This window comes from Sabethes cyaneus, chromosome 1 (assembly GCF_943734655.1).
Source record: "Sabethes cyaneus chromosome 1, idSabCyanKW18_F2, whole genome shotgun sequence".
Lineage (NCBI taxonomy): Eukaryota > Metazoa > Arthropoda > Insecta > Diptera > Culicidae > Sabethes > Sabethes cyaneus.
This window is the reverse complement of record NC_071353.1, coordinates 37,096,055-37,240,233: the sequence shown is the minus strand read 5'-3', so window position 1 is coordinate 37,240,233 and position 144,179 is coordinate 37,096,055. Positions and strand designations below refer to the sequence as shown.

At 40.1% G+C, this 144,179-nt stretch overlaps 8 protein-coding genes and 1 non-coding gene across 11 annotated transcripts; 3 read left to right on the top strand and 6 right to left on the bottom strand.

Moving 5' to 3' along the window:
* The first annotated feature begins 5,290 nt into the window (after nt 1-5,290).
* LOC128732877 (exportin-7) lies at nt 5,291-19,086 on the top strand. 2 transcript variants are annotated; one of them, XM_053826301.1, is made up of 12 exons: nt 5,291-5,677; nt 5,748-7,537; nt 7,602-7,746; nt 14,854-15,137; nt 15,207-15,397; nt 15,462-15,673; nt 15,749-15,887; nt 15,952-16,029; nt 16,856-17,078; nt 17,325-17,444; nt 17,524-17,617; nt 18,248-19,086. In XM_053826301.1, exons 1-12 carry the CDS (start codon nt 5,675-5,677, stop codon nt 18,254-18,256), a joined length of 3,288 nt encoding a protein of 1,095 aa, XP_053682276.1. In that variant the 5' UTR covers nt 5,291-5,674; the 3' UTR covers nt 18,257-19,086. The 2 variants fall into 2 exon arrangements, with proteins under 2 accessions (XP_053682276.1, XP_053682275.1); XM_053826300.1 differs by lacking the exon at nt 18,248-19,086 and having other exon boundaries at nt 17,524-18,237.
* On the bottom strand, nt 16,342-16,413 carry Trnaq-cug (transfer RNA glutamine (anticodon CUG)). The gene has a single exon. It is a non-coding gene; the product is annotated as a tRNA-Gln (tRNA).
* A 3,271-nt stretch (nt 19,087-22,357) lies between the features above and the next one.
* LOC128745590 (cathepsin B-like) lies at nt 22,358-24,025 on the bottom strand. Its single transcript, XM_053842668.1, has 3 exons — nt 23,945-24,025; nt 23,771-23,784; nt 22,358-23,467 (listed from the first exon to the last, which is right to left on the bottom strand). Exons 1-3 carry the CDS (start codon nt 24,023-24,025, stop codon nt 22,450-22,452), a joined length of 1,113 nt encoding a protein of 370 aa, XP_053698643.1. The 3' UTR covers nt 22,358-22,449.
* A 32-nt stretch (nt 24,026-24,057) lies between these two features.
* On the top strand, nt 24,058-34,616 carry LOC128745126 (protein-serine O-palmitoleoyltransferase porcupine). The gene is made up of 3 exons (XM_053842123.1): nt 24,058-24,169; nt 24,225-24,309; nt 32,759-34,616. Exon 3 carries the CDS (start codon nt 32,987-32,989, stop codon nt 34,439-34,441), a length of 1,455 nt encoding a protein of 484 aa, XP_053698098.1. The 5' UTR covers nt 24,058-24,169; nt 24,225-24,309; nt 32,759-32,986; the 3' UTR covers nt 34,442-34,616.
* Nucleotides 25,115-27,304, bottom strand: LOC128745137 (cathepsin B-like). The gene is made up of 2 exons (XM_053842135.1): nt 27,216-27,304; nt 25,115-26,327 (listed from the first exon to the last, which is right to left on the bottom strand). Exon 2 carries the CDS (start codon nt 26,291-26,293, stop codon nt 25,283-25,285), a length of 1,011 nt encoding a protein of 336 aa, XP_053698110.1. The 5' UTR covers nt 26,294-26,327; nt 27,216-27,304; the 3' UTR covers nt 25,115-25,282.
* Nucleotides 34,617-40,053: 5,437 nt separating the features above from the next.
* Nucleotides 40,054-59,195, bottom strand: LOC128735872 (very-long-chain 3-oxoacyl-CoA reductase). 2 transcript variants are annotated; one of them, XM_053830359.1, is made up of 5 exons: nt 58,365-58,463; nt 57,736-57,952; nt 44,891-44,937; nt 41,153-41,228; nt 40,054-41,099 (listed from the first exon to the last, which is right to left on the bottom strand). In XM_053830359.1, exons 1-5 carry the CDS (start codon nt 58,380-58,382, stop codon nt 40,417-40,419), a joined length of 1,041 nt encoding a protein of 346 aa, XP_053686334.1. In that variant the 5' UTR covers nt 58,383-58,463; the 3' UTR covers nt 40,054-40,416. The 2 variants fall into 2 exon arrangements, with proteins under 2 accessions (XP_053686334.1, XP_053686340.1); XM_053830365.1 differs by lacking the exon at nt 58,365-58,463 and adding an exon at nt 58,867-59,195 and having other exon boundaries at nt 40,059-41,099.
* A 13,095-nt stretch (nt 59,196-72,290) lies between these two features.
* Nucleotides 72,291-136,402, bottom strand: LOC128745589 (leucine zipper putative tumor suppressor 2 homolog). The gene is made up of 7 exons (XM_053842667.1): nt 136,301-136,402; nt 75,043-75,589; nt 74,563-74,981; nt 74,325-74,496; nt 73,387-73,788; nt 73,238-73,330; nt 72,291-73,172 (listed from the first exon to the last, which is right to left on the bottom strand). The coding sequence occupies exons 2-7, from the start codon at nt 75,577-75,579 to the stop codon at nt 72,291-72,293; spliced, it is 2,505 nt and encodes an 834-aa protein (XP_053698642.1). The 5' UTR covers nt 75,580-75,589; nt 136,301-136,402.
* Nucleotides 119,746-120,657, bottom strand: LOC128735601 (THO complex subunit 4-like). Its single transcript, XM_053830088.1, has 2 exons — nt 120,507-120,657; nt 119,746-120,353 (listed from the first exon to the last, which is right to left on the bottom strand). Exons 1-2 carry the CDS (start codon nt 120,655-120,657, stop codon nt 119,746-119,748), a joined length of 759 nt encoding a protein of 252 aa, XP_053686063.1.
* Nucleotides 124,467-125,378, top strand: LOC128735590 (THO complex subunit 4-like). Its single transcript, XM_053830076.1, has 2 exons — nt 124,467-124,617; nt 124,771-125,378. The coding sequence occupies exons 1-2, from the start codon at nt 124,467-124,469 to the stop codon at nt 125,376-125,378; spliced, it is 759 nt and encodes a 252-aa protein (XP_053686051.1).
* Nucleotides 136,403-144,179: the final 7,777 nt, after the last annotated feature.

The window sequence follows — 144,179 nt, the reverse complement described above, 5'->3', positions numbered from 1 at the left end:
CGTGGACCCCCGTTCGTTTGACCATTTTTAATCTGAACACTTTTTAATCTGCACCCCGCTGGTTTGCACGACGTGCAAATTAAAAATGGTTCAAATGTCATTCTCAACATAACATCATTTGTTTATGCAGACAATGCACATAAACACGATTTGTTTGTACTGACCTAGCGTGTTTAATCGGTTTCACATTTCGTTTTCCTAACGATTAAGATAGAAATTCGATCGGAAAATGCAATATTCGCACTTGCAACTGCCGACTAAAACAAACCACCAAAACAATAACAAAGAGCAGGGCGGCCAGTTCACAGCGGTTTCAGCATATTTCGGGTTACCAGTTGTTCAAATTAAAAAGTAACCCCGTTAGTTTGCATGAGGAATCGTTCAAACGAACGGGGGTCCACTGTATATGGTTCTCGTTTCAGTGCAGAAACCCATACACCGACGGGTTCCATTGAGGTTTGAAAATTGTGGAAGAAGAAGACATTTGATGGCATTAGTAGCGTAAAATGAGTACTCGACGTCAAACTACAAAAACAAACCGCACCTTACAATGGAGTTTGGTTTTGGAGTTTGATGTTACGCTTGATCGTGATTGGTCGGTTTGCGACTCCACTCAAACAATGATGAAATTTCTTCATTGTACAGTCAACTTTCGTTCGTTGGGCTATCTTTAAGTGGGCTACGTTTTAATCGGGCTCCCGTTAATTGGGCTATCCAGCTTTTTACGCGCTATAATAATGGCCGCTATAAATTGTGTTCGTAATATGCGATCAATCTTTTTGACAACTCTGCATACATCAAATCTGGCACTTTTCTCTTGCAACACTACCGTGCTCTTTCTTTCGTTTACGTCAAAGAAGGAGAGCAAAAATGTGCGAAATGTAAACAAAACTATTGCTCTCCTTTTTTTGCGTAAACGAAAGAAAGAGCAACACTACCGTACATTAGAGTGACTATATACAGAGTGGCGACAATGTCAAAATTGGAATGATAATTATCTGTCAGTGTCATTCCAATCGAGCAGACGACCTATCCAACGCGTATGCAGGAAAGAGAAAGAAAAACCTTGGAAAAGCCGCATTGCATACATTTGGGATGACTTGTCGCCACTCTGTATATAGTCACTCTACCGTACATGAGAAGAGTGCCCAGTTTTGATGGATGCAGAGTTGTCAAAAAGATTGTTCGAATATTACGAACACAATTTATAGCGTCCGCCATTATAGCGCGTAAAAAGCTGGATAGCCCATCTAAAACGAATCATTTCTGAGAGTGACTTTTTCTTCCGTGGGGCTCTTGAATGCATTATTTCTAATGCAGAAAATAATTTATATAGAAAATATTAAAATTAATTAAATGGAACACAGATGCAACATATCGTTATCTTTTCATTTTTAAGCTTGATCGTCCCATTCATTAGCATCACGGGCGAAACAGTTAAAGGCAATATATGTAACCATTGTCGTATGAAATTACTCTTTACTTGTTAAACAATCTAGAAATAAATTTCCACAGCGAAAAGATTAAGTTTCACTTTGACTCCGTGTTTAATAAAGGTATATATTTTTATAAACCTTTCTGTGGCGATTGCGACAAAAACAATCGATGTATCCCTCGATTTTGACAGCACAGCCCAATTAACGAAAGTCTTTCACTAAGAGGGCTAAGAGCTCAGTGCAATTAGCGAAAGTTGACTGTACTAATCCCACTTCACCAACATTGCCATACCTGTATCACATTGGAGGGGTTCGACGCCGACTTAAACAGAAATGTAAAAAAGCCTGTTAAAATAATACAGACACGGGTTATAGTGATTATAGTCCGCCATTATGGCTCGTAAAAAGCTGGATAAAGATGGTCGGGTACGAAAATTTAAACACCTGAACTTACCCCATCGGCAGGCAACCATGTTTTTGCCGCCAACATCTCGTGTGTGCGAAAATGGGATAGCATGTCAGCACTGCGTTTCACTCAACTGCCAGCAGTCTGATTTGGACCCGCTGTCAAATTTTGAGCCCAGGACATGCTGTCGCTGACGTTCACTACAGCTCGTTATAGAGATGTCGACGGGGTGGGTTAACATATGTTGAAACTGAATACAGTGGACCCCCGTTCGTTTGAACGATTCCTCATGCAAACTAACGGGGTTACTTTTTAATTTGAACAACTGGTAACCCGAAATATGCTGAAACCGCTGTGAACTGGCCGCCCTGCTCTTTGTTATTGTTTTGGTGGTTTGTTTTAGTCGGCAGTTGCAAGTGCGAATATTGCATTTTCCGATCGAATTTCTATCTTAATCGTTAGGAAAACGAAATGTGAAACCGATTAAACACGCTAGGTTAGTACAAACAAATCGTGTTTATGTGCATTGTCTGCATAAACAAATGATGTTATGTTGAGAACGACATTTGAACCATTTTTAATTTGCACGTCGTGCAAACCAGCGGGGTGCAGATTAAAAAGTGTTCAGATTAAAAATGGTCAAACGAACGGGGGTCCACGGTATTGCTTAAGGTCTTAACGGCAAGTCAGAAAAGCACAAAAACTGCCATTCCGAGTAGTTTGGATGGCGACACTGTTAGATAATACGCTTTTAAAATGTTTAACTCCAATTTATGCATATCGCGTTCGCCTAACAAATAGTAAACAAACCACGAGTGGATGTCAAATGGGTGAATTGAGTTCATTCCGGTACATTCGTGACGTCACTTGCAAAACCTTATAGCGAATTTGTTTATTCAATCCGGAGTGGAACCGGATGAATTTTTTGTGTTCATTTGCTCCTATCTGACAAATAAAATTCATCCAGTTCCAACCCGGGTTGTTGTGAGAAATTCGAAAGTATGCTTAGCGTAAAATATTATCAAACGTTTTTTTCAGTTAGCAGCTAATTTACAACGAAAAAAAAGACCAATTTAATTTCTTATTTGTGTTTTCCTAAAGAACTACCAGCCGAAAACTTGTATGAGTTACCAATACTTTTCCGTTTCTGACCAATAATAACAAGAACAACTGGCTGCATTTGACAGTTCGAACTGGCTGCACCTGACGTATACGATTTTTTCCTATCCGCGACTCTCTCTCTCTCAGGTCAGGGCGAACTCGACGCTCCTGCGATGAATGTCAAAAGATTGTGCCCACTTTGTGCTCAACAGCCGCCATTATCGCTCGTGGAAAGCTATGGATAGATTTTTCACTACCTAACCATTTGTCGACCAACATTTGAAAAGGGCGGATAAGCCAACTGTCAAACAGAACGAGTGAGTTATTTTTTGCTGGAGCAGCATAGGAAAATCAACTCTCACTCGGTTTGTTTACGCTTGCGACATTCGCCCTTTTGTTAGTTCTATCTTCATTTGTCGACTGCAAAATTGAACAATGTTTACATTTTTACATTTGAACAACAAACAATCATGAATGTATCCATAGTAACTCCGTCAGGGCGAACTCGACGATCCTCCAATGAATGTCAAAACATTGTGCCCACTTGTGCTCAATACCGCCATTATCGCTCGTGGAAAGCTGCTTCAAGCTCAAAGTAAATTGATATATACCAGGTATGTGACCAACGAGGGTTGCATTAGTGTGTGTAGAAAGAAGAAGAAATAGTTCTGAAATATGGTGGAGCTTGCATGAAAATTAAAACTAAATTAATTGTAATTAATGAATGCAGCTATATTATTCCAGAGAAATATTTGAACATTTACAATGAAATGTAAGGAATATATTTTAAAGTCATTTGCACTTGTAGCCTTCTTTATTATGCGTAAAAAATTTGAGAACATGGGTGACTAACTATTTCGATGTGTAATTGAAAAATGAATTAATGTTTCTAATACTTCACGATCAATACGGTATACGGTTGCTTAAATTAAAACACGTTCCATCCAACATTTTGCTTGCATGATGCTCTTGAATATCTGCCTTTGATGTCTTCTTTTAAAAAATAGTTTTATTCGAATAGATGCTTGTGCTACTGCTTGAAAATCCTTAAGTTGAAGTCACTGTTCCAAGATGATACCTTTTTATCATAAATTTACCCGTCTCAACACTACGTAGAAAACCATAAAAAGTAATCTTAGATTGCTACAAAACGGTCTTAGAAGATAATTAACACTTTCACCCTTATTCTTCGAGTCACGTGACTCAATACGACAATTGTCACTCGCCGTGACTCGCCACGGTGAGTCGAATTGAGTGCTGTCAACTAGGTGACAACCGTGTGATAAATGACAAACCGTGTCACCTAGGTGGCAAAGCGAGTCTCCAAATTAGTTACGTCACTCGCCTCGCAGAATAAGGGTGTTTAAAAGCTTACGAGAAATCAGACGAAAAATATCGCGGGCGGATAACAATGTTGCTCATGCTGCTTATTGAACAATCATGTTCGAGCATTTAAAAAAAATCTTTTTTGTTTTACTACTTGTAGGAAAGCGATATAACGACATTTCTTTGAGACATCTTGATACCGTTTTGACGAAAAAATTTCCGCTTGCAATTTGGAATGTTGCACTTCATTGTATTCATGAAAATACATACTAGAAACACTGACGAACTGACATGACACATTGAAGAAAATCCTTTAAAAACCATCGTCCTGCACATTTTGCTTGCACACTAGCATCCTCTGTTATGCATGTTGCGGAGTAGCTGTATTTGCAGGGTTTTATGCTGTAGGGTTTTGTACATTCGAATGGTTTTATACTGAAAACTCAAAGCAACACTCGCGCGCCGCGGTGTGGCCTTGTTGCGAAACATGCTTTTTTGAAAAAATGAGTGGTTTTTGATTGGACGATGGAATTATCGCGAGTGTCTCGTCTGTTTGTCTGTGCTAGAAATAATGTTCTAAGCATAAACATAAAAACTGTGAGAAAATAAATTGACAAATCTTGCGTATTCAACGATTTTTTAAAAAATTAACTAATTTTCCATACAAAATGCTCGAAATCTCAGAACTAGTGTAGATGTGTTAGTGAAAAGTGTATATGACAGCTCGCATTGTCATATACCTGGTATATATCAATTTACTTTGCTTCAAGCTATCAAAAAATTGAGCAGCGCGTTTTGTTACCAAAGAAACGGGCAATAACATGTGAGCAAAGTCTCGTCACGTCGCAGTCTTCGTCCCTTTGTAGAAGCGAATTAGGCCTTTTTAAAAAGTTGCTACCGAAGTGGTCTAATTTTATGTTACGTAATATACAATAGAACCACCAGTCAGTGTATAAAGCATCACGTCAAACGGTACAAGAAAACCAAGAAAACAAAATCGTCCGCCGATGTGAAACGGGAGTGGAAAAAGGAAGTTTTATGTTAATGGTGTGCTGCAGAAAAAAAATTGAAAAGCAAACATTTAATCCTTGAAAAGTTGCTGTTTTTTATTGAACGCTCATGCTCTTGGTAGCACCCGTCTGAGTGGAACCTTTTTACCGGTAGGAGTAGGCGTCTTCGATAAGAGATACAGTGAAAAAAAACGCGTATCGTTCGCTGCTGCAATTGCGGCTCTCGTCTTGTTCGCGTGGCCGTGCCAGGAATTGTTTGGTAATGCTCCTTAATCGCTAATTGACCTCCGCGAGGGATTCATCTTCATCTTCCACATTCAAAAACCGTGCCCCACTTTTCGTAGCTGCTTTCATTGTTTACTACCTGACCATCAGCTATCCGGCTCCCAGCAGTCATGGTAGGATGCACTAATAATCTAAATAATTTTTTTCATTTATTGTTATGGGTATAAAATTTCATATTCACAGGATGTTCAACAACTCGAGCTTTTGTGTAAGCAATTCTACGAGTCTCAAGATGCTCAGGCTAGAGCCGAAGCCGAGAAAGCACTCTACCTGTTTCAAGAAGATCCAGAAGCATTGCCGAAATGCCAGCAGCTCCTAGATCGGAGCAATTCTGGCTATTCTCAGCTATTGGCTGCCACCACGCTGACCAAGCTGGTGTCGAAAAACATACAAGCACTCAGTTTACAACAACGGGTAGATATAAGGAATTATATTTTAAACTACCTGGCGACTCATCCCAACCTGCAATCATTTGTTATTCAGGCATTGATTGCACTGTTGGTTAAAATTACAAAACTATGTTGGGTTGATATATACGAGGAAGAGTATATTTTCCGGAATATTGTCCAAGATGTGAAGGAGTTTCTCGGTGGATCCGTAGAGCATTGTATGATCGGAGTGCAGATACTTTCGCAACTGACTGTAGAGATGAATCAGCTAGCGGAAACAGCTTGTAATTTAACCTTTACTAAGCACCGAAAAATTGCATGTCTCTACAGGGATTCGCAGCTGTATGACATTTTCATTTTGTCCTGCACCTTGCTCAGTCAAGCAAAGGAAAATTGCTGCAAAAATGCAAACTATATGGATGAAGCCCAGCACGGATTGTTTACGCATTTGCTTAGTCTAGCGAGAAATTGTCTCAGTTTCGACTTTGTCGGGACTTCCGCTGACGAATCCGCCGATGACATGTCCACCGTGCACATCCCAACAAATTGGCGCCCAGCCTTTCTGGAATCCGATTCAGTAAAGTTGTTCTTTGATTTATATCATGTACTGCCTGTTCGTTTGTCCAGCTTGGCCTTGTCATGTTTGGTCCAGATTACTTCTATTCGGAGGTCCATTTTCAACAATAGTGAACGCATTAAATTTCTCGCTAAACTTGTCAAAGGAGCCACGGATATCTTGAAAACTTCACACGGCCTTAGCGATCCAGAGAACTATCACGAGTTTTGCCGATTGCTAGCCCGGCTTAAATCAAACTTTCAGCTCGGTGAACTAGTGACCGTTGAAAATTACCCGGAAGCCATTCAATTAATTGCCAAATTCACGGTCCAATCTCTGCAGATGTGGCAGTTTGCTCCAAATAGTATCCACTATTTATTGTCGCTGTGGCAGCGTTTGATAGCTTCACTTCCCTATGTAAAGTCCTCAGAGCCGCATTTTCTAGATACGTACACACCGGAAGTAACAAAAGCCTACGTGACTTCCAAACTGGAGTCGGTCCCAGTAATACTGCGCGAAGGACTCGAAGATCCGCTAGATGATACAGGAATGGTTCAGCAGCAGTTGGAACAGTTTTCCACTATTGGGCGCTGCGAATACGAGAAAACCTGTGCTTTACTGATTCAGCTATTCGATCAGACCGCCGGACGGTATCAGGAAATTCTTTCCACACCAGCAGCAGCCGTTAACAACCATATAGATATACAAATCTGCGAAGGACAACTGACATGGTTGGTTTATATCATTGGGGCAGCCATCAGCGGGAGAATATCTTATTCGCATGACGACCACGATTTGCTGGACGGCGACATGATTATCCGAGTATTACAGCTGATGACTTTGACAGACTCCCGGCTTCCGCAATGCGGCTGCGAAAAGCTAGAGTTCGCTATTATGTGCTTCCTTGAGCAAGTTCGAAAAGTATACATCAACGAGCACCTCCAGAAGCTAAAGATGTTCAAGAGGCTAAGCGAGGTGCTCGGTGTTAACGATGAAACGACACTGTTAACCGTTATCAGCAGAAAGATGTAGGTGAATTTATGATGTTGGTTCCTCAACATGTGTCTAAATCAGAATGTTTTTTTTTTACAGAATCACTAACCTGAAGTACTTTGGCCATTCGGAGCAAATTATACGGAAAACGCTCACGCTGCTGAACGATTTGACATTGACATTTAGCTCGATTCGGAGACTGATCAAATTGGATGAGATTAAATTTATGCTGAACAATCATACGGTATGTAGCTGAGAATTGATTCGTTTTTTAACGTAGAACTACGTTTTTGATTTCTATATTGGGGTGCACTTTAGAAGTACGAGAAATGATCATGTAACGAAAAGTGGTTATGATTTGTACGCTTATAACAGCTATTTTTCAATGGATTTTAGCGATATTTGGGAAAATCGAGCAAAAATTTTTCAAAAAATTGATTTATATATAGTTTTGCTCAGTGTTATGTGTTTACGGTTTTTGAAATATTAGTTTTTCACTATTTTTGGGGTTATTTTGACATAATGAACATCTTCATGGCGTCGATTTCAGAATGGAAAATCAGCTCTGGTATCGTTACCAGCTATGTCAAAGGGATTGGTTTCGATATAAGACAAAAATTATCTTATATCGAGGTTGTTTTATAACGAGGCTGTCTGTCATATCGAGGTATCCCTGCACATTAAATATAGACAAAGTTGATGTCCTGAAAGTAAACAGTTGAAGAAAAGAACGCACCTACCTCTCCTCTTCAACAGATTATATTGATATACTACAAAAATATATTCTAAACTGAATTCTTGTATAAAAACGTGGTAGATTAAACAAGCTTTTGATTTAATTGCTGTAAAGTATAAAAATTACTGAAAAGTAGAGTGCCAAGAAAACCTCCAATGTTCTTAGAACGATAATATTAATTGAAAATCTTCCAACCTGCGTAACCGACAAACTTCGTATTGCCACAAATTAACCTGTGTTGTACATAAATCATGAATCTCGGATGATCTTTGTCACAATCTCGAGTTTTGCAAGCCCCCCAGTGGGCGGCGCTTCCGACGGCGGGTCACCGGCAACACTCGCGACCGTCTCGTCCTGAATGATCTAGTGTTACTATAGATAGTTTTTGTGGTCTTGTATTGACTAATGTTTTATTTGTTTATTTGTTTATTTGAGAAGGGAAAAGCCCGCTGGAGTGGAACAGCTTTGACATTCTTTCTCCAGTAGGCACAAAACCTCCTATCTTTTTGTATCAACAGTTTCCACCAAATGATACATAGCTTTTTTAACACTTAAAACTAGGAATACATTGCATTAAATACTAATTGTACAAAAGTTTGAGCTTAGGAGTAATAATTTACTTATAACATGATTAACAATAGTTACATTTATTTGAAGGCACGACGAATTTTTTCTTTTAAAACGGTACGAGATAAATTAAAATCGAACACATTGTAACATTGATTAAAAACACGACACATGCTACTGAGAGGCTCGTTTCTACCGTAGTTGGTACGTGAGACAGGCAGGTAGAGAAAAGCATGGGATCGAAGAGTTCTACGGCGGATGTTTATGTTCAGCAGTTGTAGAATGTCGGGGCAGTCAATATATGATGTTAGGATATCGGAGATAAAGGTAGCCTTGGCAACCTCACGCTGTAGTACCAAGGTATTTATGGAAGAGTCTCGAATTTCTCGAGTTTGATTAGTTTTTGATTCGCAAAAATTTGTTTTATTTGTATGAGTCCATATCCCCCTACCACAGGGGTGAGAGGTCTCTTCTATCGTAAAATAAATTCAAGACTCCAAAATCTCCCACATGCCAAATTTGGTTCCATTTGCTTGATTAGTTCTCAAGTTATAAGGAAATTTGAATTTCATTTGTATGGGAGCTCCCCTCTTAAAAGGGGAAGGGGTCGTAATTCACCATAGAAAAAATTTCTGCCATCTAAAACTCCCACATGCCAAATTTGGTTCCATTTGATTGATTAGTTCTCGAAATAAGAGGAAATTTGCATTTCATTTGTATGGAAGCCCACCCTCTTAAAGGGGAGATGGGCCATAACTCGCTTTCTAAAGAAGAGAGGGGTCTCAATTCACCACTTACATGTCAAATTTGGTTCCATTTGCTTGATTAGTTCTCGAGTTATGAGGAAATACGTTTTTCATTTGTATAGGAGCCCCCCTCCCTCTTAAAGTGGGGAAATCCATAGAAAATATACCATAGAAAATATTCTTTCCTACAAAAACACCCACATGATAAAATTGGGTCCATTTGCTTGATTAGTTCTAGAGTTATGAGGAAATTTGTATTTCGTTTGTATGAGAGCCCCCCCTCTTAAAAAGGTAAGGGGTCCTAATTCATCATAGAAAAAATGGTTGCCTACAAAAACACCCACATGCCAAATATGGTTCCATTTGCTTGATTAGTTCTCGAATTATGAGGAAATTTGTATTTCATTTGTGTAGAAGCACCCCCTCTTAAAGTTGGGAGGGGTCCTAATTCACCATAGAAAATATTTTTGCCTCCAGAAACCTCCACATGCCAAATTTGGTTCTATTTGCTTGATTAGTTCTCGAGTTATGAGGAAATTTGAATTTCATTTGTATAGGAGCCCCCCCTCCTAAAGTGGGTAGGGGTCCCAATTCATCAAAGAAAAAAATTTTGTCTCCAAAAACACTCACGTGCCAAATTTGGTTCCATTTGCTTGATTAGTTCTCGAGTTATGAGGAAATTTGTATTTCGTTTGTATAGGAGCCCCCCCCTCTTAAAGTGGGGAGGGGTTCTAATTCACCATAGAAAATATTCATGCCCTAGAAAACTTTCACATGCCAAATTTGGTTCCATTTGCTTGATTAATTCTCGAGTTATGAGGAAATTTGCATTTCATTTGTATAGGAGCCCCCCTTCCTAAAGTGGGGAGGGGTCCCAATTCATCATAGAAAAAAAATTTGTCTCCAAAAACACCCACGTGCCAAATTTTGTTCCATTTGCTTGATTAGTTCTCGAGTTATGAGGAAATTTGTATGGAAGCCCCCCCCCCTTTTAAAGAGGAGAGGAGTTATAATTCCCCTTATAAAGAGGGGAGGGGTCTCAATTTACCATAGAATAAATTCTTGTCACCGAAAACACCCACATGCCAAATTTTATTCTATTTGCTTGATTAGTTGTCGAGTTATGCAGAAATTTGTGTTTCATTTGTATGGGAGCCCCCCTCTTAGTGTGGGGAGGGGTTTCTAACCATCACTAAAACCTTTCCTGGCCCCAAAAAACCTCTACATGCATATTTTCATGCCGATTGGTTCAGTAGTTTTCGATTCTATAAGGAACATACGGACAGACAGACAGACAGACAGACAGAAATTCTTCTTTATAGGTATAGATTCAATATACACAATTCAATTTAATTAGAATTATTAAGATAAGTTTTGTTGTCCAGCAAACTACCATGTCATCATAATCGTTAAGATTAGGGCACCTCAGCCGCAGAAGGTTAACTAGCATTTTACATGTTAGTTGAAAGACAAGGATACATAAAAGCGAAATGTCATAATAAATGGCGTTTTTAACATTTTCGAATAAATTGAACGAATAAAGTCAACCGGTGTATAGTTTCCAGCCAGATATCTAATTTTACTCAAAAATCTATCACCAAAGGATGTGTGATTGATGGGTTAATTCTTTATAGAGCTACAAATTACAAGAAACTGATACACAAGATGCAGGCATTTGGAAAGTATAATCTCGACATCATCTAACGTTATAAATTTGCGTAAGAAACTGTGAAACATTGGAAAAAACATTTGTAGTTCTACGTTAGCGAAGCTTTCGTGTCTTTAGGTACAGACCTTCATACTTTATTCCTTGTTGGGGACCTTGAGCCACTGCGACCAGTTCTTTGATCTATTATGGCGAAGTAAGTAAGTGTTTGATCGGCAAATCTGATCCTGCCCGGTAGACATGAATTATTAGACATCACTTGCGTCTAAGCGTGCGCGATCAAAATGTTGCTGTTAGTTTTTATGCAGAATACGCGTACAGCATTGCTGAGATTTCTGTTTAAGATAAGCTGTGATTAGTTATGCACACCTAGTGGGGTCAATTCCATCGCATTTAGATGGTGAAGCACAGCGATAATTAGTTAAAGGAAATTACGAAATATTTATTAGGACGCAATTCATTAGAATTATCTAAGCAGTTACGAAACTCATGGACGGCATTCAGCATTGTGCTGTTGTGAGAAGAAGTTTATATAATGATACCCGCTTATCTCCTATAATTTATTATCGGTTGCCGACACGAAGCTGTACTACAATAATAAGCTGCAAAAATATTTACAGAAATATTTCCCAAATGAACAAAAGCAGCTGATCGGTGAGTCAACTCCGGTTAGGCGCTAAAAAGACACAATAAAATCAAATATAACATTTTCAATTCATTGTTATTACTTATACAATTACAGCGGGTCTGCATAGAGTCAAGTTCTCTTCATCTCTTCTTCCTCCTAATTAATTCATCATCATCAACGCATTATAACGCTAGCGTTGTCCTAACGCTAAACAAATTTTTGTTATTATTAAACTTATCAAAGTTCGATCATGTATGTAATTATGTAAGATGTAAGATTTTGATTATGTAAGATTTTTTGGGAACCCCCCCCCCCAAGCATATTTTTTGGTTACGCCCCTGACGAAAGGTGTAATCTGCAAAATGATTGAGTACAAACGGTGACATATATGTCATATAGGACCTAATTTATTTTCGTTTCTCTTTCTCTTCAAATCGAACTCACAAATAAAAGTTTGTCGCACAACGTCGGACAGACGCAAGCAAAATGTTTGCTTGTGTCTGATGACGTCGGACGGACTTCTTCCACGCACATTTAAGGGTTGTTTTTGACTTATAGAACTACGTCTTTCAGGAAGGTAGCTGGTATAGGGTGTCATTCCAAAAAATCTTTCTCGAAAAGTGGTCAGATTTTGAACGCCTAGTGGCTTAATAGTTTCCCGGTCGTTTTTCAATATTCTTACACCAATCGATTGGAAAATCTTCTAAGAATTGGCCCAAATGAAGAAGAGTATGGATTCTTGATGTTGAACTGTTGAAAAAGTGAAAATAATGAACCTATGTTTTACCAGAATTCTCGCTTCGTGATTGGTTGTTGGAAATGACGTCATCAAAGTGAAATGCGTTTTGATAATTTAAATAATACGCAATAGCGAATTGACTCTGAAGATTCCAAGATCAGACAATGTCAAAGTCAAATAGTCACGTAGTAGCCTAGTTATCAATGTTCTATTCTATTTAGTTTTTTTTGTCATGTGATGTAAAAAGTCAAAACATTACTGGTGATAGTAAGAGAAGCGTTAACAACGGTAGTGACTGTAAAAGTAGATGTTATGCCAAATTCTAATATGAATAGAGAACAGGTTTGAAGAAAGTATTATCACTATGCTTACTAATACATACCTATACACATATGCGCATTCAATCATGCGTATTTCTGCGCCTGCATGCATGCTCGTATGAGTATATATTTTAACGCTGTACTGCATATAACTACGTAACAGCCACAAATTCTATAGATCATTTTGCGATGACGTCATTTTGCCGTCAAATGACACCACTTGGTGGTTTGTTTACATGTTTTTGTCACATCCAGCAGTTTCTGTAAAATGCATGTAAGGCACTTTCTCTTCAATAAAAACTATAAATTTCTATCATTATCTGCCGGACAAACACCCCTATTCTGTATTTCGAACGAGTCTTTATTTCGTTCGACTTGCTTCGAACGAGATGTTCTGCCCATTTGATTTTGCTTGCGGAGATTTCATTCGAAAGAACTTTCGTTCGAAATACCAAGTCGTTCGAAATATAGAATAGCGGCGAAAGATAGAAAACTCAATTCAAAATTTAACACCACGTAAACAAACCACCAAGTGCTGTCAAAAAAGTGTGGTTAGGAGCTCCCATATAATGATCTATAGCATCTCCATAGAGAATGTCTCGGTCGCGCAGTCAGGGATAGTACACCAACTTTAAACATTCATATCGGCTGGCGTTAATTTATACCCAACCTCCATGAGGCATCAATAGACTTGTATTTACTGAGAGCTATCATGAGACTTGATAATATCAGACCATTTACCTTAGTACACGGCTTGAGCGTCGTACTCGCCAGACTTAACAGCACACAATTTCCTTGACTTTCAAAAGTGAATCCCCATTAGGTTTACAGGACGACAGACTTGCTTTTCCAATGTTGTTCCCTCAAGTTATATGATATGTATATGAACTTCATCCCTCCACGAGTCGTCAAATGCTCATAGATGAATGTGACAGTTCATAAAAAGTGGGAAGTCGTCGTAGCCAACTATCGAATAAAACCTCTGGCAATCGGAGGTCCATTCTGGATTCGAGTATACGATGACTGGAATTGAGACCCAGTATAGTAACCCGAATCTAGTTGGGAAATCTAGTGAGTAGGCTTTACCTTCGAATTTACTGTGGACGCACTGAACGTACCTACAAGATATCTGAGGCGGGCGCGCAACGAACATCATGCAAACACGGCCAGCAATCTCCAGAAAATTTAGTGGACCCTTCAAATTGACCAGGTCAGACCTGACGTCAGACCTGCTCAACTCCGCTTTGATTGACACAACTACACATAGAGTTAGATCGCACAAAACTACATTATACTACTAAGATGAGTTTATCTACATACATGAAGGACTCGATGAATCACCTACCCAAGGGAGGGAGATTCAATCAATTCATGGATATAACTCCAAAATCGGTTGAGGATTGAACGCATACAATGTTACTACTTTGACAAACATTGTGTATGTAGGTTGTATACATGAAGAATCGTATTATTACATACATGGATACATCCTACTATCGCTACGAAAAGACTTACGTAGTCCTACGTCGCCTATGCGGTCGTGTCAATCGCTGTCCTAACCGGTAAAGGAAAGTTAATCGAAACGAACATGTAAAAAAAGATCAGAACCCTCTCGTTTTGCTGTAACCATCGGAGAACCATGCCATGCTTTTGATGATATGTATTAGGGCAGATTCTATCTATGCAACTCTTGTGTTGCATTTGACTAATTGGAAGAGGCAGAATCCTGTTGAAAGTGGTATTAATTTCGTAGCATGAATTGTGTTGTAAACATTTGATTCGGATGACTGAAATAAATCTATGTAATGTATCAGATACCCATAATACATTATATTTTATACACCACGCTGTTGGGTTGAGACTCCTTCACCTATTGATGGTTAATCAATCTCATCAGAAATTACCTAGAAAGAGCAACTAAATATGTTTCTGCTTTCTCTCTCTTTCAGCGTGAACACTTTTCGTTTCTCGGCACTGGTGCCGTCAGCGCGTCGCGCTGTCGGAGCATGTTCTACACCTGCCTTGGTCGGTTGCTTATGGTAGACCTCTCCGAGGATGTAGAACGTTTCAACACCTTTATGATGCCATTGACAAACACCATCGAGAATATGATTATGATGAGTTTCCCCAGCGAGGAAGCCCGTAAGGAATTGATCGGGCTATCCCGGGATCTCCGGGGTTTGACGCATGCTTTCAACTCTAAGGTTCCATACATGATGCTGTTCGACTGGATGTAAGACGGTTATAACTTGAGTCGATTGTGTTTTTCAGTAACAAACTGTTTTTTTTCCTTTATGTGCAGATACCCTGACTATTCGCCAATTTTGATTCGTGCCATGGAACTTTGGGCTCACGATCCGGCGGTGACCACTCCGGTCTTGAAATTGTTCGCAGAGTTGGTTTACAATCGTTCTCAACGGCTGCAGTTCGATGTTTCTAGTCCCAACGCAATTTTGCTGTTTAGGGAAACTTCAAAGTTGATCTGTTGTTATGGTATATTAAAAAAAACAATAGAATATTTCCCTTAACTTCCAATATGCATTAACTATGCTTTCAGGTGAACGGATTCTGTCATTAGAGGTACCGAAGGAGCAGATTTACCCGATGAAGCTAAAGGGTTACGCGGTGTGCTTTCAGATGTTGAAAGCGATTCTCAGCGGAAACTATGTCAATTTTGGCGTATTCAAGCTGTACGGTGACGATGCGTTGGACAACGTATTGAATATGACAGCAAAATTGATCCTTTCAATTTCGCACGACGACATTTTGGTGAGCGGACGGGGTCCACTGCCGATCGGTTCTGTTTCGTTTAGCGTAGACCAATTGATTTTTGACATTTTGCAGGTGTATCCCAAATTATCGCAGGCATACTACATTTTGATTGAGTGTCTCGCTCAGGATCACATCACTTACCTTTCCACGTTAGAACCACCCGTTTTTCTGTATATCCTAGAGAGTATATCGAAGGGCCTCAATGCGCTGGGTATGCATGCAAACTCTGAGTTGGTTTCGTTTGGTAGCTTACATGTTTCTTCTTTTAATTTCAGACGTTATGGTCGGTTCCGGTTGTTGTTCTACGCTAGACTCTATTGTGACATACATTTTCAAACAGCTTCAGTTGAAAGGTAAGTGCGCAGTGAGGTTATTTTTACTCGAGGCTCGTCATCTAAGAAATTCGCATATAACATCACACAAAAAATGTGTCAAAAAGACCATTCCATTCATAAAATAACCTCCGCTATGTCTTAACGCATTGATTGCCTGGGAGAAACAACCGTAAAAGTAGCTGCATGTACTCATGAATTATGTTACAGCAAGTCATTTTTAATCTGTTACGTTATTGTTTTATCATAATTATGATTATGGCAGCCACACGCTAAGGTTTATTGAATCTTTGTAAAAAATATGTTTGTAAAAAAGAAAAAAAATCACTTTCTAGGTTCCACCGAGATTTGAACTCGGATCGTTGGATTCAGAGTCCAAAGTGCTAACCATTACACCATGGAACCAGTTAGCAACACCTTTGCTTGAATACGTACTAGAGCAGCGACAGTCGACATGTAAATGTGCGCGCGTTGGTGAAGAGTTTTCTCCTCCTTTTCTTCGTTTTCGTTGAGATATGATTAAATGCTATTTTTAGAACAGGGTTGTATTTTGTTCGCTAATGCAGTAACAAATTTTCGCTTTGGGCAATGCTCGCTAATGAGCATGGTTCTAGAAAACGAACATAAACTGATTTAAAATTGATTCTGTATATTTTGTTATCGATAGAAAAAGTTCGAAAAAAGTTTTAAAGAGAAAATATTCGAATTTAATTATGTTTAAGCGGATTTAATATGCCTGTTGCGATATATATTGCTGATGGTTTCCTGGCCTTGTTTCAAGCTAGGAATTATTTATGAAACTAAGAAGAAATTTAGTAACGCTATTTTTTTTCCTATTTTCTCACAGAAAAACACATGCTGCTGGTAACGACATTCCCGAATAAAAAGCTACGCCAGAATGTCCTACCCGAAAATAATGTGTTCCTGAAGGTGATGGAAATGCACCCGGAAATCCTGCAAAACCTTCTCTCCACGCTGCTGAACATCGTAATGTACGATGACTGTAAAAATCAATGGTCGATGTCAAGACCACTGCTGGTATTAATATTGCTGTACGAGGATTACTTTAGGTGCGTTCTTTTTTATGTGTTTTCCAGAGTAAGATCTGTTTTTGAACGCATCATTCTTGTTCTACCTATATGTTAAATAATATCTTGTCCCGAAAATTGATCCCCATTCTGCTAAAAATAATTAAAGTAGAACATTTTATATCGCATTCAATAAAATCTAATGTTAAGCTGAAATTTTATGAAAATAATGAGTGGTATAAATAATCCAACGAATAATGAAAACAATTTCCCTCATATCTTTCACAGACAACTGCGAGAAAGCATCATACACTCGCAATCGATTGAAAAACAGCAAGCGATGGTTTGTTTGTTCGACGCACTAATGGATGGTATCGAAAGGAATCTGCACGTTCGGAACCGTGACCGGTAAGACGTTAAACGAAATGCTTCAATACGTCCCTTCTTTTCATTCTATCGAACAAATATCATTCCTGTTCACTTGCAGATTCACGCAGAACCTATCGGCATTCCGCCGGGACCTTAATGATTCCTTCAAATCCGCCAATAGTTTGGTAAACAGCTCATCAGTGAACGAAATGGTAGTTTCCTAGTAAACTTTAACCGATTATTACAATCCACTTCCTATCCTCTTACTTTTGTGTGTGGATGTTTTTTCAAAAAGGTGCGCGTTTAGGCATACAATTTCTGGTTGAATGTTGATGATGCGAGGTTGATGGCTGTGCGTTGTTTGGTTGAATTCACTACAAACATGAATGGATGGAGAAATTGGCTCACGTTTTAGGCATTCGGAGAAAATGATGACAAGAACAATATATATCATACTGTATTTTTTTATACACGACACTAAAACAAGTTAACCTGACTGTCTCATTTCCTTGTGAACGTTTCTTATTAACACATTGACCGGATATATGTTAGTTTGTCTTATTTTTTATTTATTTCGTCATTTTGATGCTATTCGTCATACTCACGTGGGAGCTCGTCATATTTTTCATACCATTTTGTTTATGCTAAAACACCTAACACCAAGTTTTATTGTAACTTATGTTGATAGTGTCAATTGCATTGCTAAACCAGGAAGAAATAGGTACAGAACATTCTTAGTTACACAATGAACATTCACTTCACTGATTCACTCAACAATGCATTGCAAGTTGACGTCAGAGTACTTTCCTACTGTTTACTTTCTTTTTTTCTCTTTTCAACAGTTTGACTAAACATGTTCCTTGTTCTTGCGGAGGGACTAAATGAAGCACTGTTGACTGCTCTTCGTGATCCGCATTTCCTATGTTGAAATTTTATTTTCCGAATCGGAATTATTCTGTTTTTTTTTACTTACCACGTCAAGCCAACAATACAAAATTAGATGAAGTGAATGCATGGCATGCCACAAGCCAACGCTATACAGCACACAGAATACAGAAAACATTCGATAGTTTTGAGAAAATTTCCTCACATTCTTCCCCATGTTATTTTAATTTGTTTTTCACAGCTAGATTCGTGCATATATTTATAGTACTTTAATGGCTGCAGTGAAAGACTAAGCCAAAGTTTTAAAATCTTTCGTCTGAGAAAAAGAAATAGTTCGTTGTTACAAAAAAGAAGAAAAAACAACTTTATATAGCTGCTGCAAACAAAACAACAAGTCCGCAAATTTTAGCATGTAAGACAAGCAGCAAAACATTTGATGTAATCACTTGTAGAGAAAGAAAAATCAGTCCCCTGCTTATAGGTTGGAATTTTCTATAACTGAAAAGTGTTTAACCTTAGATAACAGAGCGTTAAGGAAGTGTGTATTATGCAAGCAAACTTTTTTTTTGTGCGTTATATGATATACACTTACACAAAACAAAATCTATTCGATAGGTATGAGAAGGATATAAGACAAAGAAACCAATAAAAATTATTATTGCTAGCGGGAGTATTGCGTTTACACGGATAGCTGTTGTAATATCTTTAACGAAACGAAGAAAAAAGTGCAGGAAACAAATAGAAACTATTAAACAAGCCGCAGAATAGTGTGGAAATTAAATAGCCGATATTAGATTTTTTACGTGAAACAGGCGATTTTTTTTGTCTCTCCGAAGATGTCCTGATTGGAACTTTGTTACTTTTATTTTATACTAGCTGACCCAACAAACTTCGTATTGTCACAAATAGCTGTGTTGTACATAAATCGTGTATCTCGGATGACCTTTGTCACAATCTCGAGTTTTGCAAGTTTTTGAGGAGTTTATGGGTGTTTTAATATACAAATTCCTCACAGTAAAGTAGAAAACAACTCCCACCATTGCTTAGCCTGATAAAATAAAGCGGATAGCCTTTAAATATTCGCCATCATTACAAACCATTTCGCCGAATACCATTTTGCGGAACACCAATTCTCGGTTGACCATAACGCGGTTATAGAGTTTCGCAAAATACCATTTCGCGAAAAACCTTACGCGGGATGTACCATTTCACGGAAAATCTTTTCGTAGAAACCACCATTTCGCAGGGGTGACCCAACCGAAAAAAAGTAATAGAGGTCAGTAGATCTAGGAAAATAAATAAACCTAGTTAGAAGTGAAATCTGCGGGCTGGCTACCCCCTGGCGGTGGCCGGCGCTTCCGACAGCGGGTCGCCGGCAACACTCACGGGCTGCGGCCGTCTCGCCCTGAATAATCTAGTGTTACTACATATTGATAGTTTTTGGTGGTCTTGTTATTGACTAATGTTTTATGAAAGAGTCTAAAATTTCTCGAATTTGATTAGTTTTTGAGTTACGCAAAAATTTCTGTTTTATTTGTATGAGAGTCCTTATTCCCCTACCACGGGGGTAAGGGGTCTATAACCATCATAAAAAATGCCTCCAAAAATTTGGTTCCATTTGCTTGATTAGTTCTCTAGTTATGAGTATATTTGTAGTTAATTTGTATGAGAGCCCCCCCCCCTCAACTATAAAAAGAGGGAGGGGTCATAATTCCCCTCCTAAAGAGGGGGAGGGTCTCAATTCGCAATAAAAAAAATGCCTGCAAAAACACCCACATGCTAAATTTGGTTTCATTTGCTTGATTAGTTCTGGAGTTATGAGGAATTTTGTACTTCATTTGGATGGGAGCCCTCCTGAAAAGGTAAGGGGTTCTAATTCATCATAGAAAAAATCTCCGAAAACACCCACATGCCAAATATGGTTACAATTGATTGATTAGTTCTCGAATTATGAGGACATTTGTATTTCATTTGTATAGAAGCCCCCCTCCTTCCTAAAGTGGGGAGGGGTCCTAATTCACCATCAGGCTTGGCATACACTTTTCGCTTTGATTTTGCTCTTATGATTACTTGTTTGCTTGTTTGCTTTTGATTACTGCTCCTCAGCCAAACAGAATTTGAAAAAGTGGTGTATGGAGCATTTGTAGAACAAGTAATTAACTATAATATTGCTGAAGAAAGTGAAGTTTTATCTTTAGTATTTACGGTGCTGTAGGGTAGTAATACCGTTGGTAGCAAAAAGAGCGCTCTTTTTGCTACCAAGAGGGTAGCAGCCTTATAGCGCCATAAATACAAAATGCACAGTAATGCTTACTTCAGCAATATTGTAGACAATAACAAATTCTACAAACGCCCCATACATCACTTTGCCAAATTTTGCTTGGCTGAGATGCAGTATTCAAAAGATCAAAATCGAAGCAAAAAGTGTATGCCAAGCCTGTTCACCATAGAAAAAAATCTTTCCTCAAAAACCTTCACATGCTAAATCTGGTTCCATTTGCTTGATTAGTTCTCGAGTTATGAGGAAATTTGTATTTCATTTGTATGGAAGCCTCCCCCCATCTTAAAGGGGAGAGGAGTCATAATTCCCCTTCTAAAGAGGGGAGGGCTCTCAATTAGAGTAAATTCTTGTCACCGAAAGCACCCACATGCCAAATTTGGTTCCATTTGCTTGATTAGGTCTTGAGTTATGCAGAAATTTGTGTTTCATTTGTATGGGAGCCCCCCTCTTAGTAGGGGGAGGATTCTCTAACCATCATAAGAACCTTCCCTGGCCCCAAAATCCTCTACATGCAAATTTTCACGCCGATTGGTTCAGTAGTTTTCGATTCTATAAGGAACATCCCGACAGACAGGCAGACAGAAATCCTTTTTTTTATATAAAACTTGACCGATCTTACTCGGGACTCCTTTGTCTCTCAGTCACTTGCACATCTATTATTGTAACGAACATTCTCATAATGCAAGAAACAAAACTCTTCGTTTGAATGTGTCTACTCCCTCTGTCAGTTGTCTGCCCCCCCTGTTGTCCCCCAGCCGCTTGTAAATCTGTCTTCTTCTCGGTAATTCCTATAAATCGACATAAAGCATTTTTTAAGTTTTTGAACTTCCCCCTTGTTGATGACCTCCCTATTATTACCCCTTTCAGAAATGCGGCCACTTGTATAACTGCTACCGTTCCAAATGCGAAAGAAACGCACCTCCCCCTTGTAAGAGACCGTCTCCCTCTTTTGTTAACCCCCGTGTGCAGATTCTTTTATGTCAAAAAACATGCGTTTGACAAACGACGCTTGATGAAGAACCGTCCAGTCATTCTATCTCTCCTCGGTGGAACCTCCCTCTTTTATCACAGTCACTTGCACAACTGCAATCGGTCTAAATCAGTGATGGCCAAAGTGCGGCCCGCGGGCCGCATGTGGCCCTCTAAGATGATTCGTGCGGCCCACGAACTGATTTGAAAAATGGTGGATTTAAAAAAAAAATTGATGTCATAGGAATCCCTCAGTTTAGTCGTAATGCTTCGTGCATGTTGTGAATTTGAATGCTTTGTGGTTTAAATCTTGTGGTGATTTCTAGAAAATGATTTTTGTTGTCGCATATTTCACAAATTCTTATGCACAGGAATGGCCACAAGATTTAAACCAGAAAGCATTCAGATTCACAACATGCACGAAGCATTACGACTAAACTGAGGGACTCCTATGTCATCAAAAATTTTTATTCATTAGTCCACCATTTTTCAAATCAGTTCGCGGGCCGCACGAATTATCTCGAAGGGCCATACGCGGCCGGCGGGCCGCAGTTTGGCCATCACTGCGTTAGACCAACTGCGGGCTCCATGGATAGGAGGATGTGATATTAAGAACCATTAACCAGCGAGCTGAAAATTAACTCTTTATTTTGGCCATTAAATCACATTTGACATAATACGCATGCAAACCTGAGTTTTTATGTATAATCTGCGATTTCTAATGGGCTTCGCTGGCAACTACCATTGAGCGATTTTTCTTTGTCTCTCAAACTTGTCAAACAATTCAAATTTAAAACAAGGACTGCGCATCATTTTTGTTCTGCTCAATTAGTATTTACAAACGATTGCTTTCAGTCAAATAACTACATCCGATTTAATTAACAACACTACAATGCTCGTCGGCATGGATCACACCCTTGGTAGTCCAGCGATTACTGTTTCCTCAATTCCGATGTGATTCGATCCGCGTAGCATCTTGAAGAAACCCTTTTCACCCCATTCTGTACCGTACGAATTGGCGATCAGCCAATAGGGCATCCCATGCTCCTTGCCCCAGCCGATAATGCGGATCGCGTGCTTTCCGACCTGCTTTCCAGCCACGTGTTTGTACACACCAGTTTTATACAGGAACAGATCCTCGTGTACTGCGAATCCTGCTTCCACTGGGCCGTTGGTCATGATTTCTAAACGAATCATCCTTTCGTCGTTTGGTATTTTGTATGCTAAACTACCGTAGAACTTGTTTTTCCGATACTTGCCGTCAAATCCTTCGACGCAGTGATGCGAACACCTAGGGCTTTCTTCTCGGTGACAATCAGTAAATGGATACTCGCATGGCTTAAAAGGATACGGTTTGCATCCGTCGGTGGTATTGTATGGTGCTCCACTAACCAATCCAGCATCAACCCAATATTGGAACGAAGTTCCATCCAAAAATCCACCGTTGCATCCATTGCCACAGTCTTTGCAGCATGCCATCAAATCCTCAGCTGCTAGTTCCACATTCAATTTGCCATCCGAGTGAATACATAGGCGGTCGGACATCACACTAACAGCAGCCACGGCCCAACAGGATCCGCACGAACCCTGATTACGAATCACTGAAATCGACTGGCACATTGGCCACTTTTCACGAGCATCGAAATGTTCTGGAATATTGGCGTCGTAGGCTGCATGATTTCGCTTGGTTGGTAGAGTAAAATCCACGGCACTGGGATAGATTCCATGTAGGTTGCGAAAAGTTTCAAAACGGATTCCTGCTCGAAACGAAGTATCCGGAGTCCATGTTTTGGCATGGGCTAGCACTTGAGCCAGGAACTGATCGTTAAAGGGATCATCACCGTGACGAACCGATTCCAAACATAGAGCATCCCTCGACAGGATAGCAAGCACCACCAGTACAGACCATATGATCATTGCAACCGAGCTGCAGGATGTGTTCACGATCGGGATGAAAAAAGAACTGATTGAACGATGATGGATTGCTCTATGGTACTGTCCGCCAGTCAATCTGGCGCGATAAGGGATTTTGCAGATCAGCAAACTGTTTCCAATAGGTTATTGAACTATTGATGCTGATAAGCGTGATAAGCCAATCAGGTCTGATGTGATATTTAATTGTGAAGAAATTGAACACATAACGTTTCTCAATGAGCTTATTTGCAAACAACTTTTCAAAAGCGGGTCAAATATTAATTTAAATAGCTCTTAATTACATGTCTGGATTCACCTAGACAAAGGATGCTGTAACAAGAAAGAGTTTCTGTTTATGTTTGATTTTAAATTATTAGGTATCTTATGTTATCATTTCATAGATATAAACAATCGATGTAGACAATTACAAAAAATGTATTAATTTCGTTAATTTGAAGAGTAGCTTTCACTGTGCGCATCATATACCAACCCCTCGGTTAGCTTCAACAGCATTCACCACACCAATCCAAGCGCTTTCATCTACTAAGCGCACCTTATTGTTTACATTCATTTTAGGTCTTGCTTGCGATACCATAAACATTCTCGATATTATTTTGTGAGATAATTTACAATGCCGAAATTTCTTGTTAATGTCTGTGAAATAGACTGCTAATACCGCGAGAAGTATACTGTTATCACAAAAACGGCTCAGAATGTAAGTTTTAATCAAAAAAATAATAATCAAAAAATAATTGAGATAAAATTCACAGTTTGCTGCTGCACCGGTAATATTATTCATCTGCTGCAGTTGAGATCTAGCTCGAGAGTATTTCCGTGATAACTTCAATTGTAAATGTGAGTAATTTGCTTCATCACTTTGTGTATTTTAACAATATGTTCTAGGAAGTTTTACGTTTCAAGAAGAGATCATTAAATCTCTGTAAAGGTGGTTCTCTTAGCGTTAAATTATGATTTTGTCCAATTTTCATCAAACATTAAATGCCATGAAACGTATATGGTTGAATAGGTAGCACATCAGCCCCTTTTTAATCTGAAATCTTTCTTATTGAAACAACAGAACTGATTGTTTCATTCTTAGGTACACCAAATTCTTTTTTTATACGGGGAATGCGTCCCGTGCAAAAATAAACCGTGTTATTTCAAGAAACCGTGCAAAAAAGAATTGGGTGTATTTTTATTCCAGTATTCATGTTCGATTGTTGTATTCAGAGTACTGTGTTCCTAATGCAGCGCAAAACTTTCGATAATGCTTTTGCTGCATGAATTGGAATTACAACAAATGGATTCATCATATACTGTCCCGATCAAGAGGCCACAACCGCCACAACACGATTATAGGTACCAGTTCTATGACAAATCATTATATTTACAACAATGTGTTACATTTCAGTTAAAATCATATCAAGGACTCTGATTTGTAACTACCGCTGCGACAATTTATCACAGTGGTTGTTGACAAAAGTTACAATTAATTGTATTGCGTCATGCCAAACAATTACAATATCATTCTTCCATATAAGTTTCGTATGAAGTTCAAACTAATTGCCCCGTTTTCTCTGGCATAGTCATTAGACTATCGTTTATCAGCTGTGTGGATGTTTTGGAAAGTAACATCAATGTTAGGGAAAAAATCAACAGAAAAAATTAAGACATTTGTATAGGTATTGCGTAAAATCGCCTTGATGCTATTTTAAGCAGTCTTTTATTAGAACCCTTTTGAAATAAATTTCCAATAAGTCCAACGCTAGCTTTTGAACGTACAAGACGCAATATCTACTATCTTGCCTTTTCTAAGTTATCCTACAAACTAAACCTTTGGCAATCCAGCAGCAATTGAACTCTCGATGCCAAGATGATCTTCGCCGCGAAGAATTTTGAAGTATCCATTATCGCCCCAGTCGCTGTTCCACGAGTTTGCAATCAACCAATATTTGGTGCCGTTTTCCACACCCCAGCCCAGGATGCGAATTGCGTGACCGCCAAGCATTTTACCCGTTACATGCTGATAGACACCTTCTTTGTATTGCAACAGATCCTCGTACACAGTAAATGCACCCTCAACGGGACCGTTAGTCATGATTTCCTTCTGAATCTGTCCCTCATGGCGTGAAATCGAATAGGATGATTTTCCAAAATGCTTGTCCTTTGCGTAAGGAACATTGTAACTGGCCTGGCACTTCTTGGTGCATTTGGGTGTCTTGCCTCCTTCACCTTCGCACGGTGGTCTGGTTCCGTTTACATGATGTTCGCAAGGAGAAATTTCGTATGGCCGACATCCCTGTTGTGATCCGTAGGAACCGCCGCTTACTAATCCTTTGCGAACCCAATAACTCCAGGCAGCTCCAGGGAATCCTCCATTGCAGCCAAAACCACAAGTGTGGCAACAAGACACCAGATCATCAGCAGACACTCGGAAATGTAACTTTCCACCCGAATGAATACAGTATCGATCAGACATAGCTTCAACGGCACCGAATGCCCAGCACGATCCGCACGATCCTTGATCTCGTATTTCCCTAATAGTGGGGCAGTTTGGCCACTGCTCGCGAGAGTCGAAGTTTTCCGGCAAGTCGTCATCATCTTCCAGCTCATGTACCATCACCGGCGGCAGAAATTTATCTGCATCCTTGTGGACACCCATCAAGCCGCGGATATAGGCCATCGATGTTTCAGGGGCAAAATTTTGCGCTGCTCGCCAAGTTTCAGCTTTGGAATTGATTTCATCGATAAACGACTGGGACAACGGGCTACTGCGACTCCGCTGTTGACCTCGGGCGAGGGTCAGTGCTGCTAGCACGAAGATAAGCGTATACTTCATTGTTTTCTTTCTTCCTCCGAGATGATTTTGTAATCTATCAAAGAAAAATGAGAACGATTAAGTGGAAAAGCAAATGTAAATAACGTCGGTTTGAGGGGGGAACAATCTGGCGATGAAACTAGGCACTTGTTTGAAAGAAACTCTTTGCTGGCGGTCGAGAGTTTGCTATCAAATTACTTGTGAAAGAAACAGATCGTGCGTCACTTCTATGAACATTTAAATTTATATGGAGTTTTGCACTTCGAGCAACTGACTAAGTATCTGCATTGCACATAAAATTTTAAAATGTTATTATAATTAGTATTAAATATTAAAATTTTTGTGTGGTAACTGATATTTATGTGAGCAATATCACAATAAATAATGAATAAATTAGAATGATTCACTATGATGTACAAAAATTATATAATATGTTTCAGCACATAGGTTGCAGATAGAAATAGTTATTGATTTTAATAGTTTCACACACAAATCTGATGTCAAAATTGGAACGCTTCTGTAGATCTCATGGGGAGGCCAATGTCTTTATTTAGGACTGTAATCTAAATATAAAAGCTTTGTTTCTATGACACGGTGATTGCAACAAAAAGTTGACCTTATTAACTGCAATGTTTTGACTCTATTCAGCTGGTCAGTAAATTGCTACAGTAAATGTTTTGAAATCACTCTGTGTGAGTTTACAATTATGTTAATCTAATGTTTGCTAGATTGACTTCCTTTAGAGGGTGAATCATTCTGCGCAGTATTTTAATTTTAACTTTTCCGATAAGAACAATTCCAATGTACGAGTAAGCCTACATCAATATGTTATCGAAAGTATACTGTAAAACTACGTCAAACGTTTAAGTACCGTTAGATAGTTATTCTTTCTTCTTCAAAAATAAAAAACTTTCCTTGGATGACAAAGAAACACAGCACTTACCTTACCAACAACTATACCAGCAATGACTGGACTGATGGTGATGAACTGCTTTATTGATTTAGCGCTGTTCACGTAGCAATGAAATAGAACAAGCTCACAATACAAATATAACGTACTGGTGGTAGACACGCAGTCACAGACTCGCAGAGTCGCAGATCAGCTGGACTCACTAACACCAGTTCGCCCGGTTCAAGTTGTTTTCTTTGTTTTGATTCCAACTTCACCTAGGAGTGTCAGGGTTGCCATTCTGTACAACATTGAGCAAATTGTCTTACAAACAGGCTCCATTTTTTGCTCAGTAGATGCTCATTTGACTACAACGCCTCAGCGAAATAGAATTCGAAAAAGTTGTGTAAAGGGCAATTATAAAGTTGATAAATATCTATAATATTGTAGAAGAAAGAATAGTTTTATCTTTTGTATTTACGGCGCTCTGTGGCTGCTACCCTGTTGGTTGCAAAATGAGCGCTCTTTTCACTACCAATGGGGTAGCAGCCACATAGCGCCGTAAATATAAAAGATAAAACTATACTTTCTTCTACACTATTATACGTAGTAATAAACTATACAATTGTCTTTACACTACTTTTTTGAATTCAGTTTCCCTGAGGCGGTATAGTCAAATGAGCTTGAGCTATCGCGTTACCACGATTATTGTACTTTGGCGGATATTAAGACGGTCTACTCGGGGCATAAGATAGCAGATATTGTATTTTTCATGAGCATCCTTTCAGAACAAACTAATAGCCAACCTCTGACCAGTCGGTTAATATTTAACGTTAATTCGGTTCTGCTCCGACGCAGTAGGACTTTTGAACCACCTTTTTGGTCTAGAAATTATTCGCGTCACGAACCAGCTTCCCAATTCATGAACGCTTTCAATGCACTGCCGCATACAATCTTTGCCACCGGAAAGTAGCGTCAATCGTCTCCTGGATCCGGTTGAAAATTACCTTACAGAGTACTTCGAGAGTAGTACAGAGACACGTCATGTCACGCCAGTTACCGCATTCAGTTAGGTCTCCTTTTCTAGGGACTTTGACCAATATGCCCTGCATCCAGTCCACCGGAAAAGTTGCAGTTTCCCATATATTGCTGTGAAGCTGATGCATCATCTGGGCTGACAAAGATGACCAGCTTTGAGCATTTCGGCTCGGCTGAAATGCAATCTATTCCTGGCGCTCTGTTAGATTTCATACTTTTGATGGCTTACGTATCTCAGCGGTAACAAGGTAACGGTCGGATATCGGCGTTGCGCTTGTTGCGCACATCAAGATGGTTTCCAACTCATGTTCTATCAGTACTTGTGGCTTAACCAACACGTTCTCCTCATTAATAGTGAGCTTAGTGCCCATGTTGTACATCTGGCCTTGATTATTCTTTCGTTTATCGGCTCCCGGGGCTCAGCAATCCAGCTTCTCTTTCTGTCTCGAGTAGCGTTTTCGTATGCCACAGGAGAGCAAGGCTTGCCCAGCCCTGATGATGTCTTGTGCAAGGTGAGTTAAAATAGGTGATCTAGTTTTCACAGTTTGTAGAACAGACGTGCGCGAAACGATTGGTTAGCAACCATCGACGTTGTTTATACATTCAGCAGTTTCCGCTTTGAAAATTTCGGTGATCGTAGAGGGTAACCCAGCGGGGGTGAAAAACAATTTTGAACATCAGAAAACCTCTCTTGACTAACCTTGGTCTTGTGTTCGCCAGTATTAAGCCAACGGAGCCTTGCTCAGTTCCCGGGATTTCAAGCTTTGGGCGGTTAGCTTCACTTGCAACTTGAGCCAGTTTACCTTGCTATAGGGAAGGGTCAGTACAGTATGGTTCTGATTATATCAGTCCCCGACTATATCTACCTCCGATTAGATCAGCTTTCTTCCGATTATTTCAGCCCCAAAACTAGATTTTTTGTTTGTTCTTTACAAGTTATTTAATGATTCCTTTGAGGTCATATGAACAGCCAAATGAGTTATTATTATTATTATATTTTATTTAAGACACTTTACCACTGTTGTGGCATTCGTGTCTAGGCCAAATGAGTGTTTCAGACGTTTTAACCCTTTATGGACCAGGTTGCACGTTTTAGTGGAACATCGTTCTAAATTTTCCGAGATATTGAGCTTTTTCGGTGAAAAATAGTACTTCTTTGAGCTCCAATGTTTCTTAAGGTGGCAAATGATGGCGGATCAAACAATTCACACACAAAAGTACAACAAAAAACCTGTAAAAGCAAATATCAGTTGTCTGTATGTGATCGTATTCGCAAAAGTTATTGATTATTGATACAAATAGATTCTGAAGTGATTTTTACAAACAAGTCATTTTATTTCGACAACCATAGGAGATATATAGTTGCTACATTCGACAAAGTTACTCTGTTTAGTATGTTCTACCACTTTTATAAAAACATCGTATTTTTGGTACACATTTAAAACTTTTTTTTGAATCACCCTAAAATGTGTTGAAACATGACCGTGCTAATAATACAAATACAGCTCTCGTGCGCTAATTGCACGTCCTCTAGTCGCACCGTCTTTTAATTGCACGTCCGCTAGTTGCACGATCGTGCAACTAAAAAGCAGTAGCGATTATTATATTATGATATCAGCCCAAAATTCTCGGAACAATACTGTATGGAGGGTAAATGCACCAGTCATGGTTATAGCTAACACGATACGTCACTCTTTAAGCTATTTCAATATGATAAAATGCTGGTATTTGTTACTTAGCACATTTATAGCAAAATTTGAACGGTTTTTATTCGTTGTATATTGAAAAACTCTTGATCTGGACGTAATTTATTGCTTAAATGCGATCCGAAAACTTTATTCTAACGTGGCGCGACACTCAAAAACCGCTGCATTTTGAACAAAAGCGGAGAGTTACTTTTATTTATGATGGTACTCTCCATTTTGTTTCAAAATTTAGCCGATTGTGAGTGTCTCGGCGCCTCTGAATCTATAGTCTCTGCAGCTACAACATTTCTTTGCGCGCCATGTTCGACTTCGCACGATGCCATGTATGGAACATGGAGTTTTTTTTAATGTAGGACTACGTCTTTGATTTCTATTCTATCTATATGGGGGTGCACTTCAGAAAAACACAAAGGGAACATGTAACGAAAAGTGGTTATAGCTTGCACGTTTATAACTCAGTCATCCGTCAATAGATTCTAGAGATATTGGTATCAATCGATTGGAAACTTTTCAAAAAATCTATTACAACACATTAGATTACATGTTTCCCTAATAGACGTTTAATAATTGAGAAAATATTAAACGAATATTCATTATTTCATTATTTTTATTTTTTTGCCTTCCCACGTCAATGCTTCCCTAGCACGGATGACAGAAATATATACGATATGAGCTATGGGTTAAGCTCCCTTATGATTGTATTTAATTTACGCCCTATAGAATCCGATAGAAAATTGTTGAGCTTCAGCTGTTGCTGCCAACGAAGACATCCAAATTCACCAAGCGAGACGCCAACAAACCAATCCATCGACTCATCCGCCGGCGAACGATATAGTTTTGGCTGCTATTTATTTGAAACTATTGCGTGCCTTTCGGTGCGCATCGTCATTCAGTCAGCGGCTTTGGTGGTTGACACATCGGCAGGCAGTTTTCGAGTCACATCCGTGGCATCATTTTGAAAATAGACCAAACCTCATGATTTTAGTCATGCGATGCGGTCAGCTTGAAATGCGGTCAGCCATATATTAATATTGTTTGAAACGATGGTTCTACAATTGATGAAGGGACAGTAAGGGAAAGTAATGAAGAATTTTTTGGGAATAAAGAAGAAAGAGTGGAACGGAACGGTGGGGGGGGGGGCTACCTTTTGTCCAAAGCTGGAAGGTGCATGGGTCGAACCAAGCTATAATCTGAGATTATAACCGGATTCTAACCCACAACACCCGCCAGGGCATGTGGCTCGCTGGTACCCGTGTGCCAGCCATATGAACCACAGAGGCTCTGGACAAAAGGAGACTGCACAAACGAATGCAAAACGAAAAACACTTTTCTTCTATTTATTTCTAGTCTAGCGCTCGTCTGGAAAACTATTTTTCATGAAAATGGAAACCTTAAGTTCTTTGGAGTATACCTTCATGAACAAAAGTCATTAACTTGATCAGATCGTTTCAACGATGTTGCCCGTTAAGCCAATCTGTACTAGAAAGTGAAACAGTAAAGCGTTATGTTTGTTATGTTACTCTACATTCAATATTTCATAGAATATTTTGACTAGAAATTCTATCATCTTCCGAATAGTAGGACAAAAAGATCGCAGCATTTGTTTTCATTTGTTCAGAAATTCCTTTTGTTTCTTTGTGTGCACACATTTCTGAATTTTTGATCTATAAAAAATTCTCTGCTTAGAAGAAATATAAATGTGGATCTCTTTAGTCTGCACACCAAAAATGTGCATGTTTGGGATTATCCCAACTCAGAAAGCGACTCCCTGAAGGAAAATAAAAGAACAAGTACTCACAATTAAAATAAAATTGGCTAACAATCGAACTTCAATAGTACCTTTGTATGAAATTGTTGTACATCAGTTCCTCTGTTCTGTGGGGCTCAGACCAGTTTCACGTTTTTTCGATCGGTTTTCATACATTTATTATACTATAACAACTTCTTTTACATTTGTCTGCTCAATACTAAAAGTACATCATTTGAAATTTATAGATCTATTGAAGATTTGTATCGTGCGAATCGTAATCAATTGATTTTCTAAGATTATTCTGCGTAAATCGACTTTTTATAAGATTTATTATTAGATTTATTAGATAACATCCAAAGTATAATGTTCAAAACGAAACTGAGATCACTAAACAGTTTACCAATTTAGAACATCAAAACATTTTAGAAAATTAAACGAAAGAATCAAACGAATATCTTAAAGAAAATTAAACGCAAATATAAACGACAAAAAAACGGTATTTGGATCAAATTCAATTGAAAACAGTCTCGTTCCACACAGGTAGTGGCAATTTCATTTCGGCCATAGCCCTCACTTTTGACGATCGCCAAAAATATTTGCTTACCCCAGACAGTTACTGTACTGTCTGATGGTATGAATTTTACCACTCGCTCCTTTCCTATAGCTTCCGTACGGCGTTTCACGTCAGTACAAGCATGCCCCTCTCTGCTATTGATAGTGGATTTCCTTTATTGTTTATTTAAAATCGCTTGAAACAATTAGTATAGGATTCCTTTTCAGTACCTGCATTGTGTTTGTTACTAAAGCAGGAGTCGTGATTTTTTGTTTATAAGTCGCGATAAGTGAACCCAGCCAACTGTTAGCTGATATATTTTCGTGATTAATTAGCACATTCACCGCATTAGTGTTCTATAAATTGTACGTAATTTGGTAAAAATTTTAAAATTGCTAATTTTAATCTTTCTGGGCTTTATGAGAAATCAGAATTTCTCAACCAAATCACAGCTACATATTTGTAGTCATTTGTAGTTTAAACAAATTCGTGCTTCGAAATAAACTAACTAGAATGTATATTTTTTTCTCTGTTACTATTTAATTCACAGCTAGCAAGCAACTCCAGGATGCAGTATTAATTTGCAACGACATTCCATCTGCACGTAGACGATGCAGGTAGTGTGGCTCTAGCAGCTCGGTCTGCTTAGCAACACAGGATGCTGCTAGCACTAAACATTTAATCCGTTCAATTGTGTACCAGAACTCCAGTTTTTAATGCGTTTTGTATGGCTCAGTTAACTTAGTCGAACTGTAAGCATAGGTTACATTCTAAAGCCATGGAGGACTACTATGACGGTGCCTATGTTATGGATGATGATGACATGTACGATTACGATAGCGAGCGGATAGTACCCGATAGTAACACTGCCAATTGGAGGGATGTTTACGATGGCTGTGTTTCACCTTCTCTCGTTCAGGTATCCCGTTTCGTTGCTCCGTTTCTTATGGCAAACATGGCTCTTTGTCTGCTTTCGAAAGTACAAGGTCATCTAATGCCGTCTTATCCTTCAATTGTACATTTTCTGAACCTCGGCTGTGGCATCTATCTACTAAGTACTGCCATTAATGAAGGATACTGGTATATTTATCTACCGCTATTACCAGCATATTTGATGCTTAAGTACTCTGCTAGAAGCATACAGCGAATTCGATTTGAATTGATTCTGTCTGTGTTATGCATAGTGTATCTTATTGTATGCGAACTGTACGAAAAAGACACTGACTTGTGGCATCATATTCGAGGAGTATTGATGGTTATTGTTATGAAAATCATTTCGCTGGGGCATGACACAAAAAGAGATCCTGCGCTTAAAAATCAACTAGACGTGTTGACATTCTTAGGATACATTTGCTGTCCTGCGAACTGTATCTTTGGACCATGGACTTCGTTCAAAGATTATTTAGATCAGCAAAGGAGAAATACCAGATTTACACTGAACTTGGAGTACTTTATTCAGATTGTGTTGAACTTGACGTTGGCAATTGTGGGCTTACTCGTTTCAAATTGTGTACAAGTTATTTTCATATCGAAAAATACGTGGAAATGGATTGCAGCATATTGTGGAGCATTATCTTTCCGAGCCAGTCACTATTTTGTGTCCTTCGTATCGCAAGCGACCATGGTATCAGCTGGGTACAACTCCGACGATAAGCCTGTTTCAAAATCAGCGCTCGGCAAACATTCAGGTTTATTCGGTTACACCGTGACGCTGCCTTGGCGCATTGAATTTCCATGCTCATTGGTCCACGTGGTGGTGGCATGGAATATTCCCATGCATAATTTCCTGAAACAATATGTCTTCCGCATGCTGAAACCGTACGGCATGTTTACCGCAATTTTGCTCACCTATGTAACTTCTTCGGTGCTACACGGATTAAACTTCAAGATGTGGGCTATTCTGCTCACCCTCGGTATTTGGAGTTACGTTGAATATAATATTCGGTGGAAGCTTGCACGCGCATTCTCAGCCTGCGTTGCCATTGGAAGGTGTAATTCACCGTGCACGAAACACAAACTAGGAAAAACAGCTTTTCTGACGGTTGTGATAAATTTAACATTCTTCTGTCTCACTGTCATACATCTGATATATTTGGGTGCCCTACTCGATACATCATCCGAAATATACATTGAAGGGTTTTCCTTTTGGCATGCCGTCCATAAATGGCAGGAGCTGCACTACCTTTCCCACTGGCTCCTTCTATCTGGTTTAGTTTTCAATTGGCTAATTTAAAGTAGGGCCCTTCGGTTTAAACTGTGAGCTAAGTTAATTTCATTCATTGGAATGGCAGTCACAAACTGGAACCATATCAATGCAAGATCTGTACAATTATGTGTTTTTGAAGTTCATTAGTTGTTTCATTTCGTCCGGTTTTTAGAATTTGCATTTTCGTCCATATGGCAATAATCAATAGTATTAAAATTGTATATGTAAATGCTCTTACGAATAAAAATTTATATATTTCTATTATCCTTTTATAATCGTTTATTGAATATTTTGCATTTGTTGATGACATAGCTGCCTTTGGATGGCAGGTTTCGCGCCAACTCGAACAAAGGCAATACCATCTTCGGATTGGACGCTGGGACGCAACCAACGACTTAAGTACTATGGAAGCCTCTGACTCCTCACCCGTAGTTGTGATACCGCCGTCAGCGCTCAGCAGTCATCCCGGTCCTACGTGTGTGCACGGAGAACGAGGCTTCCAGCACACTCTTCCCGGCGGCAAGTACAGTTACACTCATTTCGTTCCTCCCATGCCGTGTTCTCAGTACTATGGATGCTTCCGACCAGCCCTCAAGATCCTGCAACAACGACTCTGCAATAGTTGCGCCACCATCTAATTGTATTAACAGCTCATCTTTAACAAGGGAACGCACTGTAGATAGCATGATGGAAACCCTCAGCCCACCCGTCACAGTCGAGCGCTGCTTAAACTTCGATCATACAATTAGTTCCTGCCATCAAAGCCGTTCCGTTCCTGTGCTCGGTGCCGGTGATGAGGGTTTCCAGCTTGCTTGGGCAAGTACCAGCATAATACGAGCACATCTCCGTTTTTTGAAAGTCTCCCCGTTCGTGTAATGATTCTTGCGACGATGGTCTACCGTATGCTTCACACCTGCAACAGAACAACTTCATCGATGCTAAACAACCGTTTCGCCGCCCGAGTCACCCTTGTTCATCTCCGGGACGCTCATTGGACTGCATTTTGGAAGTTGCTGAATCCTCTAGCCCAGTCCTGCCGTTTCCTGCCAATATTCAGCTAGGTCGTCCCGGAATTGTGGCTAGATGTGGATCAGGATTCTTCCAACTTGCCACCTCTGGCAAGTATACTCGAGAATTAGTTCATTCGCTGCCTGATGTCGAACCAATTCACAGCACTGCGGACAACGTTAATCTCAGCGAAGACAGTTCCGTCTCGTCCAGGCCTTCTACTGACGCGAGAATAACGCAGCCTAACGGGGGCTCCTCCAGTTCTGCTAATGGACAGTTTTCTTCCGACACATTCGTAATTATTGAGGATAATGGTCTTGTCTTGTCTTATTCAGCCGAGAGCCGGGGTGGCTCTTGCCGTATCAAGAATTCCTCTCCATTGTACTCGGTCCTGGGCTACTCGTCGCCAATTCGTTGCGCGTCTCGACACACGCAAGTCGGCTTCAACCTGGTCGAGCCATCTAGCACGTTGAGCCCCTCTATTCCTGGTGCCGGTGGGGTTCTTGAAGAGAACGGATTTCACTACACAGTCGTCCGGCATCCTTGCGACGTGGCCGGCCCACCGTAGTCTCCCAACTTTCGCCAGGTGTACGATGGGAATCTCTCCAAGCAGTGCTTGTAGCTCGTGATTCATACGTCTCCGCCACTCTCCGCTTTCCGTCTGTACTCCGCCAAAAATAGTCCGCAACACCTTTCGTTCAAAAACGGCAAGTGCGCGTATGTCTTCCGTAAGTAAAGTTACTGTCTCAAGTCCGTAGAGGACTACCGATCTGATTAGCGTTTTGTACATCGTCAGCTTTGTGCGGCGGCGTATGCTCCTTGATCGAAACGTCTTGCGAAGGGAAAAGTAGGCACGATTTCCAGCTTAAATGCGTCGTTGGATCTCCTTACTCGTATTATTGTCGGCGGTGACCAGAGATCCCAAGTATACAAACTCATCAATCACTTCCAGTTCATCACCTTCAATAGTCACTGTCCGTGGGAGGCAAACTTTACTTTCTCGGGAGCCTCTTCCTACCATATATTTGGTTTTCATCGCATTAATTTGTAACCCTATTCTCCTAGCCTCTGTTTTTAGTCTGGCGTAGATGAGGATAATGGTAGTCCGACCACAAGTCGCAAGCGAGATGTCCTAGTCTGCTATCAAAATATCGGTGGAATGAAAGCCAACATTGAAGACTACCGACTATGCTGCTATGATATCATTGTCATATGCGAGACGTGGCTTAACTCTCAGACGATTTTCAGTCAAGTCTTTGGATCCGATTACGAATGTTTGTTAATCAAGAGAGTTCTGCACCATCCTCCGTTTACCGTCTGCATTGAAGATAAACACCTTCAGGACTTCGATGAATGTCCAGTTGCTACCTCATATAACTTCCGTAAAGCTGATCAACACAGTATCAATGATTTGTTGTCCAGTATTCACTGGGCAAACACACTAGATCCTGACGGCGTTGAAGCCGCTGCGCAGATCTTCACTCATGTCTTGTTATATGCTATCGATCGACATGTACCGAAAAGAAGTCTCCGCAGTACTTCTCATCCCTCTTGCCACACGAATGAGCTACGCAGGCTGAAATCATACAAAAGAGCAGCATTAAGACGATTCACGAAATTTCGCACGCTTTCACTAAAACTCCACTATACGAGGATAAGCAATTTCTACAGGCAAGTCAGTCGCCAATGCTTTTCGCGGTATCAGCGCAGTATTCAACGAAGATTAAAGCATCGCCCGAAGTTTTTCTGGAAATACGCAAACGAGCAACGCAAAGAGTACGGGCTCCCATCATCAATGGAATACAACGGAGGAGTTGCTGCCACTTCTCAGGATATATGCCGTTTCTTTTCAAGTAACGTACTTCAAGTTTGCAAGTGTTCAAGTTCACTTCAAGTTTGCAAGTGTTTTTACGTACCAATAAGGTATTGAGCGCGAACCGTGTTGCCCTAGCAGCCTACAACGTTCCAATATATCAAACGCTGAGTGTCATTGACATCAATGTCGTAATGATTTCGAAGGCCGTAACCATACTCAAGTCATCCTTCAATCCTGGACCCGATGGAGTACCTTTCGTATTCCAGAAGCGACACATAGACCGTTTTGTCTCCGTTTATCGTCCGTCCGACGAGCTCAAACAGATGTTTTATACACAGACCTGTCGGCAGCCTCTGACAAGATAAACCACGCCATCACAATTGCAAAACTAGCAGACTGGGTGTTAGCGATAACCTTTTGCAATGGTTTCGCTCGTATCTCACCGATCGACAGCTGGAGGTTGCCGTTGGAGATTATCGATCCGATAGCTATCCAGGTTCATCAGGTATACCTCAAGGAAGCCACCTAGGTCCTCTGATTTTTCTGCTTTATTTCAACGTTAATTTGGTCATCAAGAGCCCACGACTCTCGTATGCAGATGATCTTAAAATGTACTGGTCCGCTCGACTAACGACTGTCACTTTCTTCAAGATCAACTCGAGGCCTTTCCCACTTGGTGCGGCGCGAACTGTATGATAGTGAACCCGGAGAAGCGCGCAGCAATCACATTTTTCCTTAAGAAAGATCCGATCCTGTTTCGTTATGAGCTCGAGGACACTGTAATTGAACGCGTTTCGCATATTAAAGACTTGGGCGTTATCTTAGATTCGCAGTTAACGTACAAGCATCATATCTCGTATGTTGTCGCTAAAGCCTCAAGGTCCCTATGGTTCATCTTTAGGATCGCGAAAAATTTCTCTGACATATACTGCCTCAAATCGCTATACTGTTCGCTGGTGCAGTCAGTTCTGGAATACTGTTCGTCTGTTCGTCTATTTACAACAACAGCGCTGAAAGAATCCAGCCCGTTCAGTGTCGATTTATTAGAATCGCTTTGTGAAAACTGCCACGGAGAAACCCGTTCCGTCTTCCCAGCTATGAAAGCCGCTGTCAACTGATCGACCTAGAACTTCTTCCTGTTCGTGGGGCTAGTTCCAGTTCCACTGTTTATAGCGGATAGTATACAAGGGAGAATTCACTGTCTCCCGCTGCAGGGACAGATTAACATGAATGTTCAACCACGACCTACGAGCGCTGCGGCCCCCGTCAGAGATCACCTCTGTATGTCCCTGCGAAATGGTAGGTTATGCGAAAAGAATTTCCGTGAAATGGTACTTCCCGCGTAAGGTTTTTCGTGAAATGGTATTCTGCGAAGCTCTATATTTCGCGTTATGGTCAACCGAGAACTGGTGTTCCGCAAAATGGTATTCGGCGAAATGGTTTGTAATGATGGCGAATATTTAAATGCTATCCGTTTTATTTTATCAGGCTATGCAACGGGGGGGAGCTGTTTTCTACTTTACTGTGAGGAAAATTTGTATATTAAAACACCCATGAACTCCTCAGAAACTTGCAAAACTCGAGATTGTGACAAAGGTCATCCGAGATTCACGATTTATGTACAACACAGTTTAATTTGTTGCAATACGAAGTTTGTCGGGTCAGCTAGTAATAAATAAATAAGCAAATAAATAAATAAAAAGCTGGCATGACCCTCTCAAAATTCTTTGAAACGTGTGTGTATAAAGAGTTCATGTGAATAAGCAACTTTCCATACTTAGTTGTTCCCAAATTGGTTTAGACTTACCCTTAGGGTACCGCCAGAATGCAAAAGTCTCTGTAGCCATAATGCAAAAAAAAACTGTGAAAAAGGCGTGCAAAGTGATTGATTTGATTTGAGTGATTTGAGCTAAAAGCCTCTGAAAATGCAACTAGCCGGGGCAAAATGCCTCGCATGCTTTGTATTATTTCATTGCAATATACTTACTAAATTCAACAACTGTAATTAGTAAACTGATAATGGCCTTTCTGGTCTTCAATAAATGTCATGATACCAGTTCCTAAGCAAGAGTGGAAAGATGTGTTGCTGGGGGGGCGCTTTCTTTGGAAAATCGTGTACCCGAGTAGAATAGTTTTTTGAAACCAGTATTTGACAGCCACCAGTGTTGAATGCAGTTTTTCAGCAGTCTCTGGCAACTCATTGGATATTCAAATAAATATATTTAATATAATCATTGGCGGAACTAGGGGGGGGGCTAGGGGGGCTAAGCCCTCCCTAGAAAAGATTTAGCCCCCCCTAGAAAAGTTGACTAAGTTTTTTAATTTTTAAAAAACCAATAGTTAGATAACTAAAGGTACGAAAAACTTCAGAGTAAAGTTTATTTGCATAACTGTTATAAGATTCCAGGCATTAATGTGCATTAAATTTTAATATGCCGACGAAATAAAACGGTTGACAAAAATTCCGGGGGCTATAGCCCCCCCCTAGAAATGAGCGCTAGTTCCGCCAATGAATATAATTACGTATCTTTTGTAAAAAGAAACAAAGTATATAAAGCATGTTTACCGAAGGTACATTTTGCCTGAAATATTAAATAATAAAACTTCCGCTGTTTTATCAGAATTGTATAGCTCGAACCTAATTAACAGAGTTATAACATTCTCCAGCGAATAATACTGGCAGAGCAGCTAAATTTTTTACTAATTTTGCTATTTTTTATGCATTTTAACAACAAACTAACGATGTGGCTCATCCTAACATCGTTTGATAGCTGAGGAAAACTTCGAGTACTAGGCGTTAGTTAATGGCATGCTATGAATATAAGCAACTTTAAAGTTTTAGTTATTAGCATTGAAAATCTAAAACTCGTACCAACTGTTTTATTTTATTTTAGCAAGTTACAACAATTAATCCTATATTATCAATTATATTTGCAGTTTAACCTGTACTAGGGTACTTAGTTTAGCAAGATGAAAGAATAAGAAATAGGATTTTGGTATGCCTCTTCAATTTCAGCGATTCAGGTCGTGAGGAAAATGTCATTGTCGCGTGTTTGAGTTGTCAGCATTGCGACAATAATTTGCTTAAAACTCGCACAAATTACCCAAATCAATATATGTAATTGGTAGCGATAGGAAAAGAGAAGGTGTTTGAACGTTCCAGTCTTGTCGTTAAATTCTATTTAACGTTTTCCTGCTTGGCAGCAGTCCGTTTAAGTGCTCTTGATCGGATATTTTCCATCGTATTGAGCGTTATCCTTCGTGAAATTGCCGGTGAAATAAATCCGATAAGCCCGATGCTTAGCTCCAGTAGCGAGTGCGGATAGTATCCCGTTGTATGGCGCGTGGTTCCAAGTGTGCTCAGTGCACTGGATACGAATGCTTTCGGAGAGCACGCCATCCAGGTAGGTCGACGTATTTTCGACATATTGGTAGCCACTGGACCTGGCAGGACCGATTGGACGACCACTCCGTGCTTGGCATATTCCGTTGCTAAATCTTCACTGAATTTATCTACGAACGCTTTCGAGGCGGCGTACACGGTCAGTAGCGGTGCTGGTATTACGGCCGATAGCGAGGATATGTTAATGACAACTCCCTTTCGGCGTTCCACCATGCCAGGCAGGAAGAGCTTGCACATACGTGTGACTGAGAAAATGTTGCAGGTTACCAACTTTTCTATGAACTTTTCTTGATCGGTGATGGCAAGGAAGTACTCTGGGTTTGCATAGCTCATGCCTACGTTGTTCACTAGGACGCCAATCTCCAGGTCGGCCGTCTCCCTTTGAATGGTGTCGTATATTTCCTGTCCACTAGTGAAATCGATGGGAATGACTTTGGTTTGTACCTTGGACTCCGTTTCTAAAATTACGAGGGGAATTAGAGAATACATTGCGTCAAGTTGGATATTTTACCGATTTCTTTAGCCACATCTTCCAGTTTGGAGAGCGTCCGACTGACCAGAACGACGTTGAGACCCTTTTTCGCCAGCTACGTTGAAATAAAAGAAAAATAAATGATGAAAGGGGTTTAAATGGATGAAACATGATGACTGTATTTTAACATTAAACTTTTGGAATCAAAGGTGTAGTACATTTCACAAAGGTATACTAGATACGTGACCTCATATTGAGAAACTTTTCCTGATTCCTCCCCCACTTGTCGTGGACCACTCACTAGTCATGTTTCCTTATACCAATTCTGTCGTGTCAAGGAACATGTATGCTAACTTTGTTGAAAAACTGTCTAGGTGTTACGGAGTTATGGTATGGTGATGCATACCAACATACAAATATACACTGACTTCTTTATGTTAGATTCATTTTTTTTACGTATAAAACCAAAATAGTTGAAGCGAGTATTTTTTTCAGTTTCAAGACTCTGATGCTGATTGTGCCCAAATTATACAAGCCTTCGTATCAAAGCAAAACCTTGGTAAAAACATCTTTAAGACTTGAGCCTTCTTTATCAACACATTTCGCACCCGGTTATTAAAGTACAGAACAATTGGATCCTAGCAGCTCCGCCCAGCCGAGATTCGAACATGTGGCGACTGGCGTGTGCTTGGATTAGCATCGCAACTGTGCGGTTGAAAGCACTCGTATCATTTTCGACTAATGATAAGTAAAAATCAGAGGTGGGCACCGCTAATCAGCTAACCGCTAATATTTTAGCTAGCGAGTAGCACGTTCGCTAGGTTTTAAATGTGCTAGCGCTTCTATTACCTTCCGATAAACATAAGTACTACTAAATAAACTACCAGCCACTAATTTTTGAAAATAATTTTTGGAAATAGCTCAACTAGCCATGAATGAACTATATTTGCTCGCGTCGCGAACAGCAGCGAGCAATTTTATCAATTTGTAAGAAACCGCACACTTATTTTTGTTATTATTTTCAAAAATTAGCGGCTAGTAGTTTATTTAGTGGCACTTTAACTTATCGGAAGCTAATGAAAGCGCTAACAGATTTGAAACCTAGCGAACGCACTACTCGCTGCCTAAAAGGTTAGCGGTTAGCTGATTAGCGGTGCCCACCTCTGGTAAAAATCCATGCTATGAAAATCAGGAGTGGTTTTCTAACTGTTTTTTTAATATTTAACTTTCATGACATTCATACGGCACCCAATTAAATTATATTTGAAAAAATTATCGAAATTAACTCCAATTTGGATGACAGTAGTGTCATGGGTACCGTCTTTGCAATGCCTCGTTATCACTGAATTGGTGTAAAATCATTGCGTACACGAAAAAGGCCACCAGGCTTTGCTGTAATTTCCCGATAGTGCCATTTAATTACTTATGCAAAAAAAACGTAAGCATTCGAGTAATATTAATGGACTGGAACAACAGCTACAAAAATAAAAATAACTAATGAAACTTTGGAAAAGAATGGAAAGAGAGAAATAGAAAAGTATACAAAACTGATTATGCAAGTCTAAACCGATGCGCACACGATTTCGTCCGAATCGCAAAACCTTCCTACCGGTTTAACACACAAACGGACATGCAAACATTCAGCAGCAGGTAGGTAGGTAGGTAGTAAAAGTTAGACATTGAACTTCATAAAGTGCTTTCCAACGTGATTTTACGTTTCTACTGGTCAGCCAATAGGTAGGCAGGTAATTTCTACGCACACGAACGCACTTAAGCAGCTCACACTTTGCGTTTGGTAGCTCAGTAAGAGGTGTTCACGTAAACTCACGTTAAGGTGCACATTTTAATAGTAGGTAATCGATTATTTGCGAGCGTTGCGGGGTCGCGCAAGTAAATATGCCTAATATGCAAATAGCAATCCGTACTGCACCCGCTAAGTGAAGGAAGTTAACATCTGAACACTAAACTGCGCTGCGAATAAATATTTACGAGGCAAAAAGTGTACGCAAATATGACTTCCGTTTTTAGCTAGTTACTATTGGCGATACAGCTAATGCAAGTCTTTTTACAACAATTGCTTGTACATTATGAAAACCCGTTGAAAACGACTTTAGGGCAGTACCGCAACTATATGTTTTTATTAGGCGTTAGATATTCCTAACAAAAGTTCACAGTAAGGCTAAGAACTAACTGTTTATTTAACTTTACACCAGTGAAGACCAGTTTTTTAATCAAAACCTCAAATATTCCGTGAACCCATTTTTCATACAAGACATCAGATTTGAATCAATTCTTGCAGTATGTAGTTACAATCCGGCGGAAGATAAGGTTGGTTGGTAACTTTTTTATAACTGTTCACTTTCAGAACATCAAATTGGACTAGATTTATAGCGGTCTCAAAAAATGTTGGTAGGACGAGAGGACTTTAACACTTTTTCTGGCGCACTTTCCAAGCACAGATATCAGATTAGTATAAGTCTTAAAGTCGAAGGGAATATTCGACCTGTTGAATCGAGGGCACTTTGTCGCTTTTTTTAAATAAAAACTAAAGTAATCGAAATCACAGTAAAAAGATAGTGTATTTAACTACCCTGCCGGGTGTATTTAACTGACCCTGCCTGTGACGCAAGGCGATCACAAAGAAAATGTATGGGGATATTTGGCCTTGAAACTTTTCGTTAATGTTCACTTGTTTGTTTGAAAAAGAAAGTGCGTACAGAAGTCACATAATTGCTACATCTATCATAAGTCGATCGGTATCCAAACCATGAAAATCCATTTATAATCTTTTTTTTGTTTGATTTATAGTCACTTTACTGGTGTCATTCGTGACTTCTGCGGGGTTGGGGTTTGAACCCGGGATTGACCCCCCATTCGTAATTGGCAGAGCTATTAGCGTTCAAAATCTGTCATTTCGTGACGCTCGCTTTTTTTTGAATTTTTGGAATGACGCCCTATCCCAAACCTTGCCGTAAGACGTAGTCATAAATCAAACTAAACTAAGTACTTTTTTCTTATTTATTTATTTCCTCCCCTCTTTGTAAGGGATCACCCTCTTTTTGGCATACCACCCTGTGCATGTATGCAAAATTTAATGAAGAACCGTCAAGGTGTCCCAGAGTTATGTCGGCACATACAAACATGCATAGAATTTAACTCTCTATCGGGCAACGTCGTAAAACCGATGCGATCAAGCTAAGGACTATTTTTTCATGAAAGTACACTCAAAAGAAACTCAAATTTTGATTTTCTTGCAAAAATAATTATCTGGAGGTGCGCCAGATAAGAACTAGTCCAATTTCTATTTTTCGTTTTCATGTCTAGCACTCTACCCAGATATTTTATTAATTTATGTAGATATATTAAAAAAATACTCTTAGAAAACTTTTGTGGTCAATCATTTTGTTCTAGATGTCTTTTTAACTCAAAAGCAAAAAATGGATAATTTTCCTAAAGTTTTGTTTTTCAAAAATGATAACTCTTGAACGCACGGTGAGAAAGTAGTTACCCATCTACGTTGGACTCGGCCCCGTAGACGGGTAACTACTTACCCGAAACCGGTCGGCAAAAAGGTAATTTTTATACTTTGTAAGAACAAAAAGTAAAGTGTCCAAGGCATTTAAGAGTATCAAGGAATCTGTTCTGAACATATTTTCATATTATAAATTTATAACAAAGTTTGTATGTAACTCTGAAGCTTCAAAAGCGAAGGTCGTTTACAGACGGCCTTACCCGTTAGAGGGTCATAACTTCTAAATCTATCTACTATATACTTACTGCTTTTGCGTAGGCCTTGCCAATACCATCCGTTGCTCCAGTGACTACTGCAAGGAAAAGTATGAAGAGAAAACTGGTTAATAAATGTCGTTGCTTGAGGTATTCATTATCAATCAAGCTATGAAGATCTTTATAGGAAGCACCGTCGTTAGTCAGCAGCTTGGATAGCTTACGTTGAGTACAAGCACGTAAAGTTTTTTTATTATCTAACTCGCAAAAAACATGCGTACGGAGTTCAGTGACTACGACTTACAAAAAAGTTGAAAAAAACAGACGCAGTAAACTTTTCTTCAAGAAATGATTTAGGTATAGAATTCAATCAAGAAGATAAATGTTGAAAATATATTAAGGGTGAAGTGCTTCATACGAAAAACAAATCTCACTCTGTAAGATGTATGCTACAAATGTGCTTATTGTAAAAGCCGGATCACCTGTGAGCCAAGGTTGGGACCCCATAATTTTAAGCACAGAAGAAGCGTATTCGTGTCAGCTACGAGGTGTGATCAAATAACACAAAATTGATACGATAAAAACTGCTGTGATGTTTTTCATTGTAATAATATAATGTAATAATATAATAATAATAACTCCGGAAAGGCGATAGTCGTAATATTAATCACTTCATTCTGCCAAATTAATCAGCTGTTTCAAAAATGTTGTTTAATCATTTACTAATGCAATTCAACTCACGTGAATTGATGAATCACTTAAAAACCCAAACATCACGTAACAATATGCTTTACACCCTACTGCCGCGTAAAAATCCAGTTCGTTCATAATACACTAAGGTCGCTTGTTACGTGGTTTGTTTTTTTATGCGACTATTTTTACGCAAATTTTGGAATTTACGCGGTGTTTTTTACGCGAATTTCGGAATATACGTGGTTTTTTCTTACGCGAATTTCGGAATTTACGCGATTTTCGGAATTTACGCGGATGTACTCAATTAGTCTATTTTTTACCGTAGTGTAAAAGATAGATTTTTTTACGCAAAATTTTGGTCTTTTACGAAGATTTTTTTACGCGAATTTTGGAATTTACGCGGTTTTTTTACGCGAATTTCGGAATTTACGCGATTTTTTTAATGCGATTTTGATTTACGCGGAACGTATCCTTCGCGTAAAAAGCGACTTGAGTGTATAGTGTATTAGAACGATTTAAAAACTCGCTGTGCTCGGTGAATACTGATTGCAGCAACACCAGTCTACACTTTCAAGAGCTCAATAGCGTAAACTCTTTATTGATCACAGAAACAATTATTATCAATGAGCAACATTGATCCTTAACACTGCGCCCTTTGGAAAGCACAGTGGAATACAGTGGACCCCCGTTCATTTGAACGATTCCTCATGCAAACTAACGGGGTTAATTTTTAATTTGAACAACTGGCCATCCTAAATATGCTGAAACTCGTATGAACTGGCCGCCCTGCTCTTTGTTATTGTTTTGGTGGTTTGATTCAGTTGGCAGTGGCAAGCAGCGAATATTTCATTCTCCGATCGAATTTCTATCGTAATTGTTGGGAAACGAAATGTGAAACTGATTAAACATGCTAGATCAGTACAAACAAATCGTGTTTAAGTGCATTGTCTGCATAAGCAAATGATGCCATGTTGAGAATGACATTTGAACCATTTTTAATTTGCACATCGTGCAAACATACGGGGTTCAAATTAAAAAGTGTTCAGATTAAAAACGGTCAAACGAACGGGGGTCCACGGTATTACATATCTAGAGTTGCGCTTGTAAACGATCGCAGTGCCGAAGTTTGTGCCGGAGCATTTACGGTAAACACTAACGATTCGTCGAACGGCTATATGCCCACCGACGACGCGGAAGTAGTAATTAATAACCGCCTCACATAGGCAGCAATCTTGCATGGAGGTAACAAAATAGGTAGTATTGTACTAATCACTGAAATTAGTACCAGTTGTAATCTGGGACCCCCAGATGCTTGCTCAGCTTGGAACAAAAACAAGTTTTCGCTCTATTGGGGATTTTATTAGTTGTTAATTGAGGCTCAAAAGGTGGTTTTATTCTGTACAGATTTAGCATCTTTTCTTGGAAAACGGTAATAAAATTCTTAATTTTGCAAAAAAAAATCATGACTTTGTTAAAATTTTCTTATTTTGAAAATAAAACAAATATTACAGGTTCCTGAACTTGAAGTATAACAAACTTCAGACCGACTGTGAGAAAAGAGAGGGGTTCCGCCGAGAAGGGATATAGGGTAAAGAACCGGTTTTAAACAGTCTAAGCGAGTCACTGATTGTTTTACCTTATTACAAGCGATGGGTTGACTAAGTGGGGAATATCAGCATACCAATCTTCTTGCTATCTTTAGTTCTTCAAGTTGTTACCATTGGAAGACACTATGTTTGTGCTAAACTTTTGATTTTCCGCTTTAAAAGTTGGAGCGGTGGAACTAATTTTGATCAGACCGAACATATTTTCGCCCTCAAGGTGCTTTTTTAAGCAATCCTGAAATCTGAATTTTTTTACGTCCCCGTAAAAAATCCCTCGAACTGTTCCCCCTATTCAGTAAGTTCGCGTTCCTATCCGCGACCTACTAATCGGCATCTGATGCGTAATCGGCATAGCGTATCGGCATAGATGCGTGAAATGCCATCTTTCTAAATTGTTTATCGGGGCATACACTCACCGCACCGTTCGGCAAACGGTATTCGTCGTCTCTTTTATTCTCTAGTGTTCTTATGGGAAACTGCGAGTTTGACGTCTCACTCGCTGTTCATAAGGATGGTGGGAGAACAAAAGAGGTAAACATAGCAGTACGCACGGTCCGACTCAGAACAGTGTTGTCAAAGCAAATAACATTGAAACACATCGTTGCTTCATTAAATCACTAAGAGAATCTTCGAAAATTATTGAAAAAGCTGTCTTTTTTGTTGTTTTTAATAAAGAAAAATTAATTATGAACATACATTTCTCTTGAAAGTATTGAACCACGTTTTCACCATTGGAGGTTTCAGTTAATTTCATTCAAACCCATAATTCTTATTTCCAGAACCGAAACAGTGTCTTGGCAAAACGATAGTTCATCAGTTTTGCTGCAGCTGCTGCTACTGGTGAACAGGTTCCGTCAATTCAGAATTTGTTTTCAGTTTTGTCATAAAATAATAAAACTTTCGGCTAGTGACAAAGCCTTAGATAATAGAAAAAACCTGATTTAATCCACCTAGTGGTGAAAGGAACCTTTGTTATACGGTCTTACTTGCTATTTGAGATATAAATCGACACGTCTTCGGAAAATAATTCATCTATTGGTTAACGTTGCATTGTGCGTTGGTTTACATAAAATTTTTGAAAATTGAATAAGTTTACAAAATTTGAACAAAATAGAAGTACTTATAAATTTTGATAGTTCCTTTTCTCGTGAAATTGCTGAGTAAGTTGTTACTAATGTGGATAAGTGCAAGTAAATGTAAGTTGTAAGAAGAAATATTATTCTTTCACATATACATTGCGTAGTAGAAGTCTAGCTTATAGGTTTTTGAACTATGCATAATTTCCTGTAATGCCATTCTATTCACATCAATAAAGTTTTCGTGAATAAATTTCATCAATTTTTATTGACCTTCGGTTACTCACGCTGTTGTATTTTGTACAACATGTGGAGGTTTTTGAATGCCATATTGTTATAAAGTTACAAATCATTGTTTAACTAACGGATGTTCTTCAATAAACTTGTTATGAGCAAAACGTCAGAATTATTCGATGCATTAATACTTTAAATTGTTAGGGAAACATCAGCATAAACCGACAAAAAATCACAGGAACGAAGCAAACAGCATGTGAGGTATACCGCAATTGGCCTCAACTGGCATTTTCTCTCGTTTCTTCATATAGAAAAATGGTGTCTGTATGCAGCAAAACTATCAGCAAATGTAAAATGTTTAAAATGTATCCGTCTGTCGGTAGTCAAATAATTCGGAATCAAAATTAGGGTGTTTTTTAAATTCAAAGTTCTACAGACTAAACAAGCAGACATAGAGGTATACTATATTTAGTGAAGTTGTGTATTTTTACTATTTGTACAACGTTGTAATACATGAAAACGTCATACAACAATTACAAAAAGAGCTGAAATAGAAAAACTGATTTTACAAATGCATTTTACAATAAATAAGATTTCTCTATCTCCGCTGAAGAGACAGAAGGTTACTGTCTTCAGCAAAATTTCTTGTAATAATATGCTCTAAAACATTGCAGAACACATCAATGTGTTAATAAATAAATAACAAATAACATCAATTTGTTATATTGAAACTGAAGAAAAATAATTTTTTTATTTTACTTTTAGGGGAATTAGTCAAAATTTAAATTCTACCAGACGATAGAACATTCAATTTCAAAAAACTCTTCCAAAGGTTTGATAAACCAAATCAAACTAAGGTTTGAAGGAAAATACTAAGGAACTAAGGAAAATAAGGTTTAAAACCAAGTTTTCCTAGTCAAAACTCTAGTGCGCACGTTTTCTTTGATTTTGGGCTATTGTGCGCGCGAGTAACTGTGTTACAAAAGTTAGCGCGAGTGTTCGAGGGTTAATATCTTTTGACCGGAAAAACCAATTCTTATGAAATTTTGCATATATATTCGTAGTGCCAAAACCTCTCGTTTGACATTAAAATAATTGAAATTAGGCAAATTAACTTGGTTAAAATCATTATAAATTATAGTTAATTTTGGTGTGGTGAATACGCTCATAACTTTCAAACTAAACATCCAATCAAAAAACAATTCAATAGTGATCTATCCGGCTATATTACCCTTCAAATGAAACTAATAACGCATAAATCGGTTTGGCCATCTCTGAGAAACAGGCGATCATTTGGACCTTGTCAAAACTGGTTTTTTAGGCGTAACTTTTAAACTGCATATTTGTTTTTGATGAAACCTGGTAGAAAGTTTAGCGATAGCAATAGCTTTCATTTGGTACTAAGATCATTCAAATTGGTTGTGTAGTTCCGGAAAAAACCGTGTCACGTTGTTTTCACATTTTTGCCTATAACTTTTAAATGAAACATCGTACCATGAAACAACTAAATTGGTGATATACTAGGCATAAATACCGTTCAAACAAAAGTAATAGCGGATGAATCGGTTCAGCCATCTTCGAGAAACAGGCGATAGAAAATGAGCTGCACACACATACATACACACACACACACATACAGACATTGCTCAATTCGTCGAACCCTATCGATTGGTATAAGACACTTGGCCCTCTGGGCCTTGGTTCTATTTCGCGTTTTTCGACCAATTTCTAAACCTTTGTTATATAGTATAACAAAGGTAAAAAGATAGTGAATAATATGGTATGTGACAATTGAGTGCTTGACTTTTAGAGTGGTTGTAATCAGTGCTGAAAAATGTGATGGATTCGTTAGTAGCGAGGTGGCGATTGCCTTCAGCAGCTGAAAAATGTACGTTTTTGGACAAAAATTTTTAATTCATCATATTTCTTGTTGGAAACCCAGTAAATTGTGTTTGTGTGAATCAAATGTATGGTTAAGTGATTTGTGAAGATGATCCTATCAAAAGATTTTGAAAATATGAATAAAAAAGTGCATTTTCGGCTCATTTATTTTCAACTGATTAAAATAGGTGACACTGCTTAACTCGTTCCTTACCCTATGAAAGAAACCCTTGTTTTGTTTCCGTTCCAGGAGTTTTCATAGAGCAAACCGATCCATAATTAGCTACGTGACAGAAGGGGGAGCTGGCTAGAAAGAAGCCCGCAAGGGGGGGGGGGATTGAACGTCTGGGCGGTTCTTCATTAAATGTCGTTTGTCAAACACATTTTTTTGCATAAAAAAATCAGCCGAAAGAAGATTTACAAGTGACTGAAGGACAGCAGAAGGGGCGAGCTGACAAAGTGTAGACACATTCAGATGAAGAAAAAGAAGTTTGTTTCTTGAATTATGAGCATTTTTGTTACAATAACAAATGTACAAGTGGCAGAGAGACAAATAAGCCCTGAGCAAGATCGGGCAATCAGCTAATAGCTGTAGCAGTAGCGCAGTAAGTCAACGTAAGCAATGAGGACGCTAAATTTGCCACAAACGGTAACGCTTCTGAACATTTTCGCCAAGCTGGTGTCTAGTTCCGCAGGTACCTAGTGCTCGCCAGTTCTCACTCTACCGTGGTCTTGTCAGCTTCTCGCTGTGCCACTCTTCTTATTATTATTTCTGAGTGCGATGCGAAAATCATTTTCGCAGGAAAGTTGTCTGGCATTCTAGCAACATGTCCTGCCCCATGTATCCATCCTGCTTTAGTCACTTTATGAATATTTGGTTTGCCGTAGAGACGCGCGAGCTCATAGTCCATTCTTCGTCTCCTTACACCGTTCCCTTGCACGGCGCCAGAAATGTTTTTTAGCACCAGCCGTTCGAAAACTCCGAGTGCCCGCTGGTTTTCTTCTAGCAGTGTTCACGTGTACGACTTGTACTTTGTACGACTTCCGAGACTCGTTGATAGAACTTCCGTGTGTCGTGAAAGCGGTACTGTTGCTCAAGTTGCTCCTAGAAGAGTCGGGTTTGCTGTCTCCCTTCTGTCTGTATCGCTCTACGGGTGGCTCTACCTCACAATAGTATCTGCGCTGAGTTCTTCTCATCCAATTGCTGGTAGCACTCCTCGTCAAGCCATTCGCTACGTCGATTCGCTATCACACTGCTTATGACGTTCTCCTCAACGCTCTTAACGGCTGTTTAACGCCACTACAGCAATTCCCAAGAGGGGCTTTGTCCAGCTCACCCCGTTCCGACAGCGCAGCTTCGAGAGGTATCGCGCATCTTTCTGCGACAACCGGTTGCTTCAGTTCCGTTAGGATATAGCATGACGGGTGCCAGTATCGTATCTTGTTCACAACAGATATTTTTACGGCGAATCTTAACCATCACTAGGTAGTAGTCCGAATGTCGAAAGTTCGAATGTCATCGATATACGATCTTTTCGGGATCCAAATATCGACTCTGCCCACTATCTCGTAGTGTGTAAGATTCGCGCAAGGCTGTCGAACACGGCGAAGGATCGCACTGAGAGGACGCTGCGTTTCCACATTTAGCAGTTGACGGCAGATGACGTGGTAGTGTAGTACGCCAGCAAGCTTTTCATCTTGACCTTGAAATGATATGGTTATAATTACTCTGATTATAGCTTGGATCGACCCATGCACGATGCACCCTCCAACATTGGACAAAAGGTAGGAGTCGCAACGACTACTTTGTTACGCGTAGCTACTAATACCCCCCCCCCCTCTCTCTCTCACCTTTCCACTCTTTTCCCTTCAATATTAAAAAAAATGCATTACTTTCTTCTACCGTCCCTTCGTCAATTGTAAAAGAACTACCGTTCCAAAAAAAGAAATCAGAGGGGTTGTGTACAAGACACGACCGCATATATAGGTGACGCAGGACTACGTAAGTCTCTTTGTAGTGATAGTGGCATGTATCCATGCTTGTAATCATTCGATTCTTCATGTATACATGTTTTATCAACAGCACATCTTTTCACTACATTTCTAATGAAACGGCAAGCATGCGTATTCATACAGAGTCGTATTATAACCGAACAGTACAGCTGTAACACATTTTTCCAACACAGATACCATGTTCGCCGAGGTTTAATCGTCTCGCAGTAAAGAATTTGCGATCTGTTGGGATAACGAACTTCTGTCATTTTTTCTGGCACACTTCCCTAACACAGACATCAAATTGGACTAGGTTTAATCGCGTTCGTAAGAAATCTGTTGGCACGAGGGGGCTTTGTTACTCTCTCTGGCGTACTTCCCAAGCAAGGACATCAAAATGGTCTAGGTTGAACCGCGGTGTTAAGAAATCTTGTAGAAATGAGGAAACTTGGTCACTTGTTTTGGCTTACTTCCCAAGCACAGATATCAAATTGGTAAAGGTTTAGATCATCGTAAAGAATCTTCCAACCAATCACGAAGCGAGAATTCTGGTAAAACATAGGTTCATTATTTTCAATTTTTCAATAGTTCAACATCAAGAATCCATACTTTTCTTCATTTGGGTCAATTCTTAGAAGATTTTCCGATCGATTGGTGTAAGAATATTGAAAATCGATCGGAAAACCGCTGAGCTATTAGCGCTCAAAACCTTTCATTTTTCGTGACGCTCGTATTTTTCGATTTTTTGGAATGACACCCTATCTCAAAACTTGCCGTAAGACGTAGTCCTACGTCAAAATATTAATTGCAGTTTGGTTTGCATAAACCAATGCAATAAAAAAGACAACTCAAATCGGGCGCTTCGTTCCTAAGTGATGCGCGTCGAACTTTTTCACTCTCTCTTATAGGTATTGTGAGTTTCGTTGAAAGTTATCCGCGTAACTCAAAAACGAATTGCTTTTTCATGGTTGCCGGGTCGATTTTGATATTATTGGAAGAAATTAGGGTCATTTTCTAATTCCCGTCGTAATAAGGAAAGCCATTCTAATTTTCATCATTTGCTGGATGGATTTAGTGAATACTCCAAAAGTTCTTGTACTGATTTGACTAAAACACACTTACCTTCCGACCCGTGAACTTTGAAATCACTGAAAAGCGACTATCAAAGCATATTATTGAAATTACGCAACTGACTTCATTACTAAAATTCGTCGTACCGTTTTAAAATCCGTTCAACAAAATTTTTCATCGTCCGAACTAAAAATCACAACAATGTTTACGAAGCTAACGCGCATGTATTTGTGTAGGACGGCATGACAAATGTTATTCTGCTAAATTTCTGCAGGTCGGGCAAGTTTTCCTGGCTGTAGAATAACGACAATGCCTTGCGTGAGTTATTTTCATTTATGAATGACGGAAATTAAAACGATTAGTCGACATTGTCTTCTTCGTCGCACGAAAAAACGTAGGAAATTTGGCTGGTAGGACTTCTTTAATGATAAAAAACATTTGAATAGATCTCAGCTCACTTTGATTGATTGCGTATGATAGACAACTAACTAAAATATTAGGGAATAACTAGTTTTGCATTGTGTGTCATAAAAATGGTGATATTTTTAATAATTTGTGTTGGATAGGACGGGAATAGGCAATTACGACGATGTAGCAACATACCCTATACAGAAATTATAAAGTTTTAGTTACTTTTGACGACACAATTATGTGAACAACATGTTTGTTTACAACATTCTGGCAACAGTTCTAGCGCGGTGTTTGCTTCAAGCGCGGTGTTTCCTTTAGACCGCGTTTAACTTTGGGCAAAGCTCCCAATATATAAGAATATTTTCGTACGCATTGATTCAAATTAAAAAAAATAAAATACTTTCCCATTTTTAGATGACGCAATAAATCGTCGTGTTCAAATTGATAAACGAACTATTATCGCTTTTTATAGAACAGACTATCACAATAATAATCGTAAACTTTGAACTCCTACGACGTTTAGCACCATATCTCAGGTCACAGGCCACAAATGGACCGTTAATAGTGGGTGTTTTTAGTAAGCTTCCTGCCGTCAGTCGTCCGTGTGCGTACCTTGTATGTTCTGTCTAAACTGGAAATAACCAAAAACTTGATTTCGGAATAAACCATTAGTTTAGCGTTTAGTGACACATCGCACACAAAATCTGTAAACTGCAGATTAAATGACACACCGTGCGCGATATGTGTTAGGCTTGCGACTTTGGCAATTTAAAATTAAAACAAAAAAGTACATAAACATTGTCACCCTCTTAACATATTCTGAACTACAATGTTACACAATGATACAATGTTATAGTATCTTGTTTCTGGTTTGTAAAACTATTGTCACAAAACTCAATAGTAAAAGAGTTGACCATTTGAATGAAGATAGGAGGTATATGTATTTCCATTTGAAAACATTGGTAAGAATGTTTATTGTAAATAAAAGAATCGTTTAAAAATAAACATTTAATCGTAAACGTAAGCAAAACACTCACTTCCTACCTGACCGGTCAAGTTTTCCGCTAGCAAATACTACATTGTTTGTTATGTGATTCGACAGCAGCACTTCGCAGGACAAAAAGTATTTACATCGAGATTATATACACTCCCTCCACAATTATGGATCACCCACAATTATGGATCACTTTTGTGTTTCAAGTTATATAACTCAGTTAAACTAACTGTTTTAAGGTATGAAGCATTTTTGCAACAGAATATACCCTATTAACTAGCTTTTAACACACAAAACATTTAAAACCCGACATTGATGCTTTTTCAATGCGCGTACAAAGTTTTGTTATCGAGAATCTATCAAAATGTCTGTCGTTTTTTCAATCAGAATAAGCAGTACGTTCCTCATTCATAAGGTTGCTATGTGACATAATCACCAATTTTCGAGCAAAAAATGTCTCGTACATAAAGAGTAAGGTAAGTTCTTTACAATTCAGCGAAATATTGGTGGTTGCCAATGATTTTCCTGTAAAAATAAGTAATTTTCAAAGTGATCCATAATAGGGACCAAAACGCGACCATCGTAGTTTTCCAGGAGCGGTGTTTTATTTCGCCGGATCATTACAAATTTAGTATCAAAATAAGCGGAAAAGACTGTAGAATCAAAATCTGACATTAAAATATAATGATTTTTTCAAAAATTTTAGTCGTTCATGTCCCCTTAAGCAAATGTTAGCTCTCCATGCAACAATCTAAAATGTTAATTTTTTCCTTAACTTTTTAGAGATTTTGAATTTACTGGTTTTTAGAGCTATCGGTCACATACGCGCGATTTCCTTGTTTTTTTTTCAATTTTTTCGGTTTATTGTCGCCTTTGCACTGTTTCATACAGAGTCGCATCATAGCAGCGATTAAATTAAACTCTTGCATCGATTAACTTTTCCGAGATCCACTGTACCTACATTGTTAATAAAAATTCGGAGAAAAGAAAACTTCATCCTATACTAGTCTTTTCGGAGTCAACGCAGCTGGTGAGCCTAAGATTCTTTTTCCGGGACAAAAATTCAGTCGTGAAATCGCGAAAAGCATTTCCAAAGGCTGATCGGTAGGTGTCTTCGAAGAAAGACGGCAAGCATCTAAAGACAGATCTAAAGTCACAGAAGGTCTTTCATATGATTTGAAACATGTTATTTTTATGTTATTACATGATTTGAATAAAGTTCATTAAGTGAACTCGCTGCAAAAAGTCCATTTTTATTCTGATCCATAATATGAGAAAATTGTTTCATAATTGTGACCGCTTCCAAAAATGATCCATAATTGTGTATTTGATCAGTATATAAGCTTAATTTCCGTGTAAAACTTGCACTAAATGGGTTTAATAATTGAATCAACTGAAAGATTACATATTTCTGTAACTAAAAACATTTATAAACTGCTTTTAAACAATAGTATGCGCTACAATTGAATGTTCTAAAATGACACTTCTGCTTAAATGGTCCATAATTGTGGGGGAACTGTAGGTATATTTCGCCCAAAACAATATCAAACCAGTTTTCGGCACGCCTCCGACCAGCCATGAGAGAGCTTTCCGCCTAAAAATAGTAAACTTTCTGGTGGCAGACTCTCAAAATTTCGAACTTGGACGCAGTAGGTACATAGGTGGTTCGTCGCAATCGCAGCCACTGCAACTTAGTATGTTGGAATGCGCCCAGCTGCAACTGCACCCATCCTCGACTGGACGTTTGACAAAACTTTGGAAAGGCCCAAGCTTTTTAAAACGGGTATTTAATTTTGCACATTACCTCTACTGGAAAGGTTGCCGATCTAGTAGCTTCGCTCCAGAAGTGATTATTTAAGCATTATACATGCTATTATATCACTATGAACATGAGAAGTTGTTTGGGAGTGCGCTTAACCCTTTAACGGGCAACATCGTAAAAACGATGCGATCAAGCAAATGGTTACTTTATCATGAAAGTACACTCAAAAGAAGCTCGAGTGTCGATTTTCATGGATAAATATTTATCTGGTGAACCATCAGGTATGAAATAGTCCAATTTCTCTTTTTCGTTTTTTAGCCTAACGCTCTACCCAAGTATTTTTTCAGTTATAATATATCACAAAATTGAAATAAAGCATGTAAATAACTCATAGAAAAAATTTGAGGTCGAAGCTTTTGTTTTAGATGTTCTTTTTCTTCAAAAGTAAAAAAGTGAATACTCACATCATAATTTTTTGCAGAATTTTTCGGAATAATTCGTATGTGGCCCTGGAGCTCCAAAAGCGAAGGCCGTCTACAAACGGTTAAATGTGCGGAATAGCTATTGTTAGATAATACAGTCAAACCATTGCCAAAACCAAGCTTTTAGTTAACTTTCTAGCAGAATTTTACACCCCTATTCTGTATTTCGAACGAATCTTTATTTCTTTCGACTTGTTTCGAACGAGATGTTTTGCCCATTTGATTTTGCTGGCGGAAATTTCGTTCGAAATACCAATTCGTTCGAAATATAGAATAGCGGTGTTAGTTGCTGTTAGCATTTTCATTTTCAATTAAATTAAATTAATTAATTAATTAATTTAATGTTTTGTGTGGAATCAGATTGTATCCTTACTTGAAGAAAGCTAGGTGTTATAGACATTGTAGATCAAGGCAAAAGACATGCATCGTAAGATGAACCTATTTTTGAAGACCAAACATACTGCATTTAAACTTCGCAATCGCTTTTTTAGTATTGGCTATTTTTCATTTTTTACTTTTCTTTTGCCGACTCATCATCGTGCATTTTCCTGCATACCATTTTCTTCATTCGTCATTTATTCCAATAAACGGTGGATAGCTGTTGACATGACTGAGCTCGAATATATTAACGACCGTGGTTTTCACCCTATCAATCAATAGGTATACATACATTATATACATATTGCAGTTACTTACATGCCCATTCGCCCATTTCCTTCAGCTTAATGCTCGAACCGAACAGCTTCGGACCAAGGAGGTTTTCGTAGATCCATGGGAATACCTTTCTCAGCAGCTGCACCGAAACAATGAAGACGCACACTCCACCGAAGATGTCGTACGCATTGACCATTTTACTCTTGGCTGGTAAAATTTTCGCTGACAGATGATTCAGCAACTGGCGGTAAGCACGTTCCTTCGGCGATTAGAAAAAGGCAACTAATTAACACTAAACTAGATGATTTTATAGCGTATCGGTATTCTAGTGAAAGCATTCAACACTTCGCGGAGCATCGAAATTATGATGTTTTACACGCGCTACAAAGAAACTTGCATTTAATCGACACTCGTGAGCGCGAGGAGCGTCTGGGCGAATAAACGTGAACCGATAAGGGCCAGGTAAGCGTTCGAACTAAACTATCAGTATGAAAATGACCAGCCTGAATCGGTGCCGCATGGGAGCTACACGATTGAATATACTGCTGTCGTAGCAGCAGGCGCTACTAGCGCAAAACTCACATACAGAAATGACACCTCAAATACAGCTACGTGGGTAATGCTTTCTTTTCGTGCACGAAAAAATAAAATATCATCGCAAACCGGCTTACAGTGTGATTATTTGTCATTTATGTAGCTGACTTTGAACGATCAGTTTTATCAGTGACGTTAATCGTTATCAAAGATTAGTGGATGATACCGAAATGTACTTTACAACGGTCGAACCAGGCTCCGACAGAGCCACTATACAACTGAACATAAAATTTTAGTTTAGCTATCTCAAAAGATGCTCGCGATTTCGTTTATTTTGGTAGTGACCAAATTTCATCAACCGGCAGTAGGTTAAACGGACAACTCAACACAACGAAGGGAGACAAAAAATCAATTAAAATGCAGCGGTAGCTCAGCTGTGCGTGTGTTGACGCAGGAGAAATTGTACGCGGTCGAGGAGATTGCATGACTCTCGTAGGCACGAGGAATTACAGCACCAACACTGTTAGACTTGGCGTAAACGTATATAATAAACACTGAATCTACCTAAATCGTCCATTCATACTGGAAAACTTATTTCTTACTTAAATAAAAACCATGACTGGTGAAATTGTAGCTTACCTTTCTATAGATAGTCGCTCAAGATACGCGAAAGCTAAGAAATGAAACGGCCTACAATACAACACTGGCAGACTACCAAACCGAAAGGAAACAAGAAAACCCTTCCGGTGCGGGTTTGGGTTATGTCACTTTTGCTTTTCTCTGACGTGATGTCGGCGAGTAAACTGTCGATACTGGGTGGGTACCACTCCGTGAACCGTTAAATCTACTATCCTGCTTGCTGCTGCTAGCTGCCGTTGTGTATGGAACTCGCGAAATTCAAGTTAATGCGCCTGCGGCACGGTTGACGGAAACGTAATATGCTAGTGAAGCGGTAATGATTTTCCCCTACTTTACTGATTGATACCACGACAGCCTATGTTTTATGTTTGGTTAGTATTGTAATCGTTCCGGAAGCTCGATATTTTTTGTAGCATTGCTATTATTGAAATCATCGTTTTTTGATGAAAACTAATTTATAATCACAATGTGTTAATCAAAAATGCTATATTAAGTTGTAATTTTTAATCTTGCTGTTAAACTTTTTCATGAACTTGCAAGATCAAATAATAACTATTATATAATATGTAATAGTATCAATTTATCAAACAGCCTAATGAAGCCTGAAGAATTATATTTACCTCATTTATCAAATTAATGAATTAATCCGAAACTGATAACTTTCTTTGCAGGATACGTATCCAATCCAGTGTCGCCAAATATGTACTTTAAATATTAAAATAACCGATCAAATCAAACATGAAACTACCTGGCTGTCAAGTGAAGAATGTATGAATGGATTGTAATTAGAAAAACTATAAGGTATACAGCCCTAAGGGTTGTACGAAAGGGTAACGTAGAACTATATCACGTCATTAGATCAAAGACTTATTTTTTAACCATTTGGCTCCAATTAAGCGTAAAAGTTCCAATATTTGAAGACCCCGTGTCAGAAGCGGCACCGGTTCAGCGAGAATTACTCTAATGTAAACTGCATTTCTATATATGTTTATGAGAATCTGTGAGTGCCATTGTCATTGAACGCAATGCTGGCTTTGGAAATACGTGGACGGGGATTCATAGGTAGAGGTACAAAGCCTGCCACCGTTGAGACACAGAAATTGCTTTTAAAAATCACTTGTGTGCATCATAAAGGTTGAAATAGTAATGAATGACGAGCCCACAGATTATTGTATAAAATATGATTACGCGTAGCTTGACATGTTTCAATAATCTTACTTTAACTCGCTTGTGGCCTTTAAAAGGGCCATTGGTTACAAATGACGTTAAAGCCTGAGCACGTTCATCGCAAATATGACGTGCCATTAGAATGACCTGCTCTTTTGTCAGGAATGGCAACAGGCACCAAAGTTAGCGGCGTCTCTTGCTCCGAGAAGGTTTTACTAGTTTACTTTAACAGCTAACCGCTTGTAACATAGCAGGAAATATGGTGTATACGCAAAGAATTCTGCTTTATTTGTATGGGAGTCCTTATCCTCCTACCACAGGGGTGAGTCTGAAAACCATCATAAAATAAATTCATGCCTCCAAAAATCCCCACATGCCAAATTTGGTTCCATTTGCTTGATTAGTTCTCGAGTTATGAGAAAATTTGTATTTCGTTTGTAAAGGAGCCCCCCTCTTACGCCCTCCCTAAAATTGCCCCAAATAATTGTTGGTAATTTTATCAATTCAACGACGTATAAATTGTTCGGTTTCGTTCAGTAGTTTAGTAGTTATTAGCATTTGAAATCTTTCATTCAAACGTTACATTTCTATTTTCGTTTTCACAAAGTGCTACCCAGTCCCAGAATAGTAAACAAAGACATAGTCCTACGTCAAAAAAAAAATCTAACTGGAATAAATTAGCAGCAAATGTATATGTAGGACAAAAGTTGTACAAAAGTAGTGCTGACCCGGCGAACTTCATACAGTCATAAATTGATCTGAGTGACATAGATTGTAAATTTTAGCTTCGTTTAAACTATCCTTTTTAAAATATTTCTTTCATTCTTAAATTCTGGGGCCCTTCGGTCCAAACCTGTACGGCAATTTTGAAAAGTGACCTAAGATTTCTGCGCACTTAAATATGTAGAACAAAAATACTATTTCGCAAAGCAGATGAAGTTTTCAAATTATTTTCTAGATGATATGTCACTACCTTGATGCCACTAGCTTGATAAGCTATTATACAACAAAAATGTTATTGTGCTTCCCGAGAAAATATTTCGTTTTTCAGCTTTATACAGTTGTGCGCAAAGGTAAATCATGTATTATTGACAGTGTAAGCACGTGTAAGTTTTCTATGTTTATGCTCTTATTCTTTGCTTAGATAACATTTGTTTTGTTCTATTACGTACAGACTTACAAACAACACAGTTACAATGTCTTACGTTAACCGAAAATGATAAAATTTAAATGCTGATTGCGTTTGTAAAAAATTGGTCCATGTTTGAACGGACAAACACGAAGCAAGCTACCCTAGCATTCAGGTGATGAGCGAGAAAGAAATATTGTTGCTTTTCTCATCACTCTTGCGTTGACAGTTTCTTACGAGATTTCGTGTGAGTGTAAAAGAGATACTTTGACTGCGAGCAACCAGAACAGAGCTGCGCGCAACTGTTAGGCGCACAACTTAACCTACGAAAGAAAAATTTTAGATAATAATCGCAATAGACCAAATCATCATACCGTCAATTGACAGATACTGGCGCCCTTGTTTACATTTTGGAAAACTTTCTTTTCCGTTTATAGCAAATTTAGCTTGTGTTTTAACATTTTACAGGCATAATAGCTTTTAAATTTAGTCCTAATGCTGTTTAAACTCGGTTTAAACAACAAACTTGCCGTTTAAACAGCTGAAACTTTTTTGGACTCTGCGGTCTGTTTGTAAACAAGGGCGCCAGTATCTGCCAGATGACGTCACCTTGATTTGGTCTATACCTGGGCACAGCTGAGTATTCAACACTATCTACCGTGAATGTACCATATTCTGCGCAGTTAGGACATTTTTATGATTCTTCCGTTATTCTAAGTATTGTAGATTTAAATTAACAACGTGGATAGCAGCAACGTGTAGTGTTACGGTCTATAATATCTGGTAAAAAATATGGGAATTATAAGTCGATCAAAAATTGAGTATATTTTTCGTTTTGTAAACTTATCCACGGTGCCTAATTCTGCGCACTTTCTTGCCCATGTTCCTAATTCTGCGCATGTCTGCTCCTAATTCTGCGCACCCAAAAAGTTAAAGTAGTACTCCTGCCATGCTGTTTATGTCTTTATACGCTGAAAGCACACCAAAAAATCCGGTATATGCCATTTACCATAATTAAATCCATGATCCGGCCTTCTTGTGCCGTCCGGGTGGCAAAGGAATATTGTTATCATTTTGATGGCCTCATTTTAAATATTTTATTCTCGATAACGTGAAGAGCGAATTGATTCGGGGTTTCTGCATATTGAACATTACACTGTAGACTAATACTAAAAATTGTGTTTTCATATATAGAAACCACTTTCCCACTCTCTGACAGTCCCATAAGGTTGGACATTGAAAAAAATTGAAGACATGGTTTCATGAATTGGCGCTCGAGACACAGCACGGGATGCCAATCAATGCGAGTTAAAGATTCTACACTCAAAAAAATCAGCACGTCAAGTTTACGTGAAAACATAGGTAATTCTCATTCATCACACTTTTCATGTAACATTCACGTGAATTGTTAGTAACTCGCACTCATACTAACCAGTTTACGTGCGATCCCAGTAAATTTGATCAATTTTCCTATTAACTAGTACATGAAGTTCACGTAAGTTGCTGTACAGAAGTTTACATGATTTTTCACGTGGATGCGACGTGTCGATTTTTTTGAGTGTACTTGAATTTTCATCCTTCTATACCTCTGCCGTTTGGGTGAGGTTGCGTATTCTTTTGCGATTTCTTCGTAGGATACATTACTACGCAGAATTTGGAACATGAATAAAAAATCTGTGCCTAAATCTGCGCATTATTGCATCGCATTTTTCTAAGGAAAGCAATGCATGCAATCACTCTTTTTGTCTAAAACATGACTAAAACTAATTATTCTTTCTAATTATGCTGGCTAATTTGATCATTGCAAAGAATTTCGATCATAAATTTGTTAATTTTCTAGCAGGACAATCTTAGCGTTGGTGCTAACGACGATGTTTTCTGCCATAAAAAATACTTTCAGTTTCTCGTTAAATTATTTCGCTCTCAAATATTATGGCCCGTTTGTGAATAATGGCGTAATATTCAACAGACATTTATAAAAAAAATAGCGCAATGATCATAGTTATGCACAATGTTAAAAAATACTTATATAAAGAAAAATGCGTAGAGTTAGGAGCTGCGCAGAATTAGGAGCGGTCACGGTACCTAATAAAAGCACAATCTCATTGAACATTTTGCTACGTCTTTTAAATATCTCCTCTAGTGCGCTGCTTCGGGCGTAAGTGAGTTTAAATTCATACACGCAAAATAATCCACACGTTCTTTCCACGTGAAAAATCACGTAAATTTCTCTACAGGGAGTTACGTGACTTTCAGTTGAACATTATTGGAAAATACAATAACATCTATCTGATTTCCACTTAAATGCACGCATACTAATGCAAACTACGTTAAATTCACGTAAATAGTACGGGAAAAGTTAGATGGAAAATAATCACATAACTTTTCACGTAATTTCGAAGTGCGAGAATTATTTTGAGTGTATATTACTGATTGCAAGAAAAATTGGTCCATCCAAAATGCGAAATCGCTAATAAAAGTGCGATCCTGCATTAAATAGTTTCGGTATGTTCGGCGCACTTTTTCGTTACATTCTAAGCAATAAGTGCGCCGAAGAGACCGAAACGATTTAGGCCAAAATAGCGTTTTTATGAGCGATTACACACTTATTGATTGGACAATCTTGCTTGCAATCAGCAATAGATGAATAGTAAAATAATTTCTATTTTCAAAGAAGGAGCGCGTCATGTGCATGATACATTTTCTTATGACAGTACAAAATTCTCTAGTGCGCATGCGCTCAAAATTGTTCGTTCTACATATTGTCATAATCATTAAGCGACAGGGTGCTGGATTTTTTCGTCTATTGCGGGCCTTTATCTACGTTCCCGTAATAGGGACGAAAACCCGGCATTAAAACCAACTATGATGTCAACTATATTCAAACTTTCACTTAGCGTCAATATTTATGGATCGTAATGAGAGAGTGTAGTGTAAGAAATCCACTACTTGTCACTGTATTTTTTTAAGTACATAAAACGTTTTGAATATGAGGGAAAGAATCCGCTGATCATTCCGAGTAGCTACTTGAAGGTTTGAGCTGTGATTCAAACTACTTCCACTCATCTAAATAGATTTCGGCAAACGATTCCTGTCTGTCGATGATAGACGATAGAAATCTTGCATATGACGAAGTGCAGTTTTCGTATGATGAACTCCCGCTGCCCGCTGGAATATAAAAATTGTTTTACTAATACAGTCAACTTTCGCTAATTGCACTAAGCTCTTAGCCCGTTTAGTGAAAGACTTTCGTTAATTGGGCTGAGATGTCAAAACTGAGGGATATATCGATTGTTTTTGTCGAAATCGTCGCAGAAAGGTTTATAAAAATATACACTTATATCAAACACAGAATCAAAGTGGAACCTAATCTTTTCATTGTTGAAATTTAGTTCTAGATTGTTTAACAAGTAAATAGCCAAATTTCATGTTACAATGTTAAAATATATTGGCATTTTTAACTGTTTCACCGTGATGCTAAAAGTAGGAGGGTCAAGTTTATAAGGGATCGCAAAACGATATGATGCAATTGTGTTCCATTCAATTAATTTTAATATTTTCTATATAAATTATTTTCCACACTTGAATGAACTATATTCAAGAGCCCCTCGGAAGAAAAAATATGCTGTCAGAAATGACGTTTGACTTCGTTTTAGATGGGCTATAGCCCAATTAACGGGAGCCCGATTAAAACGTAGCCCAGTTAAAGATAGCCCAACGAACGAAAATTGACTGTAAATGTAAATTCCGAAATGTTTTGTCAGCCTAAGGGTATTACAAATATGTATGTCCTAAAGTCTTTATCGTTCCAATGTGTACACCTAAAGGGGGGAGGGGCTTAATATTGAGATTTTTTTCAAAAAAGCAAAAAAAGTTAAGCGATTGAAACATTTTTAAATAAATTTTAATCGTTAAAACCAAATATGTTTTTGTTTATAAACTCGCTAACGCAATTATTTTTCATGCGAAAATCTACCACAAGAAAGGCAATGGGCCGTATGAATAAAACAGTTTACTTTGCTTCCTCCATCAGATTTACCCGGGAAAAGCAAAGCAAACTGTTTTATTAGTACGGGATAATGACTTCCGTTTGGTGCGAAGCGTTAAATTAGCCCTCATTTTTCGAGTTATTTAGGCTATGGAGCCCACAGATACAGTAGCATTCCGATTTTGTCAGCTCCCGATTTTATCAGCTTTTTATTCGGATTTTGTCAGCTTATAAATTTTGTTTTGTTTTGTTATTCTGATTCTCTGGGGAGAGTTTTTGAATAAAATAATGCCTTCTTGCGAGTAATTCGGGGTCAAAATTAGGTTATTTTTATAGTAAAATTTCTATAGTTCCTAAACAAGCAAAGATAGAAGTATACTATATTCAGCAATGCTGTTTATTTTTACTGTTTGTACAACTTTGTAAAACAGAAAAAAGTCTACAACAACTACAAAAACAGCTAAAATAGAAAAACTGATTTTAACGATTTTTCATTTATGAGAAATAAGATTCCGCTGGACGATAGAACTTTTAATTTTAAGAAACTCTTCCAAAGGTTCCATAAACCTAAAATCAAGTTTTCCCGCTCAAAGCTAATGCGCACCAAAAGAGGTCCTGGACCAGTGTGCTGTGACCGGTTCATTGAACTTTCGGTTGACCAATTGAGGGTTAAAATTTAATTTTTTGTTGAAGTCTTCGATATACCCTTGCAGGGCCTTCGATTAGGGCCTTGCAGGTCTTAAGTCTTGAATTTTGAAAAAAAAAAATTCGAAACAAATTTTTCCCGATTTTGTTAGTTTCCCCATTTTGTCAGCCCAAAATTCAACATGGGGCTGACAAAATCGGAACATTACTGTAATTAATTTTAAACAAACATTTTTGTCTCATGTTAAACCATTTTTTGTTGTCCCATGATTTTGAAAGTGAATCTCAAACGGGGGTGACAAAAACTTTAAAAATAAATTGCAATTGCATAAATGGGTGTACGTGTACAGGCAAGAAGTATATAGAATTCATTCCGAGTCAAAAATTAAGTAAAAATAGAAATAGGAAAATTCAAAAATAAAAAAAAGGAAAAACTCGAAATAAAGTATGGATCGTGTTTCGTTATGACGAAGAGGGTCAGCCACCCTATCTAATACTGCGTGAGTTCATTTCGCGGCATTCTCGTTCATATTCCTGAATGGTGAAGAGTGATAACATTTGTCGACTAACATTTGAAAGGGGCGGATAAGCCAACTGTCAAACAGAACGAGTGAGAGTTAATTTTCCTATGCTGCTTCAGCAAAAAGTAACTCTCACTCGTTCTGTTTGACAGTTGGCTTATCCGCCCCTTTCAAATGTTGGTCGACATTTGAAAGAGAAACGCTTTGACACGTTGGCTGATTTGACAAGAGATTCCTTAACCGAGGGGCTCTCTGGGTATTTTTCATAACAAAGGAATTGTCTGTAATTGACAACGCGTGGATGCAAAAGTGGCATTTTCCTGAAGAACCTAGTTATTTTAGAATTGGTTCTGCATTTGTTGCACTACCAACACCCAACGCCAACAAGCTAGGATAAATACAATATCGTTGTGTGTTGCGTATCGCATCGCCTCAGGTTGCATGTAATCGACTCATTTGAAGATAGAATTAACAAAAGGGCGAATGTCGCAAGCGTAAACAAACCGAGTGAGGGTTGCTTTTCCTATGCTGGTCCAGCAAAAAGTAACTCTCACCCGTTTTGTTTACATTTGCGACATTCGCCCTCTTGTTAATTCAATCTAGATTTGGGAAGTTTTGGCAGGCGTGCTCCCATCAAAAGAACAATTCTGGGATCTTACTTCACGTATACTTATTAAATATAAGGTTTCCTATGATAATCCTCCTGATTCCTCAAATATCATGGTCCCAGAAAGCCTTTCAATTGCGTTTCGGGTTTTCAATTCAAAAAGACGCAATTGCAATTTGACAGACAGGTAACAAACCCCTGTCACCTAGGTGACAGACCCTGTCACATAGGTGTCAAAGCTAGTCACCTAGGTGACAATTGTCCCCTCATTCGCGGAGACTCCAAAATAGTCACGTCACTCGCCTTGCAGAATAAGGGTGATTAGGTATGTGTGCCTTGTGGCCCCATATCACCAATGCACTCTCACATATAATTTGACAGTATTGTCATACTAATGGGCCTCTCGATACATGATGCTCACTATCATCACGAAATCTTACATGCTAGTTGGTTTTGCGGATTACCTCGATATTATCGGAATCAACCGTAGAGCAGTGGAGCGACCTTTAAGCCTTTTAAACGGGGAGTACCAAGATTGGGACTTACCATTAACACTGCCAATACGAAGTACATGGTTGTTTTCAGGGCGTGTGGGAGCCCAAATGGTGTAGGTGCCGGGGTGGAGCTGGATGGGGAACGATATGAAGTAGTGGAGGAATTTACTACATGCTTTGGTACGCTCGTGACCAAGGATGCCACATATAATTCTGTGTTTTTTGTTGGAAAAATCTGACAATCTGTACGGCTAGGAAAAATATCTGTGCAAAAATCTGTCCAATGCAAAACAATGAGAGTGAAAGAGATAGAGCGTCATTTTGCTGACTATTTCCGTCTTTAGCAGTGCAAATTTTAGCAGTTTTATTTGAAAAAGGTATATGACAAAATTTTGGAGGCATTTTGGAAACGTAGTTTCCAAGATACGATTTTTCAAACATAATAATACACCCTTTTTAAAAGTGATTCTTGAGCCTAAGTGCTAAAAAATTCTGTGAAAGATGCATATCTCCTCTTATCAAAAACCTAGGTGACGTTTAGAATAAATAGTTCAAGTTTTTTGCGGCTTATAGCATATGCATTCATAATAGCATTTATAATGAGAATTATGTTTTACACTCTCCGCGGTCTCATCACTCGCTCTTAATTTTCCTTTCGGCAAAACAAATATGAACAGCTGTTAATTAAAATCATACGTGTTCAAGTTGCAAAAAATAACAAGTACCGTTTGTAGAGATACCGACCCTGAACTTGATCTTCCGACCGACCTAAGTGCCTTCCAAACACAGTTCCACAGAAAGAATAACTTTTACTCTCGTTTAATTCGCCGTGCCGCAGCTCTCTTTGCTGAAAACATAAGTGGAAAATATCCCTGAATGCCTACTTGTAGGCGTTTCACAACTATTAGTTAATCTTTCAGATTGAAACATGAAATTTTTTCTTTCATGCAATTCGCTTTCACGGTGGGTCTACTCATGGAAAATTTAAATCTCAATTTTATGCAACGAATTTGCATGAAAAATAGATTTGTGAATTTCACGTTTAGCGCAGGTGCTTAAATTTGATCACAGGTTGAAAATTTGCAGCATGTCAAAAATAGAACTGAGTGCTGGCAGCTGCAGTGGTATTTTTACTTGCCAGATCTATCCAGCTACAGAGACTATAGAGGCGACAAGGCACTCAAAAACCGCTAAATTTTGAATCAAAGCGGATAGTTACCTATATTTGTAATGGTACATTCCGCTTTGATTCAAAATTTGGCGGTTTTTGAGTGCCTTGTCGCTTCTGTAATCTATAGTCTCTACACAGACTAACAGACGTAACACTTCGAACAAATTTTCTAACAAAACATCGTTTCATTGACACCCCTAAAACTTGGAAAACACTAGCATCACCTGGTGCAGTCTTCGCGCTACGCAGAGTAGGTTGCTATAAATTAAGCAACGCTATAAATTTACTTGTATAATATCTGACATCAGCGCCAGCGGCGTTCTCGCGCAGCGACTGTTGTTTGAGTATTGGCTCAAGCGAAAATTTGAAATGATCAGTGTTACGTCTGTTAATCTGTGGTCTCTGTATATCCAGCTTTCCAGAGCGATAATGGTGGTTAGTGGGTACAACTTTCTAAAGAGTACAGTTCGGTTTTGAAATTAAATGCATGCGCGGTTGCTATGGAAGCCACTACGATTGTTTGCTGGTTGAGTGGAAAAATGTAAACATTGTTTAGTTTTCACAGACCAGTCGAAGAGGAATTTAGTTAGAGGGAAGCGAATTTTTGTGCTTTTGTGGCTATCATTTCCTGAAATAACCTTTGCATTGGGTCAATGTGATAATATTTCAGCCAAGTATAGCCACAAAACTGCACTTCCGTTCAACTAAACTCCTCTTCGGGTGGTCTGCGAAAACCAAACAATGTTTACATTTTTCAACTCAACCAGCAAACAATCGTAGTGGCTTCAATAGTAACCGCAGAAACCGCACTTGCATTGAATGCCAAAACCGAACTGTCCCCTTCGGAAAGTTGTACACACCACCTACTATTACCGCTCGTGGAAAGCTCGATCCCCGAGGATTCGATTGTTTTAAATTTTTCACGTGCAATAAAATCTGACTGAAAGTAAATCTGGATGCCCCTCGTGCATCACTGGCTCGCCTTTTGTGGTGAGAATTACGCAGACATACATACAAATATCATTTATTTAACATAAAAAATTACATGTTTACTTCAACAATAAAAGCAAGAGAATTTTTAGAATTTCGGTTATAGGGGTTCGTTATGAGTCAGGTAAGACAGTAGGAACCGTGAGCTGCCGAGGAAGATATTGAGGTACGTTAAGTCCAATCCTGGCAACTTCATTAGGTCAGTTCGCTAGAAAATACGATACCAACTATCAACCAAGCTGAATATCCTCGGTCGAGGAGGCTATAGGTCTTATAGTGCCAGTAAACAGCTGAATCGGCACTTGAAGCAGATGATGCTACCAATAAGAAGCGGGCAGGCATTTGTATGAACAAGTTTTGAAGAAATTCAATGGATGTATCTTGATGGACGACGAAATCTACGTGAAAAGGATGAATTTTATTAAGAAAATAGTTTGAGATTTTATCATAGCCAGGAAAATGCAATAATGTAATACTGTGAAAAAATGCTGCAAACCGGTCATTATCCAGCTTTCCAGAGCGATAAGTTTTTTCGCTACGCTCCAGTCCCGTATCATAGGTTGTTCTATACGTCCAGATTAACTTTTAGCTGGGCCTTATGATTGTTCCTGTCGAATGTTACTTTGCTATGCTTTACTCATTTGTATTCTACACATATACTTACAAATTCATTTAAAACTCTGTTTTAGTCCAAAAATCTGCAAAAACAGAATACGGTGGATTTTAACGATGTCATATTTGGGTCAATTTTCATTTTGGAACCAAAATTAGTTTGTTAATAAATCATAAAAAGTCATAGTTTGCATAATACCATTATAGTAATACAACGGAAAACAATTTACTATTGGTACACTTTAGCCCAGCTGTCACAGGATACAAAAGATATTAGAAGTCCTACCTATTGTACCTACATGACTGGCTTTTAAAAGGATATTTGTTGAACATCAATTTAAAGCTAATACTATTTGATTTGTCGGTCTTTGAGCGCAATCATAATAAATTATTACTACCTAATGATAGTCTTGACTCTTGAAATGCTATAGACATTTGTTAAGACTGTTTCATTGATATTTCTTCACTAATCCTACCTAGAACATTCAAATCCACCTTGAACATTTCTTATTTGCTGCTCCTTCTTGGTAGTTCGACAAATCAAGTTGGCGGGGGAAATTGTTATTCTCAAATTTGCGTTGATACGCGGAGTGAAATCTTTTGGCTTTTATTTCTTACTCAGATATTTGGACTAACTATTGGGATGGCCACTAACACTGGAATAAAAATTTTCCGTGACTTCTTCCGCGATAGTCCTTGCCGGAAGGTAAGTTACTTTTTACTTAGTCTGAGTTACATGGCTACAAACCGTTGGTATCCTCTGTCAGGCATATCTGCTAACGCAGCAGAAGAATCTTTCTCACCAGTTTGCGAAGAATAATAGCCTAAGAAAGACTCTTCCTGTCAAGAGTCGTCAACTAGAAGATACGAGACCGAAAACTGCACCAATTCTACCTTCAAACTTGGCACAAGCTGTTTTTAACCACAATCTGTTGGATGGTTGGCATCCGGAAAGGAAGCGTCCGACTACCAGCGGAAAGGTGCTGAAGCGACGAGACATGACACCGTTGCGCATTCGACGGCCTGGAAGCGGCAACAAACCGTCCATCCCGAGTCGACCAAGAAAACCTGTTGAAGATACCGTAGGTCGTAGAAGTCCACCCACGGCTAGTGATAATGCTCGTGGAAAGCAGAAACAACCGAAGCACGTCAAATCGAAGATACAAAACCGGAAATCATCTATAAAGCCTTGCAAAATTTGTATCGACGGCGAGGAGTGTTTCCTACACGAACAATGGCGACGTCCTCAACAACCTTCCGGAAACCAAGCTGAATCGTCAAATGGTTTTCGGCATTTGGTGCAGGAAATAGACAATATTCGATCGGAATTGATGGACAGTGACAGTATGAAGCAGATATCCTACGAGGATTCCCTACGTCTGATCAACGATATCAAGCAGAAAGTCGATGCTGCTTCCGAAAAAGGCGACATTGTGGCTCGGATCCTTTCCAAAGAGCCTTTTCAAATGACACTGCTATCACCAGAAAAGACGTCAAAGAAGGTCAAGATAACAAACGTCGGATTGGGTCGGGTTTCTGATGAAGATTTCAAGTCGATGAAGGGTCCGATTCTTACAAAGAAGGATTCTTTCAAGACGAAAAACCAGGCAAAATACACTAAGAAGTCATTTGAGCAAGGACCACTTCGGATGTTGGTTCCATTCATGAAGGGCGCGCTTACGGAAAGACAATTTCGGTTTTAGAAGAGAACAATATATGAATTAAACAGTGACGTATTTTCGAATGCTGTTGTTTAGTAGGTATTTTCGGATATGGCACAAAACGAAAATGGTGTATTATATTGTCAAACAGTTTAGAGCAAAATTGTATTCTTAAAAATAAAAGACGATAAAATTGTTCTAAACTCACACTAACAACAGTTGCGGTAGAATATTACATACATGAAGTTATGCATAACGAACATATACGAGAGGGTGGGAATGAAACCCGACTGCAATCTCGAATTATCTTAAACCTATATAAATTGCATCGATAAAAGCAATGCGAATATTCGTAAAAATAATATAAATTACGGAATATACTTATTCTCACGAGGAGCTGAAACCTATAAAATTGCGTGCCCTCATTGTTTGAATGTGTTTATTGATTTTCGAGAGTTTTTAGCTTCTCTTCCAGTACGGCAGTTCGTTTGCACATCTCCACATAGTTTTGCTGTAGTTGCCGTTGATAGACGAGCACCTTCTCTTTTTCATCGGCCCACTTCAGCCGTTCCTGTTCGAAGCCTGCCCGGCAATCCTGTAAATCCTGACGTAGCTGCGCTATCTGCAGATCCTTGTCGTGGGATGCTGTTTTATCACAGTTTTTTGCTGTGTCCGATTCGGTGGCTAAGACGCGAAGTTCTTCTTCCTCCTCATCCTGCTCTCGCGTCGGTGTCATGGATTTGTAGTCGTCATCTGACGAACTCTGGTTGTAGTTCTGGTCACCCAGGAGCGACTCTTTTAACTGGTCTGATACCTTTTGCTTTTGCATGCCAAGGCTGCTCAGATCCAACGTTATATCCGGCAGTTTTTTGGCATTGTAGGTCTCGATCATACTCGATTTGTCCTCGTCGGAGTAGTTGCAAATTTGAGTATTCAGAAACAGTTTCTTGTTCAATTCCAATTTATTGTTGAAATAGTTTCTTATGATATCACTGCTGCTGATGTCGTCTTTCAGCTTCATGTCACCTCCATTGGGATCTGTCTTAAGTTCTCCGGACTGGCCATTATCGGAATTTTTACTGCTGGTTTTACTCTGTTCTGCAGATTCGCCGAACTTCTGTGCAACAAAATCTAGCTTTTTCTTGTAGCGTGAATATCGTCCAGATGGAACCCCCTCGTAGCCTCGCATTATAGAAATATCAGATAGTTCTTTGCGTAACTTCTGTATTTCGTTGTTCATCACAACAATTATCTGATCCTTGAAGATGATAATACGGTTCAACTGTGAAATCTCCAAATCGAAGTCAAGCTCTTTTTTTATCTATGGATGAATGGAGAACATTTAAGAGTTTAACATGAACGCTTATTAAAATATTTTCAACATACCTCAGACTTTTTCAAACTAATCTCATCCAGATTCTGCATCTTGATATCTGCCCGCAGCTGCACAATTTCCTGATCTTTTGTTGTTATATCCATCTAGAAAAAATCAAATGTTAGTCATTGCTTTAGTACGGGATCATTTCGTTAGAAACCTGTGCATCTTTGAGTTGCGTTTTCATCAGAGCCACTTCCCCATTCCGCTGACACAGACTCCACTCGCTCTCCTCCAGGCGTTCCTTCAGATCACTAACGATGCGGCGCAACATCTGGATTTCATCGATCAGGTCTCCGTTTTGGTCTTTCAGATCTTTTTCCGTCAGCTTGAGATGACAGAGTTCACCTTTCTGGTGCTCCACCTGCTCCTTGGCCAGCGTGAACTCCGAGTGCAGCCGGTTAACATCTTCCTGCAGCCGCTTCTTATCCTGGCGCAACTGGAAGGTCTGCATCATCAGGAGTTGCTCGAGTTTGTGCACCTTCTGGGCACCGGCCCGCAGCCGGCTCTCGTGGATCGCTTTCAGGCGGCTCAGCTCCTGTTCCCAGTGTTTTTCCTTATCCTGAAGATTGAAAGAAGATTTCGAGGGTACAAAGTGCAGCAGCGGATGCACTCGATAGGTAAGCATATAGTTTAGAAGACAGAACGTCCGGAATGGTGTTGATTTGTCGGTAATCTGATTCTATGGTTTTTGACATGATTGAAATGTTCAGTTCCAATGTTCAGTTTCAGTATACTTAGTACATCGTTGTACAAGATATTTATAATATCACCCAAGCCCAAGCCCTGCGGCAAAAATGTGTCTATTACAGTACTACGTACTACGTCAGCAATGCGGTCATATCTTGAGCAAAACCATTCTGATTTTTAACGTCAACACCATCCCGAAGATAAATGACCCTCGGCGGAAGTAGAGGTAAGAAAAATGAGAGGTGGACAGATACGAAAGAGTATAGAAAGAAAGCCGATTGCAGGCACACGCACACACGCGAGGTTGTGGAAATGAATTACACTATCGAGCTCTACGATAGTTGTTTTTTTTTGTGCATGAGATGTTTTTTGACAGATTAGTCCAGCCGCTCATAAGGCGTTACCAACCTGATGAACTTTGAATATTACTTGCTCATTGTGCTCCATGGTTTGCCGGAGATACGCCAGCTCCGAGTCCCGATCGCGCAAGGCAGCCTCCAGCTCCGAGATGCCCGAGTCTGATGGTGAAGGGGCCATGTCGAGGAGATCATGTGCAGCATATAGACCCACGGAAGATTGACTGCTGGAACAAAGAAAAAGACAATGGCTTACCGAGCCAAGATTGGACGCGGTGGGGACTACTTACCCAGTGTTAGAATTCGGATAAGAGGCAATCATACTGTCCGGTAGCTTTAGAATCGACTCCAGACTGTCGTAGGTCTTGAATGGTATACTGGAGGTCTTTCGCGTCAACGTACCATACTGGTGCTGATACGTACCGCTGGTGGGGCCATTGTTGCCAATTAGTCCGATAGTTCCGGAGGTAACGTTCCCAATGCCACCATGTTCGCTATGTCGTAGATTGTTGTTGTGATTGTGAAGATCCGTTGTACTGCCAAACTTGTACTGAATGCTCATTGCAGGCCCAAGGGAGGGCGTCGATCCGTAACGGTCTCCCAGGTCAGTATGCCGGCCCCCATTTTGGCTCGTCGGACTGATATAATTTGGTGTATTACATTTGTAAGGAACTGGTTTGAATGCTATCGGGCGGATTACCTGCTTGCCCTGGAGAAGAGATTACAATTTATTTTTGTTTCCATATAGATCGATTGCTATTGTAGCTTACCTTTCCTAGGATGCCACTACAGGACTGGATCCTGGGTGGTTTATCTTCCGCAGAGAGTGATCCCCCTGGAGCAGTATCATGACCGGAAGAAGTGGAGGATGCCGTCGCGAAACTGTTTGAAAATTTGGTCGCCAAAGAACTTGCACTGGCGGTCGTTAACTTGTTGTTTTGTGCGGTTTTGTTATTGTTTTTCTCGAAAATCTCGCGAATATTCTCAAAGTGTGCTTTTCGTATACTGCTCTCGTTTTGTTCCCTTCCATTGCCGATGGACCCCTCAACCGTTGCAGCGGTTCCACTGGAATAAGCCTGCTTGCTAAGGAAATCTGATATCCGTTTTTGCTCACGTCGAGATTTAAGCGTGCCGGTGAAGCTGGTGGGAACTAAACTAAGCGTCGATTTCCCCCCGGTCAAAACAAATGGGTTGTTTTCCAGGGAAGAAGACCGGTAATGACCTTTCGGTCGGAGTGGACTTTTGTAGGTTGCCGGTGAATGTGCTATCACAAGGGACGACGGAGCGCCGTTATGCAATGATTCCATGGCATTTAGTCTGTGACAAAAGGAGAAGGAGAAATATTTGGTTTAATGTTGGGTTTGTTTGTAATGGACACTTGTGGATCGATTGTCATTCGCATGGTAATCAAAGCTTCGTCACTGTGCAGGCTAATTCAAAAGGCAATTATATTATGCAATACACAATAATATCTCACCCATATTCAGACTGTGCTGGAGATAAATTGACCCAACGGACACCCCCATATGCCTTAGCTATCATGTCGACGACGCATAGCAAGAGGCCCAGCGACTGATCGGCAAGTTCTCACGCTCTCCAGACCCCTAAGCAGAAACGCGCAGATCATGACACATCTTAGCCGAGAGTTGGAGCAAACGAACCGATCAGTCATCGGGAGGCAGCTGGAGCCGTGCCTCCACCTCCACCGCAGAGCGGTATGAAACCCCAGACGTAATTTATTTTACTGCCTGGCAGCTATTTTGTTTTGCTCCGCAAACGGACGAACCTCGATCCACCACAGCAGCAGCATCACGAATCCCTTCCATAGCTAGATGGTACAAATAACAGCAACAACATTAGAACCATGGGCAAAGCGAGTACGCGGGGAACGCGTGACCGCCATCACACACAGCCACATTCATTCATCTCATCAGGCCGTCGCGTAACTTTTTGCTGGAATAGGCGCTGCTTCACGAAAGTGTTTGGTTGTTTTGCATGTTCAGCAGAATCAATGGCATCCAAGTGGCCTGCGGTGGCCAAAGGCAGAAAATTTTTTCTAAAGGGTATCCCCTAGGGTGGTCAAAAGTTTTTTTTTTATAAAAGCGTAAACATTCTTTGAGAAAAAGCCGATATTTTATTATTTTTATTTTCACAAATTTCCAGACAATTGAAAAACGAAACTATTTTTAACTGACCACCCTCGCATCCTTTTTCTGCATGCTGCACTAAATCTCCCTCGGAGCGAAGTCGAAGTGCTGAATTTTAATGGTTACTGTGGCAGTCAAATTTAATTACAGGGTATTGCAGCACTAACGTGTGCTCTAAGTTTGTTACTCTGGTGCTTGGTTACCTTTAAAATAACTGCTTACTTGGTAATTTTGAAAGCCAAGAAAATTACAAAAAAATATTGGTCACAATTTGTTGGTTAAATATGCAAATCCTAGAAAAGCTGTAACTACATATTTCCAAATCGTAGCCAACTCACGCTGTACTTATGCCACTAGAGACCGTACAACAATGGCGTGTTTGGCCTTGAACCGCGGCGATTTAGTCGAACGAAACACGTGCGTTTTGCGACAATCCAAACTCGGTTGTTTACAGATCAAGCCGACCACCCATACGTGGATTAGCTCACGAGCCGTGAAAACACAAACCTAACGGAACGGGTAAGGGCGGGTGAGTCAGCTGATGCTGGCAGGTGAAGAATAACATTGTGTAACTTTGGGGCTCCGAAAATATTTTATGATTGTTTTATTCTCACGTGAAAAATGGTAGCTTATTACAAAATATAGGCAGACTTGGCCCACAACAATTGCATTGAATCTTTTAAAATCATCATCAGTTAAGTTTTCTACGTGCTGCAGTAAGAATTGAGATCATTGTCTTATATAAAACAGAGAATTTAAGTAAAAACCCGAACCCATCTAGCGGTTATGACATCATTATATGTCATTTGATATACAGGGTGAGCAGTAATAACTGTCACTGTTTTTTAAGATGTGTTTAAGGTTCAAACACGCGTCGTTGATTTTTGGGGTTATTGTTAATTATGTTTCATCTACCAAGTTAGAGAAAAACCGGCCCTCTATGAGAACGTGGTCAATTTGGTTCATTGTACGTTGGTCAGCTGATCTCCAGGTGTCTTTGTGAATATCCTTGCACGGGAAAAAGGTGCTTCGGATCACCAGGCCTCGGGAAGCTGCGAAGTTTATAAATCTTTGGCCGTTATCGTTTGTGTCGGTGTGCAGGCTATGGGGTCCTACCACCAGTCTATGCATTTCTTCCCTACCGACCTGGGCGTTCATATCCCCGATGACGATCTTGATGTCCCGTGACGAGCAGCTGTCGTACGTAGCCTCCAGCCTCGCGTAGAACGCTTCTTTCTCATCGTCGGGTCTACCTTCGTGTGGGCAGTACACGTTAATGATGCTATAATTGAAGAAACGGCCCTTTATCCTCAATACACACATTCTCTCGTTGATCGCCTTCCAATCTATCACGCGATCCTGCATTCCGCCCAGCACTACAAAGCCCGTTTCCAGTTCGTTGGTAGCGCCACCGCTCTGGTAAAACTCGGCCTTTCCGCCACGGATCTTCCATACCTTCTCTCCTTAGCGACAGATTTCTTGCAGAGCTACGATGCCGAGTTTGCGGGGTTCAGGCTGTTCAATCACCACCCGCTCGCAACCTGCGAAATTTAGCGATCTGCAGTTCCAAGTACCGAGCAATAACACATTAAACGATTAGAGTAGGGCGGCGCATGACGGCGAAGTTTGAAGTTTTCATAAATTTTCATGAGTTTTAAAGAAGTACGGTAGTGTTATGCAAAATAAATTCTTCATTTTTCTGATCAAGTACCGAATCGCACTTTTATCTCACTAGCGGGGCAAAAGTGCGAAGCTTAAATCTACAAAATTGGCACAGCGATAGCTAACAAAACCACAATATCTTCAATCTGCGATTAGTTTCAGAAAGGAATATTCTCAATTTGCACCTTTTTTGTTTTTCGCTGGTGTACTGCAGCCTCCGCCAGATCGAAACTTTACCAAACGTTTATTTTTTGTTTCACCAGCGGTTGGAAACTGTTTTGCTTCAACCAGCATCCTGCAGATCTTCCATGTCTAGTATCTGTAATACAGTGCTTAAAACTGTATATAATATACCTGTGCATTACTGCCTCGTCCAAGAATCGCACTTTTGCCTCGATGGTGTCGAAAATCGAAATACATTTTGTAAATTTTTCTACCGCATCTTCAAAAGAGTTATGTGAGTGATGTAAAACACTGCAACAATTTTTCCACAAGTAATATCCTCCTGATGATATCGTGTTTGCCGTATAACGAAATATTACATCAAAACCGCTCTAAAATAACATTTACACATAACTCAGCAACTATGCTTCGTAAACAAAATGTTTACGATAGATTCAAGCTGTCAAAGTAGTCACCCATACAAGCCAATATAGTCAAATTACTCGGAATCTGCACTGATAAATCATTGAATCGCACTTTTACCCCCATCGCACTTTTGCCCCTCCTTACTCTATGTTTTTCCAGCAAACTTACAGGCACCTCGGCAATCAATGCTTTTGCACTGCAAATTCACGTGTATTACCAGTAGTTCATATTCTATAGCAATCCATATAGAATTAAGGTGTAAGTTTCTATAAATATTTCACTTTACCAATAACTATATTGGTATAATATGAAATGGATGGATGGACTATAATATGAAATGGAGAGAGTTACCTGGAAGGAGCGTCAAACATAGCTCTGGCTCTCTCAAGCTCCCACCTGGCGCCTTCACGCAGATCTAAGTCAAATGATGACGCCATGACGGTCGATGGCCTTACCCGGAAATGCTTCATGTACTTACTGAAGCAGCTAAGCTAGGAGGTGCGAACTAGAGCGCCTGTTATCCAGGTGAGGGGCGGCTCACACAGCGTATGTCTCGAAACGGGCGGCTGAATATGATATGCTGTATCCCGCAAGCTATACCTAAGATGGCAGACCCATCTGCGGGATGTAGGTATCGCGACCCCGGTTAGGTAGTATACCGAAAACTCAATTACCACGAATAACGAAGAAAGAAATTCAGGACGGAACAATCGGTATAGGACACGGCAAGGGACAAGGAAACGATTAAGGGATAACGACTGGAAACTTGGTACCTGGAATGTCCGAACTCTCCATGAACTGGCACGGGCTGGCTTGCTTGCTCGAGAGCTGCATCAACTCGGAGTGGAGATCGCTGCTATTCAGGAAGTTCGGTGGCCAAATTCCGGAGAAAGGGAGTTCCGTGCAGTAGACCCTATTGCAGGCACTTCTTTCAAGTACCACATCTACTACAGTGGCGGTAAAAAAGCAGAACATGGAGTCGGCAACGAGTTATCCGGTGGAGGCCCGTAGATGACCGTATATGCGTGTTGAGAATTAAGGGCAAATTCTTCAACTACAGCCTAATCAACTTATACGCACCGACAAATGATAAATCCGATGCTGCTAAGGACGAGTTTTACGACAGGCTTGAGAGGACCTATGGAAAGTGCCCAAAACACGACGTGAAAATCATTATCGGAGATGCAAACGCGCAGATCGGGAGGGCGGAATTCTTCCGTCCAGTTATTGGAAGACATAGCCTTCATCTGTCGACCAATGATAACGGTCTGAGGCTAATAAATTTTGCCGCGGCCAGGGGAATGGCCATCTATAGCACCTACTTTCCACGTTTGAATATTCGGAAACATACCTGGAGGCATCCAAATGGAGACTCTAGCTCTCAGGCCGATCATGTCTTGATTGACGGTCGACACTTTTCGGATGTTATCGATGTACGGTCTTTTCGGGGACCAAATATCGACTCTGGCCACTATCTCGTAGTGAGTAAGATTCGCGCAAGGCTGTCGAACATGGCGAAAGCTCGCACTGAGAGAACGCTGCGTTTCAACATCCAGCGGTTAGCGGCAGACGGCGTAGCAATGGAGTACGCCAGGAAGCTTGATCAACGAATCAACGAAAAAACAGAACAGCAGGTAGGAGGAGAAGATATAAATAGGCTGTGGAGGAACATCCATGGTGCCATCGAAACAGCTGCGAGAGAGGTGGTAGGCACGACGCGTGGAACACAGCGTAACAGCTGGTTTGAAGCCGAATGCCAGAGAGTGACAGATGAAAAGAACCAGGCCAGGAGTCGCATGCTCACTGCGGCAACGCGTCAAAACAGAGAGAGGTACAGAGAGACTAGAGCTGCAGAAAAAAGAATCCATCGTCTAAAGCAGTGGTGCCCAGGCATAGGCATGGTGCGGACCAAATCAGATCGCCCATGAATGCCGCGGGCCGCAATAATGTCTGGCCATTCCTGTGCATAACAAAATGTAAAATAGGTGACAACAAAAACCATTTTCACCATAAGATTTAAACCGGAAAGCATTCAGATTCACAACATGCACGAGGCATAACGATTAAACTGAGGGACTCCTATGTCATCAAAAAAATTTTTCCTAAGTCCACCATCTTTCAAATCAGTCCGCGAGCCGCACGAATTATCTCAAAGGGCCACATGCGGCCCGCGGGCCGCAGTTTGGCCATCACTGGTCTAAAGAAACGCGAGTACGAGGAGCACGTGCTCGCCGGTGCAGAGGAGCGATACGCCAGCAATGACACTCGGAGTTTCTATAAAATGGTGAGATGCAGGAATTTTGCCATGCCTGTGATGTACAATGATAGTGCTGGCCGAGAAAACGGCGGTAGCAGCCAGGTTGAACTTCTGAAAGTGGAGAGCGAGCGGCTGTACGAAGCAATTCACCGGATCATTGTCAGGAGCTGGGAGGTAGAACAAATGCCGGAGGAGTGGTAGGATGGCCTCATTTGCCCAATTTTCAAAAAGGGATATCGACTGGAGTGTATAAACTATCGAAGAATTATATTGCTCAATTCTGCCTACAAGGTGCTTTCCCGTATCCTGTTCTGCAGACAGACCGTTAGCGGAGTCCTTCGTCGGCGAGTACCAAGCTGGTTTTTTGTGAGGGTCGCTCCACGACGGATCAGATGTTTACCCTGCGTCAGTTGCTAGACAAGTTCCGGGAGTACAACTTGCAGACACACCATCTGTTTGTGGACTTTAAAGTGGCGTACGATTCCGTTAAACGAAATGAGCTGTAGCAGATAATGCTAGAACATGGTTTTCCGACAAAACTAGTTACGCTGATTCGTGCGACGCTGGACGGATTCAAATTATGCGTTAGAATAGCGGATGAGACCTCAGCTGCTTTCGTGACGTTGGATGGACTGAAGCAAGGGGATGCACTCTCTAACCTGCTATTCAACATTGCCTTGGAAGGTACATTAAGAAGGGCAAACGTGTAAAGGAATGGAACTATCATCACGAAATCTCACATGCTTCTTGGTTTTGCGGATGACGTCGAAATCATCGGAATCAACCGTAGAGCAGTGGAAGAGGCCTTCAGGCCCTTTAAAAGGGAAGCGGCGAGGTTGGGACTTACCATTAACATCGCCATAACGAAGTACATGGTTACTGGTAGGGAACGTGGGAGCCCAAGTGGTGTTGGTGCCGAGGTGGAGTTAGATGGGGAACGATATGAAGTAGTGGAGGAATTTATATACCTTGGTGCACTCGTGACATGTGACAACGATGTAAGCCGCGAAGTGAAACGACGAGTTGCAGCCGCGAATCGGGCTTTCTACGGATTACGTAGCCAGCTGAAGTCCCGTAGTTTCCAAATTCGCACAAAACTGGCGCTCTACAGAACACTAATCCTTCCGGTGCCCCTTTACGGACACGAATCATGGACGCTAAAGGAAGCTGATCGGCGAGTGCTTGGGGTTGAGTGCTGTTGACGTGGATGCTAGAGCAGCGGGTGTTATGGGCGACTGGAGAGTGGCAGTCCAAGACCGAGAAATGTGAAGACGGCTCCTGAATTCGGCATGGATTCGATAAGCAGATTGTCGCCGAAAAAGTAAAGTGAGTAATTCAAGCAAAGGGAGAAAGATTTGAATTGGACTAATTTAAGGCAAATGTTATGGATATACTTTACACAAAATACATTCAAAATTAAAATTTATGCAAGTGTCTTATTTTTGTGACCATTTACTTTACTAACAGTTTTTACTACTCACCCTGTACATAGAAAATACCACAAAGAAAATTGCTAATTTTCTTTATTATTATCTGTAATAATATCAAAACTAATATCAATCATATTTGAGTTGAATCTTCAAATGCTTCCAAGTAGTGGCCAAAGTTATAATCAGAATTTTACTACACACTTATCACGATTCTAGTGACCAAAGTGGGTCGTAATACGTGTAATAAGGGTTCAATTACACTTAAATTGTAATTTGTTATTTCCCAGAAACAAGTTGGATTGTTCGTTATCCTTTTATGGAGCGTTAAGGAAATTACTGACCAAGGGCCGAATAAGCGCATTACGCATCTGTTTTTGATACCTACTAGCAAAGACCGTAATTTTTTGCAATCATTTTGCCAAATGATTCATATCATGTATCTTCATGAGCGAACACCATAATATAGAGCTGATCTTACCCAAGCCATCGAAAAAGTGTATCAATAGTTCTCGCCAAACACAAGCTTCGCAACAACAGCCAATGATGCAACGACACAACCGATAAAAGTAAAGGTAGCACAGAGTGCTGCCCACCACATTCAACCAAGCCTATAATTAAGTAATTCATATGAAATTGAACTAATTGAAAATCATCCTTCTCGCATCACTTCCAGCGTTGCGGGCTGAAGAACCAGTGCGGCAACCACAAATCTGGTTTGGCGTCGCCCTGCCGAATATTTCAGAGTGCATCGAGTTCGTGTTAACTAGATTGGTAATGGTGCACGATCACCACAGGATAACCAGCACCTCGGTGCAGTGGTTGCAAAGTAAGTAAACCCGAATCGAACGCACGTCGGAGAAAAATAGCATCAATTGAAAAGAAGTGAAATCGGGTATTTACACACATACACACGGCCACGGTGAGAAGACATCACCGTTGTGTACACGATTTCGAACGCAGCCTGGCCGCTAATGAAGCACTCACTTTAATCAGCCAGCCAAGGCGGCAACGGCTGAAGTGGTGCCGATCAATGTCAAATTAGAGTTGACCTTTCACGATCTTCTTTTTTTATGGGATCCCCAAACGGACGTCCATTTCTTCAGCGCCGAATGGCCGCTGGATGGAAGCCGTTATTCGCGCGTTTCAATCTCCAGCCTAATTGAGCAGCATCTGCGCAAGTACTTGAACGGCTATGGGAGAGCGCAGGGTTGCACGCCAACACTTAGTGGCGGTGATTCCTTCAAACTGTTGTCCTGCACTGGATGAGTGCACAAGATTCACCCCTGCGGCACACTGCGGCAATTGCGAGCGAAGTTCGATGAGTCAGATGCTCGCAGTGATCGAGGTTATGCAACTGCATGTTCTGGCCGCCTTGCCTTGGCGAAGTGAACGTGAGCGTGTGTGCAGGAGGTCAGGCAGATTAATGATTCCTTCGAGAAACTGTCTTGGTGAGGCTGCGAATAGAACACTTGCATCGTCTGTTGGGCACCACGCGAAAGCAGCAACGCGTGCTCGGCACGGTGTGAAGGCGTCGATATTTTAGGAAGCTCATTTTGCGCTAATGGGGCTCCAGAAGCGAGCGAAAAATAGGTTGGAAGAAAATTGGTTGATTGCATGGAGGTCAAGCAGCAATTTTTTTTTGTTTGATATTTTCTGTTTTACCCAGTATCGTGAGTTTCGGTTGTGGGCTGTGCTGTTATCTAATTGGGAGGCGAGGTAAATCCCTACATGATGAAGCGAATTTACATCTCATTATTTGCTCTAATTGGAAAGTCCACAGCAGATGTACGGTAATAACAAAAACAACTTTCAAAAGCGCAGCCAGCCTATTGATCAAGGCTTCATCTCCGGACCATAAAAAAAACTAGCCGCGTACTTACAAACGTTTTACAACATCTCGCAGGCACCGATAGATAATTAACATGAGATCCGCACTTTGCTTCCCGCACGTTAAAGATTTGTACAGTCTTTTTTTACAATATTGATGTTGTTGGGCTATCATCGTTCTCTGTTAGACAGCACTACTTGCCCGTCAAATTCGATGTACATGTATTTGAAAATTTACATAGCTCTCGAACCGTTTTTTGTTGCAACATTCATCAATTTACTACTGCACATGCACGCGAAAGCTCTATACTATCACAAAGTTTTATAGAAGCTACCTTCACGACTGAACAGAATATCCTCGTGATTGCAAAATAGTTGTAACTTGTAAGTTTTGAATAGCAAACTTTCTCTGAAATAACATAAAAAAAGAGAATAAAAGTTTTGCATCAGGAAGGTTGATTGGCGAACACAATGAAAGAACGATGCCAATTTCGATTATTGTTTTGGTCCGTACAGACAAATTATTTCGTGTAATTTTTTATAAGCGTGTTAGCAGAGTTTTTGTCCTTGCAGACCACTTTTGTAAAAATAAAATTATTAGCCTATAATAAGCGGGACAACTGGGATACGAGTAACCAAGGGAAATTCGGATAACCAACCCCGGTGAAAAATTTGTCGTATGCTCACAGAAATGGCCGAGAAACTATCGAGCATCTATCCTTTATGTTAAGAGTGGTTCAAAACGGCGTCTGAAATCCCTAGGCATTCATATCCCTGATGACGATCTTGATGTCCCGTGGCGAACAGTTATCGTACGTTGCCTCCAGCTGCTCATAGAACGCCTATTTTCTCGCTGTTGGCTCTACCTTCGTGTGAACCATGCACATTTATGATGGTGTAGTTGAAGAAATGGTTTTTATTCGTAACATAGGTACACATCCTCTCGTTGATCGTTTTTCGGTTCATCATGCGATCTTGCATTCTGCCCATCACTACAAAACCCCTTCTGAGCTCGTTGGTTTCTTCACCGTTCTGGTAAAATTGAGTCTTGCCGCCACTAATCTTTCACACCTTCTAGCCTATGCAACAGAAGTGCTGCAGTGCCATAATGCTGTACTTTCGGGGTTTACACCCACGAAATTTAGCGATTTGCAGTTCTGGGTACCGAATGTTTCGAGTTACGACCTTAGATTTAACCGGTGTTGGTTATCCGATCTCCGTTAAGGTTGCTTGTATTTCGATTGGTAGAGTTAGAAGCTGCTGGATAACAGGCTAAGGACCTCTGTGGGGTCTACTTCATATCTGCAGGCTCGCCCAGCTAGATTCGAAGTACGATACTGGTCTAATAAGTCGTCGTATATTCGAATCTCGACTGGGTAGTGTTGCCAAGGTCAGTAAGATCGAGGCACAATTGTTCTAAACTCTGTTAACCGGCTGCTAAGTCTGTCGATAAAGAAGGGGCAACTCTTAATGAAGTATATAACCCAAGACATTGCTTTGCCTAGGTAGGTGAGGCACCGGTGTTATGCATTATCCAGCCATTCACTAATCGAAAATACGACACAGGATACGAGCAACCTTAGTGGAAATAGGGTAACCAACCCCAATGGAAACTAAGGTCGTATGCTGACAGGGATCGTCCGCGTGTCAGAGTGGGACACTAAACAGGGCTGTCACAAGACTGTAAATAGGGACCGGAACAATCGGCATAGATCAAGGCAACGAAAAAGGTCTAACGATTGGATGCTTGGAACATGGAACAGCAAGTCTCTCAATTTTATGGGAAGAACCCGCATCCTTTCCGACTTATTAAGGGCGCGCAAGTTTGATATTGTAGTGCTGCAGAAGGTATGTTGGAATGTTCTATACTAATGTACCGTAGACCCGATGCACCATTTACCAGAGCTGCGGCAAGACACACGAGCTGAGTACCGCTTTTATCGTAATGAGTGACACGCAAAAGCGCGTGATTGGACGGTGACCAATCGATCGCCATCAGTGAAAGTGACCAAATTTTTTTTTTTTTGATGAATGCGGCTTATTTGCTAAATTTGCGCTCCCAGTGGCCGTAAGTGCAAACTTTTGGTAGCGTTTTGATAATTCCATCAACATCAACTCAGAAGCTGGCAAAACTGGCAGATGATCCTTAAAGAACTGTGGTGCAAGCGAATACAAAGTACAAGCAAGGCTGCCCGCAACGCTCAAATGAGCGACACGGCTGCCGTTGGAATGAAACTCTTACTCGTCAATTGCGGTCTGTGTGCTATCTTGTAAGTCACGTCGAGCAACTCGACCCGACTTACTGACTTACTTACTGTCGAGTGTCGAGTAAGGCTCAGGTGTCATTTGCTGACTGACAGTTGAGTCATTAGCTTTTTAGCGGTTGATTCAGTTGAGTTACTCGTGTCGTGTGTGACTTACATAATAGAGCCCCAAGTTACAGAGAAAACCGATTTTAATCACTTCCAGGGGTTGAATTCTACAGGCTCTTACCCACGGTAAGGTTCGCAGCATATTTGTGATTGTTTTTGGAGATCAGTTCGTGAAAAAGTCATGATTTGGCGAGAGATCTGTCCCTTTGACACCAGTGTGAAAACCAGTGTTTTGTGACGGATACGATTGTGAATTTGGAAATATACAAAAATAAGAGTCTCACTAACAAAATGGATTTTACCATCCATTAAGTCCCATACCTTGCTGCCATTACATCAAGGGCATGTTGCAATGGTACAACGACAATCGACTTCAGTTCAGAGCTGAGTGCACTAAATTGTCCCCAGGTCCCTCCAATATTGAAATACTGGGGAATAATGAAGCGAAAGCAGTCACCAGCGACACCAGCGATATGAAGGATTCGGCTGCCTAAAACCTGAGAAAGGTGTGCGCCGGTTGATGAGCGGTATGAACAGTAAAGTTAAAGAATTTGTTCGAAATATCGATAAGAGGTATGTTTCTGAGGTTTCATGCAATATAGCCTAACGTTTCACCCTTAGAAAGTATTTCGATAAAAAAATGAATTAATGGGGGACACTTTCCGGGACGCTTAGTAATCCGGGACAAGCCATTCAAATTCGGGACTGTCCCGCACAATCCGGGACGTCTAGTCAGCCTACCATATGTGCAAGTTGAGGATTAGAGACAGTTAGTTCAACATTAGTATAGCATCGTGCATGCATAGGTGACGACGCTTTTTACGCGTTGCTTGAGTGTGAATACGACAACTACCGTAGACACGACGTCAATATCGTCATCGATGACCTCAAGGTTGGTCAGGAGGAGGAATTCAAACCGGTTACTGGAAAGTTCAGAGCACACTCGCTCACATGGCCATACGAAGTCTTACTTCCGGCACAGGCTCCCATATCGGTACACCTGGAGACCACCACAACAGACGGACTCGCAAATTGACCACGTTTTGATCGATGGAAGGTACTTCTCGGATATCATCGTCGTTAGAACCTATCGTGGCGCAAACATCGTTTCTGACTACTACCTTTGGATGGTTAAAGTGTGCTCTTTCCGTTGTTACCAACATTCTGTACCGTCGCCCGCCATGGTACAATCTGGAACGACTTAAGTTCTCACTTATAAGAGTTCAAGTTACCTGAAGTCGCTACTGAGTACACGCAATGCCTTGAAGCTGCGCTACCGAGTGAAGGAGTGTTAAACGAAGCACCTTTCGAGGACTTTTAGGATAGCGTTAAACCAGTGATCAGGGATGGTTCGATCACTTTGATTAAATATTGATTCATTTGAGAGTACCGCCTCAACCGAGCAAAATTTGACAAGTGATATATGGGACATTTATAAAACTAGTTATTATCTACAATTTTGCTGAATAAAGTTTTGCTGTATCTTTTGTAGTTACAGCGCTACAATGCTAGTAACTCTTTAATGACTAAATGAACGTTCATTTAGTTACTAAAGAGGTACTAGCATTGTAAAACCGTTACTACAAAAGATACAGCAAAACTATATTCAGCAAAATTGTAGATAATAACTAGTTCTACAAATGTCCAATACATCAGTTTAACAAATTTTGCTCAGCTGAGACGGTACTGTCCAATGAATCAAAATTATATCAAAATGATCGAACCATCCTTGCCAGTGATCAATGTGGGAGATATAAGTTAATGCCTTAAAATATACTAAATTAATCGGTTTGACAGATCATGAAGTATTCATTTGTCGGCAGTTCTAAATTAAATCATGTAGGGTAACCGGTTTTAAGCAGTCTAAGCGGGTCAATGATTGTTTTACCTTATTACAAGCAATGGGTTGACTAAGCGGGGGATATCACCATACCAATCTTCTTGCTACCTATTCAGCTTTTTACGATCCATAATGGCGGACGTATTCGTAATATTTGAACGGCATTTTTGATATTTCCCTAATACATCGCACGTTTTCTTTCCGCACATTCCTTTAGTTTTACCGTAAACGCTCGGAAAGAAAACGTGCGATGTATTAGGCAAATGTCAAAAATGCTGTTCAAATATTACGAACACGTCCGCCATTATGGCTCGTAAAAAGCTGGATAGTTCTTCAAGCTGTTACCATTGGAAGACACTATTGTTGAGCTAAACTTCGGGGCATACACTCACCGCACCGTTCGACAAACGGTATTCGTCGTCTCTTTTATTCTCTAGTGTTCTTATGGGAAACTGCGAGTTTGACGTCTCACTTGCTGTTCATAAGGCCCCGTACAGAGTAAACGCGACAGCGACGCGACACGACTTCGCTGTCATGTTGCTAAATGTCCTGCTTCGGGCGAAACAGGACTGCGCGTATAGTTACAGCAAGAAATGTCGCGTCGCGTCGCATGTCGCTTGCACTCTGGCAGTACCCTAAGAATGGTGGGAGAACAAAAGAGGCAAACATACCAGTGCACACGGACCGACTAGAGAATAGTGTTGTCAAAACAAATAACATTGAAACACATCGTTGCTTCATTAAATCACTGAGAAAATTATTGAAAAAGCAGTCTTTTCTGTTGTTTTTAATAAAGAAAAATTAATTATGAACATACATTTCTCTTGAAAGTATTGAACCACGTTTTCACCATTGGAGGTTTCAGTTAATTTCAAACCTGTAATTCTAAATTCCAGAACCGAAACAGTGTCTTGACAACACGATAGTTCATCAGTTATGCTGCAACTGCTGCTACTGGTGAACAGGTTCCGTCAATTCAGAATTTATTTTCATTTTTGTCATAAAATAATAAAACTTTCGGCTAGTGACAAAACCTTAGATAATAAAATAAAACCCGATTTAATCCACCTAGTGGTGAAAGGAACCTTTGTTATACGGTCTTACTTGTTATTTGAGATAGAAATCGACACGTTTTCGGAACATAATTCATCTATTGGTTAACGTTGCGTAATGCGTTGGTTTACATAAAATTTTTGAAAATTGAATAAGTTTACAAATTTTGAACAAAATAGAAATATGTACTTTTAAATTTTGATAGATCCTTTTTTCATAAAATTGCTGAGTAAGGATAAGTAAGTTGTTATTAATTTGAGTAAGTGGAAATAAAAGTAACTTGTATGTGGAAATCTTATTCTTTAACATATATATTGCCTAGTAAAGGTCCTGTAATGCCATTCTATTTGATTCACATCAATAGAGTTTTCTTGAATAATTTTCATCAATTTTTATTAACCTTCAGTTACTCACGCTGTTGTATTTTGTACAACACGTGTAGGTTTTTCAACGCCATATTGTTATAAAGTTACAAATCGTTGATTAACTAACGTATATTCTTCAATAAACTTATTCTGAGCAAAATGTCATAATTATTCAATGCATTAATAATTTAAATTGTTGGGAAAATAGATCAGCATAAACCGCCATCACAGAAACGAAACAATCAGCATGCGAGGTGTACCGCAATTTACCCCAAGTGGAATTTTCTCTCGTTTCTTCATATGGAAAAATGGTGTCTGTATGCAGCAAAACTAGCCAATGTAAAATGTTAAAATATATCCGTTTGCTGGTAGTCGAGAAATTTGTAGTCAAAATTAAAATTTTTTATAATCAATGTTCTACAGTTCCTAAACAAGCAAACATAGAGGTATACTATATTCAGCAAAGCTGTGTATTTTTATCATTTGTACAACTTTGTAATACACGAAAAAGTCATACAACAATTACAAAAAGAGCAAAAATATAAAAACTGAGTTTACAAATTCATAAACAATAAATAAGATTTTTCTATCTTAGCTGCAGAGATGGAAGGTTACTGTCTCTGGCAAAATTTCTTGTGATAATAGGCTCTATAACTTTGCAGAACACATCAATGTGTTATATTGATACTGAAGAATTTTTTTTTATTTCACTTTTAGGGGGATTAATCAAAGTTTAGATTCCACCAGACGATAGAGCTTTCAATTTCAAGAAACTATTCTAAAGGTTCGATAAACCTAAAACCAAGTTTTCCCAGTCAAACCTCTAGTGCGCATGTCTTTTTGTATTTGGGCCATTGTGCGCGCGAATAACCCGTATTACAAAAGTTGGCGCGAGTGTTGGAGGGTTAATATCTTTTGACCGGTACAACCAATTCTTATAAAATTTTGTATATATATTCGTAGTGTCAAAACCTCTCGTTTGATATTAAAATAATTGAAGTTAGTAAATTATCTTGGTTAAAATCATTATAAATTATTGTTAATTTTGGTGTGGTGTATACGGTTGCTCATAACTTTCAAATTAAACGTCCAATCAAAAAATCATTCAATAGTGATCTATTAGGATATATTACCTTTCAAATGAGACCAATAGCGCATAAATCGGTTTGACCATCTCTAAGAAACAGGCGATAATTATTACCTTGTCAAAACAGGTTTTTTAAGCATAACTTTTAAACTACTTGTTTGTTTTCAATTAAAAATTCCTGAATAATTTAGCTTTAATAAGGGCTTTCATTTGATACTAAGATCGTTAAAATCGGTCATGTAGTTCTAGAGAAACCCGTGTCACGTATTTTTCACATTTTTGCTTATAACTTTTAAACGAAACGTCGTGTCACGAAGCAACTCAATAGTGATCTACTAGACAATAATACCCTTCAAACAAAAGTAATAGCGAACGATTCGGTTCAGCCATCTCTGAGAAACAGGCGAAAGAAAAAATCATTACATACATACACACACACACACACACACAGACATTGCTCAAATCGTCGAACCCTATCGATTGGTATATGTGACTTGGCCCTCCGGGCCTCGGATCACTTTCGTGTTTTTCGACCAATTTTTAAACCTTTGTTATAGTATAACAAAGGTAAAAAGATAGTGAATAATATGGTATGTGACAATTGAGTGCTTGACTTTTAGAGTGGTTGTAATCAGTGCTGAAAAATGTGATGGATTGGTTAGTAGCGAGGTGGTGATTGCGTTCCGCAGCTGAAAAATGTACGTTTTTGAACAACAATTTTTAATTCATCATATTTCTTGTCGGAAACCCAGTAAATTTTGTTTGTGTAAATTAAATCTATGAATAAGTGATTTGTGAAGATGTGTCTGTCAAAAGATTTTGAAAATATGAATAAAAACCCGATTTAATCCACCTAGTGGTGAAGGGAACCTTTGTTATACGGTCTTAGTTGCTATTTGAGATAGAAACCGACACGTCTTCGGAGTATAATCCATCTATTGGTTAACGTTGCGTAGTGCGTTGGTTTACATAAAATTTTTGAAAATTGAATACGTTTACAAAATTTGAACAAAATATGACCACTTATAAATTTTGATAGATCCTTTTTTCATGAAATTGCTGAATAAGGATAAGTAAGTTGTTAATAATTTGAGTAAGTGCAAGTAAAAGTAGGTTGTAAGAGCAAATATTATTCTTTAACATATACATTGCGTAGTAAAGGTCTAGTTTATAGATTTTTGAACTATGCATAATTTCCTGTAATGCCTATTTGATTCACACCAATAAAGTTTTCTAGAATAAATTTCATCAATTTTTATTAACCTTCCGTTACTCACGCTGTTGTATTTTGTATAACACGTGTAGGTTTTTGAACGCCATATTGTTATAAAGTTACAAATCGTTGTGTAACTAACGTATATTCTTCAATAAACTTGTTATGAGCCAAATGTCAAAATTATTCAATGCATTAATACTTTAAATTGTTGGGAAAATTGATCAGCATAAACTGACATCACAGAAATGAAGCAATCAGCATATGAGGTGTACCGGAATTGGCCTGGAATTTTCTCTCGTTTCTTCATATGGAAAAATGGTGTCTGTATGCATCAAAACAATCAGCAATAATGTAAAATGTTTAAAATGTATCCGTCTGTTGGTAATCGAGTAATTCGGAGTCAAAATTAGGGTATTTTTTATAATCAAAGTTCTACAGTTCCTAAACAAGCAAACATAGAGGTATACTATATTCAGCAAAGTTGTGTATTTTTACTATTTGTGCAACTTTGTAATACATGAAAATGTCATACAACAATTACGAAAAGAGCTAAAATAAAAAACTGATTTCACTAATTCATATACAATAAATAATATTTTTCTAGCTTCGCTGAAGAGATAGGGGGTTACTGTCTTCAGCGAAATTTCTTGTAATAATATACTCTAAAACTTTGCAGAATACATCAATATGTTATATTGAAACTGAAGAAAAATAATTTTTTTATTCCACTTTTAGGGGGATTAATCAAAATTTAAATTGCACCAGACGATAGAACTTTCAATTTCAAGAGATTCTTCCAAAGGTTCCATAAACCTAAAACCAAGTTTTCCCAGTCAAAACTCTAGTGCGCATGTCTTTTTGTATTTGGGCCATTGTGCGCGCGAATAACCCGTATTACAAAAGTTGGCGCGAGTGTTGGAGGGTTAATATCTTTTGATCGGCAAAACCAATTCTACTGGAATTTTGCAGATATATTTGCAGCATTAAAATCTCTAATCTGATGTCAAAATAATTCAAACTAGATAAATCATCTTAGATGAAATGGTTATAAATTATTATAAATTTTAATGTGTTGTATTCAATTGCTCGTAACTTTCAAATTAAACGTCCAATCAAAAAACAAATCAATAGTGATCTATTAGGCTATGTTACCTTTCAAATGAGACTAATAGCGCCTAAGTTGGTTTAGCCATCTCTAAGAAACAGGCGATAATTATTACCTTGTCAAAACAGGTTTTTTAGGATAACTTTTAAACTGCTTGTTTGTTTTCAATAAAATTTACCCGAAAAATTTAGCGTTAACAAGAGCTTTCATTCGATACCAAGATCGTTGAAATCGGTCACTTGGTACCGGAGAAAATCGTGTCACGTAATTTTCACGTTTTTACTTATAACTTTTAAACGAAATGTCGGACCTCGAACTAATTCAATAGTGATATACTAGCCAATAATACCTTTCAAGCAAAAGTAATAACGAACAAATCGGTTCAGCCATCTCCGAGAAACAGGCGATAGAAAAGTTGCGCCCCGCACATACATACACACATACACACACACACACACACACAGACATTGCTCAGTTCGTCGAACCCTGTCGATTGGTATATGTGGCTCGGCCCTCCGGGCCTCGGATCAATTTCATGTTTTTCGACCAATTCCTAAACCTTTGTTATAGTATAACAAAGGTAAAAAGTGCATTTTCGGCTCATTTATTTTCAACTGGCTAAAATAGGTGACACTGCTCAACTCGTTCCTTACCCTAGTTTCTGACAGCACTGGCAATACACATCGCAGTCTAATTAGATAAATATTTCTTCGATAAAAAGTATTGTAATAAGACATCGTTTGAAGATGCTATATAAGCAGATGTTATTCATACTGACGCTCGTTCTTGTGACGACTTTCGGAGAAGCCGCAGGCAGCAGTCGAAGGAGCTCTGAATGATGGAAAAGCGGCAGAAAGGAGAGTCGGTGGTTAAACCGATACCGTGGTAGCCGAATCCCTTTCGGACTTGAAGACACTGCCGCAGCATAAGGAACGGAAACCCACTAGCAGCGTGGGCGTTGTAAGGTCCTGGCCAGGGGACCCGTCAAAACCTGAAACGGTATAGACAAAAACGAAGACAGCGAACCCAGTTTTTTCGGGATAAGAAGCGCCGTCTGGAAGAAATGGAACAGCTGTATCGCTCTCAGGAAACGCATGCATTCTACAAGAATGTGAACGTATTCCGCAAAGGCTTTGTACCGCGAGCCGAAACATGTCGGAATAAAGACGGAAGGATTTTGCTGGAAGCAAGTGAGGTGATCGGAAGGTCGAAACAGCACTTGAATGGTGCGGAGATGTAATACCAACACAGCAGGAAGAATAACTACATCAGTACGGCGGTTGCCAACTGCCTACCTTCACAATAGGTGAAGTGATCGAAGCCATCGAGAAGCCCAAGAAGAACAAGGTAGCTTGTACAGATAGAATCGCAGCTGAGCTGATCAAGCTGGGCCTGGATAGGTTGGCTACCTGTCTGCACCGGCTAATATGTCCAATATACAAGACAAGTTGGAATGTGAGAACTGCCGAGTGATCGCCCAGCATTCTCATTGCCGTCTATAAAGTGTTTTTTCAGATCAAGTTTTGCCGTCTAGTGCCGCTGGCTAGTAGATTCGTGGGGAGTTATCAAGCCGGTTTTGTGAACGGGTGATCGACAACAGGCCAAATCTTTGCGCTGCGCCAGGTCGTTGATGACGTCGGATAAAAACTGCAGCTGACAAATACGAAGTTATGAATTACTACGGACTCCACAAGACCCTAAGGTATGGTCACCTTCAACCCCATACCAAATGTACTGGCCGGTTTTGACCGTTGTGTGCTTAGAACCATCTTTGGCGGTGTGTACAGGAGAAGGAAGAACCATGAGCTGACGCAGCTCTTCGGCGAACCGAGTATTCAGAAAGTCGCTAAAGCTGAAAGAGTACAATGAGCGAGACATGTTGTGAGAATGCCGGACAACAACCCCGCAAAAATGGTGTTGGTACCAGACGCAGAGGTGCGCAACGTGCACGATGGTTAGACCAAGTTGAGCAAGACCTAGAAAGTGTGAGACATTCGAGAAATTGAAGACGGACTGCCGTGGATCGAGTTTGTAGGCGGAACGTTGTTATGCAGATGAAATCCTAAAGAACATCGAACTAGGATGAATATAAAAATCAAAAAAAATAAGCTGGTAAAGGACTGATTAGAGCTCTGCACTTATTTATTACCGAAATTTGGGAGTAAGATCATTGATGACATCGAAGGGCTATAAACGGGTTCGTTTGGCCACACCGCGAAGTTGACCATCTATAAAACACAGGTAAGGTTATGTTCACAGAAAAAGTTAGTTCAATATTACAACTGAGAGTGTCGACATAGTTCACCGATACTTTTAAGCAACTACATACTTTTTTAAAAATCACCGAGTTCCATGATGCCCCCAAACAGTTGCGTGAAGCGCGGAGGAAGCGCCGGCCCTGAGTAGAGCCCTAACCTCTATTAGTAGATCGGTTAGGTTAATAAATCAAAAACTGTCAAAATCGTTTAGGCATTCTGCCTTCGGTTAGATAGGCTAGTACCTACTAGGTAGGAAAACCAGTTGCTTATGGTGTGTACTGCATGTCGCGTAATTAATCACAATGCAAATTTCGCTTTCGGATCCGATCGACGCAGTAATCGTTTTCGTCCTGTTTTATCACCAGATAAACGACCGTGGGGACCTGTGACTAATCACATGGGTGTTTAATTGACAGGGGGAAAGTGAAGTGCATAGTCCACATAGAAAAATCTGTTTGATAACTTCGGCTATTACCTTTAACTATTGTGCCTAAATGTTATAATTGTTTCATGTTTCATGTTCGATACCAAGAATTTGTTCAAGTTGCACAAGAGTTAATCATTACAAAAATACAGACCAAAATAGTTTTTTCTACTCAGAAGATAAAATTCGGATAAACCGATAAAAATAATATTATTCGTTAGTAGAAAGTGAAGTTATTATTGACGATCATTTCTTTCCAATCGATTTGCCTCAAAGCGTGAGTTGGTGCTTTCGCCGCCGTAAGGATTCTGTCAAACTGATATCAGTCGGTCGTCGCTGGCTTACTTTCCCTCTGGCCCAATCGAATGGCTAAACAACATGGACAGAGCTTTACCTTCATCCGGATGACGGAGAGGGGGAATGGGAACCGACTCTATCATCGTCGTGCGGTTACTTTGAGATGGTCGTGATCGGAGTAGGTCAGCGACCATTCACGAAGCGCTAGGAATCGTTGATGACGACGCGCAATGAATATTCGGGGTGGGTGCGCCCGTGGCTGTCATAATCCAGATTTACATATGGTAAATGGGTAACCCCTTGTTTTCAGATGAAAAAGTGCCGCCACGGTCGCTCTGGATGGAACACTAGATAGATGATAATGTGCGTACGAAAGCGCGATGTGGCGCACGTTGGCGGCTAGAAGTAAGCTTTTTCGTTTTCCGCATTTTCAGCTTGGGCTTAACCTGAACGTGAACGTAAATGAAACAGGCGAAATATTAAGCAAGCTAATCCGATGTTGTTTATTTAACGAGTTTCCGAAATTATAGATTATATTAAATTAGATAGTTTTAAAAACTTTTGAACTATGACCCAAAAAGGTAAACTTTTTCCTCAGTTCAGAAGTACCAATTAAACTTCTATCCTATGAAACCGGGAACGATAATCTGCTAAATGGTTTCTTGTTAACATTGCAAAAAGTTGTTGCTTGTTTGCAAAAACAAAATCGAATCCCTTTCAGGCCAATAACAGTATACAAGACGGAGTACTAGTTTATCGCTAACGGGGCCAGATGCGTGACGGCTGCAGCGGCCCTCAAATGGTTATTATGCTTAATGGCAGTAGTGGGGAACAGCACTTCGTTTAAGCATAATTTTGCCCACCCCAGCGGTACGAATCCACCAAGGGACTCCGTAGGGCCCCTGGGCACAGTGTCAGAAAAACTTTATGCTTACTGCTTTCTTTTGCATGCCGGTAATTTTAGCCCGGGTGTTTATTTGCGGTCTTGGCCAATCTCTACAGAGAAAGCGAGGCCTCAAATCTCAGAAAGGCCGCCCATGTTTCACAGGATGTTATTACATATTTATTCTGTTTTTGGTTTTTATGAGGTTGACCTGCCATTGCGCGTTGCTTTGCAGCGACCTGTGATTATTTACCGTAAATTGTATTTGGATCAGCCCTGTGGCTTTCGAACATTTTAAAACGTGACCGCACGGACTTGTATAATAGCAAAAAAAAATATTGTTTGTTGTTGTTGCAATGCTGCGTTCCGACTGCGGTTGGTGTAAAATTACAGTGCAGGTGTTTGTCAGTAAATCTTAAAGATTAACTTGATTGTTCTACACAGAATCCACCTGCAGAACATCTTCCGTGATGACATTTCCGTGCAATACTGCTGATACTTGATGCCAGTGAGTGTAGTTGAAGACTGAGATTTATGCCAGTAGATCCTTTTGTACTGATGACAGTATTAATGTAGAAGTTGCATCAACAACAGAATGCAACAAACGTGAAGGTGAAAGTTCCTCATGTAACGCAAAAGTCGTCTCAGATTTCGATCAATTATCTTGTTGACCCAGAAATCGGAGACGGTTGTGACGGTCGTCGCGTCATATCGGTATATCTTGACCTTTCGAAACTTGCTCGTGCCTTCTGTAAGTGCGTTCCTTTTCGGTTTGTGACAGCATTATTGTTCCGATCGATCGTCCTGACATAGTGAACAGCCATTGTTCTGCACTGTTATTAATTGGCGCCGCATGGGTCGCGACCGTTGCGTTACTGTGGCCGCTAAACTAACGACACAGGCGAGTGGAATAATGATCGAATCGCGCCTCGCTCGAAACCAGCAGCGACGGGCAGGCGGATCTACTTACTCGATCACTTCGTTGTGTTGCCGGTTGTCGATACGCCCAAAGAATGACGTAAGTCTAGTTCAATATACATATTTCTCTCTTGTTTTCTTTACGTATCATTTCCTTTTCGATGAATTGGTGCGCGGGCTTTACCTTTGATCGAGCAAACGTCGTAATTGATAAGAAGATGATATTGATGCGTTTCGCCATGATCGTCAGAATTAAGACCATCATATTATGTGAGTGATGTTGATTCCGTAACCATAAAATTGCAGTGGAAAATATACTTTTAATTGTGAGTGTATACCCATATATATACAGCTTTTGAAGCTGATCCAATTGGTGTACTGTTTCTTTTATTAAATGGTTCATTGTACAGCCTCCTTACTTAGCAATGTATATCGTTTTGCTTAGTTGGACTATGGCTATTTTTAAAACTTATATGTTAAAATGTTTCTAGTATACACATTTCGAACTTTAAAAATATATTATGTTTGTTGTCTTAAACAATTCATAATTCTAGTTAAGCGACGGGTGTTGTTGACGAGCCCCTCGTCGCGGCGAAAAAGCGAACAACAAACCTTTCCATCGTGAGCGAGTACAAAGGAATGACAGTTCACTGTATATGAACGATACGAATATAAACAATGTTGAAATTCGATTGATTCTGTCGTCAAATAAAATACTTACCGTATCGATATATGGTTAGTACGTAACCTATAAATACTACCGTAGTTCTGCACTTCTGCAGCAACGCGTACTGCCGTGCAGAATACAGAATCGCGTAATGGACTGGAAAGCGATCAACGAGAGGATGTGCATACTGAGTTTAAAAGACCGTCTCTTCGACTACATCATCATAAACGTGCATTGTCCAAATGAAGGTAGATCCGACGACGAGAAGGAAGTGTTCTACGTGAGGCTGGAGGCAATGTACTACAGTTGCCCACCACGGGAGACGGGACATCAAGGTCGTCATCGGGGATATGAACGCCTAGATTAGTAGGGAAGCAATGTATAGACCGGTGATCGGGCCCCATAGTCTGCACACCGACATGAACGATAACGGCCAGCTATGCATCAACTTTGCAGTTTCCAGAGGCCTGGTGATCAGAAAAACTATCTATATCCCCGAAGAGATGTCCACAAGGCCACCTGGAGATCACCTGACCAACGAATTTTGAACTAAATCGACCGGTTTTTCTCAAACATCACCAACGAACGCTTTCGACAAGGTGCAGATATCGACTAGGATCATCAAACTACCCGGGTAGAAATGCATAACGATTATTAATGTAAAAACATTACGATTACAATGAATTTTGCTGTTTACAACACTTTATGCTGTAACTTCACTGTACCGTTCATGAAAAAATATTCATATAATTCGGCAACAATACAAATTGTTTCAAAGCAAATGGCCGCTGAAAATCATCTCTATCTTAGGTCGAATCCTTGGCAGGTTGAGTTATTTTAGTCACAATTATTTCGGTGGTAATGAATTTAAAAAAAAAATATCTTTATACTACTGGACAATAATAAATAAATAAAAAATAAAATTGTGCCTCCCCAGGTAACCGCCAAGCACTGAATTAAGCTTGAAACCTGTTCTATATTTGCAAGTTACATGCTGCCAGATATAATTCAGCATAGTCAATGCATAGCAGCTTGAAAATGGCATTCCCAATGCTGAATTAAAATTCACTTGAAGCACTATGAAAAGCTGATTAGATGCTACACTCAACCCCCGCTAATATGAAAAACACCTCGTTCAGATCAGGCGAATTAATTTTTAATCTGAATATTTGGTAACTCTATTCACTTTCACATACGCGCACCCTATGACCTTGTTGTTTTGATTTGACAAAAACAATCGTTTTGAAAACATATCGAATATTTGCGAATTCTGAACATCCAGATTGTATAAGAGGAAATTGGCTCGACAGTATCTACTAAAATGGTCTATTTTGAGTGCTGTAGAGAAATAAGTTGCATATGAACTATATTGCCAAAGCTGCTGAGCAAGAGGAAACGTATTAAGTGTTTTTGCTTTTTTTCAATTTGCCCGGTCAACCTAACCGTCAATTGTGTATGACGCTTGATCAGTTTTTAATGTGAACGCATTCATACCAACGGGGTTCAGATTAAAAATGTTCAGATTAAGGAAGGTCATTCCAGCGGGGGTACACGGTATAAGCGAGCTTTATTGCCGTTACCGGCATCAAAAGAGATTTTGAACACTGCTCACACTTTCAGGAAATCTCCTTACGAACGTACGTGTGATAAAAGAAAAATTGCTTCCCTCTCTTTTTGTCTTACGAAAAATCCTGCACCGCCGATAGAATAAACATCAACACGAATCCATATGGCATATGCATACGGATAATATGCAAGGAATATTTCTTTAGGTACGCCATCACATAAAAAGAAAATAAAAGGTAGGTAATTCTCCCAAAACGCAACTTATGGAAGAAACCTGGGAAGAAATGTGAAAAATAAAATCTTTCCCTCCATTCCACCTTGATAAGCAAATCAAACATCCGAGTTAAGAATTTCGGTAATTTAAGTAGAGCTATTGGCAGCTGACTCGCAACTACCATTTACAGATCAACTGGTAAAGGCGTTGCCCTACTCCTCCAAGCCACGTAATCGACAGATTTGGCTGGCGGTTTAATTCTAACCGAAGAAGAAAAATAACAAAAAAGCAATCTTGAAACGTCAACAAAGTATTAAGGATAACAGAGAGGAAAGATAAAAACAGGATGTATATATTTTTCGCATTTTGAAGTAGGACTACTTCTTTGATTTCTATATTGGGGTGCACTTTAGAAAAACGAAAAGGGAACATGTAACGAAAAGTGGTTATGGTTTGCACGCTTATAACTCAATCATCCGTCAACAGATTCTAGAGATATTGGTATCAATCGATTGGAAATTTTTCAAAAAATCCATTACAACACAGTAGATTACATGTTTCCCTAACAGACGTTTATTAATTGAGAAAATATGAGTCGAGTATTTAATATTTCATTATTTGCATTTTTTTGCCTTCCCACGTCAGTGCTTCCCTAGCACGGATGACAGAAATATATACGAGATGAGCTATGGGTTAAACTTCCTTTCCTTACCTTCTTCGGTCACCGGCATTCGTTGGCGAAACATCAGCCAGCAGCAGCCAGCTTGCTACGCATCGGACAGTCAGTTTTCGAGACACATCGGTGGCAAATTATTGGCAATTTTAAAGGTTGTATTTGAAACTTTGTTTGCCTTTGCCTCGGTGTGCGTCATCAGTCGGTCGCCGACTTTCGTTGGTGAAACTTCAGCCAGCAGCAGCTAGCTTGCGACGCATGGGACAACCAGTTTTTTTCGAGACACATCGGGGGCAATTTTAAAGGTTGTATTTGAAACATTGTTTGCTTTGTCTCGGTGTGCGTGATCAGTCGGTCGCCGGCTTTTGTTGGAGACACATCGGCAGGCAGCTAGCTTGCGACTCATACCATCATAAACATAAAAGTCTATCTTGATTACAGATCCTACCAGTAGCGTTTGTCCCATAAACAGTATTCCCACTATTAATCCACACACCAATAACCTATCTGATGGACGAAAATAGACAATGGACACCACGAGTCAGAAATTTGAGAATTCGAGAATAACAAACGGACCTTTGCAGGTCCACTATTTAAATTAGCTGAAGAGTTGAAATTATGAATTTCTCACATGTAAGAACACAATCCTTTACCTTTCGTTACTCGCGTCAACTCCGTTTTATAGGCATGCTAAAACGTAACAGAATTCTCTAGAATACTAATGCCACTTGGTGAAAAACTTATGGAACTTTTTCCACCATTTGTGTGCGGATCAACCTTACTGAAAACAGTAATTTTATTTATTGCTGGATTCCCGAGATATACCGAGATAAAGTCAATGGTTCACAGGGGTTGTACAAAATACAACAGCGCAAGTAAACCTTCCGTTACTGCGCAACTGGGGAATCTATTATATGAAATTCGTACAAAAATCGCCGGTTTTGGCATTGGGAGACAAATTGCTCTACATTCGTAGTCCTACTTCAAGCCTGCGCCCGTGCCACTAGGCATGGACCCTAATACTTTTTTATGTTTGACGTTTCACCGTTACGCAACAGGCGTTACGTTTTATGACATTTGTAAATCCCCAAGCACTAATGTAGCCGGATATTTCGCCAAAACCGGCTTTCTAGTAGCTTTTTATAGGCATATTGAACTATGCTGCACGATATGGTGTGCACCATAGGATAATAAAAAGCTAGATTTCTGCTGCTTTAAGTGCTCACTGGTTACTTGGGTCTTCCTCCGTCTAATGTAGAAACCACCGATCGAGAAGTTTAATCTAACTCGTTTTACTGACGGGACGACGACACTATGCAGGCGCTTGCGACTTACGCAGTTCGTCTGTCAGCGTGCCGCCGCGATTCTCAACGCGGGTGTTCGAGGATAGGCGCCGTTTCTATGGAATTAGACCAACCTCGTTGTTTTCATGTCTCGAGCCAGCAATGCCAACCTTCCAGACATTAGTGCATGCATAAATTTGGAACCTTATCATTTTCTTGGCAGTATTTTATTTTCTCAGTCTAATTTTTTGTATAACAAAAATAGTTAGTGGAGTACTTTAAGCTTAAGCAACATAAGTAAAACCAGAATTCATAGGAAATGAAATAATTGGTGGGTCCCAAATTTATGCATGCTCAAATGTCTGGAAGGTTGACATCGCTATCGCTGGTCTCGACTTTGAATGAGGTCTGGCATACAATTAAGTTTTTTTAACGGTAGATTTTACAATTGACGGAGGGCACGATAGAAGGCACAGAGGGCACAGTAATAAAACAAGGAGTCGATAGGATTTAACAGATTTAGACCAGCCTAGGCGTGAAGGGAAAAGAGCGGAATTTGTTTATGTAGGTGTACTGATTTCTTGTACATTCCTAATATGAGCGATGAATGCGGCTCGAAAATCATAATAGCTCGAAGTCTGTCAAATTCATTGTTATCATATCTCTTCAAAAACATGAAATACCGTAATTAATCAGCCGGTTTTATTTTGTCCTAATAATCCGAAAGCTTACAATTTTATTTGCAGAACTCACCTTAAATTTCATTGTAACTTCGTTGTAAAACTTATAGTGAATGTACCACAAATTTTACTGTTTTTGGTTTTTATTTGTATGGGAAAAAGCCGAAAAATTTAGTGTTACATCACTTAATCACCCCCTTATTTGCTGTAAAATTGGCGGTTTCTATTAAAATTTACTATGAAAACAGCGATATTCATGGTAACTTCAGTGTAACTTTTACAAAGATTTTCACTGTTTCAATGTGATTTTTCGAAGTTTTTCAATGTTTGTAACAGGGAAATTCAATATTTGTAACAGGGAAATTTAATGTTTTTTCGCTATACATTTTTATTCGGGTAGGTTTATGAACCTAGTACCCTGATCGGCGACGCCAACCAGATCTCCCCTTGTTGAGATACTGCAGTCTGCGTACTATTTGTGCTCCACGATTGCAGAGCAAGTGTTCCGAGGTTAAATATCATCTTGTGCGAAACTGAGATTCCGAAGATGATATTTACTCGGACAATATCCTGTCGCAAGATCAGTAACCTTGCTGAGATCTCTCTTATTGAGAGTCAGCAACTTTTGAGTAACCTAGGGGTGGATACTCGACGTTATATATTTATTTAGATTGTTTGAGCGATTGTACAGCCATCCTACTGGCCATAACTGTTCAGCTCTCCGTTTGTTTCAGCCCACCCTCCAGCACACAGTCAGAGATCAGGCAGAGTGAATCTCGACCCGTGAGTAGAAAGTTTTGGAGCCACATCTTCGTTGGACGACTCACAACGAGTCGGCGTGTTGAGGATAGACGAGGATCAGGACTGAACCCCTGCTAGCGCATCGTTCAAGTCCTGCTGCTCCCCTACTCTCCTCTCCACGTCATTCGTTTCTTTGTTTTTCGGCAGAGAGAGAGCTTGCACGGTAAGAAATCGTCCACTGCATCAGTGACCGGCTTGATGCAGCAAGAGCAAATTGCTGTGGGGGCTGCCTGGTACTCCACAGACTCAGTTGCGGCGAGAGAATTTACAGAACCCCCTCCACCATTCATTCCTCGGTACGGGTCGCGTCACACCTTGGATTAGGGGTTTACATTCAAGTTTTTACATAATAGCCATGGATAACAGCTATTACAACCATCTCCTTTAGGGACTTTGGACCGTCCTGCAAGCCGAGAGTTTACACTTCAGCTTTCGCATGAGTGCCCCCTTCTCTGTCCGCATACGACCCTAGTTTCCGCCAGTTGTCCGATTTCCAGTAAGGAACGTATCCCGGATGGCACTACGAGGAGGTCGAGATAGGAGTTGCTGAATAAGAGGCTGTGGAACCTCATGGTGTAGAGATTAATCTCAAGTTTTTAGTCTTGACCTTGAAATACGGTCATACATATATATTAATATTTTTTGAAACGATGGTTCTACAATTGATGAAGGGACGGTAGGGGAAAGAAATGAAAATTTTTGGTGAAGGAGGGGAAGAGCGGAAAGGAAAGGGGGGGGGATATTGGTTGCTACGCTTGACAAGTAGTCATTTTGACTCCTACCTTTTGTTCAACGCTGGAAGGTGCTTGAGTCGAACCAAGCTATAATCTGAGATTATAACCGGATTCGAACCCACAACACCCGCCAGGGCATGTGGTTCGCTGGTACTTGTAGCTTTGAACCATAGAGGCGGTGGACAAAAGGTGACTGCAAAATCCACTTATCAACCACCGCCGGAAAGGACCGACTCCCGGCAGAACTCTACAAAAATGACCATGAAACGCTAGGAACGGCACTTCATTGGATAATTTCTAGTAGGGTATGTTGCTACATCGTCGTAATTGCCTATTCCCGTTCTATCCAACACAAATTATTAAAAATCTCAGCATTTTTATGACACACAATGCAAAACTAGTTATTCCCTACTATTTTAGTTAGTTGTCTATCATACGCGATCAATCAAAGTGAGCTGAGATCTATTTAAATGCTTTTTATCATTAAAGAAGTCCTACCAGCCAAATTTCCTACGTTTTTTCGTGCGACGAAGAAGACAATGTCGACTAATCGTTTTAATTTCCGTCATTCATGAATGAAAATAACTCACGCAAGGCATTGTCGTTATTCTACAGCCAGGAAAACTTGCCTGACCTGCAGAAATTTTGTAGAATAACATTTGTCATGCCGTCCTACACAAATACATGCGCGTTAGCTTCGTAAACATTGTTGTGATTTTTAGTTTGGACGATGAAAAATTTTGATGGACGGATTTTAAAACGGTACGACGAATTTTAGCAATGAAGTCAGTTTCGTAATTTCAAAAATATGCTTTAATAGTCGCTTTTCAGTGATTTCAAAGTTCACGGATCGGAATGTTAGTGTGTTTTAGTCAAATCAGCACAAGAACTTTTGGAGTATTCATTAAATCCATCCAGCAAATGATGAAAATTAGAATGGCTTTCCTTATTACGACGGGAATTAGAAAAAGACCCTATGTGGGAGGACAAGAAACAACCTGAGGAGTTAATGGAAGGTGCAGTCTGTCCTACCTACAAAAAGGGCGATTGCTGTAACTAACGCGGCATTACGTTGGTCAACGCCGTCTACAAGGTGCTCTCCCAGATACGTCGTCTATCCCCATCTAGTTGCAGGGCAGTACCGAACTGGCTTTATGGTGGCCCATGCTACTGCGGATCAAGTTTTTACTCTTCGATAAATCTTCCTGAAATAACGGGACTCAACGTACCCGTGCATCATATTTTCATGGGTTTCAGGGCAGCATACGATACAATCTTGCATGAAAGCTATGGCTGATGCACGCGTACGCTTACTGCCCTAGAGCAAGTGATGTGTTACGTGCATGTTTCGGAGTCACTCTCCAGTCCTTTCGAATCACGTAGTGGGTTGCGGCAAGGGGATGGACTTTTTTCTATGTTATTCATCATTGCTATTGAAAGTGTAATCCGGTAAGCGGGCATCGAGAGGAACGTTTTTCAGCAAGAATAGTGAACTCCTAGCCTTCACAGACGACCTCGACATCACTACCTTGGTACGGCGGAGGCAATCTACACCAGATTAAAACCGGAGGCTAGGAGGATTGGGTTACAAATCAATGCGTCGTAAGCCAACAATATGCTAGGTAGAGACTTCATGCCCATAGAAAACAACCGGTCTAATAAGCGTCTTGTACAGGGTGCACTTTGTACGGGGACTTAGTCTGCTCGACCGCAATTGCTTGTAGAGCCCATAGTAAGCACAACTTCTGCTGATAATACGCCTCTGAATCTCACGGCTGGTATCATTGTCCGCCGTTACCAGTGAGCCAAGGTAGACAAATTCATCGACTACCTCAAACTCATCCCCGTCGATCAATATACTACTGCCCAAGCGGTGTCGTTCGGCATCGGTTCCACTGGCCAGCATGTACCTTGTTTTAGACGTATTTACCTTTAACCCAATCTTTTCTGCTTCGCGCTTTAGTCTGGTGTACTGTTCAGCCACCACCACAGATGTTCTGCCGATAATATCCATGTCATCGGCAAAGCAGACGAATTGACTGGATTTGATATCCACTCGGTTCATAACACCTTGTAGCGCTATGTTGAACAGCAGGCATGAAAGACCATCACCTTGACGAAGCCCTCTGTGTGATTCGAATGAACTTGACAATCCACTCGAAATCCGTCCATGTTTTTCCCGTTCTCGTCCATGTTTTTCCCTAGCTCTTTCCGGTCGATGGTATCATATGCGGCTTTGAAGTCAACGAACAAATGATGCGTGGGAACTCTGTATTCACGGCCCTTTTGGAGGATTTGCCGCAGTGTAAATATTTGATCCGCTGTAGACCGACTTTCGAAGGAGCCGGCTTGATAAGTTCCCACAAATCTATTCGCAATTGGTGATAGACGGCGGAAAATGATTTGGGACAGCACTCTATAGGCGGCTAACCATTATACAGCTTAGTGCTTATTAACAGCAGATTATCGACAAGAAGAGTTGTGGATACCATAGTTAAAAAGCTGATATACAGCAACGTGTAGCATAAAATGCCAGAAATACCAATAAACGATTGATTTACTGCTTATGTTAATGCTAACTGGTTAACTTAAAGCCCTAAAATATAAAGCATTGCAATGAGGTAGTTCGGTGCACCAATCGAACTGTCAAAGTGCGTACCTAACGAACAAAATAGCTGCCACGATATTTTGCCTCTAAGACTTTCCGGATTTAATTGAATTCTGCATATATTTTTGCAGAGTTTGAGTTGGAATTTAGCTTTCTAACACTCAACTTTAGCTCCTTAAATAAAAATAAGACTTGTAGTCAATGCAAAGCAAAGCGAACGTGCTACATTCCGTTATCGAAACTTGACCTTCTATTTTTATTCGACAGGCTTCGCAACCAGCTGTTAGAGTACAGGACAATTGCAGAGCCAGTTGTCACAAGTCTATTGACTCCAGCAACCTTGTAGCAAAAACATTTGATCAAGAAGACTGACATCTCTTCCTCGCGCCCATACAAATGACAAGTAACAGAAGCAACAGCGCACCCCTCCCGATAAAAGATGAAGCTGTATGTACATGTATTGGTGCGAAAAGATGTGTGCGAGCGTGGCAATGCATTTCATACGTGTCTGAATACATCCATATTCTAATATACACACAAACCAGTATGTGGTGCAACTTTAACAGTAGTAGTTCAACTTTAACTCGGCAGAGAGCATTGCTCTTACTGTCTCTTAGCTTTTGGCAGAGTTGACATTCTTCTTGCTGGAATGTTTTTGGTTGTCGTCAATGTTAGTTAACTAAATTGAGTGCAGAATTACTGAAGCTGCGGAATTTTTCATTGCCATACTTTATATTACAGGACTTTAGGTTTAAGGTAGGTAGGTTTAAAATGTTTAAAAAATAACAGAGACCAAAGCCGCGCACGTTAAGATTTGACCGTGTTGCCAAGACTTCTCAGGTTTTATATCATGCGGTTTGAAAGTTGTCTGCAAAATTTTACATGGTGCTTAAATTAATTACAAAAATCAGCGATGCCAGTTGACTTAGTTTTCTAACCGCCAGACTATAGTGACTACATATAAGGAAAATATGTAATCCTTCGTAATAAGCTACCAAACAAGAAGAAGCTAATAAACACGAACCAAAACTAAATACTCAATCGTGATAAAAGAGTGTATATTTAACTGTTGTTTCTCTTATTGACCTAGAAATGAATTGAGTCCAGCAGCAGCAGGCCGTTTAAAGTGAGCTAAATGAGTCTTTGAACTAAACGCACCCTTGAGCGAGATGTGAAACCACATGCAAGAAATTACCAGCAAATTCTTTTCGAAACTATTCTACATTCGAGATGTTTCGACGTATCGACCGTCTTTGTCTGGCTTTGCTTCATTTGACACAATTAGTGATAATTTCAAGGTGCCGTTTTATGATCAGAGGGTACTTCGTTTGGGTTGAAATAAAACATGAAACCCGAAGATCGTGCCCAAGTCATAGAAATCTATCTGAATTGCGAGAGCAGGCTAAGGAATCGTGGGTACTCGCCTCCCACCGCCAGTGGCTAAATGGCTGGTGCTCGAGGGAAATAACACGCTACCCGCTACCCGTCGAAAATGAGAGAAATCCTAATAGAAATAGGAATAGTTACTACTATTTCTCTTCACACGGTCGTTAAAGATTGAGTTTTTTCCCCTGTGTATTCCATTCAGGACTGCAGCATGCACCCATTTTATTGCAAGACTGACTTTGGTGAACTTGTCGCGCTTGCTACCCGGCGCCAATCATCAGTCTGCAACCAGCCAAGTCTTTGTTCAGGAGTCCAGGAATGTCTGCAGGCTCTCTTTCTGTGTATCAGGAAAAAATCGTGATGCATTTTCTTTCTATACTCAAGCGTTACATTCCCGTCGAAGCAGCAAATACGATGCTCAATTTAACTGTAACTGGACTCGTTTTAGCGGAACACCCACAGGGGCTAGGCCGTTAACCTGTTCCTATTCCTTACGATTTACGACATTTAAATTTGCTCCCTCGCGGTACGTTTCCTATGCACTGTGAAGCTGTAACTAGTGATAACTTAATCTGAACGCTTTTATCACCCTTTTCGCGAGCGGCTTATGACGAGTATCGACAAACTAGCTTGAGCAGCATCAAACTAGCCGAGAGGCTGGTAGGTCCGACATACTAATAGGTATAAAAGCTCACAAATCAACCGCGGTTTCACTCTCGCGCGCTAATTCCAATGTTTTCAGACCACAACCGGTGCATAATTTTCCCATAAATTTTCGATCGATTTCGGAGTCCAACTGCCGCCGTACGGCAGGCCGCTTAGGCAGCGCTCGGCTGGGTATAATATGTTAATTAGTACCGGACCGGGGTGACGAGTAAATTAGAGCCACCCGGGGCCACCCATTAGTGCTTATCCATTGTGGCAGGCGGGAAATCGATCTTGTATTCGGCACGGTATTTCGCTTCAAGGTCCTTCGGGCAGTCAAAGTCAAGCAACAACAATAACAACAAAGCCATTCTGTGTAACCATTCATCATGGCACGGTTGACAGATTCGCCAGAAATGTTTCATGAAAATGGAATTCCCGGGACTGGCTGCAGGATGCTGTGCAAAACAAGGCAGTAATACAATGATCCCGGCTTGCGTGAAGGATCAGCGGGAAACCGGTTTACCTAAGGTCTAGGTAACACAATGGAAAAGTTTCCAGGAAAAAAGTTCCGGTACATTCTAAAACTGTGTCGAAAAGTTATGCCAATGGCACTGTTGAATTACGTATAGATGGATGAGTAATTTTACTGTTACTAAGTCAAAAACAAATTTTATTTTCATACATTTATCCATTTTCAATATCCTCTAATGAATGTAATCTATAAGAGCCTGCCTCCATGATGGTGCTTTTTCCGAAAATCCAATTACCGTTACCGTTAAGATTACGCGAATGCGGCATAACTGATAATATAGTCCTGTATGGGTTTGCGAAACGTCAAACCAGACAAACTCTAATATTGAACTGATAAGCAGAGGTCGTTTCCAATGGTCGTACACGGTTTTTCAAGTTCCGAAATTGAAAACCTGTTTGCCGAGTGGATTGCGTCCGTATAGCTATTTGAACAGCCGAACCAAACGGAGCAGCATCGACCGCATCTTGCAGCGATGCTGAAACTGGACAGGTATCGTTTATCGGTCAATGTCCGCAGTTGGCACTGCCGTGAATTTGTGACTCGATGGCACACGTTTGATTTTATCGAAACAAAAAAAAAACATTGCTTCGGCTGAATTCGAACGGGATCGTATGCGTTTTTTGAATTATTATCCTAAATGTATTTGTTTTCAATTTTAGTTTTTCTAATGGATTTCCATTTCATCACTTTATCGGATCTCTTCTCCATAACCGAATGTCTTCTTTTGACCCACAGTTTCTTCAGCCAGTTTGCACTCTAGCGACTTAATTGTTCTACGAAGTCTACCCTTTATGATGATCCAAATCTATTCAATCGTTCAGTGGGTTGACGTCTTCTGTTACCAGTTCAAAGTACAAACAGAATGCTGCGTCAACGCAGCCCTTTAATTCTTCTGTATTCTATGTAATCTTCACAGAAACGCGTACTTCGGTTACAGTTTGTAACATTTATAAGCGTGACGAGTGAGACTTCTGACCAGGGCCCGGCATCGTCGAAACAAATAAATGAAGCTGACTTTCTCTTACCTTCTCTTCATCATGAACCCAAGTAGCACACGTTGTCACAATTGAGTCGCAGCGGCTGATATGCGACAAATTTAAATGTAAAACTTCGGTTACAGTAACCTAAAATATAACAGTTGTGTAACCGAAATAGCGCAACTTATGTAACTAAATCTGGTTGCATTAACAGTTACTCAATAACCAATATGTAACATGTATAGTTACAAAATGGTTACTATTGAAGTTACACATAAACTGTAAATTGACTTTCAATTGGTGGCAAATTAGTTATCTTGTAACTTTTATTGCATAGCGAAAATGTAGCAGGTTTATTATTTCAATCTATGGCTGTCAACGTCAAGCAGTAAATTTAACTGTTGAATATAGAAGAGTGTATAAATTATTATTTCAACACAAATTTTAATGCAGTTTGAAATTTATGGTGAAATGCATGATTCTAGCTTTGAAAAATTCACGCGCTCTTATTTAATCTAGCTTTTCGTTACTTACTTCTTTGAAAAATTGATGTTTTGTAAATCAAATATAAAAATTTAAATTTAAATTTTTTGATTTTTTAAATTTATTCTTAGCAATAATGAATTAGTGGAGCATTCACCTAGAAACCATTAAAAATCAAGTTGTTTTCGCTATCACTTCTATCACAGTAAAATTCATAGCCATTTTGCCTTTGGTTCTAACTACTACACCATCGTCCTTGAAGTTTTGTATCGTTTTCGGCATATTGCATGAAATGATTTTAAGCAGCCATTGTTCATTGTTCACATTGTTGATATCGGGAAAAGCTATTTTTTAGTGATTGTTGTGAAAAGAAAGTGTTAATTTAATATCAAAGAATAGTTTCAGTTTGAATAAAACAGTTACCACCAGTGTTAATCATAGAAGGTTACATTTCAGTTACATTCTAGTTGTACGTAACCTTAGCCTTCGACCTGGTTACGGTATCGGTTATACGGTAAGCAATATTAAATCTGTTGTAGTCACTTATTTCTTATGTCGTCATTTCTAAGTTACACTGTAACCTATTTTCATTGCCGGTTTCGTTTCGATGTAACTTGATCGTTTTGACGTTTGAGAATAATCCCTCCCATGGGTAGGTGGTTTGACGCGTACTTCGGCTAAACGACCTAAAAATTCTTAGTTCCGCATGTAGAATGTTTATAGTTTAAGTTGGATATATGTGTAGTATGTAGTATTGCATAATTTAGCTTTATGTGTAGCATGTGTCTCGTAAAGCGGAATGGAGCGAAATCGAACGGATTTGATTTTAAATTCAATCCGTTTGGGCCGAAGCACCGGGAGGGCTTACTCAGTGCCCTAGATGAATTGCTGGTATGCACAGAAATTTCTCTAGAAAACTGAAACCAAATCCTACCCACCATTCATGAGATTTTGACTTACTCATGAAAATTAAAATTTATCGCTAGTTAGAACGAACGAGTGTTCAAAAATGATGTGATGTCTTTATTTGCGTAATCGAGACATTTTCTATGAGATTGCCATAGAATTTGTGGCTGTTATGCGATTATGGACAGCACAGCACTGAAAAATATACACACACGTACATGTATACATGTGTATGCATGTATGAGTGTGCATGGGTGCATAGGTACGAATGAATATATGTTTGAGTGTTCTATGATGAGTCGGAAATTCTTCTTATACCTATGCTGCCAAATTACAATTATTAATGGGCAGGAAGTTATAGTCAGTAGCTGTGTTTCCTGTGTCAGTTTCCTATGCTATTACTATTATTACTAATATTGCTATCGTTGCTGTTACTGTCACCTCTATTGTATTGTTTTGGATGTAATTATAATTTTTTTTTTCTTATTTCCCTCCTTTATTAGAATGATTTGCATGTCTTGTGACTAACCGCGTTAACGGTATTCAACTAACAACATAAAATGATCATGAATGACGCTGTTTGTCTCCCAAGGGCCCTCCTAATGCTGATGAGCCTCTGTCGGAGAGTCCATCAAGTCGAACGGTGGCAACTCACCGGCGGCCTGCTCCTCTCCATTCTTGCGGCTGTCGTCGCGGTCGGACTTAGTGGATCTCTCGAAAAGCTTTATAGCCTCGATATATATTTTGTTCTGTCCATTGCCCAATGCTGGCAGACTTCAACTGAAATTCCATTTCTAACTAAATCTTTTTAGAGTTAAAACTTCTTCAAGTAAAAACAGGTATTCGATTCTTTGGCTGATTCAAGCGATAGCGAAGGGCTGTCCTCAATCATTTCCACTTCCTAAAATGGGGTCATAGTACATAATATATGGCCGTGGTATGAGGATTTTTTTTCGATTCAATACCATCCTCACAGAATTATCAACGTCGTTAACATCTTATTAAGTCTTGCTTAAGTGACAGCTTGCACTTAAGACCTAACACGGCATATATACATATCTCCAAGTGAAGTTCTTTTTGATCCACCTCATCCCTTCTTAGTTACAGAATCATTTCAATTGACCACGGTCTGAAGAGCATACCGACAAATCGGTTGACTACCGCTACAAATATGCAATTAATGCCACCGGGAATAATACGAGCGAGTACCAGTCCCCATTATATCGCATCTGCTCTATTTTTCGGAAGTTCAAGTAGTTTTTCGATAGTTCTGAGCGATAATATTGCTCTTGAATAATATTCCGCACAAAATATTCGAAAATTTACGCCATCAGCTACAATACTGCAAAGATGGTAGATAAAGAGGCGGCTGTGGCTTTTAATGAGCATAGGTTGTTGAACAGCGCTGGGTCAATCGTGATGACATGGGTATTTGGGAGATGAGTAGCGTCCAGCCTAGCGAGTAGTTAGTCGGTAGTAGCATAGGTGATGGACAGACATAGAATTCTCGTGATATTACTAACTTGAAAATTACAATTAGCATGCGACTAAAAACTCTCTTTTCTTTTCTTTTCTTTTCTCCCTTTTCTGCCTGATCTCTATCGCTTTTTCTCACGGCAACAACAATGTTGTCGTGAGGGGGGGCAAGAGACCAGCCACAGATGACCACACTGGTGACAACGATGGATGAGGACGCCGTGATGCCATGAATGAACAAGTTGTAAGAAAGGTTCGAGCAAGACGAGGAAACAAACAAAGGAAGGAGAAAACAAGATAAGTACAAGCCATCTTATGCTATATTGACCAAGCACACAATTATATCAAGCCAAGTTCTGTCACTCTTCTTCCGCCCATTAATCCATAATCACCAACACATTATGGAGCTAGCGTAATCCGCACGGATTCTTTTAACATTATCACAACCACCTTATCTCAGCCCTGGACAGACTTGGCTCTAACTGCCCCACCTTGTGCTGCAAACAGAAACAGAAACAGAAACAGAAACTTGATCGTTTTGACGTTTGAGAATAATCATCATTTGTTTACTTAATACCAATGTCTGGGCGGAGAAGATTCCAAGTACCATCAATTAAGTAAATAAACGCATTTACAAGAGCATTTCACAACCCGTGTACCAATTGTTTATCTTTACCATTAGCAATATTCTTCAGGTCTAGTTTTTCCTTAATCCGTTGTGTTTACAAGGAACAGTGAACAAATTGTTGCGAAAATGTTACTAGCCGACTTTTTTTGACTTCGTAACTGCTCGTAACGGAAAATTAACTGTTTTGCGACTAGCAAGTTGATGACAGTTTGGAAAAAGGTTTCATTTGTGTCACTTGATAACTATTTGGTAACTCGTAACTGAAAGGTGACTGTTTTACGACGACCAAGTTGTTGACAGTTCGAAAAAAAGGTTTCAATTTGGTCATTTGGTAACTACCTGGTAACTTTTTGAGATTTTTGTCACTAGAAAACTAAAAAGTAACTATTTTTAATTTTATGTAACCTAACTCGTTACAAGTATCCTAAATGTAACTGCTGTGCAACCTTTTTGTATTTTTTTATTTTTATGATTAGTTACAAGTGCTACTTGGGAAGCGACTTGCTTCATTTGTTGCACAGAACGTTTCAGGCAAGCTTCAATTGAAGTTGGTGGCAGTTTCAATGGACGACGACTGAAAATCTGGCACGATTTGTCGATATTGAACGGGTTAATTATAATATGCGTTGCATTATAGGAGACGTTACTCAAATTCAATTCATTTGCATTTAAAATTGTTGGCCTGCTTCTGAATATTTGATAGAAAAGTACAAATGAAAAGTTAAAACCGATAGTCTTGTTGAAGTGAAACCCGTCTCACTGACGCTGACTGAAGCCAGTCTGAAAGCGAAGCAGTGCTGCTTCAGTTAAAACCGAAGCTTCACTGTTTCATTGTTGTGTGACGCTATGCAATTGAAGGTGACGTTGTCGGGCCCTGCTTCTGACGATAACCCACTTTCAGTTGCAGCCCACATTAACGAGATGTAGATGTAGCAGCGAGTCTATAAACTCGCGAATAAGAATGTTGAGATTTAGAAGACGATTCTTGCGCATTCATTGCTCTTTATGGGGGCCCGTGCTTCTACGGATCAAATTTTTACTCTCTGACAAATCCTCCAGAAATGTCGAGAGTACAACGTGCACACGCACCTTATTTTCCCAGATTTCAGAGCAGCATACGATACAGTTGAACGCGAACAGCTATGGCAGATAATGCACGAGTACGGTTTTCCGGACAAACTAACGCGGCTGATCAAAGCTACCCTGGAGTGAGCGTTGTGTACGTGCGTGTTTCGGGGACACTCTCGAGTCATTCCGATTCGCGCAGAGGGTTGCGGCGAATGGACTGTTCTGTATATTATTTAATTAGCTGACCCGACAAACTTCGTATTGCCACAAATTAACCTGTGTTGTACATAAATCATGAATCTCGGATGATCTTTGTCACTATCTCGAGTTTTGCAAGCCCCCCAGTGGGCGGCGCTTCCGACGGCGGGTCACCGGCAACACTCGCGACCGGCTCGTCCTGAATGATCTAGTGTTACTATAGATAGTTTTTGTGGTCTTGTTATTGATTAATGTTTTATGGAAGAGTCGAATTTCTTGAGTTGGATTAGTTTTTGAGTTTCGCAAAAATTTCTGTTTTATTTGTATGAGAGTCCATATCCCCCTACCACAGGGGTGAGAGGTCTCTAACTATCATAAAATAAATTCAAGACTCAAAAATCTCCTACATGCTAAATTTGGTTCCATTTGCTTGATTAGTACTCAAATTATAAGGAAATTTGTATTTCATTTGTATGGGAGCCCACCCTCTTAAAAGGGAAAGGGGTCGTAATACACCACAGAAAAAAAATTCTGCCATCTAAAACTCTCACATGCCAAATTTGGTTCCATTTGCTTGATTAGTTCTAAAGTTATGAGCAAATTTGTATTTCGTTTGAATGGGAGCCCCCCCCCCCCTCCTAAAAAGGTAAGAAGTCCTAATTCATAATGGGAAAAATGGTTGCCTCCAAAAACACCCACATGCCAAATATGGTTCCATTTGCTTGATTAGTTCTCGAATTATGAGGAAATTTGTATTTCATTTGTGTAGAAGCCCCCCCTCTTGAAGTGTGGAAGGATCCTAATTCACCGTAGAAAATATTTTTGCCTCCAAAAACCTCCACATGCCGAATTTGGTTCTATTTGCTTGATTAGTTCTCGAGTTATGGGGAAATTTGTATTTCATTTGTATTGGAGCCCCCCATCCTAATGTGGGAAGAGGTCCTAATTCATCACAGAAAAAATTCTTGCCTCCAAAAACACCTACACGCCAAATTTGGTTCCATTTGCTTGATTGGTTCTCGAGTTATGAGGAAATTTGTATTTCGTTTGTATAGGACCCCTCCTCCTAAAGTGGGGAGGGGTCCCAATTCATCATTGAAAAAAAAATTGTCTCCAAAAACACACATATGCCAAATTTGGTTCAATTCGCTTGATTAGTTCTCGAGTTATGAGGAAATTTGTATTTCATTTGTACAGGAGCCCCTCCTCTTAAAGTGGGGAGGGGTCCTAATTCACCATAGAAAATTTTCTTGCTCTCGAAAACCTTCACATGCCAAATTTAGTTGCATTTGCTTGATTAGTTCTCGAGTTATGAGGAAATTTGTATGGAAGCCCCCCCTCTTAAAGGAGAGAGGAGTTATAATTCCTCTTATAAAGAGGGGAGGGGTCTCAATTCACCATAGAATAAATTCTTGTCACCAAAAAAACACCCACATGCCAAATGTTGTTCTATTTGCTTGATTAGTTCTCGAGTTAGGAGGAAATTTGTATTTCATTTGTACAGGAGCCCCCCCTCTTAGAGTGGGGAGGGGTCCTAATTCACCGTAGAAAATTTTCTAGCCCTCGAAAACCTTCACATGCCAAATTTGGTTTCATTTGCTTGATTAGTTCCCGAGTTATGAGGAAATTTGTATGGAAGCCCCCCCTCTTAAAGGGGAGAGGAGTTATAATTCCCCTTATAAAGAGGGAGGGGTCTCAATTTACCATAGAATAAATTCTTGTCACCGAAAACACCCACATGCCAAATTTGGTTCTATTTGCTTGATTAGTTCTCGAGTTATGAGGAAATTTGTATTTCATTTGTATAGGAGCCCCCCTCCTAAAGTGGGGAGAGGTTCTTATTCATCATAGAAAAAATTCTTGCCTCCAAAAACACCTACATGCCAAATTTGGTTCCATTTGCTTGATTAGCTCTCGAGTTATAAGGAAATTTGTATTTCGTTTGTATAGGAGCCCCCCCCCCACTTAAAGTGGGGAGGGGTCCCAATTCATCATAGAAAAAAATTTTGTCTCCAAAAACACACACATGCCAAATTTGGTTCCATTTGCTTGATTAGTTCTCGAGTTATGAGGAAATTGGTATTTCATTTGTACAGGAGCCCCCACTCTTAAAGTGAGGAGGGGTCCTAATTCAACATAGAAAATTTTCTTGCCCTCGAAAACTTTCACATGCCAAATTTGGTTCCATTTGCTTGATTAGTTCTCGAGTTATGAGGAAATTTGTATGGAAATCCCCCCTCTTAAAGGGGAGAGGAGTTATAATTCCCCTTATAAAGAGGGGAGGGGTCTCAAATTACCCTAGAATAAATTCTTGTCACCGAAAACACCCACATGCCAAATTTGGTTCTATTTGCTTGATTAGTTCTCGAGTTATGCAGAAATTTGTGTTTCATTTGTATGGGAGCCCCCTCTCTTAGTGGGGGGAGGGGTCTCTAACCATCACTAAAACCTTTCCTGGCCCCAAAAACCTCTACATGCAAATTTTCACGCCGATTGGTTCAGTAGTTTTTGATTCTATAAGGAACACAGGACAGACAGACAGACAGACAGACAGACATCCTTCTTTATAGGTATAGAAGAAGATATCGCTATTGAAGGTGTGATCCGAGGAGCGGGCATCGAAACGAGAGGAACGATCTTCAGTAAGAGTAGCCACCTCCTAGCCTTCGCAGACGACCTCGACATCATTAATAAAAACCTTGGGACGGCGAAGGCAATCTACACCATACTAAAGACGGAGGCTAGGAGGATAGGGGTACAAATCAATACGTCGAAAACCAAATATATGGTAGGAAGAGGCTGCAGAGAAAGCAACGTTTGCCTCCCACGGACAGTGACTATTGATGGTGATGAACTGGAAGTGGTTAATGAGTTCATATATTTGGGATCTCTGGTCACCGCCGACAATAATACGAGTAAGGAGATCCAACGACGCATTCAAGCTGTAAATAGAGCCTTCTTTTCCCTCCGCCAGGTGATTCGATCTGGGAGCATACACCGCCGCATAAAGCTGACAATGTACAAAACGCTAATCAGACCGGTAGTTCTCTAAGGACTTGAGACAGTAACTTTACTTACGGATGACATACGTGCACTTGCGAAATTGGTGGGCCGACCACGTTGCAAGGATGACCGGACGACTGTGCAGTGAAATCCGTTCTCTTTAAGAACTCCACCGGCACCAGGAATAGAGGGGCTTAACGCGCTAGATGGCTCGACCTGGTTGAAGCCGACTTGCGGGTTTCGAGACGCGCAACGAATTGGCGATGAGTAGCATAGAACCGAGTACAATGCAGAGGAATTCTTGATACGGCAAGAGCCACCCCGGCTCTCGGCTGCTAAAGAAAGGAAGCGTATATATGTACTATTAATAATCTAAGCCTGAAGCGAGCGTTGTGCTACGAGCACTCTCGAGGCCTTTCGAATCGCGCAAAGGAACGACCTTTAGCAAGAATAGCGAACTCCTAGTCTTCGAAGCCGACCTCGATATCATTACTAGAAACCTTGCGACGACGGAGGCAATCAACCCCGGATTATAAACGGAGGCTAGGAGGATTGAGTTACAACTCAATGCTTCGAAAACCAAATATATAGTAGGAAGGGTGTCGGAACCGTGGCAGACTCCTCGGGATGGAACGAAATGACTTCCTAGCCTTGTTGCGGCATTAGCAAACATGTCTTAACATTACCGAACAGGAACAGTGCCGCTCAAGCTAGAAGCCGTCGAGAAAGAGTGTTCTGTTCAGGTCCTTGCGGATAACAATTTCACTCTTCATTCAAATCCTTAAAAGGACGGGTTTGCTCCGCAAGTCCGCCGACAGTAAGCACTCAACCAGTGGGGGAGACTGCATACGCATCCGCTACTTACCAGGACGTCTTCAGAGGATGTGAAGGAAGCACTAGTTTCAAACTAAAACTACTCCATTTTTTTGCGTTCTACTCCATTTTTCGCTATTGCACTGCTTATTTAATGACTGAACGGCCAAAATCCTAATCTTTCGGTAGTTGTACCTGCCCATCAGGGTATAGAAAAAATATTCAATTTCTTGGATGTGTTTCCAAACCGCAATAAAAAATAGAAAATCATTAAAAATATTTATAGTTTTATTTTTTACATGTAATGTAATGTAATATAATGTTTTACTTAATAATAATGGCTAAGATCTTAAGGGTGGTTAAGAAGATTCTAATGGTCGCGTTCTATGTTGGTGCTTTTTCACTTTATATCTTTAGCGTACGCATCTAGTTCAGCATCTAATTCCTCCGCTGTTTTTGTTTCCCGTTGCTGCTGGCGGGGACCTCCACCTCGACGGTTCCTTCGGTTGCCTCCTCTTGACGGTCCATTGCTAACCTTTCTGCGTGGTGAACGAGTAGGAGCACTTCCGCCACCCAGCCGAGGCACGCGAGGTGATGGGATATCCGAGGTCGCTAGTTGTATGCTCATCGGCCGTCCATCCAACGGAACTCCATTGTACTGTTTCATTGCTTTTATTGCGTCAGCCCGACGTTTGAACACAACGTCTGCTGTGCCCAGTGATCTACCCGATCGATCATAATGCATTGATGCACTTTTCAATGGTCCACAATCTGCAAACAGTTCGTTTATGTCAGACTCTGATACGCCGAAGTCCAGGTTTGATACCATCAGCTTGGTGTTGCCCTGTCCGACAGGTCCTCCTATTCCAAGTTCGGCTGCCGCCAAAAGACGGCTCTTGCGAGCTCCCTCACGATTGTCATGCTTCCGAGCGCTGTTTACGTCGCCTCGTGTGTTTTTCGAACGTTGAATTCCGCCTCGGTTGCGCCCCTTTAGGACACCACCAACAACTTCTGAGGGACCACGGTTCGAACGCCCCTCGCGCTTGTCATGCTTCCGAGCGCTGTTTACGTCGCCTCGTGTGTTTTTCGGACGTTGAATTCCGCCTCGGTTGCGCCCCTTTAGGACATCACCGTCAACTGCTGAGGGACCACGATTCGAACGTGGTTTTCCGCCACCAGATGTTCCATTGCGTGTACGGCTTGGTCCGCCACCTCCTTCGCCGGAACGAGAGACTCCTCGACGATTACCGCCGCGCTGTGACCGCTGCAATTTGATGATATCATCCAGACTCATTTCGATTTTGTCTGCCATTTTGATACTCGACTTTGTTTTGTTTCTATAAACCGAAACTATTCAAATTTATATTATTAATTTATATTATTATAATATTAATTTATACTAGTATTTTTAATCCTATACACTACTATACCTACATGCTTAAATTAACTGCTTTTCTTCGCTTTTTGCTTTTCTTGCACAATTGTGAGTAACAGCAAGTGAACAAAATGACAATTGAAATCTGAAAGCAAACAAAACAAAAAGCTTTTCGATTGAATCCCACTATTTAATATTTATTTGCAACAAATACGTAGTTCGTCTACGACGTGCAGGCTTCATCAGTGTGTTATTTCAAAGCGTATACGTATCTGTCGCGAATAAATATTAAATATGATTTGGTTTTAATCACCGTGCACTTATGTGAAAGTATTCAAATTGATCACGATCGGTGAAATATCAAAACTCATTTGATTACGTTTCGGCCTACTGTCTTTTATTCAGCCATCATCAGATACTATTGTCAACAGAAATAAAACAAATTTTAATTTACCTATTTTAACAAACAAAATGACAAAACTTACAAGGGAATAATCTTATCGCTAACTAAAAACAAAACTTTTGTCGTCCACTGTAGTTTCATCTACGACGCTAAGTCCGTCCGCGTCGTTCCCTTTTGCTCTGTTCAAACCTTCTGAGCTTGCATAGGGCGCCGTCGTATGTGTTGGAGAAACTTAGAGCATCCCGTTGTAGGTTTACTGTATTGCCTTCGCGTAACTTGATGTGTAGTGTCTCTGCGTTTAGTCGTTTGCTCTCATTGCTCTCTCTTTCTAGTATAGCAGTGTCGGGAAACTTGAACACATGCCCGGATTCAACTGTATGCTGTGTGAGACCGGTCATTGATGATTTGGTTCGAATTGAATTTTGATGCTGTTGCAGACGCTTTTCTAGAGTTTGTCTAGAGTACATGAGCTTTAGTGGTCAGTCCACAAGACTGTATACTAAATTTATTTACATCACGGCATGCGAAGTTCTTACGTTTATAATAATATAGCTCGGGGGCTTGTTTTTAGTTACCGATAAGCCTCTTAGGCTTCGTACACAAATTACGTAACGCTTAGAGGGGAGGGAGGGGGGTCGAGTTAGCGTTACTTGTTGTTACATAGGGGGGAGAGGGGGTAATGAGAATAGTTACGTAACAAATATATGAATACCAAAAATGCAGTTGCCAAATGAGGAAAGGACGTGTTGGAGGTGGAAAACAGTGAATCGGTTTATACTAATGAACATTATGATACAAAATTATGGTTTGTAGCTGATGAAGATAATCCTAATAAATTTCCAGTTATTACGGTTGAAGACCATTCCAGGCTGCCCAGTTTGCTTCGGGGTACGATGCTGGCTTAACAAGCCGTCGTTCGAATATCGGCTAGGAAGTGCTGCTATAGAGCCAGTAGGATCGTTGCACTATCCCCGTAATTGTCCTGTACTCTAATAGCCAGCTGCGAAGTCAGTCGATAAAGAAGGGCCAAGTTCTCAACTCTTTTTTACCATTTCAGCTTAACATGGGCCGATGCCTGATTGTTGTTTTTAATATGAAGCTTGCTAATTTGCTAATCTTGCTAATTTGGTTGAATTTCTTAAAAATTAAAAAAAATATGCGGTTCAAGTCATTTTTATTGAATGTTGAGATACGGGGGGAGGTTTGGTTAACGTTACGTAATTTAATGAGGGGGGGGGGGGGTTATGCCAAGCGTTACTTAATGTTACATAGGGGAGGGAGGGGGTCAAAAAACCGAAATTTTTGCGTTACGTAATTTGTGTACCACGCCTTATGACGTTCTGGCAGAGACCTGGTTTTGATTACAGACAAGCCTCTTATATAAATAGAATATAGATAGATAGAAGATAGATTAGCAGTAGTTCGCGTGCATCGCTCCGCTTCTAATTGAGGACGAATCGGTGCGGTGATACCCAAGCAAATTTTCTATATTCTGACGATTTAATTTTCTGACGAATGAACACTTTTTGGCTGTGATAATCTAGATCCATTAAATGGAGAGGCTTGGAATGCATGACCAAATCTTTTAAAAGTACACTAGGTACAATTACGTTCCTGATACTTTTTTTGATTGCAATCTATTTTGTTGCTGAACTTACTCTGCGCTGGGGTTTAAAGTGTCATTTGGCGAGATTTTTCCAAAGTTTTATCTCGAATATAGTTATCTTTATAACAAATTGGCTGCGTTAGTGTGAGATTAGATTATATTAGAATATAGTTATCTTTATAACACTTCCAACTTCTTTTCGGGCCCATAGCAAATCCTGTCCCGGACAAGAGAGTGTTCGTGAGCTGCTCTCACCAGCTGTAGTTTAGATACACATGTATTAGTTTCAGTTTTGTGTAAAGCGTTAACGGGGCAAGATGCAAATCTTGCTACAAGCACATGGCGTACTATCAGGGGTGGTTTGGTTACAGACTCTTACCTTAGATCTAGGGTCTTACCTTAGATTATTAAATAATATAGATACGCCACTCTTTGCAAATTCAATCGTCAGCAAAGTGGCTCCTGGCGGCAACAGGGTTTACTAACCTGTCATAGTGTTCGTAAAGCGTTCTCATAGGCACACGTTTGACTATATAACCTGTCACTAGCACTTGCGTAAAATGAGAAAGCGATACAAAGACTATGATATTATTATTATTAAGCAAATAAAGACTATGATAGTCTATTTAATACAGCCTAGCGCTAGTAGATAGTGCTAAAGGCATACTTTTTGCTCATGTATGAGGAAATCAAAGACTGGTATGTTCGGTACGTCTCATCCACGTTCACCTTCCAGCATTGGACAAAAGGTAGGAGTCACAACGACAACTTGTTAAGCGTAGCTACCAATAACCCCCCCCCCTCACCTTTCCACGCTTTCGCCTCCATTTCAAAAACTTTTCTTTATCCTACCGTCCCTTCATCAATTGTAGAAGCACCGTTTAAAAAAATATTAATATATGTTTGATGGTCAAGACTTAAAACACGAGGTTTGGTCTAATGGGAAAATTGATGAAATTTACTGGGACCACACGTAAGTCAGTCTGTATGAGTGCAAGCTACAAACAATTCACGTTAACGTTACGTGAAAAGTGCGGAGAATGAGAGTTACCTATGTTTTCACGTAAACTATGCGTGTCGATTTTTTTCAGTGTTACGTATATTAGATGATGTTTTTTATCCGGATACTATTACTGCGATCCACTAGCGTACCCAGACAAAAACCAAAGAGGGGGCATCCGACCTTTCAGAAGAATGTTTTGCCCTGTGAAACCGAATATTCGCAAGGACTTTAAATCGGATCAAACATAGGACGTCAAGTTAAATTTGTATTAGGACCTAAAACTTTACTACAAAGTAAAATAGCAAATTGGACTTGAAATCAGATTTGAAATTTGACTGAACGGGATTTGAAAATGGAGTTGTAACAATGAAATAGGTAAAACAGGACAGCAAACGGATGAACTAAGACCAATATAACACTAGGCGGTGACAAAAGACGATCATTAAGACTAGGTACCTATGGTTTAGGTAACTATGGGTATGTTTAGGTAATATAGGTAAAGATTTTAAAAATCCTGGCAACTATATATATGTCCGTCTCTGCCTATACGGCCACAAAGCTACTGTGAACTGTGAAAAGTTTAAACTGTTTGCTAATTCAGTATTATTTGATTATTACATTCATCGTAAAGCAATTAGTTTGCTCGAATTGCTGGTGAAATAGTTTTGAAGTGAATTGAATTGAAATTTAGTTTTGAATAGTTTCGGCTTGCCGAAACAAAGCCGAGTATCAAAATGGCAGACAAAATCGAAATGAGTCTGGATGATATCATCAAATTGCAGCGGTCACAGCGCGGCGGTAATCGTCGAGGAGTCTCTCGTTCCGGCGAAGGAGGTGGCGGACCAAGCCGTGCACGTAATGGAACATCTGGTGGCGGAAAACCACGTTCGAATCGTGGTCCCTCAGCAGTTGACGGTGATGTCCTAAAGGGGCGCAACCGAGGCGGAATTCAACGTCCGAAAAACACACGAGGCGACGTAAACAGCGTTCGGAAGCATGACAAGCGCGAGGGGCGTTCGAACCGTGGTCCCTCAGAAGTTGTTGGTGGTGTCCTAAAGGGGCGCAACCGAGGCGGAATTCAACGTTCGAAAAACACACGAGGCGACGTAAACAGCGCTCGGAAGCATGACAAGCGCGAGGGAGCTCGCAAAAGCCGTCTTTTGGCGGCAGCCGAACTTGGAATAGGAGGACCTGTCGGACAGGGCAACACCAAGCTGATGGTATCAAACCTGGACTTCGGCGTATCAGAGTCTGACATAAACGAACTGTTTGCAGATTCTGGACCATTGAAAAGCGCATCAATGCATTATGATCGATCGGGTAGATCACTGGGCACAGCAGACGTTGTGTTCAAACGTCGGGCTGACGCAATAAAAGCAATGAAACAGTACAATGGAGTTCCGTTGGATGGACGGCCGATGAGCATACAACTAGCGACCTCGGATATCCCATCACCTCGCGTGCCTCGGCTGGGTGGCGGAAGTGCTCCTACTCGTTCACCACGCAGAAAGGTTAGCAATGGACCGTCAAGAGGAGGCAACCGAAGGAACCATCGAGGTGGAGGTCCCCGCCAGCAGCAACGGGAAACAAAAACAGCGGAGGAATTAGATGCTGAACTGGATGCGTACGCTAAAGATATAAAGTGAAAAATCACCGACATAGAACGCGCCCATTAGAATCTTCTTAACCGCCCTTAAGATCTTAGCCATTATTATTAAGTAAAAACTGTTGATCTCTTACCTACATGTAAAAAATAAAACTATAAATATTTTTAATGATTTTCTATTATTTATTGCGGTTTGGAAACACATCCAAGAAATAGAGTATTTTTTCCATACCCGTCCACCATAGCGTACAACTATCGAATGATTGGGATTTTGGTCGTTCAGTTAGTAAATTATAGTAGACGTTATATTTTCCTTTTTACGCCAACGTTTCGATCCGGTTTAGGATCGTCATCAGGGCTTCTACAAATGTGTACTTTTATTAGCTGTTGTTAAATCTCAGTCGAAAAATACTAGTGAGCGCGAACGCTTATTTTTAATCAAAACGTAGTCGCAGACTACGAAAAAACAAAAGTAAACTAGTGTAACCGACTATTTTAAACTTAGTGAAAGGTATTATTTTATAAAATTTTTTTACAAAACTAAGTATTATTTCATAAAGATATTTCTGCATATTTCTTTCCATAACAACTTCCAGATACATAAAAATATTAATCCTATATCCCGGATTGCATTTTTCGCTTTTGTATTTATCATTTTCAATGACTTTTAGGACTACTCAGAAAAGTTAATATTTCGGAAAAGTTAATCGACCCATTCCCCAATCGATTAACTTTTCCGAGAGTCTACTGTATTGAATTAAGGGGGCATAGTACTATTATTTGTGCGTGCATAAATTTGGGACCCATCAATTATTTCAGTTGCTGTGATTTCTGGCTCTACTAATGTTCCTGAATTTTATAGTACTCCATAAACTATTTATGTTATTTAAAACATCAGATCGAGAAAATAAAATACTCCGGAGAAAACGGTAGGGTCCCAAATTTATGTATGCACAAATATCTGTATTTATGGTAGCTCTGAGCGAAAGTTAAGCTGAAACGGACTCTCCCAAGCAAGGCTTCGACCGATCCTTTTTTCTACCGCAGTCACACCAAAGCGCGTTCAAGTTCACACCGTCCGTTTAGTGGTGGAATACGAACGCTATGCATAACACAACTGGCAGTTTGCTCAGTCAAACGCCGATTGCACGCGGTAGAACGAACGCATTCTAAAGCTTTTTAACATTTTCGTTTCAATCAAGTTGCCTTTACCGTTTGGAGCAGCGAATGACTGCAAAACAGTCAAATGACTGGCAATCACCACACTAACGAAAAGCAATCGCACAATCGTATGATTCAATACTACAAAAAAAACAACCACTACATGTGCATGGAAGAAGTCGGTCGGACTCCGTCCAATACAAACGAATATTTTGCTTGCGTCGGACCGACGTCCGGGTAACACACTATTACTGTTAGCAGCCGATTTGAAGACAAAAAGAGAAACGAAAAAATACGTCACCGTATGCTTCCAGTCAGTTTGCAGTTTATATTCTCAAAGCGCAAAGCTAAACGGGAGATCGACTGTTTGCTTTTGCTGAGATGCCGCATGAGTTGTAAGACGGCAGCAGCGCAAGCGGCAGATTGACTGGATTCAAAAAACAGTCAAATGATCGTTCAAAAAGCAGAGTTTGAATGCGGAAAGTTCGCATTCACGGCAGTCACATTCAACTTGCGATCCCTTTTCAAGCCCTGCTCCCAAGAATTAAAGTAAAACGGTACTGAATCCCAACATGGCCGGAAATGTAATGGCATCCATGTAAGGATATGGGTGCCATCGATGCGGCCATGTTGGGATTCAGTACCGTTTCACCTTAAGGTCCTAACACTTTGCATACGGATTTTAATACAATGCATGGAATGCATGGAAAAACTCCAATTTCCACAACAACATGTCCACGCTTGTCCACGAAGGGGGGCGGGGGGAGGCCGGTTGAAAATTGGTATTTTCTGTCCACGTGGTATCTGGGTGGCTCCCTAGCGTTGAGCCTCTCTTCCTGGTGGCGATGGAGTGAAGAGAACGGATTTCACTGCACAGTCGTCCGGTATCCTTGCGACGTGGATAGCTCACCGTAGTCTCCAAGTTTCACCAGGAATCTCTCCAAGTAGTGTCGGCAACTCGTGGTTCATACGTCTATCTATTTGTACAGCTCCAAAAATAGTCCGCAACACCTTTCGTTCAAATACGGCAAGTGCACGTATGTCTTCCGTAAGCAAAGTTACTGTCTCAAGTCCGTAGAGGACTACCGGTCTGATTAGCGTTTTGTCAATTATCCGCTACTTGTGCGGCGGTGTATGCTTCGTGATCGAAGGGCCTTGCGGAGGAAAAAGTAAGCTCGACTTCCGGCTTGAATGCGTCTTCGAATCTACTTACTCGTATTAATGTTGGAGGTGACCAGAGATCGCAAATATACAAAATCATCAACAACTTCCAGTTCATCGCCGTCAATAGTCACTGTCCGTGGGAGGCAAACGTTGTTTTCTCTGGCACCCATTTGTTCACGCTCGAGTGTGAATTACCAACAGCAATAATAGCAACAAGACATCAAACCACCGCTGCAAAATGGGCCACACCTTTTTTCATCGTCTTCCATTCTACGTGTATTTAGCGCGACGAGCGGCAGCGGCTGCAACGAAGAAGAAGAAGATTTCATGCTATATAAGCAGTGCGCGCATTGGGCGATCATTCAGTGTTCCAGTGTTTTTCCACGTGTTAGTTTAAGCTTGAAAAGCAAATAAATGGAGTAGTTTTAGTTTGAAACTAGTGCTTCCTTCACATCCTCTGAAGACGTCCTGGGAAGTAGCTGACGCGTATACAGTCCATCCCACTGGTTGAGTGCTTGCTGTCGACGGACTTGCGCGGCAAACCCGTCCTTTAAAGGATTTGAATAAAGAGTGAAATTGTTATCCGCAAGTGCCTGAATAGAACACTCTAGAACACTCGGCGGCTTCTAGCTTGAGCGGCACCGTTCCTGTTCAGTCATGTTAAGACATGTTTGCTAATGCCGCAACAAGGCTTGGAAGTCATTTCGTTCCATCCCGAGGAGTCTGCCACGGCTCCAATCCCTTTCTACTATATATTTGGTTTTCCACGCAATTAGTTGTAACTCAATCCTACTAGCCTCCGTTTATAACCCGGGGTAGAAGTACTCATGGCTGGTGGGTCACACACAATTAAGCGTTATTTTAACATTAGCTGCCGATTAATGCATGTATTTTATACTAATTGACTGACAAAATTATTATTCACAAGTAGCACTAACAGTTTGATCAATAACTAGGTGATATTTGGCAATTATTGGCAACTAAAGCTAAAATGACCCACAATTGTGTGTGACCCATGATTGTGGACTGACTGCAATCCTCAAAGGAGTAATACAAATATTAAACATCTTCGAAAACACTGGCAAGTGGAATGCATCCGCAGTTTTCTTGACACACATTTATATTTTGCGGATCGTAAGATTCGGGCTCAACTAGTATAATATATAAGAGACTTGTCTGCAACCAAAACCGGTCCCCTGACAGGACATCATGTTTTCGTAGCAAGAATCACCGACGAGTGCTGAATAAGAAGAACAGTATACTCTTTATGGATGCTAAATTAAAGAAAAATCACCAACTTTAGTTCATTTTAGATCAACTTCGTTGACCGATTTCACGAAATTGTTTATTTGTTATTGTTTATTAAACAATACTAACCTTTACTTTTTCATGTTATGTTACCGTTACGCTGCTATTCACGTGTATCGTTGAATTTTCTTCTTCTTCTTCTTCAGCAGCATAGAGCCGGGGTGGCTCGTGCTGTTTCAAGCACTCGTCTCCATTCAACTCGGTCTTGGGCCACTCGTCGCCAATTTCCTAGTCGTCTCAGAAGTCGCAAATCGCTCTCGACCTGGTCGAGCCATCGTGCACGTTGGGCCCCCTGTTCCTGGTGCCGGTGGGGTTGTTGAAGAGGACCGTTTTCGTCGCACTGTCGTCCGGCATCCTTACGACGTGTCCGGCCCACCGTAGCCTGCTAACTTTTGCTAGATGTACGATGGGAGTCTCCCCAAGCAGTGCCTGTAGCTCGTGATTCATACGCCTCCGCCACTCTCCGCTTTCAGTTTGTACTCCGCCAAATATCGTCCGCAGCACTTTCCGCTCAAACACGGCAAGGGCGCGTATGTCCTCCGTAAGCAGCGTCACGGCTTCAAGTCCATAAAGAACTACCGGTCTAATAATGGTTTTGTACATTCTTCGTGCGGCGGCGTATGCTTCCTGATCGTAGCGTTTTACGAAGGGCAAAGTAGGCCCGATTTCCCGCTTGGATGCGCCGCTGGATCTCCTTACTAGTGTTGTTGTCCGCGGTCACCAGCGATCCCAAATACACGAACTCTTCTACCACTTCTAGTTCGTCGCCGTCAACGGTTACCGTCCGTGGGAGGCGCGCATTTGTTTCCTTTGAGCCTCTTCCTTTCATGTATTTGGTCTTCGACGCATTTATTTTTAGCCCAATTCTCCTAGACTCCGCTTTCAGTCTGGCGTAGATTGCCTCCGCCGTCGCAAAGTTCCTGGCTATGATATCGAAGTCATCTGCAAAGCCTAGAAGTTGGCTACTCTTGGTAAAAATCGTGCCTCTCGTTTCAATGCCCGCTCGTCGGATCACCCCCTCAAGAGCGATGTTGAACAGCATGCAGGATAGACCGTCACCTTGTCTCAACCCTCGTCGCGTCTCGAAGGGACTCGAGAGTGTCCCAGAGATGCGTACGAAACACATCACTCGATCCAATGTAGCTCTGATCAGTCGCGTCAGTTTGTCCGGAAAACCGTATTCGTGCATTATCTGCCATAGCTTGTCTCGATCGACTGTATCGTATGCTGCTTTGAAATCGATAAAGATGTGATGCGTGGGCACGTTGTACTCCCGACATTTCTGCAAGATCTGTCGGATAGTAAACATTTGGTCCGTAGTTGCGCGAGCCCCCATGAAACCCGCCTGATAATTCCCTACGAAACCTTGTGCTATCGGTGACAGCCGGCGTAACAGGATCTGGGAGAGTATCTTGTAGGCGGCGTTTACCAGCGTAATACCACGATAGTTGCAGCAGTCTAGCCGATCACCCTTTTTGTAGATGGGACAAACCACTCCTTCCATCCATTCCTCCGGTAGCTTTTCCTCCTCCCAAATCCTCGAAATAACCCAGTGTAGAGCCTTTGCTAGCGTTTCCCCGCCATGTTTATAAAGCTCTGCCGGTAGGCGGTCCTTCCCAGCGGCTTTATTGGTCTTCAGCAGCCTGATTTCTCGTTTGACTTCTTGGAGATCAGGTGCTAGGACATCACTATCTTCCATGGGCGCTCCTAGGTTAATTTCCGTTCCGCCTCCTTCTGCGACTTCGCCATTGAGGTGTTCATCGAAGAACTGCTTCCACCTGTCGACCACCTCGCGCTCGTTTGTAATTAGATTCCCTCCCTCGTCCCTACACATGTCAGGTTTCGGTGTGTAGCCCTTCCGAGTTTGGTTCACCTTCTCATAAAACTTGCGCGTGTCATTAGCTCGGAATAGTTGTTCTAATTCTTCACGATCTCTGTCCTCCTTTTGGCGCTTTTTTCTCCTCAGGATCGTGGTCAACTGGTTCCTAGCTCGTCGGTACTTGGCCAGGTTCTCTCTAGTGGCAATACTTAGATAATTTTTCCAAGCGTTTTTTTTCTCCTCCACCGCTTGTTGGCATTCCCCATCAAACCAATCATTTTATGTACTCCGAGGCTCAATACCTAGTGCCGCGGTAGCGGCCTCTCCGATGGCCGAGCGTATTCTGCCCCAACCGTCTTCGAGGTTTGAAGCACCTAACTCCTCGGAAGAAGGCAGTGCCTCATTCAGTACTCGCGCGTAGTTCTCGGCAGCTTGTGGGTTATCTAGCTGCCTGATGTTCAGCCGAGGAGGGCGGTTTTGACGTGTCCGGTATACGGTGGACAGCTTCGAGCGCACATGTACTGCTACTAGGTAATGGTCAGAATCAATATCCGCACCCCGACGGGAGCGTACGTTCGTGATGTTAGAGAAGAACCGGCCCTCTATGAAAACGTGGTCAATTTGGTTCATTGTACGTTGGTCAGGTGATCTCCAGGTGGCTTTGTGGATATCCTTGCGCGGGAAAAAGGTACTTCGGATCACCAGGCCTCGGGAAGCTGCGAAGTTTATACATCGTTGGCCGTTATCGTTTGTGTCGGTGTGCAGGCTATGGGGTCCTACCACCGGTCTATACATTTCTTCCCTACCGACCTGGGCGTTCATATCCCCGATGACGATCTTGATGTCCCGTGACGAGCAGCTGTCGTACGTAGCCTCCAGCCTCGCGTAGAACGCTTCTTTCTCATCGTCGGGTCTACCTTCGTGCGGGCAGTGCACGTTAATGATGCTATAATTGAAGAAACGGCCCTTTATCCTCAATACACACATTCTCTCGTTGATCGCCTTCCAATCTATCACGCGATCCTGCATTCCGCCCAGCACTACAAAGCCCGTTCCCAGTTCGTTGGTAGCGCCACCGCTCTGGTAAAACTGGGCCTTTCCGCCACGGATCTTCCATACCTTCTCTCCTTTGCGACAGATTTCCTGCAGAGCTACGATGCCGAGTTTGCGGGGTTCCAGCTGTTCAATCAGCACCCGCTCGCAACCTGCGAAATTTAGCGATCTGCAGTTCCAAGTCCCGAGTCTCCATTCGTCGTCCTTATTTCGTCGCCTAGGTCGATGCCGAATATTCCGCTCCGAATATGCTTGAATGTTGTTAGTTAAGTTTAGTTTAGGTGTGTAGCCGTACTGGGGCAACACTACCGAGTCTCGCGATGGGGCTGCCATCTCATAGTGCCGAGACGCACTATACCTCCTTCCCGGTTAGTATACGACCTTAGTTTCCACCGGGGTTGGTTACCCGATCTCCGCTAAGGTTGCTCGTATTCCGGCTAGTACCACGAGGAGGTCGGGATCGGAGTTGCTGGATAAGAGGCTAACGACCACTATGCACAGTGGGGAATCGCTGGCCAGCAGCCAAAAAATGAAAGTTCATTTCGACTCTCCGTTGTATTTTTCCTGTAATTCTATACTATTGAAGTGTTCAAATCCAAAATTTTAGAGCAATATGACGAAATTTGAATTTTCTATGTATCTTGAAAGTATGCTATCTCAGCATGTTTTAGCGTTTTTTTGAAAAATAACACAATATTTCAAAACATGCTAGAGGTGTAACGGTAGCTCGGATTTCAACGGTGTCTAAGGAAAAGTTCTTCAAAAAATAGTGCTGAATAAAACCCATTAAGTGAGTATGCAGTAATTTTATCATAGTATGCCACAATTTTAATTTTTATTAAAAAAGTGCCATATTTTCGCGTAAAACACGCTTAAAAGTTTTGAAGCCAAGGTTCGCCACTATTGACACTACCGGTAAAAGTTAGCGTAAAATATAAGCTTTCAAATGAATATAGTCTCATTTAGCGCAGAGTAGCGCAGAGCACAGATGTTACGCTTGTAAGGCTACTATATCAGAATTCAACAATATAGACAAAATGCAAACACTCAAAGCAAACGTAAGATATCTTAATTATGGGATATCTCCTTTACATGGTTGGATAAGCTGCTTCGAATTTATGGTCCATATTGCATATTGACTAGATTTTAGAGGTTGGAGGAAATCTGGAGGATACAGCGATAGTAATGACGGAAATACAGCTCGAAGATCTTATGCCAATCCGGGTATTAGTTCTGGAATCACGGGTATAGATATGAAATTAATTAAAAGGTTGAGAATTTTCTTATAGCAAGTTCTTGAACACATTATTTCAGAAAAATTCGAAACCTATTGTTTGTATACCAAAAACCTTTATGTCAGGGTATAGTCCTCATATAATACGTCCACTGCAATGCAAAGAATTTGAATTCGCGGTCATAAATGAATCTAGACAACCATATTGCTGATAGGACGAATGACAGAAGAATCACAAAAATAAGTTTTTTTGTTTAATTATAGTCACTTCAACAACTCGGGTCATTCGTGACTTCTGCGGAGTTGGGAATTGAACCACGGTCCTCAGTGTGAGAGGCATGAATGCTAGCCACTACACCGGTATAGACCCTCACGAAAATAAGGTTATTGCCTTATTGCCTCACGAAAATTAGGTTATTGCCTTAAAATGCAATGGCGGAGTGATGGCTAGCTTGGCGGGAAATAGAGTCTTCGGCGTCTTCCTTCCTTGACACAATCGGTGGGCCACGGACGATACCGTATTGGCGTCACCGAGAAGGGTCCTCTTTTATAATTAGGGCCTGCTGCCCGAGGGTTCTACGGGTCGTCGGTGCCCGGTCTCCTTGACGGTTAGACGTAGGCGGACTGCACCACCTAGGCCGACTCGTGTGAGGTGAGGGATCGACGATGGATTCCAAAATCCAATAAAATCTAATGGAAAAAAGGTCCTGAATAATGCCTTTGTTTAAGCTCCTTCGGCTAAACTTTGCTTTCTTAACTATCCACTCACTCCCTTATCACACGAACGCCGCGGTATATCTGATCGTATGGCGGTTTTTCTACTCCTTTCTCCTCCTTTCTTTTGCCACCCATCATTTTCTTCTCTTTTTACCTTTAACTATGCCCACCTTATTCAGGGTTGCATTTTCTTGCAGCTGCGGTTAATGTCCCCATTTTTGTCCCCATTCTTATTCTAACAATTTCTGTGTTCGTGTAACCTACTAACAAATTAGCATACATATTTACATTTTCATTTCCTAATCCTACTAACAATTACTAACATAAAAATACAACAGTTATAAAAAAATAGCACATTTAAAAAAAACTAAGGAGAATTTCTAACAACGGTTACAATCTTTCTGAGAACGCTATATTACTATTGAAGACGAAACGTGAAACGGGTGATTCTGCAGAAGGAGAAGAAGAAGAAGAAGAAGAAGAAGAAGAAGAAGAAGAAGAAGAAGAAGAAAAAGAAGAAGGAGATAAAGAAGATCAAGAAAACTAATAAGGGGAAAAGTTTTGATTTTTGATTAATATTAACTTATATGGATTTTGTGTTGATTATTAAAGCTCATACTTGCTTTGTATTGTTTTATATAATGTTTTATCCTATAAAAATCCATTTGCAATAATTTTCCAAATGACCCTCATTTCTTATACGTCATTATACTTAAAAAATACTTGAAAAATAGTCGAAAATTCTCCCTAGCACAAAAAATATACGTTCTAATGCAAAATAAACCTGAAATTCGGACTCAGCACCCCAAAATTACTTAAGAACCACATATTATCCTTGATTTAAAGAGATTTTTTTGCTTGGCCAGCATTTGTATGGAGTCGCCCCACTGTGCTATGGGGTCTATATTCCGCATTATCTAGCCGTTTACCAACGTTGAATTTTCGTTACACCTAAATAATAATAACATTTTTAAGAAAGTTTACGAACAAAAAAGAGTGAAGCACAAAAATCGTGACACTGTTCGATCGATGCTTGTCAGTCAAACAATCAGTGCTAGCAAGCAGAGAAAAAATCCCGATCACTCTGCCGAAAACCGTATTAATTTGGACTATTTCGTCTGCGGGCAATCTCGCTTTCCGCTTGACGAATGCATGGATACGGTTGCCTTTTAATTAAGCAATAAACTGGAAAGATTGGCCGTGAAGAATTCCCGTTCGGATAGAAAGTGTTTGTTCTTGAACTTGAAGCATCCACCGCACCGTTTAACAGCTGGGTCTGGCTGCGAACCGGTAGTTGAATGCTATTCGAATTTTTTTTCGACCAGCTGAGCTGGTTTTTCTACCACCTTGAGGGGGTTTTGCATGCCGAAACTTCGGCCGAGAAGAAATTGATAATAGGTCTACTTTGATTCTCCAACCGATTACAGTTTTTTCGCACTGCTGGCTGCCTTTGACAGCGACGTTGCGTGAAGTTACAATGATGTGGGGGGTCAGGCCCCCAATCAATTTTCTCGCGCATATCGGACAGAGCTGATCAATTGTAATCATCCTGCACAATTCGCTGGGTCAGCGTACAAGCAACAAGACGTAACAACAACAGCAACGACATAGAGCAGCTTTCTTTCACGATATGTTAGCGAACTCGTGGCATGAACTTTCTTTCCATATAGCAAGTCATTTCACCTTCGCGGTGGCCACTTACCATAGCGGAGGTTATGTGTTTCTCTTTCCATTTGTTGCTCTGGCTCGTTCTCTATCTCGCCGCCGGACACAATCGTTTATTTCTCACGCGAAGCCGTGGTAAACTGATGATGATGCCCGGAATCGATGATGCTGATGGCCAGCAAGCATATGCAGAATGATATGCGGAACATTTTTTGACGAAAATTAATTAACCGCTCTAGTTTTTTTTCACCCATGTTTGCTAGGTTAGCCACAAAGCGAAGATTAGCATGTTATTTAAAACTTTCACGTTTGTTGTGGGCTAACTTCTGACACGAAAACTGGCTTAATCAGTCGAAGTCCATTTTTCTTCTTTAGATGCCTTTTCACCACAACTAATCAAGTTGGATTTAAATAATTTTCGAGAACACACAAAATAAGCAGATTCAGTCGTAAACTTTCGACTGTAAACATTTGGCCTACGGTGACAGGGGAAAATCCTGTCGCTTAAGGAACCTAAGGTGATGGGAAGCTGTCTATGAACGACCTCCGGACTAAGAAAAATCATGGTGTCAGTGTCCTTACGATGCTTAAAGTTTTCTGAATTACAGTTGTTACGAAAAGCCAAATCATTAAATTTTGGTGTTTGTCATAGTAAGCTTTCTTTCTTAGATGGTGGCTCAAAACTCAATAAAAACGCAGAGATGTCCATTACATCCGAGTTACTGTGGCATAAAAAAATCGAAATAGTCGACCTTACATTAAAACGAGGATCATCTGCCAGTTTTATAGTGCTAAAGCCTTGAGTCAAACCAAAAAATAGCACAATAATAGGTTTACTCACTGGTCATTGTCCGAACACGCATCATCTCACGAAGATACACTAATTAGGTGGTGAGATGTTTCGATTCAGTAGAACTGCAGGCAAATGCAGGACGTAGTATATCACATTACATCTAATAAAAAGCGTCGAAGTGGATCAGTTTCCTGAAAATAAAAAAGAAAAACAATGGTTTTGTTAAACGACGAAGCAAGCAGTGTGAAAATAATTCGATGGTATTTTATAAAGTTAAAAAGTCAATTAGGGAGTGCCATTCTTTTTCATAATGAATTCTGCATTTACCACAGAGCAAGCTAATACGAGTGGTACTGGCTTGAGGTGCGTAATGAAGCCTCTGTCGGTCCATGGACATATTATAACTTGTTCCACTATCCGGTTCTAAGAACAAGCAAACTAGTAAGGAGAAACACATATACACATATATGCCCTCTCTCTGATACTGAATTCTGCTTTACCGACAAGCCTCGAGGCGTGTAATGAAGCCCCAAGGGCCAATTGTAACTCATCTTCGCACTTCCTGACTCTAAAGAGCGAGCTGAAAGGTGAAAACACCGATACTCAAGCACGGTCAATACCGAAATGATTTCACAAGAGAATAAAATACTGGTGGCAGTATTACAGAATAGAATGGGGAATTCATAGACTAACGACTCATAAACTAATGGTTCGGTACAACCATAAATGAATTAAATGGTTCGGTACGATCAATGTTGAATGGTCTATATCATTCGTACGACCATAGATGTTTGCAATGGTTTGATACGATCATTATTGATGATTGATATGGTTCGGCACGACCATAGACGAATTGAATTATTCGGTACGATCCTTGTTGAATGATGAATATATCATTCAACAATGATCGTACTCGTATCGAATCATTCTGTTCATCTATGGTCGTACCGAACCATATATTTTGGATTACCTACGAATGGCCGAAACACAAATGGCCGAAATAACAAATGGCATAATATATCTAATGGCCGAATCACGAACGGCCGAATCACAAATGCCCGAATCACGAATGGCCGAATCACAAAGGGCTGAAACACGAATGGCCGAACGTCATATTCGGCCGAAAATAATCACGACCTTTAGCCTGCACAAACGTTGGGTATATGCTGTCCCTACTCGCTGCCGCTCGTTCGGACTTAACTAAGGGATAATCCCAACTAGTCGGTAAACCTAGGAAAATGCATGCACCTAAATAGTGGTAGTTTCTGCGGGGGGGGACTCTAACTACCAAAATAAAAAAAAGACACAGTCACACACAGACATACAGTATGTCGTGTTTTTCTGAAACTAACGAAAAGCTTTTTTCCTTCACCTGTCAATGACGCGGATTATCATAGAGCTGTGGGTGGAACAAAAGGCAATAGAGGTGAAAATTTTAAAAGTTTTTCGGGGGGATGTTTCAAATTCGCGGAGAAAAATAGATGAAAAAATTTATTCAAAATGTGTCTCACAAAATGATCAATAAAAATGTTGTTGATTTAGGCATTCCGGGAAAATTCGGCCTTTCGTGATTCGGCCATTCGTGTTTCGGCCTTTCGCGATTCGGCCTTTCGTGATTCAGCCTTCTGTGACTGTTGTTGGAATTCGGCCATTAGTGTTTCGGTCATTCGGTACCAGCCCTATATTTTAACGATTGCATTAAAAAGTTGTAAAAAAAACGCGATTACTAGACACAACACTTATGGTTTTTTGTAAGAACCATAAGTGTTGTGTCTAGTAATCGCGTTATTTAGTGTTCTTACGTTGCACATAAAATCAATATATATATTGTAAAAAAAACTCTAACCGTGATGGCAAAAACAGTGAAGCTACTCCGTTCAGAAGTGGACGCGTTCAAAGAACGGTACCCCGCCGCGTCGAAAACGGACATCGTGTGGCACTTTGTGGACGCCGGATACGCCCGTAACGGCATCTACAACATCTCGGATTGGACCGGATCGGATCTCCATTGGACAACAATCAGAGCATCGAAAGAAAGCCCGGTTCCGGACGGCCAACGACCCTGAGCGACAAGAAGCTCCAAAGGTTGCTGAAGAGGACGACCGAGGGAAAAGTGGCCACAGCGCTGCGTGTGCCTGGCCGGGAGGTCGGTGCAACCGGTCCTGGCGAACATGGCAAGCGGAAGGCCACCTTCCATGGTAAATTTATCAAACTCAATTAGCTGTGTTAGTTTTTTTTATCACCGTCCGAAAAAAGTCCATTTTTATAATGCATACGTTATTCAAAAATGATCGTACTGAATCATTTAACTTCATCAACAATGATCGTATTAAACCATTTTAAATAATCTATAGTCGTAACGAACGATATACATCAGTAACAATGATCGCACCAAACCGTATCGAACCATTTAATTCATCTATGGTCGTACCGAACCATACACTTCATTTGTTGGGGAAGAATAACCCAAGTAACAATTCTAAATCCACTTGGTTTTACTTGAATTTTATAAAGATTTTATTGCGGTATTAATCGTTACCTCTGGGCTTATTGTGGTATTGCACAATACCAAGAGGGTACGAGTCCAAACACACTTATAGCTAGCTAGAAAACCATAATAAAACTGTTAATAAAGCAAATTCATTGTGGTTGCTTATATTACCACGTTAAAACTTGTTGGTTGCGCCACGTCTCTTATAAACTTACCAAAAGTGTGGCGTAGTAATACAAAATGACGCACCAATCAAAATTGATCTTATCGCGGTTACTTGTCAAACCGCAATAAATTTGTTAGTTTTATAGAGCTGTTAAAACGGTAACACCCTGACCAAACACTTTTTTTGCTGCTATTATAAAGAATACCAAAATTCAACACCAAAATCATTTTTTTATGCGAAGCCATATTGCCATATTCTAGTATTTTGTTTTTGCTCGCAAACAACAATTCATCAAAGCAAAGTGTTTTGCAGAAAAAAAAGTTATTAGGGTAAAGAACTAGTTTTAAGCAGTCTAAGCGGGTCACTGATTGTTTTACCTTATTACAAGCGATGGGTTGACTAAGTGGGGGATATCAGCATACCAATCTTCTTGCTATCTTTAGTTCTTCAAGCTGTTACCATTGGAAGACACTATTGTTGAGCTAAACTTTTGATTTTTCGCTTTAAAAGTTGGAGCGGTGGAACTAATTTTGAACAGACCGAACCCATTTTCACCCGCAAGGTGCTTTTTTAAGCAATCCTGAAATCTGAATTTTTTTACGTCCCCTTAAAAAATCCCTCGAACTTTTCCCCCTATTCAGTAAGTTCGCGTTCCTATCCGCGACCTACTAATCGGCATCTGATGCGTAATCGGCATAGCGTATCGGCATAGATGCGTAAAATGCCATCTGTCTAAATTGTTTATCGGGGCATACGCTCACCGCACCGTTCGGCAAACGGTATTCGTCGTCTCTTTTATTCTCTGGTGTTCTTATGGGAAACTTCGAGTTTGACGTCTCACTCGCTGTTCATAAGGATGGTGGAAGAACAAAAGAGGTAAACATATAGCAGTACAAACGATCCGACTCAGAACAGTGTTGTCAAAGCAAATAACATTGAAACACATCGTTGCTTTATTAAATCACTGAGAAAATCTTCGAAAATTATTGAAAAAGCTGTCTTTTGTGTTGTTTTTAATAAAGAAAAATTAATTATGAACATACATTTCTCTTGATATTGAACCACGTTTTCACCATTGGAGGTTTCAGTTAATTTCAAACTTAAAATTCTTATTTCCAGAACCGAAACGGTGTCTTGGCAACACGATAGTTCATCAGTTGTGCTGCAGCTGCTGCTAGTGGTGAACAGGTTCCGTCAATTCAGAATTTGTTTTCAGTTTTGTTAGAAAATAATAAAACTTTCGGCTAGTGACAAAGCCTTAGATAATAGAAAAAAAAGAGACTGAATAATATGGTATGTGACAATTGCTTGACTTTTAGAGTGGTTGTAATCAATGCTGAAAAATGTGATGGATTCGTTAGTAGCGAGGTGGCAATTGCCTTCAGCAGCTGAAAAATGTACGTTTTTGGACAATTTTTAATTCATCATATTTCTTGTCGGAAACCCAATAAATTGTGTTTGTGTGAATCAAATGTATGGTTAAGTGATTTGTGAAGATGATCCTATCAAAAGATTTTGAAAATATGAATAAAAAAGTGCATTTTCGGCTCATTTCCCAAGTAGCACACGTTGTCACAATTGAGTCGCAGCGGCTGATATGCGACAAATTTAAATGTAAAACTTCGGTTACAGTAACCTAAAATATAACAGTTGTGTAACCGAAATAGCGCAACATATGTAACTAAATATGGTTACATTAACAGTTACTCAATAACCAATATGTAACATGTATAGTTACAAAATGGTTACTATTGAAGTCACACATAAACTGTAAATTGACGTTCAATTGGTGGCAAATTAGTTATCTTGAAACTTTTATTGCATAGCGAAAACAATGCAGCAGGTTTATTATTTCAATCTATGGCTGTCAACGTCAAGCAGTAAATTTAACTGTTGAATATAGAAGAGTGTATAAATTTCGCTTGTTATTTCAACACAAATTTTAATGCAGTTTCATATTTATGGTGAAATGCATGATTCTAGCTTTGAAAAATTCACGCGCTCTTATTTAATCTAGCTTTTCGTTACTTACTTCTTTGAAAAATTGATTTTTTGTAAAACAAATATGTAGAAATATAAAAATTTTAATTTTCTGATTTTTTAATTTTATTCTTAGCAATATTGAAATAGTGAAGCATTCACCTAGAAATCATTAAAAAACATATTGTTTTCGCTATCACTTAGTAAAATTCATAGCCATTTTGCCTTTGGTTTTAACTACTACACCATCGTCCTTGAAGTTTTGTATCGTTTTCGGCATATTGCATGAAATGATATGAAGCAGACATTGCTCATAGATATCGGGAAAATGTGTTTTTAATGATTGTTGTGAAAAGAAAGTGTTAATTTAATATCAAAGAATAGTTTCAGTTTGAATAATACAGTTTACCAGCAGTGTTAATCATAGAAGGTTACATTTCAGTTACATTCTAGTTACACGTAACCTTAGCCTTCGACCTGGTTACGCTATCGGTTACGGTAACCAATATTGAATCTGTTGTGGTCATTTATGTCTTATGTCATCATTTGTAAGTTACATTGTAACCTATTTTCATTGCCGGTTTCGTTTCGATGTAACTTGATCGTTTTGACGTTTGAGAATAATCAAAATTTGTTTACTTAATACCAATGTCTGTGCGGAGAAGATTCCAAGTACCATCAATTAAGTAAATAAACGCATTTACAAGAGCATTTTACAACACAATTGTTTATCTTTACCATTAGTAAAATTCTTGAGATCTAGTTTTTGTTTAATCCGTTGTGTTTACAAGGAACAGTGAACAAGTTGTTGCGAAAATGTTACTAGCCGATTTTTTTGACTTCGTAACTGCTCGTAACGGAAAATTAACTGTTTTGCGACCAGCAAGTTGATGACAGTTTGGAAAAAGGTTTCATTTGTGTCACTTGATAACTATTTGGTAACTCGTAACTGAAAGGTGACTGTTTTGCGACGACCAAGTTGTTGACAGTTCGAAATTAAGGTTTCAATTTGGTCATTTGGTAACTACCTGGTAACTTTTTGAGATTTTTGTCGCTAGAAAACTAAAAAGTAACTATTTTTAATTTTATGTAACCTAACTCGTTACAGGTATCCTAAATGTAACTGCTGTGCAACCTTTTTGTATTTTTTTATCTTTATGATTAGTTACAAGTGCTACTTGGGTTATGTTCAACTGATTAAAATAGGTGACACTGCTTAACTCGTTCCTTACCCTATCAATCGGTTTTCCTGTCAGAGGAAGCAACTAAAATGATTTTGCTAGAAATTGAGATTGACTAACTGAATATTTTCAATTTGTTAAAATAACCAGAAAATTGCAAAGTTTCAGTGGCCCGCTGACCTACCATATCAATATGCACGATGAAATTAAATGCGCACATGCTGCAAACCAATGAAATTGTTAAAATTGTATAAATATTCTATGGGATATTTTATTCTGGTCGCTATAAACCAAATCGTTCAGAATGATCTGTCAGTAAAACCTAAAAATGCTCACGGATATATTTTCAAGTTGACAAAGCTAGTGAACTTATTTAGCTTTTGCCAGAAAAGCGAAAAGCGAAAAGCTTTTTTAAATTATGGCGATGGCTGTCAAGCAGCAAAAACTTAACCGGTTTTATTGCTGCTTTCAGCAGAGCGTGATACGACTACTTGAGCTTATAACCTGATTCTTATAGCGGTTATGAAAACATTCTGAGAAGTGGACCACCTGGTCAGAAAGCAGTTTTATAGCGGTCATCATGAAGTTCTGGTGGAGATTATAGTTTTATTAGCGGTTTTATGATATTGGTAATGAAAACCACTATACGAATGTAATAAAACTTGGAATTGTTACTTGAGAAATGCTTAATGCGAAAAATGTAGATTCAGGCAAACTGAAAAGTTCTTGATATTAGGTCAAATATATTTTTGACCAAATATCAAGAACTCCAGGTCTTCCAGAGCTTTCGGAACATCCGCTAAATTTTCATTTCTGTGAAGTTTTCTCATACCTTCAAAATCCTTTTTAAAGTCCCTATGGCTTATTATTTGGTAAAGTAAATAATCCGTGCTTCTGAGAAGCCATCATGCGATATTCCGACAAATCCGGAACATCCGTAAAAGTGGTCAACGAGCGAAAATTGTTCTTTGAGTTTGGAATTATGTTCATTCAACCTCGAATTGAACAAGGTGAAATAAGAATATGAATTCAGCGGTTTGTGACTCAACCTGGCCACTATGAAATGCATCGAAAGATCCGACATTAAACGATTAAAATTGATGATCAAGGGCATCGAACTGCTTATCGCGTTGACGAAAGCAACAAAGTTTTCGTACCCTGTTCGCTCCTACAAGAAGCCCCATTCTGAATTGTCCAGGAAAAGGTGAAAACAAAAGCAATAATACTTCTCTCTCTCTCTTTTTCTCAGGCAAAACCCATAAAAATAATAGGTACCGTCAACGCGGATTACGGAATGGCCACGGCTAACTACGATGGTTAGATTTCTGTTAATTTTTTTTATCTATATCAATTACCCGGCTTTAGTTACTTCTAAAATATTTTACCAATTTTAACCAACTTTACCAATACTAAAATTTCAGCGAATATTCCGGAACCTCCAGCAGGCCAGCCCGTAACTTTGTGGTTTCCGTATATCACTTAGAGAGTCAACTGTTATATGCCCTACAACTTCTTAAAAGACAACACGGTCGTATCTATTAACTCAATATCCATATGCTACGTGTATTTGCTATACGCGGAAAACCGCGTTATAGAAATATTGTGGTACCTGCGCTAAAGAAATCCGCGTTTTACGAATCCGCGTTATATAAATCTCTACTGTACATCACTCAACAATGATCGTACCGATCCATTTAATTCATCTATGGTTGTACCGAAACATTTAAAACATATATGGTTATACCGAACCATATATACTTTATTCAACAATGATCTTACCGTGTCATTTTACAAAACTTATTTTTGTGTCAGCCTCCGAGCCACATACAATGGTCGTACTAAATCGTTTGAAATCATTGAAATCTGAAAATCACTGAAATATTTGTCATTTATACAACGGTCGTACCGAGTCGAACCATTCAAATGGTTCTACGCTGATAGAGAAGTCAGCTTTGTGACAGATTGATTGTTCTCGTTTTTTTCTTATTTTTGATGCATAAAACTCAAATTGGTAAATTGGCTGCCTAGATTGTGTGATTTGCCTCTTCTAGACTTTTCGTCTATACGGATAAACCAGCAGTGATTGAGGCCATGTAAGACAATATAACA

Coding starts and splice junctions, on each gene's coding strand:
- LOC128732877 (XM_053826300.1), top strand. Junction 7,538..7,601: donor ACCGTTATCAGCAGAAAGAT/GTAGGTGAATTT, acceptor TTTTTTTTACAG/AATCACTAACCTGAAGTACT. Junction 15,888..15,951: donor GAAGGGCCTCAATGCGCTGG/GTATGCATGCAA, acceptor TTTTAATTTCAG/ACGTTATGGTCGGTTCCGGT.
- LOC128745590 (XM_053842668.1), bottom strand. CDS start 24,025: ATGAATGTAAACAATAAGGTGCGCTTAGTAGATGAAAGCGCTTGGATT.
- LOC128745137 (XM_053842135.1), bottom strand. CDS start 26,293: ATGAAGTATACGCTTATCTTCGTGCTAGCAGCACTGACCCTCGCCCGA.
- LOC128745126 (XM_053842123.1), top strand. CDS start 32,987: ATGGAGGACTACTATGACGGTGCCTATGTTATGGATGATGATGACATG.
- LOC128735872 (XM_053830359.1), bottom strand. Junction 44,938..57,735: donor GGAAATGGGCGAATGGGCAT/GTAAGTAACTGC, acceptor TTTTCCTTGCAG/TAGTCACTGGAGCAACGGAT. Junction 41,100..41,152: donor AGATGTGGCTAAAGAAATCG/GTAAAATATCCA, acceptor TCGTAATTTTAG/AAACGGAGTCCAAGGTACAA.
- LOC128745589 (XM_053842667.1), bottom strand. CDS start 75,579: ATGGAATCATTGCATAACGGCGCTCCGTCGTCCCTTGTGATAGCACAT. Junction 73,331..73,386: donor CGCAACTCAAAGATGCACAG/GTTTCTAACGAA, acceptor GATTTTTTCTAG/ATGGATATAACAACAAAAGA. Junction 73,173..73,237: donor TTAGTTTGAAAAAGTCTGAG/GTATGTTGAAAA, acceptor ATTCATCCATAG/ATAAAAAAAGAGCTTGACTT.
- LOC128735601 (XM_053830088.1), bottom strand. CDS start 120,657: ATGGCAGACAAAATCGAAATGAGTCTGGATGATATCATCAAATTGCAG. Junction 120,354..120,506: donor ATCTGGTGGCGGAAAACCAC/GTTCGAATCGTG, acceptor GTCCCTCAGAAG/TTGTTGGTGGTGTCCTAAAG.
- LOC128735590 (XM_053830076.1), top strand. CDS start 124,467: ATGGCAGACAAAATCGAAATGAGTCTGGATGATATCATCAAATTGCAG. Junction 124,618..124,770: donor ATCTGGTGGCGGAAAACCAC/GTTCGAATCGTG, acceptor GTCCCTCAGAAG/TTGTTGGTGGTGTCCTAAAG.